This window comes from Chanodichthys erythropterus, chromosome 8 (assembly GCF_024489055.1).
Source record: "Chanodichthys erythropterus isolate Z2021 chromosome 8, ASM2448905v1, whole genome shotgun sequence".
NCBI classification, from domain to species: domain Eukaryota; kingdom Metazoa; phylum Chordata; class Actinopteri; order Cypriniformes; family Xenocyprididae; genus Chanodichthys; species Chanodichthys erythropterus.
In genome coordinates this window covers 40,156,822-40,301,000 of record NC_090228.1, presented here as the reverse complement: position 1 = coordinate 40,301,000, position 144,179 = coordinate 40,156,822, and the positions used below count along the sequence as shown (strand labels likewise).

General features: G+C 39.2%; 9 protein-coding genes and 1 pseudogene across 11 annotated transcripts in view; 9 read left to right on the top strand and 1 right to left on the bottom strand.

The window, feature by feature from the left end:
- The window catches only part of LOC137024053 (piggyBac transposable element-derived protein 3-like), a 3,232-nt gene extending 2,764 nt beyond the window's left edge, over window positions 1–468 (top strand). The window contains exon 3 of the mRNA XM_067391212.1: window positions 336–468. The gene's annotated coding sequence lies outside the window, so the exon portion shown is untranslated. The remainder of the gene's footprint in view (window positions 1–335) is intronic.
- Window positions 1–3,289, top strand: part of LOC137024054 (zinc finger protein 239-like) — a 16,766-nt gene extending 13,477 nt beyond the window's left edge. The window contains exon 3 of the mRNA XM_067391213.1: window positions 2,234–3,289. Coding sequence (XP_067247314.1) covers window positions 2,234–2,892 — 659 coding nt within the window. The 3' untranslated portion in view covers window positions 2,893–3,289. The remainder of the gene's footprint in view (window positions 1–2,233) is intronic.
- A 1,518-nt stretch (window positions 3,290–4,807) lies between these two features.
- On the bottom strand, window positions 4,808–12,220 carry LOC137024929 (NLR family CARD domain-containing protein 3-like; annotated as a pseudogene).
- A 14,774-nt stretch (window positions 12,221–26,994) lies between these two features.
- LOC137025246 (zinc finger protein 845-like) lies at window positions 26,995–29,117 on the top strand. Its single transcript, XM_067393265.1, has 3 exons — window positions 26,995–27,392; window positions 27,468–28,217; window positions 28,266–29,117. The coding sequence occupies exons 1-3, from the start codon at window positions 27,042–27,044 to the stop codon at window positions 29,115–29,117; spliced, it is 1,953 nt and encodes a 650-aa protein (XP_067249366.1). The 5' UTR covers window positions 26,995–27,041.
- A 566-nt stretch (window positions 29,118–29,683) lies between these two features.
- LOC137024934 (gastrula zinc finger protein XlCGF57.1-like) lies at window positions 29,684–48,372 on the top strand. Of its 3 annotated transcripts, none has more exons than XM_067392889.1 (3): window positions 29,684–29,698; window positions 38,348–38,527; window positions 46,218–48,372. In XM_067392889.1, exons 2-3 carry the CDS (start codon window positions 38,407–38,409, stop codon window positions 47,063–47,065), a joined length of 969 nt encoding a protein of 322 aa, XP_067248990.1. In that variant the 5' UTR covers window positions 29,684–29,698; window positions 38,348–38,406; the 3' UTR covers window positions 47,066–48,372. The 3 variants fall into 3 exon arrangements, with proteins under 3 accessions (XP_067248990.1, XP_067248991.1, XP_067248989.1); XM_067392890.1 differs by lacking the exon at window positions 29,684–29,698 and adding an exon at window positions 37,382–37,424 and having other exon boundaries at window positions 38,407–38,527; XM_067392888.1 differs by lacking the exon at window positions 29,684–29,698 and adding an exon at window positions 37,382–37,424.
- A 2,164-nt stretch (window positions 48,373–50,536) lies between these two features.
- Window positions 50,537–67,617, top strand: LOC137025245 (zinc finger protein 568-like). The gene is made up of 5 exons (XM_067393264.1): window positions 50,537–50,574; window positions 51,754–51,927; window positions 66,065–66,294; window positions 66,463–66,983; window positions 67,068–67,617. The coding sequence occupies exons 2-5, from the start codon at window positions 51,807–51,809 to the stop codon at window positions 67,615–67,617; spliced, it is 1,422 nt and encodes a 473-aa protein (XP_067249365.1). The 5' UTR covers window positions 50,537–50,574; window positions 51,754–51,806.
- Window positions 67,618–70,524: 2,907 nt separating this feature from the next.
- Window positions 70,525–79,918, top strand: LOC137024932 (zinc finger protein OZF-like). The gene is made up of 3 exons (XM_067392886.1): window positions 70,525–70,584; window positions 71,554–71,697; window positions 78,510–79,918. Exons 2-3 carry the CDS (start codon window positions 71,613–71,615, stop codon window positions 79,523–79,525), a joined length of 1,101 nt encoding a protein of 366 aa, XP_067248987.1. The 5' UTR covers window positions 70,525–70,584; window positions 71,554–71,612; the 3' UTR covers window positions 79,526–79,918.
- An 8,447-nt stretch (window positions 79,919–88,365) lies between these two features.
- LOC137024931 (tripartite motif-containing protein 16-like) lies at window positions 88,366–96,143 on the top strand. Its single transcript, XM_067392884.1, has 6 exons — window positions 88,366–89,269; window positions 92,772–92,867; window positions 92,954–93,187; window positions 93,719–93,878; window positions 94,032–94,079; window positions 95,048–96,143. Exons 1-6 carry the CDS (start codon window positions 88,697–88,699, stop codon window positions 95,572–95,574), a joined length of 1,638 nt encoding a protein of 545 aa, XP_067248985.1. The 5' UTR covers window positions 88,366–88,696; the 3' UTR covers window positions 95,575–96,143.
- Window positions 96,144–104,495: 8,352 nt separating this feature from the next.
- LOC137025243 (gastrula zinc finger protein XlCGF8.2DB-like) lies at window positions 104,496–105,811 on the top strand. The gene is made up of 4 exons (XM_067393263.1): window positions 104,496–104,519; window positions 104,604–104,921; window positions 105,198–105,349; window positions 105,592–105,811. The coding sequence occupies exons 1-4, from the start codon at window positions 104,496–104,498 to the stop codon at window positions 105,809–105,811; spliced, it is 714 nt and encodes a 237-aa protein (XP_067249364.1).
- Window positions 105,812–125,615: 19,804 nt separating this feature from the next.
- On the top strand, window positions 125,616–143,090 carry LOC137024933 (tripartite motif-containing protein 16-like). Its single transcript, XM_067392887.1, has 6 exons — window positions 125,616–126,215; window positions 137,528–137,623; window positions 137,710–137,943; window positions 141,386–141,545; window positions 141,699–141,746; window positions 142,439–143,090. Exons 1-6 carry the CDS (start codon window positions 125,637–125,639, stop codon window positions 142,978–142,980), a joined length of 1,659 nt encoding a protein of 552 aa, XP_067248988.1. The 5' UTR covers window positions 125,616–125,636; the 3' UTR covers window positions 142,981–143,090.
- The last annotated feature ends 1,089 nt before the right edge of the window (window positions 143,091–144,179 follow it).

Genomic DNA, 144,179 nt, shown 5'->3' with positions numbered 1-144,179 from the left:
GCAGCTGTGGCGGTAAGGATTTTTGGGGGATGAATCTCCCCAGCTGTCACTGCCTTCTGCTGTCAGTGTCTTCTAGTACAAAAAATCTGCGTCTGATTGATGCTGCCTGCCTTGAAGATTTACTGCGAGTTTTTAAAATCATGATAATCAAACATACTCCAACACTATAATTAAATTTTAAACGATAATACTAACCATCAGGACATTTTATCGTGGTTTATCATGAAATCGCTAACCGTCCAATCCATAGTTTTGATGTTTTACGCATCTAAATGTTTTGATAACTGTTGCTTTGTGGCATTAAACTGGGAATTAAATGTCTTTTTTCGCCTTAGACCTGATGCTGTTGAAAGAGGAGAGTCAAGATCTGAATGAATTGGAAGAGAAAGATCAGTACAAGACGCAACATTATTTCATATCTGAAGAAAAAACTTTTAGTTGCTCACAGACTGAAAAAACTACCTCACGAAAAAGGTATCAAAAGTCAGGGACTGTAGGTAATGTCACATGCCATCTGTGTGGACTAAGTTTCAAAAAGCATGGAAACCTTGAAGTCCACATGAGAGTTCACACCAGAAGGAAGCTTTACCCCTGCCAAGAGTGTGGAATAAATTTCAATTGAAAAGAACGCCTTAAAGTCCACATGAGAATTCACACTGGAGAGAAGCCTTTCACATGCCAAGAGTGTGGAATGAGTTTTGCTCAAAAAGGACACATGAATGGTCACATGAGAGTTCACACTGGAGAGAAGCCTTTCACATGCCAACAGTGTGGAATAAGTTTCACTCAAAAAGGACACATGAGAGTTAACAATGGAGAGAGGCTTTTTACCTGCCAACAGTGTGGAAAATGTTCATTCAAAAATCACACCTGAACAGTCACATAAGAATTCACACTGGAGAGAAGCCTTTCAAATGCCAACAATGTGGAATAAGTTTTACTCAAAAAGGACAACTGGACAGACACTTGAGAATTCACACTGGAGAGAAGCCTTAAAGTGCCCCTATTGTGGACTTTTGAAAATTTCCTTTTATGCAGTGTATAATGTGGCTGTATGTGAATGTAAACAGACCGCAAAGCTGTAAAGTGCATCATAAATAAAGTTATTGTCTCTTAAAAGAAATTGTTGACTCTATACCTCTTAAACAAGTCCTTGAAACCCATTTCTGCAAATTTCACAAGTTAACAAGTTTACATAATGCCTGCCTACGTTTTGCATTGACATCCCGTGAACCCATGACTGAGAAACTCATGCTTTATCATGACATGCACGCTCAAATAGAGGTCTGTGAAATGCTGCCACTGGTAGATTCTTTTGCATTATGATTCGAAGCACAAGCAGTATCAGTAATGTCAAAAAATGTGATTGCCCAGGTGAAAAAAAAAGTAAATTTCAGTAATGTCCTTAAAGTGCTCTATTTTCTCACACTAATTTTGTATTAATATACTAAAAATTCTTCTTTAGTACTTCTTAAGATCATCTAAGTGTACTCAACTGTGCTATTTTGGGACACCATGAAATATGAACTTAAATGTGCTTTTAATATACTATTTTATATTTCATTACCACTTGTAGTACACTTTGGGTTCAAATGTACTATTAGTATCTAAATACATTTTTTAAATACAGAGATGGTATATAAAAAGCACATTTAAGTTCATATTTCATTGTGTCCCAGAATAGCAAGTACACTTAGATGATCTTAATATACTAAAAGTTCAATATACTAAGTTCAAAATTAGTGCACGAAAATAGAGCACTTTAAGTACATTATAGAAATGCACTTTTTTTTTCACCTGGGTGTGCAGTCAAATGTCCTGGTGTATGCCGTTTAAACGAGTGTTCTCACAGATACACTTGCTGTACTTCCTGGAGTTTTGATATATGTTATAGACTCAATATTGTTTCTAAATGTGGTGACCTAAATTCCCGTGACCCTGGTTGTCACTGCAGAAACTGGGAATGATTCAAGCTGTAGGGACACTTTTGGAGGGACTAAATTAGCTCCGGTTTCAGAGTAGGGTTTCACCCAGTACAATAGGAACTAGTGACGCATATGTTCATTGTTTGGCCGAACGTATGCAAAACCCACCATTTTTAAAAAGCCATATAAACCTGAATGTGTAGAGGATCTAGCATACCTGTTATAATTTTTGATACTTGCATGTCTAAATGTTTTGATGTCTTTTTCTTTCTGACATTAAACTGGAATAAACTCTTTTTTCATCTTAGACCTGATGGTGTTGAAAGAGGAGCATCAAGATCTGAATGAAGTGAAAGAGAAAGATCAGAGCAAGACGCATCGTAATTTCACGACTGAAGAAAAATCTTCACAGACTGAAAATACTACCTCACGAAAAAAGCATCAAAAGTCAGGGACTGTAGATAATGTCACCTGCCATCTGTGTTTACTACGTTTCAAAAAACAACACAACCTTGACGTCCACATGAGAGTTCACACTAAAAAGTTTTACCCCTGCCAAGAGTGTGCAAAGATTTTCAAAGATTCAATAAGGTTTAAAATCCACATGAGAATTCACACTGGAGAGAAGCCTTTCAACTGCTCTCAGTGTGGAATGAATTTCAGGCAAAAAGGAACCCTACAAAATCATATGAGAGTTCACTCTGTAGAGAAGCCTTACATGTGCCAACAGTGTGGATTGGGTTTCAGGCATAAAGTAAACTTTAGAAGCCACATGAGAACTCACACTGGAAAGCCGCCTTACATCTGCCAGCAGTGTGGAACATCTTTCACTCAGAAAGGAAACCTTACAAGACACATGAACATTCACACAGGAAAGAAACCTTGCATATGCCCTCACTGTGGAAACCGTTTCAGTCAAGATGGAAACCTTAAAGTCCACATGAGAATTCATTCTGGGGAAAAATAGAATAGTTTAAATGTAAAACTGATTTAGAAACCGTACACACGCCCTTGATGCACATTATGTAAATCCAACACTTTACATACTGATATGCTCATACGATCACATGAGATCTGTAAATGATATGTAACATGTTTATGCATGATGAAGAGATTGGACTTTAGTTTTGTGAATGCAGAAAGCTTTCTATTATGATTTATTCATGTATTTACACATCAAGTATAACAGGTGTGTACTGCATTGTAAGTGCTGAATGGTGAGGATATGGACAGCTGTCTTCTTGGAGACACATATAGTCTTAAACTGCTGTGCACCTGATGTGAGCTTCAGTGCAGGGGTAAAACCAGTTCACTAGATCCCACACAGCACACATGAGTGAAGGGATTTAATGTTCACCCACTGGAATCACCTTATTGTAAGATGTTTATTCACTTCAAAACTAATAAATTACTCTTCTTTAAAAAACACTGCTTTATACATGTTTGTGTTTTTGAACACAGATCAGCTTACAAGTTCACTTTACATTAAATTACATAGTGATGATTTACAAATGGTTTGTTCATCATTTGATCATTATTAATCATTGTTTTAGATAATGACGCTAAAACAGGTTTGACATAAAAAGCAAGTGTTTAATAATATAACAACCATCAAAAAAAAAAAAAAAAAAAATCATTGTATCCATGGTTTACCAAGCTTTATAATGGCAGTGAGCAAGACCGACAAGTATGACACTGAAGAAAGTGTCTCCATCCACATCCATCCATCATAAACCTATGTCATACTGCTCCAGGGGCTTAATAATGGGCTTCTGAAGCGAAGCAATACATTTGTGTAAAAAATAAACATATTTAACAAGTTATAAAGTAAAGTATCTAGCTTCCACCAGACCACCTTCTGTATTCCCATTACAAAAAAAACAACTGGTGTCAATTAAGCTTTTTCTATAAGTTAAATACGGAAAGCGTAGGACGTAACATAAGATTTTTTGAACTGGTAGAGTTTTATAATTTCTACTTAAATTGAATACAGAAGCATTGGATTTTGTGATCTAATCTGATTTCTTAATCCTTTTTTTCTTTTAAACAACTGATTTCAGAGATCCAATCTGAAATCAGATCAGATTACTTTTGCACAACTGGCCCAGGCATTCAAATGGCAGCAGGAAATCATTCACCGAACGGAGTCTTGCATGGATTCTGATCACTCCTATGTATTTAAAGCTGCCAATGTATTGGCAAATTTGTCCTTAGAAACCAGAGCACTCATACCAGACATTATCGCGGGAGAATAACATATGAACAAAAACACAGCAAAGGTAAATATGAACCTGAGAATCATAATAAAATGATAAATGGTGTAAATCAAATGACAACATACATGACTAATAATTATGATTGAACTGAGTAAAGAAAATAAAGCACAGAAATGGAATTAATAGACATGTTTGAGATCCTAAGATCCTTTATTTACATAGGAATTGATCAACAAACTGAAATTGATTCATTCCCTTGAGTTTAACATGCTGTTCCTGTTTCTTTTGTTGTTGATTCTAACTCAATGTCTTCCTTAAAGTCTGCAAACTCACTCTCGATTTGTATTTTGTTTTTTTGTTTTGTGGACTGGTTTTCAGTTCCTGTGTTACCATTGCCATCTTATTAATTTCCAAATCAATCCTTGTTTATCACCACCATTACCTGTCCTTCATTTAGTCCCTTGTTATCTAGTATAATTAAATCCTCAGTCATCTTATATTCATTGTCTTGTGTTACTATTTCTTGCTAGCGTTTAATATATATAAGTGTTCATCGTCTTTCTGTGTTAAGCCTCTTATCTTGGACTATTTAGTCAAGCCAGTGTGTGACAGTCACTGATTTATCATGAAGCTTAAAGAATTATGGGTAGAATCTATTCTGTTTCATCAACACAGTTTCACAAATGATCCAACATGATAAACGGTAAACCCAGGATAGAGCGGTTGAGTGAATGTGGTCTGGACTGTGTGGATGAGGCTCATTGTGTCTCCAGAGATGCTGTAGAAGGACAGAGTTCCTGCACTGTGATCCACATACACTCCTATTCTACCACTGATGGACTTCACAGGGATTTCAGTTTGTATGTTATTGTGTCTGAATGAGTAACCGAAGAGAGAGCAGATCAAACTCCAAGACTGATCATTAAATCCAAACACACACTCATCACCCTGTCCCCTTCTGTTGATGCTCTTATATGACACTGATATAAATACTCCATATTCACCACTCCACTCAATCTCCCAGTAACAGCGTCCACACACACTCTCTCTGCACAACACCTGAGGATAATCAAATCTGTCTGGATGAACAGGATACGGCTGAAGCTCTGTGACAGTGTAAGTGATCACTCTGTTCTTCTCAGACAAACGGAGATGTTTATTCACTATGTTGAGATCCAGAGTGAACCGATGGGAATCTAATGGAGAGAAAACACATCAGGGGTGTATTGCATAAACTTTTTATATTAAGTCTAAAGTTAAAGATGCAGCCTGTAAGGTATTGCCTCTTTGTCGCCATCTCTGTTCAAAACCTGCGATTGCAGTTATTTACAGAATTGTCATCTTTACATGGGTTGTGCATCGGCACGACTCCTCAGTGTGGATTAATCTAATGCTTTAAGGATGTGTGGCTGTCAGTCACTGGTGAATACTGTTCAGGTACTTTGGAATGTCAGATTGTAGTCTTGGAAGTATGAACAAAATAAGAAAAGTTTCACAGGAAAATCTAAACAAGTAAGAAACAAATCTGCCCCTTTTGTTCTGACCAAATTAGAAAAAAAGCATTACAATAAATCACACTATAACTGGTGATTAAATCGAATGATCGCTTAGCTCATATCACATCAAACACCAAATTATTATTGTTATACATTGTTCTCAAATTAATGTTAACATCAGCATTGTGTGACTATGCATTTAGTGTTTTTGCATTACCTGTAGATTTCAATTTATGTAAAGTTTAATCTTTAAATGTCCATTTGTCATACTATACAATCTGCCATCAAAATGATGTTTAATTATTCTAGCTGCTGCAAGAAAAGTCTATAAATGATCCTTCACCTGCATCATCCTTACATGATATAGCCTACTTGCTGGGACTCATCATTTATGTAAACAGATGTGATGTAATGACACAAAAATACGAACTGTGGCATGTTCGAATTGCCCACGCAAACCTATCAGTACCACTTGAATTAGAAAACATTATTACAAGCTTTACTGTGATAAATCAGGCTAAGGAAAGGAGATAGTATTGATCAATGAAAAAAAGATTGACAAGTTAATTTAGGATTTTTCACAAATTTGTTTTACAAAAGCAAATCTTTACTTGAGTTCGGAACTCAAATCTCAGGTCTGTTACCAAGCAACAAATGATAATAATGCACTTAAGAAATGTGGGGTTGTCCTAAAGATAAGACAAGTGTGTGAGTGTGTGTATACATACATTTGCTTACTCCTGCTGTAATCCTGATCTCTCCTCCATGATCCACACTACAAAACACACACAGTGTCACAGTTACTCAGTAAACACACACATCCTTGTTTATACTACTTTGTGGGGACCTCCAAATCTGGGCATTAATTGGTTTACAGTTAAATGTACACTGTTATACTTGTTCAGCCACTTAAAACTCACAATGTGCATAAAAATTAAAAAGTTTCTGTGCATGTGTCTGTACTGCATGTGTGTGCATTTGTATGGGAGAGAGAGTGGAAGAATGCGGATAAAGCATTATTAGAAAAATCATAAAAAAATGTTTGTAATTTATATCATACTCTTTGTTATATTTATTTGTTTGGTCTATGTCTTTGTGGGTTTTGGTTCTTTTGTTGTTGTTAGGCTGTAACTGAAATTATTTTGGAAAGTGACATGGAACTATGATGCAGTCAAAACTTGCCTGAAACTAATTAAGCTGCACATTTACTAAAGCATTCAACAGCCCCATAGTATAACGAGTATTTACATCCTCAGTAAGTTCTCAATAAGAACTTTTGTAAATCTATAAAAGAAATAAAGTCTAACTGGTTTGTAATAAGTGAAGATTGTAATAAAGTTTTTTAATCACAAATCTTAATGCTCTACATACTTGAGTTTATCCAGTCTGTAGTTTGGGTGGTTGAGTTTATCAGTGAGCAGCTTGACTCCTGAATCTCCTGGATGATTATAGCTCAGATCCAGCTCTCTCAGGTGTGAGGGGTTTGAATTCAGAGCTGAAGACACATAACCACAGCCTTCCTCTGTCACCATACAGCCAGACAATCTATAAAGACACAGCAACAATCCACAAGACATTAGTTTGTCAATCAAATATTACTATCACACACTGACCAGTGCAGTTTATATTTGCAGGCAGCTGCTATTGTCAGTAGATTCAGTTACAAAAGTGTCTGTGGAAGTGTATCAGAGTAAAAGTATTAATTTGCTTTTCTAAATGTAGTTATCCTCTTGAGGCGCATCCCCCTTTTGTGCCTCAAACAGGTTGTCTTTCCTAAACTATATTGAGTATGAGCATAGTTCTGGCATCATTTAAAAGTCGAAAAATTGAGCTTTAGACTTAATATAAGTAAAAAAATAAGTTGGACAAGCTGAAGTTTAATAGAATAAACATTATTTTACATAACATAACACTGCATAAAATCTTTTTATCATTTAAAAAATAATAAAGATACATGTGAAAGCTAGAAATACACTGGGCGCAAAGCCACAAGTCTTGTTTTAATTTTGAAGATGAAAAAAATAAGGTTTAAGTTTAGAATGTGTGCATATTTTACTGAGGTAAAATTACCTCTATTTTACTCAGTATAAATATCAAAATATATGTTCTTCTCTGGTGAGAGTAGATTTCTCTGTTGTGAGAAAGATTGTCACATGAACAAATAATGTAAGCTATGCCTAACACAAAATATTTTTTTTCTTTGAGTTAAAATTATTTAATATATATCTAATTCCATTGGAAACTAAACTTTTTTTTATTAGAGAAATATTCCAACATACAGAAAACTCCTACAACTCAACATACAGAAAACAAAACAATGCTCCACCCACTCTCCCTCTACCTGATACACACCACATAGGGACGAATACTAAAAAAAAAGCCAGAAGTGAAATGGATCTTAGATCCAACTCAAATTAAGTCAACACCCCTTTCCTTCAAGTCTCCTCTGCCTTCTCCTGTAAATACCTTAATAAAGGGTTCCCAAGTTTTAGCAAACTGTCCTTAGAAAGAGTAGCATATGCTCCAAATGTAATGCATTTGTGAGTTTGTCAAGCCACAGCTGGGATGGGGCCCCGGATGTTTATTTATTTTAAAACCATTTACCTCAGTATTTCCAGCTGACAGTTTGGACTCTTCAGTCCATCAGAAAGAAGCTTCACTCCAAAATCCCGCAGGTCATTGTTACCGAGGTCCAATTCTCTCAGGAAGGAGTTTGAGGAATGTAAAACTGAAGACAAATTTTCACAGGACTGAGAAGTGAGATCACAGAACTGTAGCCTGTGTATAGAACAAAATAAACAGTAACAGTAATCCTTAGTAGGTAGCTTTTATAATAAGGAGCTTGAAAAAACCCTGTGCTGTTGAGCAAAGCTAAAACAATTTTCTATTCATAAAACATCAAACCAGTATTTATATAATCATACACATTACATGTATTAATTTTTTTACTGAATAGTCTAGGCCAACAGGTTACCCATGTAAAATGAAGGCCCTATTACAAAAAAATTAACAGTGTATATAAATGATTGTAAAGGTGACTCTTACAGTGCTCTTCTGGTGTTTTTGATTACTGGCAGCAGTCTCATTACTGCTTTATCAGATCTTTGGTATTTATGCAGTTCAAACTTTTCTTGAGTCTCTTCTGACATGAGGAGCACAAACACCAGACCAGACCACTGGATAGAGGAGAGATTCTCTGCTAAAAGATTTCCTGAGCTCAGATTCTTCTTGATTTCCTCCACAAAGTCATCTTTCAGTTCACTGAGACAGTAGAAGAGATTCATGGTTATATCCACTGATTTCTCCATCTCTATTATCTGTTTGATATAGTCAACAGTGTTGTTAACATTCTCTGATTTCAGTGTCAGTTTTGGCAGTAGTTCCTTCAGGTCACTTTGAGTGGACTCCAGTGAGAGACCCACGTAGAACCGGAGAAAAAGGTCCAGGTGTCCATTCTCACTTTGTAAAGCCTTGTTGACTGCAGCCTTATGAAGCTGAAACAGTGGCTTTTTGGACAGTTTCCATGTCAGTTTTTCTCTCCAGGATTCAAGAAATGGGGTTGTTTTCTTGTATTTGCTAATCAAAAACACATAGAGAGCAGCAAGGAATTCTTGTACGCTGAGATGTATAAAGCTGTAAAATGTTCTTGCCTTTTCTTCCTGAAACATTTGCGTGCATAACCCAGACAACACAGACAATTCACTGACATCTAGTCCACATTCCTCAAAATCTTCTTTGTAGAAAATCTGTTTTCCTTTCTCCAGCTGTTGAAAGGCCAGTTTCCCAAGCTTCAGAATAATCTCATCAAAAGACCTTGCACTGGTTATAGGTTCAGGGTCATCACAGTATTTTTCTTCCATCTGTTGCTTCTGAGAAATTAAGAAGCTTGTGTACATCCCTGTGAGAGTTGTGGGAGTTTTGTCATTGCTCGCTCGGGCCAGTAGGGGCTGAAGAACAGTAAGAGAGATGGAGCAGAAAACAGGGATATGGCACATGATGTACAGGCTTCTGAATTTCCTGATGTGACGGATAATGCTTTCAGAAACCTCAGGACTGCTGTTATTTTTGAAGTATTGCTCTTTCTGCTCATCATTGAATCCTCTCACCTCTGTCACTTGATCAATGTAGTTACGGGGTATCAGACCGGCTGCTGCTGGTCTGGATGTGATCCAGATGAGAGCAGAGGGAACCAAATGTTTCTTGATGAGGTTTATTATTATCTTAGTCACTGCTGTTTTTTCATTTACATTTGTAAATCTGTCACCTTCTTTTAATCCCAAAGGAAAGCGACATTCATCTTCATCCAGCCCATCAAAGATGAACATAACTTTACCATCACTTTCAGGAAGAGAGGACAGTTCTTCAGGACTACTAAAGAAGTATTTGTTAAGCAGTCCCAAGAGACTGTACTCTTCTTTAATCAAATTCAATCTACGAAATGGAAGTGGAAATATGAAGACTATATCCTGGTTTTCTTTTCCTTCAGCCCAGTCAAGGATGAATTTATTGACAGAGACAGTTTTTCCTAGTCCAGCGATCCCCATTGTCAGCACTTTTGTTTTGTCGCCCCGTGGACTGGACTTTAAACATGTCATTACACTCGATTGGCTTTTGTTTGGCAGTCAGTCGGTTGTGGTTTGGTTCGATCTGTCTCACCTAATGGTCGTTCACTCTTCCTCCAGTTTCATTCTCCACCACGTATAAATCAGTGTAAATATTGTTCAAGTATTTCTGATGACCCATCTGTGAGTTACCTATCAATATCCTGTTGTAGTCCTGTTTTAATGTGATCTTCAGTCTGAGACTGGTCTCGGTGTAATCATGAAGACTAGCTTGATTGTCGTCTGCAGTTAAGCATTTAAGAAAGAGGGAAAAGACAGCAAAGACTAAGTGATCAGTTTTATTATAAAATCATGCTTCTATTTTTGAATTAAATCACAATCTTACTGCAATAGTGATAACATGCACATCGTACACTGATTATGCTGAAGTTGACAACATATATGGTGAGGGAAATGCCTTGACTTATGCTGACTCAAATGCACCTGGTTTCAATTTTAAAATTTTTGAACAACTTTCTTTTTCTAATTCCTTCCAGAGCATTTACTGGACTGTCACAATTGGATCAAAATTAAAAGGACAGTTCACCTAAAAATGAACATTCTGGAGAAGGTGTTCGCTGCAGAGCAAATGGGTGGAGCTTACATTAGCGCCCCCTTCGCTAGATGTCCAGCGAGGAGGAGCGAATGTACAACCACACTCTAATCCTACCCACAACTCTATCTCTCCACCCCATTCAACTTCATTCGGTCATCATTTGGTCATCATTTACTCACCCCCGATTAGGATATTTGGAAAATGATCAGTAACCAAACAGATCTCGCCCCCCATTGACTACTATATGGTAGACACTGGGGGCTGAGATCTGTTTAGTACCTGACAATTTTCCAAATATCTTCCTTTGTGTTCAGCAGAACAAAGAAATTCATATAGGTTTGGAACTACTTGAAGGTGAGTAAATGACAGAATTTCCATTTTGGGGTGAACTATCCCTTTAAGGTCATACTGAAAAGCTTTTTGATCAAACCATTGATATCTAATGCTGCGTTCACGTCACCTCGTATTTACCGGATTCTTGAAATGACAACACGTGACGTTATATTCGGAGCTGTTCACGTCCTCGGACTGGTAATTATGCGTTTCCATGGCACCACTATCAACGCCTAAATGAATCTAAAGCGGTCAGGTGGTACAGAGGCCACGTGGTACATGTGGGAGCTTTCAGAAAACTCCCAGCTTACAAGCTGTAATTACGAGCTCTACGAGGACGTGAACGCTTTTTACAAGCTAGAATCTCGTAACTACAGGAACGAGGCCGCGTGAACGCACCTTAACACACCACACAAGACATGAGACTGTATTAGGTTCAGGTTGGGGTTATCGCAAAGACCCTTTGTATGTAAAAGTTGCTTTCAGAAGTTTTAATTCAGGGTTTAAGACCCTAAACAATTTAACCATTTAAAAAGTCGTGACTAGATACTCTGTTCTATTAAATGTGCTTGTATAAGATCTGCCACTGTTCTTCTTGACCCTGTAAAATTGCTGTTATATTTCCTTGTTTTCATGTACATTGTTATTTACCAATTATCTCTTTTGAATGAATAGCAGCATATGTCTTCATATTGCCTTCAGCCTGATCTGTGTGTGTGAGAGAGAGAGGATCACTCACTGGGAAACATAAATCACACAAACACATCAGCAGAGCTTGTCAAACTATCACATTGGTAATCTGTAAATCACTTTACAGTCACAGTAAATTAAATGTTACCTTGGTTGTAATTGTTCTGTAGCTGCTCAGCCAGATTATTCTGGTTCATCTTCTTCAGGATTTTCAGTGACCTTCACAGCTTCTTCTGGTCCAAAACATGCCACCATCTTATCCACAGTTTTCAACCTATCTGCATTCTCCATATCAGACTGATATACACTTATTATCATTCTTTAAGTGCCACTGAAACTTCTTCAGTTCAGCTTCTAGCAGTTCATTGAGGGATTTCTCAAGCAGCTCTTCAACAAACGCCATCGCCCTTCACAGATTCACAGCTGCAGGACAAAAAGAAAAAGATCTGAAGTATTTTCACTCTAAACGTGGACCTAAACATCAAATGTTATTAAGATTATAAAAAATGAAGCTGTGATCAAATCAGGACTCTCAGAGGCACCTCATCCAAAATCATCTGTTAAAGTCAGAGCTTAACAGGATCCGGAACCTCCGAAATCCAATCCAGCACCTAATTTGGAGGATCCCCCTTCTCGCACACCACTGACATGCACCATGCTGACCTGTAGCTTAGATATGTTTCATGAAAAATCAAGTATAATGGGGCGTTCACACCAGACGCGACTTGTGCGAATAATCACGCTATTCGCATGTAGTTGGACGCTCGAACATTTTGAGTTTACTCGCTTCTTTTGTGTCATGAGAGGGGCTCTCCCGCTCCTTTATGTGTCCCTCAGACTTTTCCACACACTTCCTCTGAATAAATACTCAACTCGTCAGCGGGAAAGTTGTAAAATACAGCGAATAAGCTTAATTTGCCAGCTTTAGCTAGCTTGTAGTCTTAATATTTATATAGCCTGTAGCTCGAGTAAAGACTGTTTTTACAACTTACCAGATTGTCCAACCTCCTCACTCACTTTCTTCCAAGCAAGATAATTTTTATTCTTGTTTCTATAAAAGTAGATGCATCTTACAGAAATGATTTGTCCTCCATTGTTGTTTAAGATTTCTGCCTCGGTCACTACTAGAGCAAGCTCCTGATTGGTTAACGCGGCGTGAATTTTCGCCAACGTTCAGATTTTTCAACTTGCGTGATTCGCGCGAATAACGCGTTATGCACATCAAACGCCCGAAACGCTCAATTTGCGCTGCAGGATATCTATTCACATCTTTGCATTGACTTAACATGTAAATCACTCGCGCTTAACGTTTCATTCACATCTGGTGTGAACACACCATAACTCTTGCCTTTGACATGTACGTATACATGGGTGTGATTGCTCTAGGCTAGTACCTGGAGAGCGAACATGTGAGCGGATCAGTGCATCACGTTATCTACTGCTAAATTTAAATGTGCCTTCTTCCTTTCTTCCTGTGCTTTCTTCATTATTTTCATTATTAAACACTTGCAGTCTGTATAATTCATAAACACTTACAAATCCTGACACCATTTAAAATTCAATAATTAAAAAAAATTCCCAATATTTTTATTGAAATTTTTTTGTTTTCCAAAAGACAAAAAGACCATATAACACAGGTCCACATAAAGAAAAAGAACAGGTAAACATTCCCACACTCATTCACTCACATACTTGCACTTCTTAATATTTTTAGTTCCCAGATATAATGTTCATATAAGGTTCCCAAAGTTTTTCAAATTCTTTTAGTTTCCCTTTGGCAATATAAGTTAGTCTTTCCAGTCCTATACATTCTGACAGTTCTTTGGTCCATTGTTTTCTTGAGGGTGCTTCCATTTTCTTCCAGTTCAAGGCAATAGCTCTTCTAGCATGCAAAAATCCAAAGTCCAGCAGTTTTGTTAATTTCTTAGTGGGTAGTAAACCTTTTGGATACATTCCCAAAATGCAAAGTTTTGCACAAAGAGGTAGTCTTACATTGAATACATTGGACAGGCACTGAATTACATCCGACCAGAAACCCCGTATTTTTGAACACTCCCGAACACAATGAATGAGTGTTCATTTGTAGTTGTTGCATTTGGTGCACGTATCAGGAATATTCAATAAATTTAAACAAAAACATTGAAGTTTGATTTCTAAAGCTCACCTTCTGCTTCAAATTACACAGTCAAAGCATCAGTGGTTATTCCTGACAAAAAGGATGGTTTATAGGTCAAGGAATAGCTGGTACAAGAACAACAAAATCTATTATTATGATTATTATTATTATTATTTACTGAGTGAACATCACACACACCAGTAGCTCCAGAAATTTCTTGAAAAATGAAGGACCACCACTTTCAACTTAACCTAGCAAAGACAAAACTGCTTGTGGTCTCAGCCAACCCAACATTTCATCACAACTTCTCCATTCAGCTGGGTTTGTCAACTTTAACTCCATCCAGGACAGCCAGGAACTTGGAGTTGTGATTGATGATCACTTGAACTTCACAGACCACTGTTGTATCAGCCAGTCAATTCCCCTCTCCATTGCCTCCATAACTTTCTAATTGATTCCTCTGCGATACTGCACTTGATATAACACACAAAAATCAAGTTGACATCCATTGCTTTCTGTTTAATGGCCATTTATTTTTTATTTTTTTTACTTTAGCTTTACTTTAAAAGAATCTAAAATGAAGGGAATCCTATCCTTTTAATCATAATGCAAATAACATTCAAACAAAGAGCAAGTTGTATTCTGTCTCACTTTGAAGTTCTTTTAGGCCATCCAATATTCAGTTCCTTGGTCCCGAACATACACATACACTTGATCCAGTTCCTAGTTCCTTCTTAGGCCTGTTATTTAAATACACCCCTTTTGACCTTTCTAGAACATGTACAGGAAATTTCGACATTTGCATCATAAGCATATTATGTAATGCTTAAAGCAGGAATTAAGCAAACTATTAAAAGAAGTCATACAAAACTCCATCTTCCTCAAAACACTCTTTACACTTTTCTGAAAAGGCATTCAACCTCCATCAAGAAAATTTCCATCACACTAATATGCAAAAATAACAGAAATAATTGTTATATATTTCCCATTTTTACAGAGCCTCACACATGACATGCAGCAAAAAAAGTCAATTGTGGGCACTCATTACTAAAGCCCCGTTCACACCGCCGGCGACTTTTTCGCTGCATGGCATTAGTCTCTGTACTGTGAAGTCGGTTGTGGGCTTTCCTAGTGCTGTTGCTGTAATGTCATTGGTAGACTGCACGTCTGATCATATCTATAGAAAATGCATTCTGCTGTTGTAGAGTGCTGTGACTGCAGTGCTCAATGCATTAACGATCGATCTATCAATAAGTTAAGCTCACTCATTCTGTCAAAAATGACTAAAACATCATTCGAACTTGACAAATAATCAATGTTCTTGTCTCTAATAATCAACACAATGCAGGGGAAACTGTAATATGAACTGCAGCAGCAGTGTTAAACTGCTCACAGCGTCATATAATTAACAACACAAAATGTATGATGAATCAAACTCACAAGACTGCCAACCACGTCATTTCCATGCATCATTTTATTATATCCATGTATGTACAGTCAAATCATATAAAACAGTGAAATCACTCAGGAATTGTGTCATGTCTGTCTTGCCTGCACTCGAGATGGTGACGTGAGCTCCAGAGAGCTCCTATTGGTTGTGGCTCACGAATTTCTCTTCTCATTTTAAAATTCTGATCTTTTATTGCATGTCTCCCGTCACTTGACATGCCTACATTCCATCGCCAACAGTCACTGTCACCGGAAGTCGCAAGAGCTCCATTGAAATGAATGGGTTCCTGTCACTGCTTGTCGCTGGTGGTGTGAACGGGGCTTGAGTTGTTCTCTCAGTTTACTAAATAGTGTGCATGAGGGAATGAATTAGTAAGTCATATGCACGATTTAGCAATTTGAGCTACAGTAGCTCGTCTGTTGGATTGAACCACACGGGCCAGTCTTCACTCCCCACGTTCATCAATGAGCCTTGGCCGCCCATGACCCTGTCGCCGGTTCATCACTGTTCCTTCCTTGGAACACTTTTGATAGATACTCACCACTGCAGACCGGGAACACCCCACAAGAGCTGCAGTTTTGGAGATGCTCTGACAAGGGCCAAATTGTGATGTCTAGACGACTGGGTCAAACTAGGGTGACCACCTGCTAATAAGCCCAAGGGGGGACAAGGGCTATGTTTCTGAGGGACAATGTGGGACACTGCCTGGCGAGGCGGTGACTCCACCCCATGGGCAGACTCAGTGATAATGGTTTACTCATTTCTAGCACATAAAACATGTGTAATTGCTGATGTATGCTCATGAATAGGCCAACCAATGTCAATTTTTTTTTCTAAATGTATGTCCTATATGTATATACATATACATACATGCAAAATCAATTGGTAGTTACTAATAGAATAATGAGGACACAAACATTTACATTCAGTCGCGTTCGGTCCCATTTATTTGCATACACATACCTACACCGTTTTAGTCCAAAAGTGTGCACATTTGTAGAAATACACATTTTGCATTCAGATTGCATTATGGTTTCATAATTACCAAGGTCATAAAATATAATTTGCTAAGGGGGTTCGGGGGCATGCTCCCCCGAGAAAATTTAGATTTCTCTGGTGTATGTGCATTTTTAAGACGTTTTAAGGCCAACAAATTGGATAACAATAGCTTTAAAACCATGTTAACAAATACATGCATTCACAGTTTTGAGGCAGCTTTAATCGCATGTGTGGTAATTTCATGACTTAACTTACAACAGAGCAATGACGGTCATTGCTCGTATTCTTATGGGCTTTATTTAAGCTATAATAAAGTAATTATGCAGCGCGCGCCGGCGCATTTGCGCATGCAATTCTTGAGTGCGCGCCGCGAGCACAGAATAACAGCTGATTGGACATGTTAATTTTTCTGAATTTTACTGATAGTATGAAAACATCTCACCTGACCGCAGTTCACTGTTGTTCAACTGAATCTCCCTCTGCGTCACTTGTAGCCTATCTTTTCCAATTTTCATTGATTCAACTTATTCGTTTAAAAAGCTGATTTATTCAGTAAAGAAACAGCGCCATTTGTTGCTCAGGGACACAATGCTCTGGATTTGATCTGAACTATATTCGTTGGCGAAATTGTGCAGAAACAGGCAATGATGTCTAAAATGTAAACATGAATAAAATTTATTTAACATTTGTTATGCTGATGTCTGGAGAAAAACGTCACTCTTCATGTGATATTTATTAACACAGTGAAAGCGTGCACTCTAAATGCGCACCGACACTAGTCTAATCTACAAGACAACATCACATACAGGGATGTCAGATCGATTGTGCATCGTTAAAACAACAATTATGATAAAATCGCACACCCCTAACCGACCCTCTTCACAGTATAAATAACATTTGAAATTCAGGTCTGTAGACATTACTATTTAGACTTTTGGTGGCAGTGAAACAGCTACTCTGGTGGCGTCAGTCAATCTATCTTTTTTGGTGGCATTTTATTTTCTTTCACTTCATGAATTTACATTATACATTTAAATTAATAGTACCCAATGCAAAATCATACTGGGGTGGCCAGAATTTATGCAGGGGTGGCCGTGGCCACCCCTTGAGGGCGCCCCTGTGCGTGACACAATCTCAATTTGCGGGACGCATGAATTGGGCTTCAAACGCTGTGCGCGCACGCGCTACGCGGGACGGGTGGTCACCCTAGGTCAAACTCGCTCAAATCGTTATGCTTGCGCATTTTTCCTGCTTCTAACACATGAACTTTAAGGACAAATTGTTCACTTAACAGTAATTGCAGGTTTCAAACAGAGATGGCGACAAAGAGGCAAAACATACAGACTGCAGCTTTAAGGTAGGAAAATACCTAAAACAAATCATAAGCAAAATTTGAAATCTGCTGAATCATCCTGAACACATTTCAGGGACAACTTGGCAGAAAATTATTAAACAGATTTATACATCATCTATATGTGACCAGTCACGGAAACCAGGGACACAAGTCGGCAGCACAACATTCGCGCAAAATGAAAAAGAAGCTTTTTTTTTTTTTCAAAATTGGTGATTTTCGTTTTTTTGCAGAATCTGTTAGTTGAGATCACGAAGAAGCCTCTCCAGCAGTATTGGTATATTTAAAAGTGTACATTTTAAGTTTGAAATCGGCTTGTTTTTCTGAGATTCTATCTCGCAGTTGGGGCGTGTCATTGTCTGTTTGTATTTCCTTACAGGAATCGGATACGCCGGCTTTTGTTTCTTTTGTTATTGCCCCCGCCCTCCAAGGGAAGCGTGGCTACTTAGTATGCAGCGCCGGCTCTGCTGGATTCTTTAGCTGCGGAAAAAAGTGGCGAATTATTGGACATTTAGAGGCAAACAGACGGTTACACTCCGAAGCTTCATGATTCATTTGTTTTGAATCAGTGATTCGGAGCATGTATCAAACTGCCAATGTCACGTGATTTTAGTAAACGAGGCTTCATTACGTCATCACTGTTTCGAAACATTTCAAAACAGTTAGAAATTTCAGTGGTTCACCGGTAGAGGGCAATGATAAAGTGAACCCATGAATCATGCAGATTCACTGAGAACTGTTGAAAAAGTGTCTATGGGTTTTACCTGATCTCTGATCAGTTTTATAAATTTGTAGATGTTTTAATTAGACATTAGAATAATCAAAATAAATAATGGTAGTTATTAATCTCTTATTTGCCTGTTTAGCTTGAGCCATGGAACAGAGAAACAAGCCTTGAAAATTGATAAAAGAACAGATATACAGTCACTCTATATGTAATCTTATTAGAGGATTAGTTAATTGCATTTGATTGATTTTACTTTCAATAAAACATTTGCAATAGATTTGTAAAAGGTGTTTTTACTGCATGTTTAGTGTGAGTTTTGTTGCATTTACACTGTTCTGACCACTAGGGGTCACCGTGGAGTCGGGTGTCAGATTGTTTCGAAGCCTCGAAACATCATGGCACATTTGATTCAACTGCTTCAGTGTTTCACGAAGCCTCGCTCTGCCCATAACTAACAAAAATGCACAGTTCAGAGTGGTTTTAATCCAAAAAGTGCAAACAAGTAGTTTTCCCAGTTGTGCACAGTAGCATTAGTCAAAAACAAAACAATAGTGATGACCGTCTGACACTGATGCTCCGACACAAGCTTCGAACTCGGAGCAGCATTTTTCTTGAACTACTGCTTCGGAGCTTGCTTTGGGGCGGAAAAACACACGTGACCGATGACGCCTGAAGCAGCAACTGCTTCAGTTCTCTAAGTGAATCACGTGAGTGGTTCAGACCAGTCGATACTGCTTCGCATCGCGAGAGGCTTCATGACGCGAGACTTTGCTGTGCGCACGCTTCAGCAGCTTTTTAGGTGCGTAATAGGACTATATAGACACCCAAAATGATGCACAAGATGTGGATTTGTTGTATTAGGAGTTTGCATAGTTGTTATTTTCACTGCATTGTTTGATCATCTTCATGGAGCCAGCTAGGAAGAGAACCTGTTCTCCAATGTGGGAACATTTTTATTTTTATAAGTTGAATAAATTGCTTTATTATACCTTGGTTATCCTACTGCACCTGGCTTATTTATTTCGTGGCTGGTTTATTTACATCATTCACACAAACCCTAGTTATACTTATACAGACATTATATTGCTATCTTCAATTTCGCCACTAGATGTCACTGAAACGAAGCTTTGAATGAATGAACCCACTTTCAAAACAATTGATGAAGTGGTTCAATACTGATTCGTTGCTTCATTTGGACATCACTACAAAACAACAAAGAGAGAGAAAACAAAAACAAATGCGATAAATCAAACTTATTTATAATATATCAATAAATGTAAGTTTGGCTATGCCAATGTCCAGACCCAAAATACATGTGCAATTCAACTTCTCTATCTTCCATTTCCCTAAAATGGCTGCCTTTTAAAGCTTTGGCTCCTCCTATATTTGGAACATACCATTTTACGGGGAATACTTTTAAGTTACATAAAAGTAGTTAAGTTCATTATAGTTCGGCTCTACAACATCCATCATTTGTATATATTACAGTTGAAACTGCTCAAATCAATAAAGACAAGACATATAAAAAAACACTTACATCCACTGTTCTCTCCCTCCCCTATGAGGTCAGAACCAGATGGAGAAATCTGCCATGAGCAAATGTTAGCTTAAAAATGGCTACTTCCCATAAGTGAGAGGTGCACCCGAAGGTATGTCTAGCTGTTTGAAATGCATTGAAGTTAACTTGATAACTAAAGAAAATGAAATAAACACCTATTGTGTAAAGTATTTTTGGTATTATTTTCTGTGTAACATTATTGGAACAGGATGCATCACTGAACATTAAACATTTAAACAAATAACAATATTTAACAGACAAAAACAAAACTAACAACTTGGGATGATAAATGGGATGTTACAACACCAAAATTAGGGCACAACATACAACTACATAAGGATGGTATAGTTTTCCGGCATTTAGTTTGTACATATGTTTAATGGTGGAAACAGTTTGTTGTACATGTACCCATGCTCAGTCCCTTCAAAATAAAAGTCCTAGGTCACAGTCAGTCTGTGACAGTTAGCATTTTTGAATTGAATGTGATGCTAATAATTTTAGCCCGTGGTGGAGCAAGTGCTACTTAATATTCTTAACAAGGATTTACTAACGTAATATTAAATGTATCAGATTAAATTCCTACTTAAGTAAAAGTAAGTATCCGTAGCCGTAAAACGTGCGTTAAGTCAAAAGTAAAAGTATGAAGAGTTTAATGTACAGGATTTTTTTAATCCTTTGACTCAAACCAGGTCTAACCACTAACTGAGGTCTAAACCAGGAAAGATAAATTAAAAGATAAATTACTGACATTTACAATGGTCTGATTTTTCCCGTTGAGTCTGTCATTGCTATGCAACCATGCAGCTTTACAGGGGGTATGGCTTATCTAAATGAGATGTAAATGAGCCCTATTGTCACTCCCAGCAGGTGACAAATGGCGAGAACTGCGAGTTTTAGAGGCTTTTTCTCTCTTTAGAGCTTTTTTGAGTGCCTACCTTCAAATGGCCACAACTTCTCCAAATATTATCAGATTTCCATGTGTTACACATTGTTGGAAAGCTTGGAGACTACACTTTTTAGAATCTGTGACTAACTAAAAATGCCCCAGAACCGACTTGTGTCCCTACTTTCCGTGATTGGTCACATATGTCAATGTCATGTGGTTGTGCAATTCAAGGTAATAGACTGGCTTCATTGGTTGAAGGTTAGGTTATCTAAATTCAGACCAGAGCTAGACCCTATTTGTGATAGATGTAAGCAGGCACATGCCCAAGTTTGTATAACTTTTGGAAATCGCCAATAGACCCATCTCCTTTTATTGCTAAATTTGGTGTTAGAGCACAGAACATGTGCCTAAGTAGCCATAATGGTTTATATATATTTGGTCTTTGTACATTGTAATTGATACTTTGTCTGATGGGTAGAGGGATGGGTTGTGTTGGGAATTTTGACTCTAAATACTGTAGTGTTTCATTTTCTTTATCTTGCATATTATAAAATCTTAAATAAACAGACCTTGTTAAAAAAATACACTTGCTCATGTAAGCAAATAACTTCCAGAAAACTCTTCTTTACAATACAGAAGAAACCTCCCATAATGACCTTACTTTGGAAGGGTTCTAACACAAAATTATGACTTTTCTGAACATATAGGCAGATGGTGAACCAACCAAGGATATATTCTTCCATTTAAAAAATCAAAACATTAATAAAAAGCTGTTATTCTTCTTCAACTCAATCTCACACAGTTCTGTTACAGTCAGTAATGCCTTTCTGCACAGTGAATCTCTTATTTACATTATTATTTGCTATAATGAGAGAATTTGCAGGGCATGCAGAACTCAGAATCCAGTGACCACTTAAAACACTGTCTTTGTTTAATGTCTATTTTTGTGTGTGATATGAACTCTGCTATATAGACCCCTTAAAAGTTTGTAAATATTGCAACGTTTCCTAGCTGGAGGCAAAAAGAGGCGCTGGACGCAATGTTGACAAGCGTAAGCTAGCATGTTTTAGGAGGGATTTTTTTAAACATGGATGCAGAAGAAGGTTCGGAACTGTCCGAATATGTACAGTCACTGACTCTGCGGGACTGTGACAGCTATTTTTGTAAATTAACTCTCGCGGATGGAAGCAGGCTGCCTGACCCGGATGCCATACAGCCACGGGAGTGGCATGAAGACTTGACGGGGATGCCGAGGGTGGAGTGGCCGGACATCTACACTTACCTCATCGAGTCACCAAGAGTTTACAGCCGAGAAAAGCTACGGGCATATAAATCCCTGGATGCAAACAACTATGTTATTAATGGTCACGTTCAGACATTACAATACAACATTTTACGTACAAATCTTTGTGTGGTGCGGTCAGAGGTGTTGCCTAGCCAGAGGCAAGGCAAGAAGGGTGACATGTACCACACCTGGGTGATCGTAAATCGGGACAGTACAACAGTGCAATTGTCAGTAAATAGACAACTATTTATTATTTGCTGCAACCACTGTTATAAATCCTAATTAATATGTTTTGAAGTCATGGATATATTACTCTTGAGGGAAAGATTTCATTGAAAACTTGAGTTTTGAACCAAAAGTGCTCTTCCTTCTATTCTGGCAGCCAAAAACACAACAAGACGACATTTTAAAGTCAAAACTTCAAACTTTTAGCACGCCTGCTATGAGATCTTCCTTATGTTTTGCCTCCAGTTAGAGCGGTGACGTCACAGTGACATAGGCGATTGAGGGGTCTATAAAGTCATGCACAGTTTTTTTTTTACATGTATTTTAAACTTGTAACCCACATTTGTAGCTATTTGAATATTAATACTGTATATCAGGTATAAATTGTTTCTACACCCAAACATTACAGTTTTGCTTATTAGATAGAATCTCACACTCTCCCATGGGAAGTTCTTAATATTTTTTTGTGAGCGGGACTTTTATTTTGGTCTGGTGGTGTGACGTCATAGAGCTGCGCCGCGCTCCTGCATCAGTTGTGATTAGGCTGAATAAAGGTTTGTGTTTTTACACATTTCAAATGTTTAAATCAATGTAAACTGTTCAGTCAACTTAATAGTTTTTTTTTTTTTTTTACAAGTTATGTACAGTTAATTAACCATTATTGAAAGTAACGTTGTAGTGCTTTATTTAACATTAATGAGTGTTATTTATTCTTTTTTTATGTTAATTATCTTAAACAGGACAAATACACACAAAAAAGTCGTTAAAGTGACTTAGATCCACGTGACACTATTATAAAGATGGAGTTTATTAAAGAGGAGAGTGAAGACTTTAGGATTGAAGAAACATTCAGTGTGAAACAAGAAGAAACTGAGGAACAAATAGGTTGGTTTCATTATCAAAGCTGAACTCATTTCATGCTTATTAAAATATCTAGCACTACAGAAATTAATGTTTTTGAAGAATACAAAGAATTTCACATGACCAGACAAATACTAATGCTGCCTTCAAACTTGGAAGCAGGATCTTCTTAAGTTGATGTTCGTTGTTACGTCACACGGTAACTTCAAATGTAAAACAACATTGCATATTTGGCTGTGTAATTTAAAGATAAATCCTCATTAAAGTTACAAAAGCTAGTGAAAAAACTGAAAGTTACCACTGAATTTGTGGAAGTGAATTTGTATAGTGAAATAAAATGGACTGAAAATTTCAAATGTGCACAAATGATGTGCACGACATGTTCTATTATTCATTACTGCCGTGATCATTATCACTCCGTAGACTATAATACCCGTCAAAATAAGTAACCCTGTTGTAAGCCAGATAATGCAGACCTTATACATAATTACAACCACAAAAATTTGCAAAATCACAATAAAGTGTTGCATTTTGTAAACAGGGTGTTTTATCATACAAACCGCTTCAGATCAGTCTGAACGAAGCACCCATATCCTAGGGAGCTGTTTTGTTGTCTCGCTGCCCTATCAGGCAATGACTTTTACGGCTGCGTTTGTGCATGAAGGCACCTCATGAAACTGATGTCAGACAAATTTCTGAGGCAGCGTAACCGTTTAATGGTCTACAGCAAAATAGCGCGAGCTTTGGCGAGAACTAAACAAATATTGAATTGCTACAGTAGTAATTTTTCTTCCTAGAAATGACATCAAAAGTGGAAAATGTTGGTCATAAATATACATGTACACAAACTGACCAGCAAACAGAACTTTTGGACACCAATTTTATTTTTCTAGCTCAAATCACAGGATTGTGGGATATCAAAGGCAGCGAAGCATACATCTATGCTATCTTCAAAAACTGATCAGGTGAAGGTATCTCAAGAGACAGGAAGTGAAGCTAACATTGGATTTGGACATACCTTGATGCCTTGCTACCTTGAAATGTGTCCTCCGAAGGCAGTATTTTCCAGTTTTCAGATGCAGCCACTGTCTGTTCCCGCCCCTATTGTAAAGCAAAACGTGATTGGTTGTAGCAAGAGTGTGCTGTGATTAGTTGGCGCAATGTGGACGTTGTCTGATTGTTTTGAGTAATCGTTGGGTCAACCTATTTGTGGATTGATGAGCCTTGACGCTAAAACGGTTTCAGAATCCACAAATTCATGAGGTGATTCACAAATGTGCAGGAAGAGTTCCACAAATGCACAGGTGATAATTCACAAATAAATGCAGGTAGAGTTGTGCTTGTGACATAAAAACATATGTGATTTTTTTATTATCAAATCTCATTTTATTTATTTGTGAAACTCCCAACATATATATATATGTGGATCTCATTCTATTAATTTGTGCATGTGATACTTTTTTGTAAATCTTTTTACATTTATTTGTGGATCATCTATTTATTTGAAAAAAATGGAAACACTTTACCACTTTAACTGGTTTTGACATTGGCTGTCATGAGGCCATTATAATAGTGTCATGAATATGTATCTTGAGCTCAAGTACAGTGGTACAAATTGAACCTGTCATTAAAATGTCATTAAGTGACAATACTCTGACAAATAATTTTATAACAGTGTCATGATTATTTTTCATTTCATGTTTTTTTGTTTTTTGTTCTCCAACAGAAGTTTAGATAATATACAATTTCAAATTTCGTAAAAAAGATGACAGTGTTATAAAATAATGGTAACACTTTATTTTAGGGTCTTTTAACTAGTTGCTTATTACTATTAGCATTCATATGGCTAAAATATTGGCTATTTATTAGTACTTATAAAGCACATTGTCAGACACAGACGAGGACACAGATGAAGTAAGTGCAACAGAGTTTATTAACAGAGGTTTCAGACACAGGTGAAGACACAGGTAGATAATCTTGACACGTAGAACTGGTGAATGGTATAACAATGTAAACTTTCCTTGGCAGATGACGATGGTGACACAGATGATGACGGAGGACTCAGGACTGGAGATGAAGACGATGAAGACAACAGTAGGTACAATGTACAGGTAAGACGAGGTCGAGTGACGTGTAGGGATCGGTGCAAGACCAGACAATGAGTGAATGGGACTGGTGTGCTTATATGTGGCTCTGGTGATGATGCACAGGTGTTCAGTATTCCGGTGATTGTGAACGAGTGGGCGTGGCGTAAGTGTCCGTGTCTGAAGGTGCAGGTTGTGTAGCCGTGACACACATATTAATGCCTTATTCTACATGACCTTATTCTACATTCTTAATCCTACCCAATACCTAAACCTAACAATTAACTATAATAAGCAGTAAATTAAAAGTTTATTGAGGGAAAAGTCATAGTTAATCGTATATATATGTGTTCCCTATACTGAAGTGCTACCAAAATAATGTAATGTTAAGCCATAAAGCTAAGTAGTTTTTTAAGTTTGATAATTAATCTGCTATGTCATGTTTATGACAGGTTATGATGTTTTGCTAATGTCAAGTTGTCATGACAAAGACACTGACAGGTTATGATGTGTTGGTTTATGTCAAGTTGTTGTAACAAAGACATCTCAAACACTTTGCATTAAAAATGACATAATTGAGCGAATGACACTTAATGACAGTTGTCATAAACATTCATAAAACCTCCTTCATATTCATGACACGTGTCATGTCAAGATTATGAAGGTGTCATATCAGTCTTATGCACACCCCTTCAAGTAAAGTGTTACCGAAAAAAATACTACAATTGTTACCCCCATAGGAAATTTTGAAAACGTAAGTGAAACAAACAAATACACAAAAGGTTGGGCTCGAAATCGTTCCTTATCAAAGTCAAAGACACCTAATCCATGGATGGCATGCTTGCACATGCACTGTTGCACACGAATGGAGTGTGTGGATGTCTGTATACTTTGGCCTTTACCTTGACAACACTATTTGACAGCGCAAGAAACATTTTTCTCTCTGGGCTGCCTATTGAGGAACCCAAAAGACTCCTGTAAAGTGAATATGAATTATTGAATCTTTTTGTAAACAAGTTGTGTGAAATGTTTTCAGTTGAAAAATTCAGTTTTTTTTTTTTTGGTTTTTTTGCAATTCAACATGTTGTTGCACCTTTTGAGGTCCAGAAAGGTAGTTGGAAACATGGTTAAAAATAGTCAACGCCGTTCAACCTTAACTGGTTAACAGCTGTTTGATTTTGCACAAAAAAAAAAAAAAAAAATACTTTATGTATGACAATGGTAAAATTGTTGAATAGTGAACTTAGTGCAGGCATCATTGTTTACATCCAAATGCCAACTCAGTATGGGCTGAAGCTAATCACATGAGCAGCATGACACATACATGTGATGCTGACACAGCATCCAGCCAATAATGAGCCGGCATTCGGACGTAAACAAGAAAGCCAGTTCACTACGTATGACAACGGTTCGAAATTGTTGAATAAAGTTTTTATTTTTGTTTTGTTTTTGTGCACAAAAGAATTCTCGTTGCTTCATAACATTAAGTTTGAATATATGTTTTGTTCTGCTGTGCTCTCTTACTTGCAGTTGGTTTTGATGCTTAACATGTATAAATGTTTGGTTGTCTGTGGTTTGTGCCATTAAACTGGTATTTACTATTTTCTTTTTTTTCCTCAGACCTGATGGCACTGAAAGAGGAGAGTGAAGTACTAAAAGAAGAGAGGGAAGTATTGCATGAAATGGAAGAGAAAGGTCAATATAACAATCTTCATGATTTCATTACTGGAGAAAAATCTTTTAGTCGCTCACAGACAGAAAACATACCCTCACGAAAAATAGGTCAAAAGACTGGTACTAGAACTCATTTCACCTGCAAACTGTGTGGAAAGAGTTTCAGCACAAAGCGAAACCTTAAAGTCCACATAAGAATTCACTCTGGAGAGAACCTATACACTTGCCTTCAGTGTGGAAAGAGTTTTAAACAGAAAGGACACTTTGAAGACCACAAAAGAATTCATACTGGAGAGAAGCCGTTCACCTGTCAACAGTGTGGAAAAAGATTCAGCCAAAAAGGAAACCTTAACAAGCACATGAATATTCACAATGGAGAGATGCCAACTCTGTCCACACATAAATTTGATCAACATGAAAACCTCAAAGTCCACATCAGCGTTCACACTAGAGAGAAGCCTTTCATCTGCCAACAGTGTGGAAAGAGTTTCATTCAGAAAGGACACTTTGAATACCACATGAGAATTCACACTGGAGAGAAGCCATTCACCTGCCGACAGTGTGGAAAAAATTTCAGACAAAAACAGAACCTTGACAGGCACATGACCATTCACACAGGAGAGAACTCCTACAAATGCCTTCAGTGTGGAAAGGCTTTCAATCGTGAAGAACACTTTGAAAACCACAAAAGAATTCACACTGGAGAGAAGCCGTTCACCTGCCAACAGTGTGGAAGAAGTTTTGGATTAAAACAGAACCTTGAGAGGCACACAAACATTCACTCTGGAGACAACCCCTACACATGCCTTCAGTGTGGAAAGAGTTTCAATTGTAAAGGTCAGTTGGAAAACCATGAAAGAACTCACACTGGAGATATGCCATTTGACTGCCAACAGTGTGGAAAAGGTTTCCGACAAAAAAGGAACCTTTACAAGCACATGAGAATTCACACTGGAGAGAACACCTACACATGCCTTCAGTGTGGAAAGAGTTTCAATCATAAAGGACACTTTCAAGACCACATAAGAATTCACTCTGAAGAGAACCTCTACACATGCCTTCAGTGTGGAAACAGTTTCAAACGTAAAGCAAACTTTAAAGACCACATGAGAATTCACACTGGAGAGAAGCCTTATACCTGCTCTCAGTGTGGAAAGAGTTTCAAACAGAAAGGAAATTTTAAAGTCCACATAAGAATTCACTCTGGAGAGAACTTATAAACATGCCTTCAGTGTGGACAGAGTTTCAAACAGAAAGGAGATTTTGAAGACCACAAAATAATTCACACTAGAGAGACACCGTTCACCTGTCAACAGGGTGGAGAAAGTTTCAGCCAAAAAGAAAACCTTAACAAGCACATGAATATTCACAATGGAGAGATGCCATTTCTGTGTGGACAGAGTTTTGATATACATGAAAACCTTAAAGTTCACATTAAAATTCACACTGGAGAGAAGCCTTTCATCTGCAAACATTGTGGAAAAAGTTACACTCTAAAAGAAAGCCTTAAAAGGCACATACAAATTCACACCAGAGAGAAGCCTTACGACTGCCAACAGTGTGGAAAGAGTTTCATTCAGAAAGGACACTTTGAAGACCACATGAGAATTCACACTGGAGAGAAGCCATTCACCTGTCAACAGTGTGGGAAAAGTTTCAGACAAAAACAGAACCAGAACCTTGACAGGCACATGACCATTTACACAGGAGAGAAGCCCTACACATGCCTTCTCTGTGGAAAGAGTTTCAAACAGAAGGGACACTTTGAAGACCACAAAAGAATTCACACTGGAGAGAAGCCGTTCGCCTGCCAACAGTGTGGAAGAAGTTTTGGAAGAAAACAGAGCCTTGAGAGGCACATAAAAAATCACACTAGAGAGAACTCCTACAAATGCCTTCAGTGTGGAAAGAGTTTCAATCATAAAGGACACTTTCAAGACCACATAAGAATTCACTCTGAAGAGAAGCCTTACATCTGCCAACAGTGTGGAAAAAGTTTCATACAGAAAGGAAACCTTCACAGGCACATGACCATTCACACTGGAGAGAATCCTAAAAGCATTTCAGATATAAAGAAACCTTGAATTACCACATAAGGATTCATGTAGCAGAGAACTGTTTCCTATGTCTTCATTGTGGAATTTCAAAGACATGAATCACATTAGGAATCATGTAAGAACTCACCAGAGAGAAGCTTTTCATCACTGTGGAAAGAAACAAAGCAAACCTTGAGGTTCAAATAAGTGTCCCAGATATACCTGATATACACTGTCTTATGCCTGGCTCACACTACAGGAGTTTTAAAAACTTAAACTCAATCTGATTGTAAAATCTGGTTGCAGCACACACTTCAGGAGAATCTTTGCAGATTTTCTTCCCTCAAATCTTAAACATGCTCACACTACAAGATTTTAAATTTGCGGAGCATCACACACTACAAAATGTTATTAAGATTATCTGCCAGAGGAAGCGCGTCACGTGCTCTACGCAGCAGATCGAAAGCGGATGTAAACAAAATGGATACTGAAACACGGAAACTTGCTGTAGCAATAATAATCGTTTGTTGTGAGAAAACACAAAAGCGGAAGAATAAACAAGTGTGGATGAAAAAAGGTTGAGGAGATGGGCTCAACGTGGATTGTCAGTTCTTCAGCGAGAAATGGAGGTAAAATTGACCTTTTATTACTATCGTAGTGTGCTAGAATGTTTCCATTATAATATTGCCTGCCTAGTTCAAAAGCGATAGTGTCACCTTTTAATATGTAAATCAATTGGTGCTAGTATAGTATGTATTATGAAGAAATGTATCTACTGACATAGATGTTGGAACGGGGGGGCGGAATCAAACACATTTTAATACAGAATCTGAATTAAAATGTGTTTGAATTAAGCCTACATTTCAACATTTTGTGTCATAAAATTATATTGCGCATACAGCTCAACTAACGCGATCGTTATAAAGGAAAAATATCAGTCCATATGCGTTTTATATTTAATATGAGGGAAATAGACATGCATGCATACATGACACAAAAAATCTTTAACTTTTAGGTAGCAAAATATTTTTTAGTAATTCTGTCAATTACACTAAGGTTACATTACATTGTCTATATTACATTACATTGCTATATATTTGCTTCTTATTTATTAAATACGGGCAATTGATTGATAAAACATTGATCAAAATTAAGATGCAATTTATACAAAACGAATATCTTTTAAAAAGAGTTTTCTATAAAACAAAACTTAATGAAGTCGTCAAAATCATGTATTACCAAAAACAGCGCCGTTGCTAGGAGGGCGCCAGCGCCTATGCCTCGCGAGTGGATGATAGCCCTGAAGATGCCTAGCAATGATATACCTTTAGTCGTAGTAAACCTTTAGTTAAGTTATACCTTAAGAGTCTTCGTAGCGCGCTAAGAGACAATGTTATCGGGAAACGCAGCCCAGGTATTCATGCGTAATGGAGATTCCAAAGCGCTCTTCTTTGGTCAGAACCATGGAGAGCAATCGCGGATAGGTCTGTCCTATGCACCGAAACTTTTAACAATGCAACAAGATATTTAAAGAGCATCAAGTTATTAAAATCTATATTATGTATACGCACAGATAAGATAACAGTAGGCTATATTAGTCAATATTTTTTTATTAGGTTAAGCAGTGATTGGATAACGTTTTTTTTTTTTTTTGAGAGAGAGAGAGAGGATCATGTGTGTGTGTGTGTGTGTGTGTGTTTGAGCGAGAGAGAGAGAAACATGTATGATAAGGTACATTCCAACAGTTAATGTTTACACTTGCTAGCCTAGCGCGCAAACAACTATACTCACCTGGTATACTCACTACACTCCTCCATCTCCGAGGTCCAACGAAACCTTGATCTTGGTTTTGCGGTCGCCATTTCGAAATGTCTGTCACTTCCGTTGCGTCGTATACTTGTTTCCTATTGGCTATTGTGACAGTACTAACGTTATTACAATCTTGTTCATTACGATAAATATCAAACATGTTTGATATGATCGGGGTGAGCCCGATTTGTGTGAGATCAGATCGGGAGGTGCAAGATTTTATCTGTGAACGTCTCACATTACCAGATAATCTGCGCCGAACATCGGAACCGATCGAGGTCGTGGACAAGATTTTTTCTCCAATTCTTGGGAGGGGAAAATCGGGCATAAATCGGCCTAAAACTCCTGTAGTGTGAGCCAGGCATTACTGAATGTGTCCTTGTTTCTTTGATTGCCAACCACGTGTATGATTCTGCCTGATCTTCTTTGATTGTTTTGGACTATCCCTTTCTATTTTGGTAGCCTGATTGGACTGATATCTGTGTTTGGACCTATTACCTGCCTGTTACTCTGCTTTTGGATTATCCCATGTGTATGTTCACGGATTGGACTGATATCCTGGTATTGACCCATTGCCTGTCTAACAGTATTTGTTTATTTCTGATGCTACTCATTAGACTCTCAGCAAATGGATTCTACTGTAACCATCATATGTAAGGAATGGTATTATAAAAAATGAATAAAAGGGGGAAAATTATTAAAAGTTGATCAATCAATTTTGGGAAAATTAAGGCACTTGAAAGGTGTTAAATCTTATCCCGATTTTATGAGGTATTACATTTTGTTCAAGCTTTGTCCAAAGAGTTTGACTTAAAAAATAAGGCAAGAATATATTTATTTTCCTCCACTTAACTATTAAAAACAACACCGTGCTCAGTCCGTGATGATGGCAATCCAGCCAGAAGAGCGTTACAGTAATCAAGCCTAGAAATGACCAGGTCCTGGACAAGAAGTTGTGTTAGAAAAGTCCTGATCTTCCTGATGTTGTGTAGTGCAAATCTGCATGTCTCAGCAATGTGGTCTTTAAAGGTCAGTTGGTCATCAAAGATTACTCCAAAATGGCTGAATTTCATGGGTTAATTGATGATGTACTGAGCTGAACTGTGAAATTTTGCTGTAGATTGGCAGGGAAGGCGAGAAGCTCAGTCTTTGCCAAGTTGAGCTGCAGGTTATGTTCTTTCATCAATGCCGAGATGTCTGCCAGACATCTTGAGATTCTTGCAGTTACCTTGCTTACTTACCTAGTCTGATGATTCTGCTGTGCACATCCAGACGTCCTGCCCTTGTCTAATGGCTTGAACATGAGTTGGCATATGCAAATATTGGGGGCGTACATATTAATGATCCCGACTGTTACGTAAGGGAGCGGGGGCCGGTGAGAGGACTTTTCACAAGTGAAGATATTACTGCGCCAAGTCAAAGTGCTCCCGAGCACTTGCTATGGTATTCATTTTACACGCTTAGAAAAGCGCAACGTTTTGTTTTGTGTCACCGTCCTAGGTCGAATTACACTACTCGAGTAACTGTATTTAAATAGGGAAAACGTGGAGGGGTTTGGTAGCTTCTCTGCTTGGCCCCTATTGAATGAACTGGGCTAAGCTAAGTGCTAACAAAGTTTCGCCACAAGACGAGACGAGAGAGGTATGTATCAACTCGTCTTGGTTAAGGGAATAACATAGTTTAATATGAAAAAACGGTGGAGTATCCCTTTAAGACTTGTATGCCTTATAAGTTTACCATTGCCCCAAAGTAAACAGATGAGAAAGTATCAAAGGCACCAGGGCTAAAGTGGAGAGAACAAAGACCTGGCTCTTTAGGAAGTTTTATTCATCCACATTTTTCACAACTTCCCATTCTTTTCTCCTCTTATCGCTAGTAAAGACTTGAATTACTTCTCTTGTTGCCCAACGACTGAAAATTACGACCAAAAGCTGCACAATGTGGCATCATATATTATATTCCAAGTTGTGTTGTGGTAAAAATAACAACAGTATAGTGTCAGTAGCTCACTGAGAGCAGCCGCTTGACGTCATTGACGTGGAACGCACTGTGGACCTAACAAAATAGTGCCCCCATTGTCCAAATATGTCATGGATTTTTTTAAATAACGTAAATCTTATTTTCATTATTGCTTGTTACAATGAGAGGATTTGCAAGCATGCAGAATTCAGTCAGAATCCACTCACCTTGTTTTCACCATGGAAACAAGTCAAGACTTCTCACTTTACACCTACCTTTGACTAGGCGTAAGATTTAGTCTAAGATGTGTGCTACGCCCAGATGGTGCAACAGGTATTAATTCTATGCATATAATGATCGGTTTGAAAGAAACCGAACAGTATTTATATTATTTTTTACCTCTAACACCACTATGTCCAACTGCCTTGAGCAGCCGGTTGGTGAGGTCAGAAAACACGTCCTGATGACAGAAGTGATCTCTCGCACTTTGCTTCAATGAGCGCCAGACATCTCTTCCATTGTCAGAGCATGTTCAGACCTCACTAACCGGATGTGGAGGGCAGTTGGACTTAGTGGTGTTTTAACTATTTTTCAACAGTTCATTTTTTTCTTTGTTTCAACTTTTTTTTCAAGTTTCAAGTTTCAGCACATTTTAAGTAAAAGTTCAGTTTTCATATATATCTCTATACAAGTCCAGTATGGCCATTTGTGTCCATCAGTGATCCTTTCAATGGGATACATGGGCCTGTCCTTCACTTAAGATCTTTGACATTCTTGGTGGCAGGGAAGCTACAGCTGTTATCAGACTATTTTCAAGGCAAAGTCTGTTTCTTTGTTTCGTTTTAATCTGGGTCATTGCTGAAAATAAGGTTTCACAGAGGTAGGTAGAGCCAACTGGGAGTAGGTGCTCCAAAGCGCTTTTCCCTAGCTCAGGGTGCTCTCTCCTCACACACACCACAAACTCTGTCAGGGAACAGTTTTCAAAAGTAGTCTGCAACCCACGGTCTATGGATAAATCCAGTAGCTCCTCCCTCAGGTGGACAGGTAGCATGCCACGGTTGCTTTGGGAAAGTGTAAATGGGTTTCTAACCCAATCCAATTGCTCAGACTTATCTCTTACATCAGGGAAGTATGATTTGAAACTAGAAATCACGTTAGCCAAGTGTCCATCCAGAAAGGTTTTTACTGTGTCTCTCTCCATATTCTCACTTATGACGAAGCTATCAAACTGAGGAAAACAGCTGAAATCGCCCTCTGCACACAGTGTCTTCCACAGCTCCGCTTTCTTGAGAAAACCTCCAACTCGGTCATAAGGTTTCAAAATCGTAGAGTCCCTGTCTTGCAGACTGAGATTGAGCTTGTTCAGTTTAGTAAAAATATCTGCAAGATACGCTAGTTTGGCAATCCAATTATTGTCCTTAAACAAAGAGGCAAGAGGGGACGCATTGTCTGACAAAAAGCAACACACCTCATTTCGCAGCTTGAACAGCCTATTCAGTACTTTGCCTCTCGAAAGCCAGCGGACTTCGGTGTGTAAAAGGAGTTCGGTGTGTTCAGATCCCATGCCATCACATAATCTCCGAAACATGCATTCAGTGGCCGCGACTTTATGAAATTGATTGCCTTGACAGCGTCATTCAAAACGGAATTAAGCTCTGGGCTCATCTTCTTTGATGCCAGGGCGTCTCTGTGTATAAAACAGTGTGTCCACAGAATGTCAGGATTCTTCTGCCTTATGTGCACGATGAGGCCTTTGAAACGACCCGTCATCGATGCTGCTGCGTCAGTGCACACACTGGTACAGGATTTCCAGCTGATTTCATGTTCTGCGAAAAACAAACTAACAACGTTGAATATATCCTGTCCAGTTGTTCTCCCCTCCAGTGTTTTGCAAAAAAGTATGTGTTCGCAAATGTCACTGGTATCTACATATCTCACAAAAGCAACCAATTGTGCCTGTCCACTGATATCAACCGATTCATCCAACTGAAATGAAAATGATTCACTAGCCCTGAGTTTATCTACCACTTGCTCAACAATATCAGTCACCATCTTGTCAATTCTACGCAAAACGGTGTCATTTGACAGCGGTACAGTTTTGAGCTTATCTGCTGCTGTTTTATCCACCATGGTCTCAGCGAGCACAGCTATCAGTTCCTCAGCCAGACTACGTTCACACTGCAGGCTGAAATGACCCAATTCCGATTTTTTTGCCACTATGCGACCTGTATCTGATCTTTTCATGACAGTCTGAACGACACAGATCCGATCTTTTGAAATGCGACCTCCGTCTGAACGGCCAGGCCACATGTATCCGACCCGTACGTCATTGATACGCTACAAACGTCATAATTGTGCGTTGAAGTAGGCGGGAACGAGAAGATAAACAACAACCATGGCGGACAATGCTGCTGAGACCAGTCAATGGAAGGGAAGCAAGGTCACAGATTTAATTAATATTTGGGGTGACAGCTCTATTCAGGCCAAACTCGAGGGCTCTTATCGAAAACATTTCCAGCGAAATGGCAGAGCGTGGTTACAGACGATCCTGGCTCCAATGCCAGCGAAAAATAAAAAGCCTCCGAGCCAAATACAAGGAGGTTAAAGACTGGAACAAATGAAGTGGCCGTCTACTTCCGCAAACAACGAGTGACGTCGTTGACCGTTGCGTACTCTTCTGCGCATGCGGGTCACTTCTGGGTCATTTCACGTTCACACAGGAGATCACAAAAGGTCGCATTTAATTGAAAATGTGAACGGCCTTGCAAAAAAATAGAATTTTTTCAAAAAATCGGAATTGAGCATTAAGCCCTGCAGTGTGAACGTAGCCTTTATGGCTTTTTAGCTTTCGCCAAATGTAAAGACACAGCATACGATGCTTCGAGGGCTTTTGCTGATACACTTGTTGCTTTTTTCATGTTATCTTGGCATGATGTGATGTTCATTAAATTTTCTTCTGAAAAACTCCAGTGAGTTCCCGGCCTGCTGTGGGTGTTTAGTCCGGAGTTGCCGTTGAAGATGAGATGACTTCATTGCGCTGTTAGCTAACAGATCACCGCATAAAAAGCTCAGCGCTGAGGGAGGGTTATGTGACGTAGATTTAAATCCCATCCCTATGTATTCATCATGAAACTGGCGGTATTTTTGAGGCTCTGCTTGTTTTAATTTTTTTTTTTATAGTATGTTCATCTTCTGTTGGAGGAGCTTGTCCTCTATTAAGAAGCCACCTGTCCATTTTATCGCATCGTAACCTACATTATTTTGCGTGCTGACAATGCTCCCGATGCCGGATCCGCTGCTCAATAAATAACTAATAAATTGAAATGCATTTTAAATTTATGATTTCATTTTCAATACATTTTTGTGTAGTCCTAATATAACATAAAAATACATTAACTTATTTTCATGATGTATTCCAAAATGTTTCTGTTTCTGCTTTTTCATGTATCCCCTGCAGTACCCCCAACTACCCCTAGGGTTACGCGTACCCCCATTTGAGAACCACTGCTTTAGGACATGTCAGCGTGTACGTGCATCGTCTACACTAAGCGTACCTGCGCCTAGTCGTAGTTTTAGGTGGTGCAACAGGTGTAAAAATTCATCAGAAAGCTGGACGTAACTAAGTCCAGCGTAGAGCTTACACCCAACTTTTTTATGTCCAGCTGGTGCAACCAGCCTCTGATGCTCTGACAACTCTGAGAAAAGATGAAAACAAGGATTGAGTCTAATCATCATGAGTTCAATCCAGATCACTCAGAAATATATTAGGAATGAAAGAAGGAAAATTGTAAGCTGAACTCTGAAATCAGTCCAGATGAATCACATCATTACTGTAAATGTCAGAATTGTTGGAGTTTCTTTGTTCAGTGGTTCATGCTGCTCGTCCTGATCTAGAAAGTATCCTGACATGATAAACCATGTTTTTCTACATGAACTGTGGTAATACCATGCTCTGAATTCATCATGTAGTGTTGTGGAGAATAATGTCAGTGTTTTCTTTCTATATCTGTCATGTGATCGTCCCGCTGTTGCTCTCAGTGCTGTAATGAACACAAATAATTCAATACATTAATATACTTCACTTTCATCAGAGCAAAGAGAGTCAATGATGAAGTGTTTCAATAGAGGGCATCAAACACTCTCATGAGCTTCTGCATCGAGCAGCACGTTCATAGATGAGCGACCTATGCAAGTTATAGATGACCTTTCATCTTACTGAAAGGTGAGCCAATCCCTCTCGATTATGACCTGTCAGTATTTCTACATTAAATAAAAACCTACTGTTCCTGCAAGACTCAATTTAATTTCTGTCTTTGTTCAGTTTTTGTCCTATTGTCTAAGACATGCACTATTTAAACTTGTAACCCACATTTGTATTTGAATATTAATTGTAATATCACTTATAAATGGTTTCTACACCCAAACATTATTAGACAGAATCTCACAATCTTTCATTAGTAGTTATTAAAATTGTCTTGGGTGTATACAGACAGAAGCGTGTGAATGGGACTTTTATTTTGATCTTGTTTTGTTACGTCAAAAAACGGCGCCGCGCTCCTGCATCTGTTGTGATTCGGCTGGAGAAAGGTTTGATTCTTTTTTACACATTTACAGTTTTTAAATCAATTCAAACTGTTCAGTCAATTTATTTTTTTACAAGTTATGTACAGTTAATTAACCATTCTTGAATGTAACGTTGCAGTGCTTTATTTAACATTGAGTGCTTATTTTTGGTAGTAAATCCCACTTTTGAGTAACAGAAAATGAGCGTCTCGAATCAGTTAAACATCGCAATCTGACGTTACAAGTAAATGAACGAGAACAACAAACACAATGTGTAATGGCAGCTTTTAGAAAACAACAACAAATGTTTTCATAAAAGTGTAATTAATTAAATGTGATGTATGAATAGTTGAATACGAAATATAAATAATAAATATTCATTTTATATATATCACGGGCGTCTCAGTAGGATAAGAAAACAATCCATATTACATATAAAACCACCACAAATATTATAAATTATGACATTAAAAAGAAAGCAAATTGTGCGATAAATCTCGCCTCTTGTTTAAATGTGCGTTCACCCAGTTAAATATCACTGCTTTATGTCACGTTAAAATATATCGTTTAAATTATTATTGTCTTTAGTTATTATTTTGGAATTAATATAAAAATGTTTAAAACACTAACTTGATGAGAATTGATGGTCTCTAACTTGATGGTTTTGATAAATTGAACATTACGTTGTTGATGTAAAATTACAAAATAGAATTGTCTTTGGTTTCTTTTTTGCTTTAATGTAAAGTAATGTTCATTTAACAAGAAAGATGTGTCAACGTTAAGACTAATGCATGAATTTACATTTAAAAACGCCACTGGTATATGATAAATATAAGATTTTAATCAGGTGATTTAAGTCCATACTCTGACTGACTCTCTTGCCAGCGATTGAGACGCACTTATTTAGTTTGGAATTATTTTTCTTCCTGTTAATTATTCCTAAACAGGACAAACACAGAAAACCTCCTGTTGAAGTAACTAAGATATATGTGACACTATTATAAAGATGGAGTTTATTAAAGAGGAGAGTGAAGACATAAAGATGGAGTTTATTAAAGAGGAGAGCGAAGACATGAGGATTGAAGCAACATTCACAGTGAAACAAGAAGAAACTGAGGAACAAACAGGTTGGTTTCATTTTCAAAACTCAGTCATTTCATCCTTATCATCGATATGATAATTGTACATGCTCATACCATGATCTACCGCCATATAATTAATTAACCTTAGAAACAAAGCAACAGAAAGCAATATGGGTCTTCCTCAGATGTAATGTTTGTTCAGGGGTTGGGGGAATAACATATGCTTTGCGGTCAAAAAAGCTGCTCTCATGTAGCCTACACAGGAAGGGAAACCACTTCAACAAGACATTGAATTAAATGTAAACACAGCTTTTGTCTCAATCAGCTTTTCTGCATAAATAGGCAACTGGCCCTGATAATGATAACATACTGCTTGTTACATTTCAGTGAATCAGTTTTTGTGAAGGAATTACTCACTCTACCTGTTGCTCTGGTCATCACAAACACCCGCTTATAATAGGGCTGTCGCGATAACCGCAATATTGTTATACCGTGTTATTGACAAGCCAACTGCAATATTTGCAACCTTCTCGTTTTACACTTCATGCATGTGTACGAAATATTAAAGAATAAATATTATGCACTAGAATCAAAAATTGAATTTACCTCTGTATAATCGAATAACGAGTTCAGTACATGGAAAAGACATAAATTGAGTTTCAAACTCCATTGTTTCTTCCTCCTTATATAAATCTCATTTGTTTAAAAGACCTCCAAAGAACAGGTGAACCTCAACATAACACCGACTGTTACATAACAGTCGGGATCATTCATATGTACGCCCCCAATATTTGCATATGCCAGCCCATGATCGAGGCATTAGACAAGGGCAGCCAGTATTAACGTCTGGATCTGTGCACAGCTGAATCATCAGACTAGGTAAGCAAGCAATAACAACAGCGAAAAATGGAATATGGAGCGATAATAACTGACATGATCCATGATATCATGATATTTTTAGTGATATTTGTAAATTGTCTTTCTAAATGTTTCGTTAGCATGTTGCTAATTTACTGTTAAATGTGGTTAAAGTTACCATCGTTTCTTACTGTATTCACGGAGACAAGAGCCGTCGTTATTTTCATTTTTAAACAGTCTGTATAATTCATAAACAACTTCATTCTTTATAAATCTCTCCAACAGTGTGTAATGTTAGCTTTAACCATGGATCACAGTCTCAAACTCATTCAGAATCAAATGTAAACATCCAAATAAATACTACACTCAAATAATCCGATGAATGCATGCAGCATGCATGCCGAACATCTTGTAAAAATCCATTTGAGGGTTATATTAGCTGTGTGAACTTTGTAAATGCACTGTATAACTGCACTTATAGTCGAGAGTTTGAGGGGCAGGGAGCGTGCGATTTAAAGGGGCCGCAGCATGAATCGATGCATAGTTAATGATGCCCCAAAATAGGCAGTTAAAAAAATTCTATGGGATATTTTGAGCTGAAACTTCACAGACACATTCAGGGGATACCTTAGACTTATATTACATCTTTTGAAAAGACGTTCTACGGCACCTTTAAATAAATTAATAATGATAGCATAATGTGTACCATGGTGATTTGTACAGAGGCTCCGTAGATGTGCCCTAAACAGACAGTGAATGTGAGAGAGATCGACTGAGTGCATGCGACTACTTGCATCTGTCCTTCAGGCCGAGACATATTTGTGAAAAAAGGTTGTCCTCTCCAAGGATAGGAATCTCTCCCTTTGCATCAGTGCGTTACTAGTCAGCTGTCCCTTATAAAGTGGCGCTCAAAGTTCAAATTCTTTCAACAGCTTGTTTCATTACATCTATCTCTAAATGAATCCGCATTGTGTAGTTGAATAAATGGTTTAACACTCTGAGGTCTGAGGGTATCGCCGCAGTTTTTTTCTTACCTGTGTGAAAGAGACTCAAAATACTTTGTTAATGTTGCACATACAATTAAGTGTTATACACCATTTTAATCTGTGGAATATCTTCTTTTATTTGTGTACATTCAGAGTAAAAACAAAATGTTGTGCTTTTTGTAAAATAAAGAAAACTAACATGATGCGTGATCTCTTGTCTCCCTCTGAACGAAGTCCAATCTGATAGTTCTCAGTAAATGAACTGTAACTTAGTGAATACTAATCACAAAAAAATTAGACTTATGTCTAAAAAAACGTTGAAATGTCAGGTTTTAAATTGTGTAAGTCAAATTGAAAACACAAATTCTGTGTTTATGTAATCTGTATGAAAAGAGAGCCATGTCAGAAATCCGTGATTCAGCTCATTATCCGCTAATGCGGCCACACCCACGGAGCGAACGCTATTTAGATGCAAATTCTGAGTCAATACATGCATTCATAGTCTCAATCGTGTATTTATTGTCTTGAAAGGTGTTTTGAATAGCCATAGTTAGCAATCTCTGGCCTCTGTTAGTTCTGTTAGTTCCTGGATTGCCTATTCTTCTTTAGCAGGCATTTGTGGACTAAAGGTGTACAGAGCACCCTCCGGATGTGAGTATGAATTGAAAACACAGTATCCAGCGCTCATAGTAATGACAATAAATCCTGAACAAATATTACTCTTCTGTATAGAAAATTGACAAACATATGAGAATCCATCAATATTTCTCCAAATGTGCATGCTTTTAAGCTAAAAGCCTATATGAAATGCCATAACAGAAACATAAGGTAACATAATTGTTCAGACACTTTGCATCACAGAAATACATTATATTTTAAAGAATATAATAGAATATCATTATTTAAAATTGTAATAATATTTCACAGTATTGCTGTTTTTTCTGTATGTTTGATATACACCACATGATCACAGAGGGTTTTTTCACAGCCAACCTGACTGAAAGGCCTCATTAATATGCAAGTCCTTTCAGGTCATTATTATGTGATTATTTTGTCTCCTCAGGTGTAAATGACCCATTATTCATGATTATTCACACCTCCACGCATACTGTGTTTCTTGACCAAAGATGTAGAAGAATTTAGAAAATTTAAATCTCTCTATTGTTTTAGATGAACAAGCAGGCAGCATAATTTTTACCTCATTTTGAAGCAAAAACTCTAGTCTACAACCTCAAATACCCAGAAGTCTTATGAACAAAGATTTAATAAATATTTTTTGGCTTTATTTCAGTGACTTTAAGTTTTTAGTTTTTTCAATAACCACGCATAAATGTTATTCCTTCAAAAACACAAACATGTACATACATGTTCCTCACATATTATTGTAGCCTAGTTTGTGCTGAATACAGTGTAATGACACTTTTTCCATTTAATATGTTTATGAACAACTGAAAAAAGCACAAATGCCAGGGCATGTCAAAACTTCTCCAGGGTCCCAAAAATCCTCAGACCCCTGAGGGTTAAAGACTCAAAGACAGTCCCTTGCCGCCACCTTGTGACACAACAATGTAACTGCACGGTCTAGACGGGCTGACAGTCAGTTCAGAGCCACTCAAAAATACCGCAAGGGAAATTCTTACAGCACCTGCTGGAGACTAACAGCAGATGGAGATTATGTATTAATGCTCTACTTCTATTCCTGCATTTTCCAAATGTGCAATGGTTGAATATTCTGCCAATTTTGAACCTAGTATAAGTGAATTTTTATAGCAAAATAAAATGGACTGTTGAATATTGTTGTTTTCAAACTTAGTTGATAAGAACTTAGTAGATGTTGAAAATGACATCTGTAAAATGAATATGAATTATTGATTTCTTGTTTATGAAATTGTGTAAAATGTTTTCAGTAGAAATATTCATAGCCTAAATAAACAGCCATGTAGAATTTCAGCCTCCAAAAATGCAAGCACTGATAATTCAATGCATTTTTTTGTGCAATTCAACAGGCTCAACATGCTATTGTGTTTCAAAGACATCTGTCATTATCAGATGGCATAAGCATTTCATTTGTAACTGCATCAAGCAGTTTCTATGCAGTGATGGAGCTTAAATCCTGAATGGAATTTATCACAAATACCACTTCTCTGAAAAAAGGGCCCCACTTTATATTAAGTGGCCTTAACTACTATGTACTTATATCAAAAAATAAGTACAATGTATTTATTGGGTTCATATTGAATTGCAAAACACTTTTGCTTCTTTTGAGGTGGGATACGGGGAGGTTAGGGAAAGCTTTGGTGGTATGGGTAGGGGTAAGGGTAAGGTGTAAGGGATGAGTCAACAGTGTAATTATAAATGTAATTACAGAAATTAATTACAGATGTAATTACATGCAGGTGTTTTTAAAATATAAGTACAATCTAAAAACATGCATGTACACAATAAGTGCATTGTATGAAATGATTAATTTAAATGTAAGTACATAGTAGTTAAGGCCACTTAATATAAAGTGGGACCCACTTTGCTACAATGTAAAGTAGTTAGTGTACAGCGGGTGTGTCATACGTCCTGAAAAATGAAGCTGCAGGCTCTTTGATCGCCCCCTGCAGGCTGGATGCAGTACAGGTCATAAACCTGCATCAATGCAAACGAATGGGACTTCAGTCAAAACATAAAAATAAATTACGCTTCAAATAAAAATGTCCAAAATATGGTTTTGGTCATTTAATGTACTTGTTACAATGGTTATATATTCAATTGTTAATTTTTGTGATAAGTTTAGAAAACGTGTCGTCATGATTGACCGTTTTGACTGACAGCTTCTCTGAGGACTGTCAGAGCTTCGAGGGGAGACTGAAGATATATCTGACTATTAATTTTCGATGTCTGTGTTATTTCACACTGACAAAATGAGTTGTTTAGCATTAAATTGTACAATAAACTGTACTAACCAACCTCCAGGATCTGACGGATCACTGAACTTTTTCCGGAAACGTTAAATGTTGGCTTTTTACGCTAATTAATAAATGTTATTAGTTAAGATAACACGCCTTATGTTAGCCATGATGGGAAAAAGCAGGTGATTGTTACCTGGCAGTTACTAATTATTTTTATGGGTATAAAATATTAGCTGGACAAAACTAATGATAGCCTACTCTAACTGCTGTAGACAGTGCTCTATAATTAATCGATCTCCTGTAACGTTAGTTCAACTTGATTTAAAATGGAAGGACTGTTTCTGACATTTTAGAGTTATTTCTAGTGGCTTATTATATTGAGTTTATCTACTGAATTTTTGAGTTATAAAATATTATTGCTCTAGAAACAGAATAGCCTGTTATTTTATAGGTAGAATTTTAAATTGTGTTTAATTTAAAATACATCAATGATGACGCAGTCGTCTGGGCAGAAGTTTGATACAGCGGCTCCGGGCTCCACTGACTATTCCTTCTGCACATGTTCAGGCTCCAAACTGACGTTTTTGCGTAACATGTCAACGCCAGGCATGTGACGGTATCAAATTTTTATGTTGTGATTAATTGCTGAAGCTTTTATCACGGTATACGGTATTATCACGTACCGTATCAAGTGTTGTCATAGTACAACAGGTTTAAGAACTCTTTTTCTAATAACAAAAATAACTCTAAATTTTTAAATACAATAATACAATACACAAAAAAACAATAAATAAACTCAAATTTTCAAACTGATTAAAGTGCAAAAGAATTAGGCTATAAAGAACAACAGGTAACACTTTACAATAAGATCTCATAATTTAAAGCATTAACTAAGACTGAGCAATAGCTACATTTGTTACAGAAAGTGTTATTTTTTGTTAATGTTAGTTAAGAAACACAACTGATCATTGTTAGTTTTATCTTAGGTCCATTAAATAAGTTCTTTTGATTTTAGTAATGTTATTAAACAGAAATTACAACAGATATTAAATATTAATATATTAAGATATTAATATTAAACAGAAAACTAAGAAATTAATGGTTTATACGTATTTTTCATTGTAAGTTTGGTAATAATTAATTCTTTAAGTTTTACGGAATAATAACAAATTATCAGAACATTTCTAATCATTAGGGAATGTTGTAGTCCAGATGAGGCATTTTAAAAACTTCACCAGCGCAGTTGCTTTGTTTGTGGTGTTACCAGGGTAACCGTTGCATTCTGCTGTTCAATCAGCGCCCTCTGCTGTTAGAGAGTGAACGCGCACTTTCATTCAGCGCGTCTCCTTCACTTGTTCCGCCATGTGCTTCTCATGCATGTTAGGCTTGTTTACATCTGAGCGTGTGTTCTTTTGACGCAGAATACAGCGGTGTTGTGCATTTTATACAGTTTATGGGGAAAGTATTCTTAAATGCATTATAAAAATTGTAATAATTGGTGATAAATTATTATTTACGGTATTTTTAAATGCCCATGATAACAATATCGTGCATATTCATTATCACGATATATCGCATTACCAAATATTGGCACAAGTCTAGTCATTGCCCATCGTTGTACATTTTACATTCAGTTTATTACAATGGAAAGAAGCAACGCTTCTTCACACGGCATGCATCTTTTTTTTTTTCTCTTTTTTTTTCAGTCTGCGGTGTACAGCTTGTATAACAGTGTCAATTTGTTGTGCTCTCAAAATAACTCAACACAGAGCCATTAATGACTAAACTGCTGGGCACAAAAGTCAGTACACCCCTAAGTATAAATTTCCAAATTGGGCCTAATCAACCATTTTCTCTCCCTGGTGTCATGTGACTCATTAGTTTTACAAAGTTTCAGGTGTGTTAAATTTGGTGTTATTGCTCTCACTCTCTCATACTGGTCACTGGATGTTCAACATGGCACCTCATGGCAAAGAACTCTCTGAGGATCTGAAAAAATAGAATTGTTGCTCTACATAAAGATGGCGTAGGCTTTCAGTTTGCTGAAGACAAGCAGACTAAGGACATGAAGTACTGGAACCATGTCCTGTGGTCTAATGAGACCATGAGTGCTGCCGGCACTGGGGAGCTACAGTTCATTGAGGGAATCATGAATGCCAACATGTACTGTCAAATACTTAAGCAGAGTATGAGCTAACATATTGGATTCCAACATAACGACCCCAAACACACCTCCAAGATGACCACTGCCTTGCTAAATAAGCTGAGGGCAAAGGTGATGGAGTGGCCAAGCATGTATCCAGACCTAAACCATATTGAGCATCTGTGGAGCATCCTCAAATGAAAGGTGGAGGAGCGCAAGGTCTCTAACATCCACCAGCTCCATGATGTCATCATGGAGAAGTGGAAGAGGACTCCATTGGCAACCTGTGAAGCAAAAATGACCAGTCGTTTTGCTAGATGAGACCCTTATTCCTCATCTGGTATAGTTTAATACCCTTTGAAGCTGCACTGAAACTAGAATTTTGGAAAATTTTATTTGAAAGTGAACTAATCCATTTAGGTAGTGTTGGAAAATAATGGTGGCCACACAAAATATTGACACTTTGGGCCCAATTTGGATATTTTCACTTAAGGATGTACTCACTACTGTGGCCAGCGGTTTAGACATTAATGGCTGTGTGTTGAGTTATTTTAGGGGACAGTGTTATACAAGCTGTACACTCACTACTTTACATTGTAGCAAAGTGTCATTTCTTCATTGTTGTCACATGAAAAGATATAAATATTTACAAAAATGTGAGGGGTGTACTCACTTCTGTGAGGTACTATATGTTTGTTATTTTTATATCATTGTTTTATTTTTTGTTTTTTGTTTTTTGTTCTGCTGTGCTCACTTGCAGTTGATTTTGATGCTTAACATATTAACATTTGGATGTCTGTTGCTTTATGGCATTAACAGGTGTTAACTTTTTTCTTTCTTTTTTGCCTCAGACCTGATGGCACTGAAAGAGGAGAATGAAGCACTAAATGAAATGGAAGAGAGAGATCAATTTAACAATCATCATGATTTCATTACTGGAGGAAAATCTTTTAGTCACTCACAGATTGAAAACACTTCCTCAAGACAAATAGCTCAAAAGGCTGGTACTGGAATTCATTTTATCTGCCAACAGTGTGGAAAGAGTTTCAGTACAACAGGAAACCTTAAATTCCACATGAAGTTTCACAGTAGAGAGAAGCATTACACCTGCTCTCTGTGTGAAAAGAGTTTCAATCATGAAGAAGACTTTCAAGACCACATAAAAATTCACATTATAGAGACGTCACTCACCTGTCAACAGTGTGGAAAAAGTTTCAAACGAAAACAGAACCGTGACAGGCATATGAACATTCACTCTGGAGAGAAGCCCTACACATGCCTTCAGTGTAGAAAGAGTTTCATTCAGAAAGGACACTTTGAAGACCACATAAGAATTCACACTGGAGAGAAGCCGTTTGCCTGCCAACAGTGTGGAAAAAGTTTCAGACTAAAAAATGTCCTTGACAGGCACATGAATATTCACACAAGAGAGAACCCCTACACATGCCTTCAGTGTGGAAAGAGTTTCAATCGTAAAGATCACTTTCAAGACCACATAAGAATTCACACTGGAGAGAAGCCGTTTACCTGCCAACAGTGTGGAAAAAGTTTCAGACAAAAAAGGAACCATGCCAGGCACATGATTATTCACTCTGGAGAAAAACCCTACACATGCCTTCAGTGTGGAAAGAGTTTCCGACAGAAAGGACACTTTGAAGACCATAAAAGAATTCACACTAGAGTTAAGCCATTCCTCTGACAACAGTGTTGAAAGAGTTTCAATATGAAAGGAAACCTTAAATTTCATATGAGACTTCACTCCTGGAAGAAACCCTACACGTGCCCTCAGTGTGGAAAGAGTTTCCAACAGAAAGGACACTTTGAAGACCATAAAAGAATTCACACTAGAGTTGAGCCATTCCTCTGACAACAGTGTTGAAAGAATTTCAATATGAAAGGAAACCTTAAATTTCACATGAGACTTCACTTCTGGAAGAAACCCTACACGTGCCCTCAGTGGGGAAATTGTTGCAATCAGATAGGACTAGGGTTGGGAACTGAAAACTGGCTCTTATCTGGAACCAGTATTGTTTTAAGCTTGTATGCACTGATGCACAAGATGTCTGTGATAGCATAAAATAGTAGCTTAGCACGTTTAACCGTGTAATGCATTCAGGTGACACATCAGATGATTTTTATACGTCAAACATACATCAGAACAGCAGTTTGAGTAGCCACAGAGACATTGCACAACTTCAATGTTTTCATCCTCACTAATTTTGCACTCAAATTTAAATTGAAAAAGCTTAAGTTTTAGGGTATTAAGACTTGTATGGCCTTGTAAGATTACCATTGCCCCAAAGTAAACAGATGAAGAAGACATGGCTCTTGAGGAAGTTTTATTCGTCCACATTCTTCACAACTTCCCATTCTTTTATCCTCTTATCGCTAGTAAAGACTTGAATCACTTCTCTTGTTGCCCAACGACTGAAAATTACGACTAAAAGCGCTGCACAATGTGGCATCATATATTATATTCCAAGTTGTGTTGTGATAAAAATAACAACAGGATAGTGTCAGTAGCTCACTGAGAGCAGCCGCTTGAAGTCATTGATGTGGAACGCACTGTGGACCTAACAAAATGGTGCCCTCCATTGTCCAAATATGCCATGGATTTTTTTAAATAACGTAAATCTTATTTACATTATTGCTTGTTACAATGAGAGGATTTGCAAGCATGCAGAATTCAGTCAGAATACACTCACTTTTTTTTCAAACAGTTTTCCAATATTTTTTATTATTGAGAAAACTGATCTTAGAACAGCAGTTAAAGTGCAATTAGAAGCAAATAGAAGCTTGAATACATTTTTTTTTTAAAAAGATAATAATGGTGCTTTTTATCTCACAGTTCTGACATTTTCTCGCAATTGCAAGTTTATCTCAAAATTCTGACTTCATAATATGCAATCGGGACTGGGTCTTAACTGTAAAACAGGGATGGGCAACTCCTGTCCTGGAGGGCCAGTGTCCTGCATAGTTTAGCTTCAACCTTAATCAAACACACCTGAAACAGCTAATCAAGGTCTTCAGGATTAGTAGAAAGCTATAGGCAAGTGAGTTTTTATCAGGGATGGAGATAAACTCTGCAGGACACTGGCCCTCCAGGACCAGAGTTGCCCATCCCTGCTGTAAAATATCAAGCCAAATCATCTGCTCATACTGTAAACTCTTGATCAGTGAAAGTATGAGCACAATTATCATAATCATATCCAGTTCACTTTAAATAAACCTCTTCCTGAACAGGATTTACAGACCTTGGGCTGGTTGCACAAGCTGGACATACACCCAGTCGTAAGACTAAGCTTAAAAGGATAGTTCACCAAGAAATGAAAATTTGATGTTTATCTGCTTACCCCCTGGGCATCCACGATGTAGTTGACTCTTTCTTCAGTAGAACACAAATGATGATTTTTAACTCTATATGGCTGACAGGCTGCAACGGATAATTTATGTAAATGAGAACTCCATTTATAAGAGTAAAAAAAAAAACACAACAGACAAATCCAAATTAAACCCTGCGGCTCGTGACGACACATTGATGTCCTAAGACACAAAACAATCAGTTTGTGCGAGAAAACGAACAGTATTTATATTATTTTTTACCTCTAAAACACCACTATGTCCAACTGCCTTGAGCGTTCGGTTGGTGAGGTCAGAAAACACGTCCTGATGACAGAAGTGATCTCTCGCACTTTGCTTCAATGAGTGCCAGACATCACTTCCACTGTCAGAGCACGTTCAGACCTCACTAACCGGGTGTGGAGGGCAGTTGGACTTAGTGGTGTTTTAGAGGTAAAAAATTATATAAATATTGTTTGGTTTCTTGCACAAACCGATCGTTATATGCATAGAATTAATACCTGTTGCGCCATCTGGGCGTAGCACACGTCTGAGACTAAATCTAGTCCCGCTAGATGCTAGATATATAGAATTTATTTAAAGGTTTATTGGTTTAGTTTCAGCAGGTTGCATATACTTACCGAATAGCTCATCATTTTTCTTGTTTCACAATCTGAGTAATCTTTTTTTTCGGCTCAGCAATCATTTTTTATCTATATGTTGGAGCCAATAAATTCAAATTGATAACCATAGTAGCGCGAACAGCGTCTCAACTAACAGTGCTTTAGAACATGTCAGCGTGTACGCGTATCGTCTACGCTAAGCGTACATGCGCCTAGTTGTAGTTTTAGATGGTGCAACAGGTTTAAATATTCATCAGAGAGCTGGACGTAACTAAGTCCAGCGTAGAGCTTACACCCAACTTTTTTTTACGTCCAGCTGCTGCAACCCAGCCCCTGATGCTCTGACAACTCTGAGAAATGATGAAAACAAGAATGAGTCTAATCATCATGAGTTCAATCCAGATGACTCAGAAATATATTAGGAATGAAAGAAGGAAAACTGTAAGCTGAACTCTGAAATCAGTCCAGATGAATCACATCATTACTGTAAATGTCAGAATTGTTGGAGTTTCTTTGTTCAGTGGTTCATGCTGCTCGTCCTGATCTAGAAAGTATCCTGACATGATAAACCATCTTTTTCTGCATGAACTGTGGTAATACCATGCTCTGAATTCATCATGTAGTGTTGTGGAGAATAATATCAGTGTTTTCTTTCTATATCTGTCATGTGATCGTCCCGCTGTTGCTCTCAGTGCTGTAATGAACACAAATAATTCAATACATTAATATACTTCACTTTCATCAGAGCAAAGAGAGTCAATGATGAAGTGTTTCAATAGAGGGCATCAAACACTCTCATGAGCTTCTGCATCGAGCAGCACGTTCATAGACGAGCGACCTATGCAAGTTATAGATGACCTTTCATCTTACTGAAAGATGAGCCAATCCCTCTCGATTATGACCCGTCAGTATTTCTACATTAAATAAAAACCTACTGTTCCTGCAAGACTTAATTTAATTTCTGTCTTTGTTTTTGTCCTGTTGTCTAAGACTTGCATTTACATGTATTTTAAACTTGTAACCCACATTTGTATTTGAATATTAATACTGTAATATCAGGTATAAATGGTTTCTACACCCAAACATTATTAGACAGAATCTCACACCCTTTCATTAGTAGTTATTAAAATTGTCTTGGGTGTATACAGACAGAAGCGTGTGAATGGGACTTTTATTTTGGTCTTGTTTTGTGACGTCATAAAGCGGCGCCGCGCTCCTGCATCTGCTGTGATTCGGCTGGAGAAAGGTTTGATTCTATTTTACACATTTAAAGTTTTTTAAATCAATTCAGAACTGCTCAGTCAATTTATTTTTTACAAGTTATGTACAGTTAACCATTTTTTAATGTAGTACTTTATTTAACATTTTATTTTTGGTAGTAAATCCCACTTTTGAGTAACAGAAAATGAGCGTCTTGAATCAGTTAAACACCGCAATCTGACGTAACAAGTCGATGAAATAATGTAAATGAGCGAGAACAACAAACACAATGTGTAATGGCAGCTTTTACAAGCCAACATCAAATGTTTTCATAAAAGTGTAATTTATGTGTAATTAAATGTGATGTATGAATAGTTGAATACGAAATAATAAATATTAATTTTATGTATATATATATCATGGGCGTTTCAGTAGGATAAGAAAATAATCCATATTACATATAAAACCACAAATATTATAAATTATGACATTAAAAAGAGAGCAAATTGTACAATAAATCCCGCCTCTTGTTTACATGTGTGTTCCGCGCGTCAGTTTGACTGAACAAATGATGGCGTCAATGGGAAGACTAATTAAAAAGTAAACAGATCACCCAGTTAAATATCACCGCTTTATTTCACGTTAAAATCAAACTTGAAATGGACTGAAAGCTTGATGTCTGCAGTGTTTTTAGTGCAATCAGCTTGGTGAAATTAAAAATACATCTTTGTGTCTGTGACAGACGGTGTTTAGAGCATGACTGATGAAATAGCCTATTGTTCTTTTTATAAGTTGACTATTAAAAAGAAAAACATCAATACACAAATAAAATATATTGTTTAAATTATTATTGTCTTTAGTTATTATTTTGGAATGAATGTAGAAATGATTAAAACACTAACTTGATGAGATTGACTTGGTTTTGATAAATTGAACATTACATTGTTAATGTAAAATTACAAAATAGAATTTTCTTTGGTTTCTTTTTTGATGTAATGTAAATTAATGTTCGTTTAACAAGAAAGATGTCAACGTTAAGACTAATGCATGAATTTACATTGATTCATAAATAAAAAATGTGCCGCCTCATTTCAAAACGCCACTGGTATATGAAATATATAACATTTTAATCATTAACTTACTCTGACTGACTCTCTTGTCAGCGATTGAGACGCACTTATTTAGTTTGGAATTATTTTTCTTCCTGTTAATTATTCCTAAACAGGACAAACACAGAAAACCTCCTGTTGAAGTAAGATATGTGACACTATTATAAAGATGGAGTTTATTAAAGAGGAGAGTGAAGACATAAAGATGGAGTTTATTAAAGAGGAGAGTGAAGACATGAGGATTGAAGAAACATTCACAGTGAAACGAGAAGAAACTGAGGAACAAACAGGTTGGTTTCATTTTATGGGTTTTCCTCAGATGTAATGTTTGTTCTGTACATCAGGGTTGGGGGAATAACATATGCTTTGCGGTCAAAAAAGCTGCTCTCATGTAGCCTACACAGGAAGGGAAACCACTTCAACAAGACATTGAATTAAATGTTAAAGTGTTGTCAAACAAAACAGAGGCTAGCTAGACCCTTCCTCCTCCTCCTCCTCCCCCTCCCCTTCGTGCTTCCTGAAACAGTCATGAACGCACATTTAAAATCATTCTTGTCGGTTTTTGGCTGGAGATGATTGCTGTATGTGACAACAAATGTTTTGGCCTAAAAATGCGTGACAGCACCTTTAAATTGTGTTTAATTTAAAATACATCAATGATGACGCAGTCGTCTGGGCAGAAGTTTGATACAGCAGCTCCGGGCTCCACTGACGATTCCTGCTGCACATGTTCAGAATTCCCTTTGTGACATGCTGTGATCGAAAATATGTGAAATAAGTTTTTCTAGTTGACTAGTAGTTGTTCATTTAAGCCATTAGTTGACTAATCACATTTATTAATTTAATTTCTTGAATACTGGAGAGAATAAACTAATAATGAGCGTTTATGTAATGGCTATGCACTCAAGCGCACGCATAACGCTTGCCATAAAGAACCGGCAAAATTAATGATTATGAATATGACAAAAAAACAGCAAGGAGACATTTTAATTGTTTATTAATAAAGTAATGTTTTCTGAATCAGTGTCGGCTGCAAAGATGAAGTTGACATTGCTCACTCTCATCATCTCCGCATATACTGGACACGCCTAGAGAGAGAATGTACTGTAACAACCGTACGAATAAGAGGGCAGGGAACAGAACACCTGGATGGCAATTAAACACACAATTCTTTATTAAACATTAAAAGTCAGCACACGTCATAAAAACGTTACCCCCCTTTACTTGATGGACCAGGAGAGGATCACACAACGATGAATTCAGCTCAGCAGGGAAGATACACCATAGACTCTTTTGTCACTTATCACTCAGTACATAGAAATCAGTCCATCAGGTTCAGCGTCTTTCAGCTCAGTTCCTGGGGCAGAATTATTTAAGGCTTCAGTCAGGAGCTCTCCTAATCAGAAGTTCCACCCTGACTGCCTACCACATTTACCCCCCCACTAACTTACTATCTTCACCACCGGAGACACTATTTGTCCCGAGCGGCCGTTTAGCATTCCCCACATAAGAGCTCCAAACTCCAAAAACTTCCCCAGCATCCTCTCTCGAGCAGTCCTCGAGATAATTATTTAAAGAATCTTTAACACGCATCACCTGCACCCATTCATGTCATTAAGGAACACCCACTTACGCAAACTAAAGGGCGTGTACATCAAACATTCAAATTATTAAATTCCATCACACTACCCCCCTCCCAGGCAAAAGGGGCTCGTCCTCGAGTCAAGAAAATAACTCAAAGTCCAGCAACGAGCCGGTACCCTCCTGGGCCGCGACAAATGTCCCTCAAAAAGTCCATTAGATGTCACAGCCCCTAACTCACAGGCTACAGACTCAGGTGCCGCCGCAACACCAGAAGAAGAAACAGCCACATTCAACGTAGGGGCAGGCAACAAAGTAGAAGCAGAAGGAATCAAGGCCTCCTGCAACAAATCCAAAGGCCGTGAAGAATCGGGAGACAGCGCAGGATTGAATAGCAACACAGGATCAGTAGGCAGTGCAGAATCAGATGACAGCACAGGATCAGTAGGCAGTGCAGAATCAGATGACAGCGCAGGATCAGTAGGCAGTGCAGAATCAGATGACAGCGCAGGATCAGTAGGCAGTGCAGAATCAGATGACAGCACAGGATCAGTAGGCAGTGCAGAATCAGATGACAGCGCAGGATCAGTAGGCAGTGCAGAATCAGATGACAGCGCAGGATCAGTAGGCAGCGCAGAATCAGATGACAGCGCAGAATCAGATGACAGCGCAGGATCAGTAGGCAGCGCATAATCAGATGACAGCGCAGGATCAGTAGAAAGTGCAGAATCAGATGACAACGCAGGATCAGTAGGCAGTACAGAGTCAGATGACAGCGCAGCATCAGTAGGCAGTACAGAGTCAGATGACATCGCAGCATCAGTAGGCAGTACAGAGTCAGATGACATCGCAGCATCAGTAGGCAGTACAGAGTCAGATGACAGCGCAGCATCAGTAGGCAGTGCAGAATCAGATGACAACGCAGGATCGATGGGCTGTGCAGAATCAGATGACAGCGCAGGATCGATGGGCTGTGCAGAATCAGATGACAGCGCAGGATCAGGAAGCAGTGCAGAATCAGAGGACAGCTCCCCAGCCACAGCAGACCTTTGATCCTCCCCACCACTGTGCAATTCTGGCATCCCTGCAAATAAATTAGAAACATATGGCTTAAGGCGATTAAAATGTACAACTCGTTCAAGCCCTTTGCCTTGTGGGGATATTCGATACAAAACATCTGTAACTCGCTCAATGACAACAAATAGCCCCACAAAATGCCTTTGTAACTTCGGACACAGGCCCCACTTACGTGCCATATTTTTCACCCACACCAACTCCCCTTCTGTATAAAACTGATGGGGAACTTTTAAATCAAAATATTGTTTCTGCCTTCCTGACGCTTTGAGCTGATGTGCTTTCACAGCTTCCACTACAGTAGACAAGCTTTCAGCTACTTTTGCCACATAGTCGTTTACTGACTCAAAATGTTCCGTCTCACCCACTCCCAACATGACATCAACAGGCAGAACAATCTCTCGTCCAAAAAGAACCTTATACGGCGAAAATTTTGTAGTAGCATGTGTACTGCACCTGTAAGCCATCATAACATATGGCAAAAGTGTATCCCAATTCTGCTGATTACTATCTACAAACAAAGACAACATAGATAGTAATCTACGATTAAACCGTTCCACCATTCCGTTCGACTGTGGCATGTAGGCTGTAGTTCTCGTTTTATGCATCTGCAATAAATCACACAACTCTGTAAATAATGTTGATTCAAAGTTACGAGAATGAATACTGCGTGGAACCCCAAATCTACACACCCACTCCTGCACAACAACTTTAGCTATAGATGCTGCCTCTTGATTTGGAAGTGCGAACGCTTCTGTCCGCTTCGAAAAATAATCCCCGATCACCAGGATATACTTATTTTTCTCCCTACTTACGGGCAGAGGGCCCAGAATGTCTACTGCTACCCGTTCAAAAGGCCAGGAAACAAAAGTAGGCTGTAAAGGGGCACGATTCAACTGCAAAGATTTACGAGAAGCACATTCTGTACATTCCCTGCACCACTTCTTTACATCATCAAACCACCCAGGCCAATAAAACTGGTCTTTTACCTTTCACTGCAATTTTTGCACACCTAGGTGACCACCTGTTACAGAATTATGCAACATTTTCAACACATCTGGAACCATCACTTTCGGAAGGACAACCTGAATTTTTGACACAGCATCAGTATTAAGAGGCAGCTTATGCACTAACCGACCTTGCTCCAGACCCAATTGGTCCCACACGGGCAAAAATCCCCTCATTTCCACTCTCGTCTGCGCTTCTGCACACCCCTCCTCCCCCTGTGACCACAGCTGCACTACAGCCTGTAAAACAGCATCCCTCTTCTGTGCCCCCACCAACTCATCTTCAAACTCCATGTCATCAGAAGGAACCGTTTCACGTATAGCGCAAAGCGTAGCACTAACATTCAAACATAGATCTAAAAAATCCTCCCGCTTGGCACCAAATGATGGCAATCGTGAGAGCGCGTCCGCATTAACATGCTTTTTCCCAGGTCGGTGCACAATTTTATATTGAAAACTGGCCAACTGTTCAACCCATCTAGCCAGCTGACCCTCCAGCCCTTGAAAGTTATGCAGCCACCTTAAAGAGCTATGATCTGTGCACAAAATAAATCCTTTACCAAGCAAATAATGTTTAAAGTATTTAGTAAATTCAACCAAATTAAGTAATTCCTTTTTCGTGGTGGCATTCTTGTGCTCCTGTTTCGTTAAAGCCCGACTAGCATACGCCACAACCCGCTCCAAGCCAACCACGTCCTGTGACAGAACTGCACCGATGCCTACGTCACTCGCATCAGTGTCTAAGATGAATGACGTGTGCGGGTCGGGGTATGCAAGAACTGGAGTCGTCACAAGAGCCGTTTTAAGCTTTAAAAATGCCTGCTGACACTCATGGTCTCACTTAAACTTCCGACCTTTCTCTGTAAGACGATGTAATGGTCGCGCAATTTCAGCAAACCCCCTAATAAACCGCCTATAATAAGATGACAAACCCACGAAGCTTCGCACCTCAGATTAATTCTTCGGTACCGGCCATTGTCTCACCGCATCTATTTTAGCCGGGTCCGCTCGTACTCCCTCGGCCGATATAACATGCCCCAAATAATGAACCTGAGTGGCAAACAATGTACATTTAGACGGTTTAATCTTCAGATTGGCATGGCGTAATTTACAGAGGACCTCATCCAGCCATTGTAGATGTTCCACAAATGTCCTCCCAAAGACAATAATGTAATCTAAATAAACAAGGCAAGTGGTCCACTGCAAATCTGCCAACACCAAATCCATAAGGCGCTGAAATGTGCTCGGTGTGTTGCACAATCCGAAACTTAAAACATTAAATTCAAATAGCCCCTGACGTGTTATAAATGCAGTATTATGTTTATCTCTAGGGTCCACCTCGACCTGCTAGTATCCACTAGCCAGGTCGAGAGTGGAAAACCACCGAGCATGAGCAAGGCTGTAAAAGGTAAAAGGATCTTTCTTTGTTACATCATTCAGCTGCCTATAATCAACACAAAATCGAAGGGTCCCATCTTTCTTACGTACGGGGACCACCGGCGCTCCCCATGGACTACACGACGATTGTGTAATTCCATTTACCTGCATTTCTTTTATATGCTCCGTCACTTCGGCTTGTAAATGAAGAGGAACGGGTGCAAAACCTATGCAAAACCTATCAAATTGCGGGGGCAATTTGATAGGTTTTGCATCTCCTGTATCGATCTGATGTGTTATCACTTGCGTCCTCCCCAAATCGGCATCATTTAGGCTGAAAACAGAAATACTCTTGCACAATAACTCAGGCACCACGCGCATTTCAGCTTCCTCAAACCCTTTATCATGTAAATTTAGCCGATCTATAAGCATGTCAACAGAAAACAAAGTACCCATAGAAACATCGTCTTCCCCCTCTACTACAACGTCACAAAATAACGTACCCACTTTCATCCCACGCTTTAAAATATGGGCATCATCAGTGACATTAATTACACGAATGGGCAAAAGACCCTGCTCCACCCTATACACTATCCTTGCCACTAAAAGGTCACAATGGGTACCAAGGGAGGCAGACGGTTCTAACATGCCCTGCAAGCGATCAGATGCCCCTTCCACCACCCCTGTAATTAAAACTTCACTACGAGGTGGAACCGACGTATCGACATGCACAATCACATCACAGGATCACATATCATTATTAGTGGTAAACAAGGGTATTTGAGATTATCAAGATTAATAACCGCACCACACTTTAATAAAAAGTCAATGCTGAGCAGAATCTCTTGAGGCTCCAATTTAGCCAAAATAAACTCTGCAACAACAGCCAATGAATCGAACTGACAAACAATTTGCCAGCGTCCCAAGATCGGCATCTTCCCCCCCATTAGCCACTCTGACAACGCCCTCATGCTGTTCAAGCCGCGCCTCCCCATTCGTAATAGTAAGCCACCTCTGTTTCGGTATTATTGAGACTTGAGTGCATGTATCAACTAAAATCTTAGCATCACACCCACCTAATTTAGCAGCAAGGTAAATCCCAGGATTGCCATGAAATGATGAGGCCAACTGATAAAAATGTTATGTAATTGGGGCAGACATTTGGCCTATTTGTGCCTGCCCCCTCCCGTTTTTGAACATACGGGCAGTCTCTTCTAAGATGCCGATTACAACCACATTCCCAGCAACCTCACTATCACTATTGAGCAATAGCTCAACACTATTACTTCTAGAAGGCACAGATTTTAATAACGTGGGAACTGCTTCTAAAAGTTGTTGCACAGATTTTTGTAAGGTCTGGACTTCAGTATGAAGTGCATCCATTAGTGATGGGCAGATCGAGGCTTCATGAAACACTGAAGCAGCTGAATCAAATGTGCCGTAATGATTCGAAACAAATCTTCGGAGCTTCATGAAGCAGTGTTTCGAAATCGGCCATCACTAGCGTCCACTGACCCCGTCAACGCATCCACCTTACTTTCTGCCGCAGAAATTTGTAATGCACGCACACGAGCATCAGGGGGAGCCGCACACTGTTCTAACCCCTGAATAAGTTCGAATTCAACTGCGATATTAATTGCTTCTTCCAGAGTACTGGGTTTAACGCTGCGTTATCGAATTCGAGTCTCCCCGTTTCCCACATGGGTGATAAAATGATCTCTGGCCAATAAATCTTTTGTATCCACGTCTACTGAAGGATACGCTTTAGTCACCAATCTCCGCAGCGCATTACCAAACTCACGCAAAGTTTTGTTAACACGAAAAGTAACACGATTCCATTCAGCGGTCTTGCATGGTTCAAACCATTTACCTAAAGCGTCCTTCAATAAAACATAACTTTGCTTGGCCTCTAACGGAAGGCCACTATAAATATCTTGAGCGCGCCCCGACAATAAAAGTGCCATAAATTTCAATTTCATTCCGTCATTCCAATTATTTACCAAAGCTGCCATCTCAAACTGCTCCTTCCAATCTGACCATTCCCAACCAGTGCCAGTGAATGTCTCCGGCATGAATACTGGACGTGCAATAGACCCGTTTGAGGCTGCAGCTGTGGTCAAAGACCAAGATGCAGCTGAAGTAGATGGGGAAGTTTCTGACACATCCCGGTGCCCAGCTCTGCCCTCCATCGCTTGGCCGTTTTTTTGTTTTTATTGAAGGGGAAAAAAATCCCACCGCTGCCACCAGTGTTACAACCGTACGAATAAGAGGGCAGAGAACAGAACACCTGGATGGCAATTAAACACACAATTCTTTATTAAACATTAAAAGTCAGCACACGTCATAAAAACGTTACCCCCCTTTACTTGATGGACCAGGAGAGGATCACACGACGATGAATTCAGCTCAGCAGGGAAGATACACCATAGACTCTTTTGTCACTTATCACTCAGTACATAGAAATCAGTCCATCAGGTTCAGCGTCTTTCAGCTCAGTTCCTGGGGCAGAATTATTTAAGGCTTCAGTCAGGAGCTCTCCTAATCAGAAGTTCCACCCTGAATGCCTACCACATTTACCCCCCCCACTAACTTACTATCTTCACCACCGGAGACACTATTTGTCCCGAGCGGCCGTTTAGCATTCCCCATATAAGAGCTCCAAACTTCCCCAACATCCTCTCTCGAGCAGTCCTCGAGATAATTATTTAAAGAATCTTTAACACGCATCACCACCAAACTAAAGGGCGTGTACATCAAACATACAAATTATTCAATTCCATTCATCACAGTACATTTCATTCGGATTAGGCTACATAATCAAGAGTAGCCTATTTCTTTTCATTTTTAATGATTTCATTTTACAGTAGATATTTCAAGCTTTCTATAGATATATTTCTCATGTCTGCGAGGCAAGCAGCCCTATACGCTGAGTTTCGGTTCAATTAGCCTATAAGTCACACTCCAGTTCACGGGCCAGCGATCGCGCCCACGCCTGCCATTATTGTCTGCTATTTGCTTCTTATTTATTAAATCCAGGCAATTGGTTGATGAAACATTGATTAAAATTAAGATACAATTTTTACAAAATGAAATTCACTTTATTACGTTTTGTTTTATAGAAAGCCTCTCTTTAAAGTGGTCAAAATCATGTCTGACCCACTCCATGACTCCCAATATATTGCGCATGATGCATCTTACTAATGCTATTCACTTTTCATAATCAAGTAAATGAATTTAAAACATAACATAGGACTATTTAAACATATATATGAAACTACATTTTCTTTAATGGCTACCAACAAGTATTGTACAATACAGAGAAATTTCATAAGCAAGAGCGGATCATGAGTCACGTGTCGGATCAAGAATAATTTATTCTTAGACTTATATTTAATATTGGGGGCATTCAAGTTATTTGACGTTTTATTTTTTTTTAAAGTAACGCAATAGTTACTTTCCCTGGTAATTAGTTACTTTTATAATGATGTAACTCAGTTACAAACTTCGTTACTATTTGTGAGAAGTAACTAGTAACTATAACTAATTACTTTTTTAAAGTAACGTGCCCAACACTGTTAATAACTACTGTTACACTAAACTTGCGTGTCTGTAATGCAGTGGTTCTCAACTCCAGTCCATGGGACCCACTGCTCTGCACATTTTGTATGTCTCTCTTATCTCACACACTCAATTCAGTTCATGAAGACTCTCCTAATGAACTGATGATCTAAATCAGGTGTGTTAAATAATGGATACATACAAAATGTGCAAAGCAGTGGGTCCCGAGGACTGGAGTTGAGAAACACTGGTGTAATGGATTCATAAAAATATAGATCATATATTTATACAAATCATATAAATTATATTATTATTAAAATCAGACAATTTCATCATTAAATATTTGTTTATTATATAATGACCTTTTATTTGGAGGACGAGAAACTGGGGGAGTGTCTTTGTGTTGAGTGTGTCAGTGTCACTTAGCTTACATCTGATTGGTCCAATTTCAGGTTGAAATCTCTAACCCAGAACATAACCTGTAGGTTAGCCATGGAGCATAAGTTACTATGGTGATGAACACCACTAAAAGCCAAGTTACTTTCATGGTACCTAAAACCCAGGATTGGTGCAAGCTAATTTTAAATTTACCTGGCTAGCCAGTTAATCCAGCTTCATGGTACAGGCCCCAGATTAAAATATATTTTTGAGGCATTTTAAAAACTTCACCAGCGCAGTTGCTTTGTTTGCGCGGTTTCTGTGGTAACCACTGCATGCTGCTGTTCCATCAGCGCCCTCTGGTGTCAGAGAGTGAACGCGCATTCAGCGCCTCTCCTTCACTCATTCCGCCATGTGCTTCTCATGCACGTTGGGCTTGTTTACATGAGCACACATTCTTTTGACACAGAATAAAGCGGTGTATAAAAATTTAAATAATTGGTGATAAATTATTATTTATGGTATTTTGCAATGCCCACGATAACAATATTGTGTATATTCATTATCACAATATATTGCATTACCGAATATCAGCACAAGTTTAGTCAACACCCATTGTTGTACATTTTACATTCAGTTCATTACAATGGAAAGAAGCAGCGTCACGGTGTCCATCTTCTTTTTTTCTTTTCTTTTTTTTTTTTTACAGTCTATAGTGTACAGCTTGTATGACAGTGTCAATTTGTTGTCCTTAGGGCTGTCGCGGTTAAGAAATTTCCCTTGCGGTTATTATGGGTGGCTCAATAGCGCGATAGGCGGTATTACCGCCGTTTTTTTTTTTTTTTAAACAAACCTAATTTTACAGCATACAAAGCTCTATTGTTGAGTTATTATGTGTCATTGTTGCTTTTTAACTGACAGAGACACATTTTAAAACATTTTGTTTTATTGTTAAATCCAAAACAGCAACAAGAACTTGCCTTTTCCCATTTAAAAAATAAAAAAATAAAAGAAACCAAAGAACTCTAAAGTATCACATGAAAACAAGCAATAAGAAAATGCCTTTTCCAATTTGAAAAACGAAGGAAATCTAAAGTATCACATTAAAACAACGTGTAAGCCTATGTGAAAATACAGAGAATAAACAAAACATTACTTAAGTGTTAACTAATGTGATTTAGACCTCGGTTATCATGTCCTTGTTTCGTGCTAGGAAAACCAACATATTAACCTTATGTGGTTTCAGGGAGGATCGCATGGGGGTAACAATATTCCCCACGGCACTGAAAACTCTTTCCGATGGTGTGCTCATTGCACAAATACACATGTATTTGCACGCGACTTTGGACAGCAGCGGAAATCTAGACTGATTATCATGCCACCAGGACAGTGGATTCACGTTGGAGTCGATGCACTCTTCTTGCAGATAGCGCATGAGCTCGTTATCTGCTCGCGCTCTCTTGGGTATGGGCGCTGACGCGGAGGTTGCCCGTGACTTCAGTAGGTCTCCAAGAGTCTTTTTCTTTACTGGTGGTGGCACCATCATTTGCCCTTCTTCTCCAACCACTGACGCACTGGTCTCCTCGTCCTCCACTCCCATCATCTCTTCAATGAGTGCGGATTTTGTCTCCGTGTCATTTATATGATCGCCCTTATAGCGAGGATCTAAACAACAGGCCTTTTCCAAAAGTTTTTGTAAGGCAGCTGGTTCGTACTTCCCCTGTAGAACACTACACATTTTGTGCTTTATGTTTGATGTTAAGGTGGTATCCTCGTTTGATGGTTTAAGAATATCTTCAGTGAGGAGTTTCAGGACAGGTTTCACTGAAGACACTGTAACGTAGCTCTCGCCAGACAGCAGATCCGTAAACTTAGCCGCGGGTTTAAGCGCTGCATTCACAGACTCAAGGACAGCGATGTCCTGCCAGCTTGGATTTAGATGGTGGTGTCTCCGATCATCCAGAACTCTTCTGATAGCCGGGATTTGTTCCAAAACCCTTTCCACCATTTTCTCTTTGGTGCCCCATCTTGTAGCGCAGTCCTGAACAGAATTGGCCGTTAAATCATTGAATAGAAATTAGCCAATGACAACAAATCTATAATTATCCTACCAAAATAAATTATAGGCTACATTTTAAATTAGGCTATTTATTCGTTTCAATATATATTTTTTTATCCCAACTGCAAAAGAATAAGAATTCTTTAAATGTGCACAGACAGATATGGGCGTTACATTGATCTGAAATTAGCCTAAATATGTTTTTTTTCAATATACCCTTTGAAATAATTTTCCTCTCAAAATATTTATTTTAATTTGTTTAATTTTTATAATTCATTCATATTTAATTTTTGTTTATTGCCTAATAACATGATCGTTTAACCTACATTATAGCCTATAACTTACCAGTATGAGGCCATGCTGAGGAATTTGAAGTTCCGCTTGTGCTTTCGCTAGATCTCTTCTCTTCAACCAGCTCTGAGAAAATGTACTGACCAATGTGTGGCACAGGCCCATTGCTCGGGTTGTGCGGTCCTTTATGCTTGCCATTGCATTTGTGACTGCCAAATGTAAATTGTGACCAAAACAGTTCAGCCACCGCCAGTTCAACTTTTTGACTGCTGCAACAATGTTGGCTCCGTTGTCTGTAGTAATGCATGACAGCTTCTTCTCATCCAGGGACCACTCTTCAAATGCGTGCCGGAGAGCATCCGAAATATTGTCGGACGTGTGGTTTTCGAGCATAAACACTGTTTCGAGGCAGCGTGATTTCAGAGTCCATTCCATGCTGAGATAATGAACCGTTAGACTCATATAAGGAGTCATATTGACACTTGACCACATATCCGTTGTGGCAGAAAAGTAGTCGACATTCATGAGCTCGCTTTTGATAGCTGACTTTACCGTGCTGTTTTCGGCACAGCTGTTTCTGAAAAGTAGGTTTTACCCGGCAACTCGTACTGCTTGTCAAATTTTTGAAGCATTGATTTGAATGCTGGTTTCTCCACCGTGTTGAATGGAACCATTTCCTGAACAAGATACAGCGTAACAGCGGCTGTAAGGCACTTATGCCTATTACTTTCACGGCTGTATTTTACAGATTTCGCAAAGGCTTCAGCTACTCCTAACTGTCGGCTGGTAACGTTACTGGCCTCAGCTGTTCTTTTTGATGTTGCTCCGCGACCTGATGCTTGAGGGGGCAGCTGCGCTTCAATGGCTGGATGACAGTTAGCGAGATGACACCTGAAATTAGATGTATTGCCGCGTGTCACAGGCACCTTTTTGCAGCAAATTTTGCATATTGGCTCATCTAAATTCGCTGGCTCGCCTTTTTCATTGGGTTGAAAGCCGAAATGTTCCCAAACTGGCGACGTGACATTAGGTTTTGGGACGAGAGCGCCTGCCATGGTTTCAGTAGGCCTATTCAAAATAGGAAACGAAACACCGGATACAAACAGTTCGCGGGAAAATGACAATCGTAACACACTTGAATCATTATTAATTTATTCAACATTAAATGCACAGTGACAATTTGTAAATCAAGAAGGCCAGTCTCAAAAAAACAACAACAACAAAAAAACAACAACTGAACACTGCGGTTGCCGCGGTTTCTTTCCTTCCTCTGCGGTTGGCTTGTCAATAGCGCGGTATTACAATATTGCGGTTACCGCGACAGCCCTAGTTGTCCTCTCAAAATAACACACAGCCATTAATGACTAAACTGCTGGGCACAAAAGTCAGTACACCCCTAAGTATAAATTTCCAAATTGGGCCTAATCAACCATTTTCTCTCCCTGGTGTCATGTGACTTGTTAGTTTTACAAAGTTTCAGGTGTGTTAAATTTGGTGTTATTGCTCTCACTGGCTGCGTCCGAAAACTGGAAAATGCTGCCTTCCGAGGACACATTTCAAGGTAGTAAGGCATCAAGGCATGTCCGAATCCAATGTTAGCTTCACTTCCTCTCTCATGAGATACCTTCCTCAGATCGATTTTTGAAGGAAGCATAGATGTATCCTTAGCTGCCTTTGATATCCCACAATCCTGTGCTTTCCATTCTGTGACAGTTAGAAAAATAAAGATGGCATCCGAAGGTTGCGTTTGCTGCTCAGTTTGTGTATAAATGTACGATTTTGATCAACATATTTCAATTTTGATATCATTTCTATCGGGAAATTACCACTGTAGTAATTAAATATTTGTTTAGTTCTCACCAAAGCTCGCGCTATATTGCTGTAGATCATTAAACTGTTACGCTGCCTCAGAAGTCTGTCCGAAATCAATTTCGTGAGGTACCTTCATGCACAAATGCTGCCGTACAAATCATTCTCTTATAAGATAGCGAGGCAGCAAGACAGCTACCTAGGTTTTCGGACGCAGCCACTCTCTCATACTGGTCACTTGATGTTCAACATGGCACCTCATGGCAAAGAACTCTCTGAGGATCTGAAAAAATAGAATTGTTGCTCTACATAAAGATGGCGTAGGCTTTCAGTTTGCTGAAGACAAGCAGACTAAGGACATGAAGTACTGGAACCATGTCCTGTGGTCTAATGAGACCATGAGTGCTGCCGGCACTGGGGAGCTACAGTTCATTGAGGGAATCATGAATGCCAACATGTACTGTCAAATACTTAAGCAGAGTATGAGCTAACATATTGGATTCCAACATAACGACCCCAAACACACCTCCAAGATGACCACTGCCTTGCTAAATAAGCTGAGGGCAAAGGTGATGGAGTGGCCAAGCATGTATCCAGACCTAAACCATATTGAGCATCTGTGGAGCATCCTCAAATGAAAGGTGGAGGAGCGCAAGGTCTCTAACATCCACCAGCTCCATGATGTCATCATGGAGGAGTGGAAGAGGACTCCATTGGCAACCTGTGAAGCAAAAATGACCAGTCATTTTGCTAGATAAGACCCTTATTCCTCATCTGGTATCGTCTAAAGCCCTTTGAAGCTGCACTGAAACTATAATTTTGGAAAATTTTATTTGAAAGTGAACTAATCCGTTTAAGTAGTGTTGGAAAATAATAGTGGCCACACAAAATATTGACACTTTGGGCCCAATTTGGACACTTTCACTTAGAGGTGTACTCACTTTTGTGGCCAGCAGTTTAGACATTAATGGCTGTGTGTTGAGTTATTTTAGGGGACAGCAAATTGACAGTGTTATACAAGCTGTACACTCATTACATTGTAGCAAAGTGAAATTTCTTCAGTGTTGTCACATGAAAAGATATAAAATATTTACAAAAATGTGAGGGGTGTACTCACTTCTGTGAGATACTGTATGTTGGTTATTTTTATATCGTTCTGTATTTTTTTTTCTTCTTTTTCGGTCCTGCTGTGCTCGCTTGCAATTGATTTTGATGATTAACATATAAACATTTGGATGTCTATTGCTTTATGGCATTAAACGGGTGTTAACATTTCTTTCTTTTTTGTCTCAGACCTGATGGCACTGAAAGAGGAGAATGAAGCACTAAATGAAATGGAAGGGAGAGATAAATTTAACAACCATCATGATTTCATTACTGGAGGAAAATCTTTTTGTCACTCACAGATTGAAAACACTTCCTCAAGAAAAATAGCTCAAAAGGCTGGTACTGGAACTCATTTTATCTGCCAACAGTGTGGAAAGAGTTTCAGTACAACAGGAAACCTTAAAGTCCACATGAAGATTCACAGTAGAGGGAAGCATTACACCTGCTCTCAGTGTAGAAAGAGTTTCAATCATGAAGAACACTTTCAAGACCACATAAGAATTCACATTATAGAGATGCCATTCACCTGTCAACAGTGTGGAAAAAGTTTCAAACGAAAACAGAACCGTGACAGGCATATGAACATTCACTCTGGAGAGAAGCCCTACACATGCCTTCAGTGTGGAAAAAGTTTCAAACGTAAAGAACACTTTGAAAACCACAAAAGAATTCACACTGGAGAGAGGCCGTTTGCCTGCCAACAGTGTGGAAAAAGTTTCAGACAAAAAAAGGACCTTGACAGGCACATGAACATTCACACTGGAGAGAACTCCTACACATGCCTTCAGTGTGGAAAGGCTTTCAATCGTGAAGACCACTTTGAAAACCACAAAAGAATTCACACTGGAGAGAAGCCGTTCGCCTGCCAACAGTGTGGAAAAAGTTTTAGACAAAAACAAAACCTTGACAGGCACATGAACATTCATTCTGGAGAGAACCCCTACACATGCCTTCAGTGCAGAAAGAGTTTCATTCGTAAAGAAAACTTTGAAAACCACAAAAGAATTCACACTGGAGAGAAGCCGTTCACCTGCCAACAGTGTGGAAAAAGTTTCAGACAAAAAAAGAACCTTGACAGGCACATGAACATTCACACTGGAGAGAACCCCTACAAATGCCTTCAGCATGGAAAGGCTTTCAATCGTGAAGAACACTTTCAAGACCATAAAAGAATTTCCATCGGAGACACGCCGTTCACCTGCCAACAGTGTGGAAAAAGTTTCAGACAAAAACAGAACCTTGACAGGCATATGAACGTTCACTCTGGAGAAAACCCCTACACATGCCTTCAGTGTGGAAAGAGTTTCAGTCGTAAAGAACACTTTGAAAATCACAAAAGAATTCACACTGGAGAGAAGCCGTTCGCCTGCCAACAGTGTGGAAAAAGTTTCAGACAAAAAAAAGACCTTGACAGGCACATGAACATTCACACAGGAGAGAACTCCTACACATGCCTTCAGTGTGGAAAGAGTTTCAATCGTGACGAACACTTTCAAGACCACATAAGAATTCACACTGGAGAGAAGCCATTCACCTGCCAACAGTGTGGAAAAAGTTTCAGACAAAAAAGGAACCATGCCAGGCACATGATTATTCACTCTGGAGAAAACCCCTACAAATGCCTTGTGGAAAGTGTGGAAAGAGTTTCCAACAGAAAGGACACTTTGAAGACCATAAAAGAATTTACACTAGAGTCAAGCCATTCCTCTGACAACAGTGTTGAAAGAATTTCAATATGAAAGGAAACCTTAAATTTCACATGAGACTTCACTCCTGGAAGAAACCCTACACGTGCCCTCAGTGTGGAAATTGTTGCAATCAGATAGGACTAGGGTTGGGAACTGAAAACTGGCTCTTATCTGGAACCAGTATTGTTTTAAGCTTGTATGCACTGATGCACATGATGTCTGTGATAGCATAAAATAGTAGCTTAGCACGTTTAACCGTGTAATGCATTCAGGTGACACATCAGATGATTTTTATACGTCAAACATACAACAGAAAAGCAGTTTGAGTAGCCACAGAGACATTGGACAACTTCAATGTTTTCCTCCTCACTAATGTTGCACTACAAATTTAAATTGAAAAAGCTTAAGTTTTAGGGTATTAAGACTTGTATGCCTTATAAGATTACCATTGACCCAAAGTAAACAGATGAAGAAGACATGGCTCTTGAGGAAGTTTTATTCGTCCACATTCTTCACAACTTCCCATTCTTTTCTCCTCTTATCGCTAGTAAAGACTTGAATCACTTCTCTTGTTGCCCAACGATTGAAAATTACGACCAAAAGCTGCACAATGTGGCATCATATATTATATTCCAAGTTCTGTTGTGGTAAAAATAACAACAGGATAGTGTCAGTAGCTCACTGAGAGTGGACATAGTGGTGTTTTAGAGGTAAAAAATTATATAAATACGGTTCGGTTTCTTGCACAAACCGATCGTTATATGCATAGAATTAATACCTGTTGCGCCATCTGGGTGTAGCACACGTCTGAGACTAAATCTTACGCCTAGTCAAAGGTAGGTGTAAAGTGAGAAGTCTTGACTTGTTTCCATGGTGAAAATAAAGATAAATAAAAATGTTGAGATGATGGCGCATCTGGTATACAGGCTACATGATCAGCGGGTTTTCCAGTGTAAAAGAGTAATGAGAGACCAGACCAATCCGCTAGATGCTAGATATATAGAATTTATTGAAAGGTTTAGTTGATAACCATAGTAATGTGAACAGTGTCTCAACTAACAGTGCTTTAGAACATGTCAGCGTGTATGTGCATCGTCTACGCTAAGCATACCTGCGCCTAGTTGTAGTTTTAGATGGTGCAACAGGTGTAAATATTCATCAGAAAGCTGGACGTAACTAAGTCCAACGTAGAGCTTACACCCAACTTTTTTTATGTCCAGCTGGTGCAACCAGCCCCTGATGCTCTGACAACTCTGAGAAAAGATAAAAACAAGGATTGAGTCTAATCATCATGAGTTCAATCCAGATGACTCTGAAATATATTAGGAATGAAAGAAGGAAAATTGTAAGCTGAATTCTGAAATCAGTCCAGATGAATCACATCATTACTGTAAATGTCAGAATTGTTGGAGTTTCTTTGTTCAGTGGTTCATGCTGCTCGTCCTGATCTAGAAAGTATCCTGACATGATAAACCATGTTTTTCTACATGAACTGTGGTAATACCATGCTCTGAATTCATCATGTAGTGTTGTGGAGAATAATGTCAGTGTTTTCTTTCTATATCTGTCATGTGATCGTCCCGCTGTTGCTCTCAGTGCTGTAATGAACACAAATAATTCAATATATTAAAGGATTAGTTCACTTTTAAATAAACTTTTCCTGATAATTTACTCACCCCCGTGTCATCCAAGATGTCCATGCCTTTCTTTCTTCAGTTGAAAAGAAATTAAAGTTTTTGATGAAAACATTCCAGGATTTTTCTCCATACAGTGGACTTCAATGGGCACCAAACAGTTGAAGGTCAAAATTAGTTTCACTGCAGCTTCAAATTGATCTACACGATCCCAGACGAGAAATAAGGGTCTTATCTAGTGAAACCATCGCTCATTTTCTGAAAAAAATTGAAAATTATATAAGTTTTAACCTTAAATGCTCATCTTGAACTAGCTCAATTCTTTTTCTCCTCTATTTGAATTCCAGCAGTGTAGTCGCTGCTAAGCGTATTACTGCCCTCCACAGGTCAAAGTTTGAACTTATTGTTATATACTATTGAACTAGCATATTGAATATAAAATTTAGTTCAAACTTTGACCTGTGGAGGGCAGTAATATGCTTAGCAGCGTCTACACTGCTGGAATTCTAATAGAGAAGAAGAAGAGAGCTAGTTCAAGATGAGCATTTAAGGTTAAAAAAATTTTTTTTCCATTTTTTTCAGAAAATGAGTGATGGTTTCTCTAGATAAGACCCTTATTACTCGTATGGGATCATGTAGAACATTTTGAAGCTGCAGTGAAACTAATTTTGACCTTCAATCGTTTGGTGCCCATTCAAGTCTACTATATGAAGAAAAATCCTGGAATGATTTCATCAAAAACTTTAATTTCTGTTCGACTGAAGAAAGAAAGACATGGATATCTTGGATGACATGGGGGAGAGTAAATTATCAGGAAAAGTTTATTTAAAAGTGAACTAATCCTTTAATATATTTCACTTTCATCAGAGCAAAGAGAGTCAATGATGAAGTGTTTCAATAGAGGGCATCAAACACTCTCATGAGCTTCTGCATCGAGCAGCACGTTCATAGACGAGCGACCTATGCAAGTTATAGATGACCTTTCATCTTCCTGAAAGATGAGCCAATCCCTCTCGATTATGACCTGTCAGTATTTCTACATTAAATAAAAACCTACTGTTCCTGCAAGACTTAATTTAATTTCTGTCTTTGTTTTTGTCCTGTTGTCTAAGACTTGCATTTACATGTATTTTAAACTTGTAACCCACATTTGTATTTGAATATTAATATTGTAATATCAGGTATAAATGGTTTCTACACCAAAACATTATTAGACAGAATCTCACACCCTTTCATTAGTAGTTATTAAAATTGTCTTGGGTGTATACAGACAGAAGCGTGTGAATGGGACCTTTATTTTGGTCTTGTTTTGTGACGTCATAAAGCGGCGCCGCGCTCCAGCATCTGTTATGATCTACTACTGTCTATGGTTGTGATTCGGCAGGTTTGATTATTTTTTACACATTTAAAGTTTTTAAATCAATTCAAACTGTTCAGTCAATTTATTTTTTACAAGTTATGTACAGTTAATTAACCATTCTTGAATGTAACGTTGCAGTGCTTTATTTAACATTTTATTTTTGGTAGTAAATCCTACTTTTGAGTAACAGAAAATGAGCGTCTTGAATCAGTTAAACACCGCAATCTGACGTTACAAGTAAATGAACGAGAACAACAAACACAATGTGTAATGGCAGCTTTTAGAAACCAACAACAAATGTTTTCATAAAAGTGTAATTTATTAAATGTGATGTATGAATAGTTGAATACGAAATATAAATAATAAATAGTAATTTTATGTAACGTTATATATATCATTGGCGTCTCAGTAGGATAAGAAAATAATCCATATTACACATAAAACCTTAAAACCATCACAAATATTATAAATTATGACATTAAAGAGAGCAAATTTTGCGATAAATCCCGCCTCTTGTTTACATGTGCGTTCACCCAGTTAAATATCACCGCTTTATGTCACATTAAAATCAATACACAAATAAAATATATAGTTTAAATTATTATTGTCTTTAGTTATTATTTTGGAATGAATGTAGAAATGATTAAAACACTAACTTGATGAGATTGACTTGATTTTGATAAATTTAACATTACATTGTTAATGTAAAATTACAAAATAGAATTGTCTTTGGTTTCTTTTTTGATGTAATGTAAAGTAATGTTCGTTTAACAAGAAAGATGTCAACGTTAAGACTAATGCATGAATTTACATTGATTCATAAATAAAAAATGTGCCGCCTCATTTCAGAACCACTTGTATATGATATATATAAAAATTTTAATCAGGTGATTTAAGTCCATTAACTTACTCTGACTGACTCTCTTGTCAGCGATTGAGACGCACTTATTTAGTTTGGAATTATTTTTCTTCCTGTTAATTATTCCTAAACAGGACAAACACAGAAAACCTCCTGTTGAAGTAACTAAGATATATGTGACACTATTATAAAGATGGAGTTTATTAAAGAGGAGAGTGAAGACATGAGGATTGAAGAAACAATCACAGTGAAACAAGAAGAAACTGAGGAACAAACAGGTTGGTTTCATTTTCAAAACTCAGTCATTTCATCCTTATCATCAATATCATAATTGTACATGTTCATACCATGATCTACCGCCATATAATTAACCCTAGGAACAAACAGAAAGCAACAGAAAGCAATATGGGTCTTCCTCAGATGTAATGTTTGTTCAGGGGTTGGGGGAATAACATATGCTTTGCGGTCAAAAAAAGCTGTTCTTATGTAGCCTACACAGGAAGGGAAACCACTTCAACAAAATATTGAATTAAATGTAAACACAGCTTTTGTCGAAATCAGCTTTTCTACATAAATAGGCAACTGGCCCTGATAATGATAACATACTGCTTGTTACATTTCAGTGAATCAGTTTTTGTGAAGGAATTACTCACTCTACCTGTTGCTCTGGTCATCACAAACACCCGCTTATAATAGGGCTGTCGCGATAACCGCAATATTGTTATACCGTGTTATTGACAAGCCAACTGCAATATTTGCAAGTTTTCTATTTTTTGAAAGGTTATGACCTTCTCGTTGTACACTTCATGCATGTGTACTAAATATTAAAGAATATATATTATGCACTAAAATCAAAAATTTAATTTACCTCTGCATAATCGAATAACGAGTTCAGTACATGGAAAAGACATGAATTGAGTTTCAAACTCCATTGCTTCCTCCTCCTTATATAAATCTCATTTGTTTAAAAGACCTCAGAAGAACAGGCGAATCTCAACATAATACTGACTGTTACGCAACTGTCAGATTCATTAATATGTACGACCCCAATATACATGTTCAAGGCATTAGACAAGCCAGTATTAACGTCTGGATGTGCACAGCTGAATCATCAGACTAGGTAAGCAAACAAGAACAACAGCGAAAAATGGCAGATGGAGCAACAATAACTGACATGATCCATGATATCATGATATTTTTAGTTATATTTGTAAACTGTTTCTAAATGTTTCGTTAGCATGTTGCTAATTTACTGTTAAATGTGGTTAAAGTTACCATCGTTTCTTACTATATTCACGGAGACAAGAGCTGTCGCTATTTTCATTTTTAAAGTCTGTATAATTCATAAACACAACTTCATTCTTTATAAATCTCTCCAACAGTGTGCTTTAGCCATTAGCCACGGAGCACTATCAAACTCATTCAGAATCAAATGTGAACATCCAAATAAATACTATACTCAAATAATCTGATGAATGCATGCAGCATGAATGACAAACACTTTGTAAAGATCCATTTTGAGGGTTATATTAGCTGTGTGAACTTTGTAAATGCACTGTATAACTGCACTTATAGTCGAGAGTTCGGGGGCAGGGAGCGTGAGGAATTAAAGGGGCCACAGCCTGAATCGGCACATATTTAATTATGTCCCAAAATAGGCAGTTAAAAAAATGAATAATAAAAAATCGATGGGGTATTTTGAGCTGAAACTTCACAGACACATTCAGGGGACACCTTAGACTTATATTACATCTTTTGAAAAGACGTTCTACGGCACCTTTAAATAAATTAATAATGATAGCATAATGTGTACCATAGTGATTTGTACAGAGGCTCCGTAGATTTGCACTAAACAAGCCTAAACAGGCAGTGAATGTGAGAGAGATCGACTGAGTGCATGCGATTACTTGCATCTGTCCTTCAGGCCGAGACATATTTGTGAAAAAAGGTTGTCCTCTCCAACGATAGGAATCTCTCCCTTTGCATCAGTGCGTTACTAGTCAGCTGTGCCTTATAAAGTGGCGCTCAAAGTTCAAATTATTTCAACAGCTTGTTTCATTACATCTATCTTTAAATGAATCAGCATTTTGTGTAGTTGAATAAATGGTTTAAAGACTCAAAGACAGTCCCTTGCCGCCACCTTGTGGCACAACAATGTAACTGAACTGACTGTCAGCCCGTCTAGACCGTGCAGAGCCACTCAAAAATACCGCAAGGGAAATTCTTACAGCACCTGCTGGAGATTCGACTAACAGCAGATGGAGATTATGTATTAATGCTCTACTTCTATTCCTGCATTTTCCAAATGTGCAATGGTTGAATATTCTGCCAATTTTGGACCTAATATAAGTGAATTTTTATAGCAAAATAAAATGGACTGTTGAATATTGTTGTTTTCAAACTTAGTTGATAAGAACTTAGTAGATGTTGAAAAAGACATCTGTAAAATGAATGTGAATTATTGATTTCTTGTTATTGAAATTTTGTGTAAAATGTTTTCAGTAGAAATATTCATAGCCTAAATAAACAGCCATGTAGAATTTCAGCCTCCAAAAATGCAAGCACTGATAATTCAGTGCATTTTTTGTGCAATTCAACAGGCTCAACATGCTATTGTGTTTCAAAGACATCTGTCATTATCAGATGGCATAGGCATTTCATTTGTAACTGCATCAAGCAGTTTCTGTGCAATGTTGGAGTTTAAATCCTAAATGGAATTTATCACAATAAGTATAATGTACTTATTGGGTTCATATTGAATTGCAAAACACTTTTGCTGCTATTGAGGTGGGATACGGGTAAGGTTAGGGAAAGCTTTGGTGGAATGGGTAGGTTTAAGGGTAAGGTGTAAGGGATGAGTCAACAGTGTAATTATAAATGTAATTACAGAAATTAATTACATATGTAATTAATAAAATATAAGTACAATGTAAAAATAAGTGGATTGTATCAAATGATTAATTTAAATGTAAGTACGTAGTAGTTAAGGCCACTTAATATAAAGTGGGACCAAAAAAAGAAAGAAAAAAAAAAACATTCAATAATAAGAGCATCAATAATAAGAAATTAAACATTTTTCTGATAACAATAAATGGTGATACATACAGTATTACAGAAATGAGCACACCCCTCACATTTTTGTAAATATTTTATATTTTTTCTGTGACAAGACTAAAGAAATGACACTTTGCTACAATGTAAAGTAGTGAGTGTACAGCGGGTGTGCATCATACGTCCTGAAAAGTGAAGCTGCAGGCTCTTTGATCGCCCCCTGGAGGCTGGATTCAGTACAGGTCATAAACCTGCATCAATGCAAACAAATGGGACTTGAGTCAAAACATAAAAATAAATTACGCTTCAAATAAAAATGTCCAAAATATAGTTTTGGTCATTTAATGTACTTGTTACAATGCTTATATATTCAATTGTTAATTTTTGTGATAAGTTTAGTTTAGAAACGGGACTTGTCGTCATGATTGACCGTTTTGACTGACAGCTTCTCTGAGGACTGTCGGAGCTTCGAGGGGAGACTGAAGATATATCTGAGTTAATTTTCGATGTCTGTGTTATTTCACACTGACAAAATGAGTTGTTTAGCATTAAATTGTACAATAAACTGTACTAACCAACCTCCAGGATCTGACGGATCACTGAACTTTTTTCAGAAACGTTAAATGTTGGCTTTTTAAGCTAATTAATAAATGTTATTAGTTAAGATAACACACCTAATGTTAGCCATGATGGGAAAAAGCAGGTGATTGTTACCTGGCAGTTACTAATTATTTTTATGGGTATAAAATAATAATTAGCAGGACAAAACTAATGATAGCCTCTTTACTCTAACTGCTGTAGACAGTGCTCTATAATTAATCGATCTCCTGTAACCTTAGTTCAACTTGATTTAAAATGGAAGGACTGTTTCTGACATTTTAGAGTTGTTTCTAGTGGCTTATTATATTGAGTTTATCTGCTGAATTTTTGAGTTTCAAAAATATTATTGCTCTAGAAACAGAACAGCCTATTATTTTATTGTGTTTAATTTTAAATTGTGTTTAATTTAAAATACATCAATGATGACGCAGTCGTCTGGGCAGAAGTTTGATAAAGCGGCTCCGGGCTCCACTGACGATTCCTTCTGCACACGTTCAGGCTCCAAACTGACGTTTTTGCGTAACATGTCAACGCCAGGCATGTGACGGTATCAAATTTTAAATTTTTTAAATTATACAGTATTATCAAGTGTTGTCATAGTACAACAGGTTTAAGAACTCTTTTTCTAATAAAAAAAATTATATTAAAAAAAATAACTCTAAATGTTTAAATACAATAATACAATACACACACACACAAAAAAAAAGTCAAATTTTCAAACAAATTAAAGTGCAAAAGAATTAGGCTAAAAAGAACATCAGGTAACACTTTACAATAAGGTCTCATTATTTAATGCATTAACTATGAAAATGTTATGCCTTAAAATGTTTGAGGCATTTTAAAAACTTCACCAGCGCAGTTGCTTTGTTTGTGGTGTTTCCAGGGTAACCGTTGCATTCTGCTGTTCAATCAGCGCCCTCTGCTGTTAGAGAGTGAACGCGCACTTCCATTCAGCGCGTCTCATTCACTCGTTCCGCCATGTGCTTCTCATGCACGTTAGGCTTGTTTACATCTGAGCGCGTGTCCTTTTGACGCAGAATACAGCGGTGTTGTGCATTTTATACAGTTTATGGGGAAAGTATTCTTAAATGCATCATAAAAATTAATAATTGGTGATAAATTATTATTTACAGTATTTTGAAATGCCCACGATAACTATTGTGCATATTCATTATCACGATATATCGCATTACCAAATATTGGCACAAGACTAGTCATTGCCCATCGTTGTACATTTTACATTCAGTTTATTACAATGGAAAGAAGCAGCGTCCATCGGCGTCCATCTTTTTTTTTTTCTTTTTTTTTACAGTCTACGGTGTACAGCTTGTATAACAGTGTCAATTTGTTGTGCTCTCAAAATAACTCAACACAGAGCCATTAATGACTAAACTGCTGGGCACAAAAGTCAGTACACCCCTAAGTATAAATTTCCAAATTGGGCCTAATCAACCATTTTCTCTCCCTGGTGTCATGTGACTCATTAGTTTTACAAAGTTTCAGGTGTGTTAAATTTGGTGTTATTGCTCTCACTCTCTCATACTGGTCACTGGACGTTCAACATGGCACCTCATGGCAAAGAACTCTCTGAGGATCTGAAAAAATAGAATTGTTGCTCTACATAAAGATGGCGTAGGCTTTCAGTTTGCTGAAGACAAGCAGACTAAGGACATGAAGTACTGGAACCATGTCCTGTGGTCTAATGAGACCATGAGTGCTGCTGGCACTGGGGAGCTACAGTTCATAGAGGGAATCATGAATGCCAACATGTACTGTCAAATACTTAAGCAGAGTATGAGCTAACATATTGGATTCCAACATAATGACCCCAAACACACCTCCAAGATGACCACTGCCTTGCTAAATAAGCTGAGGGCAAAGGTGATGGAGTGGCCAAGCATGTATCCAGACCTAAACCATATTGAGCATCTGTGGAGCATCCTCAAATGAAAGGTGGAGGTGCGCAAGGTCTCTAACATCCACCGGCTCCATGATGTCATCATGGAGGAGTGAAAGAGGACTCCATTGGCAAACTGTGAAGCAAAAATGACCAGTCGTTTTGCTAGATAAGACCCTTATTCCTCATCTTTTATCGTTTAAAGCCCTTTGAAGCTGCACTGAAACTAGAATTTTGGAAAATATTATTTGAAAGTTAACTGATCTGTTTAGGTAGTGTTGGAAAATAATGGTGGCCACACAAAATATTGACACTTTGGGCCCAATTTGGACATAATCACTTAGGGGTGTACTCACTTTTGTGGCCAGCGGTTTAGACATTAATGGCTGTGTGTTGAGTTATTTTGAGGGGACAGCAAATTGACAGTGTTATAAACATAGACTGTAAAAAAAGATGGACGACGCGACGCCGCTTCCTTCCATTGTATTGAACTGAAGCCAAAACGGACGCCTATGAGCGCTGACACGTTACGCAAAAACGTAAAAAAAAAAAGAGTTTGGAACCAGGGCATGCGCAGAAAGACTCGTCAGTGGAGCCCGGAGGCGGAGTCGCGGTATCAACTTCCGCCCAGATTGCTGCATCAGCATTGATGTATTTTAAATAGGCTATATATATATAAATTATACGTAATTTTAAATTCTACCTATAAAATAATAGGCTATTCTGTTTCTAGAGCAATAATATTTTTGAAACAGCAAATTCAGTAGATGAACTCAATATAATACGCCTCTAGAAACTCTAAAATGTCAAACGGTCCTGCCATTTTAAATAAAATTTTTAAACTAACGTTACAGGAGATCGTTTTTGTCGGTGTGAAATAACACAGGAATTGAAAATTAATAGTTAGAGATCTTCAATCTCCCCTCAAAGCCCCAACAGTCCTCAGACAAGCTGTCAATCAACTGTGAGTCACGATGACACGCCCCGTTTCTGTAGCACCAAATTGCTAGCTAAAACCAAACTTATCACAAAAACGAACAATTGAATATAAATCAGCGTGATAACAACTACCTTAAATGACCAAAACCATCTTTCGGAAAATTTTATTTGAAGCATAATTTATTTTTATGTTTGACTTAAGTCTCATTCGTCTTCATTGAGCAGGCGGGGTTTATGACCTGTACTGCATCCAGCCTCCAGGGGGCGATCAAAGAGCCCGCAGCTTCACTTTTTAGGACGTATGAGACACACCCGGTTATAAAGCTGTACACTCACTACTTTACATTGTAGCAAAGTGTCATTTCCTCAGTGTTGTCACAGGAAAAGATATAAAATATTTACAAAAATGTGAGGGGTGTACTCACTTCTGTGAGATACTGTATGTTGGTTATTTTTATATCATTGTTTTGTATTTTTTTCTTCTTTTTTTGTCCTGCTGTGCTCGCTTGCAGTTGATTTTGATGCTTAACATATTAACATTTGGATGTCTGTTGCTTTATGGCATTAACAGGTGTTAACTTTTTTCTTTCTTTTTTGCCTCAGACCTGATGGCACTGAAAGAGGAGAATGAAGCACTAAATGAAATGGAAGAGAGAGATCAATTTAACAATCATCATGATTTCATTACTGGAGGAAAATCTTTTAGTCACTCACAGATTGAAAACACTTCCTCAAGAAAAATAGCTCAAAAGGCTGGTACTGGAACTCATTTTATCTGCCAACAGTGTGGAAAGAGTTTCAGTACAACAGGAAACCTTGAATTCCACATGAAGTTTCACAGTAGAGAGAAGCATTACACCTGCTCTCAGTGTGAAAAGAGTTTCAATCATGAAGAAGACTTTCAAGACCACATAAAAATTCACATTATAGAGACGTCACTCACCTGTCAACAGTGTGGAAAAAGTTTCACACGAAAAAACAATCGTGACAGGCATATGAACATTCACTCTGGAGAGAAGCCCTACACATGCCTTGAGTGTGGAAAGAGTTTCATTCAGAAAGGACGATTTGAAGACCACATGAGAATTCACACTGGAGAGAAGCCGTTTGCCTGCCAACAGTGTGGAAAAAGTTTCAGACTAAAAAATGTTCTTGACAGGCACATGAATATTCACACAGGAGAGAACTCCTACACATGCCTTCAGTGTGGAAAGAGTTTCAATCGTAAAGATCACTTTGAAAATCACAAAAAAATTCACACTGGAGAGAAGCCGTTCACCTGCCAACAGTGTGGAAAAAGATTCAGACAAAAAAAAGACCTTGACAGGCACATGAAAAGTCACAATGGAGAGAACCCCTACACATGCCTTCAGTGTGGAAAGAGTTTCAATCGTGAAGATCACTTTCAAGACCACATAAGAATTCACACTGGAGAGAAGCCATTCACCTGTCAACAGTGTGGAAAAAGTTTCGGACAAAAACAGAACCATGCCAGGCACATGATTATTCACTCTGGAGAAAAACCCTACACATGCCTTCAGTGTGGAAAGAGTTTCCAACAGAAAGGACACTTTGAAGACCATAAAAGAATTCACACTAGAGTCAAGCCATTCCTCTGACAACAGTGTTTAAAGAGTTACAATATGAAAGGAAATCTTAAATTTCATATGAGACTTCACTCCTGGAAGAAACCCTACACGTGGGTTGGGAACTGAAAACCGGCTCTCATCTGGAACCAGTATTGTTTTAGTTTCGTTTCCGAAAACAGTTCTGGTGTAATGGGTGGGTGAAATGCTGAACCAGAATAACCAGAACTGGAAAATTTCTTACGATTCCTAACCCTAGATAGGACATTGTAAAGATCACTTGAATATTCACTCTGGAGAGAAACTATGCATGCCTTCGGTATGGAAAGAGCTTGAAAGGACACTTTGAAATCCACATGAGAATTCATACTGGAGAAAAGATATTACTGTTTTTGCTGTATTTTGGATAAATAAATGAAGTCTTGATCAGAATAAACTATTAAAAACATTAAACAAATCAAACAACTATAAGCATTTTTATTGCACAAAGCACTGTATTAGAACTGTATTATTAGCATAATCAATAACAAAGTAATATTGCCATTACATGGCAAAAGAAAAATTGTAAAGCCATACAGACACTTTTTGTATGGATTATGTAAAATTGTATGCAATCAGAATTATACTAATATCTGAAAGAAAGTGTAAAGGTGTACTTAGTATCATTTTCAATTGTTTTGAAACCTGTTGCCTTCTGCAAGTTGCAGGTGAAGGTGATGCTGTTAAACATTTTTTGTAAATCCACACATATAAATATTGTATTATAACTAAGTATATAACATCAGTAAAATAGTGGGTAAATGTGTAGTTACTCTTTCTGATTGTGTTGCTGCATGCCCTCCTTGTGCGAGTTGCAGTTCAAGGCAGGACTGGCAGCTATATTCCTATTTTAAAAAAGTTGAAAACTAATATTTATGTTACATTACCAACCATTAACTGCCTACTAATATTGCTTAGACATACCCACAAATAAAGAGTTGTCAAGTGTCTTGAATTGTGTGCTTGTAAAATTTAATGTCTTAAACTGTTGATCTTAAAGTTACCGTGTTCTAATTAGTGTTTTCACGATAGTGGATATTCATATCCAAGAGCTTATTACGGCCCGAGCAGATGAACGCTGGACGATTCAGTTGCTCGGTCGTAAACTAAATGACTCTTTATAATTCCCTATAAATAATTTAATTTCAGCTAATTTTGCTCCTTACAAGGTGTTTAGTCTCCATTCTCCCGGGGGTGGTCTGCCACACGACAGCGTGTCTTCTACTGTTTGAGGAGCCATGCACGTGAGCAGGCTCAGCGAAACGACTGAAGAAGCTGCAGCCATAAGGCCCAAGAGTTTCTGAAACCTCGAGGGGAGAATGAGGTCGCCATGGTCTTGATTTTTCAAGGTGCTCTCCTGAGAGAGCCAAGCCTGCATTTGAAGTGAGTCGAAAATGGTTGAAGTACAACCGAATTCCGGAAAAAGTTAGGGCGTTTTTAATATTTGAATAAAATGAAAACTAAAAGACTTTCAAATCACATGAGCCATTATTTTATTCATGATAGAACATGGATAACATAAGACGTTTAAACTGAGAAATTTTACAGTTTTATTCACAAAATGAGTTAATTTCAAATTTGATGCCTGCTACAGGTCTCAAAATAGTTGGGACGGGTGCATGTTTACCATGGTGTAGCATATACTCTTCTTTTCAAAACAGTTTGAAGATGTATGGGCTTCGAGGTTGAGTTTCTGGAGTTTTTGTTGAAATTTGGTCCCATTCTTGCCTGATAGACTATATTGCCAAAAGTTTTGGGATGCCAGCCCAAAACAAGCAAGGAACACAGTGTAAAGCATTTGTGATTTTGCTGTAAACAAGTCAGTCCCTTCTGAGTTTTTCCCTTCCATTGGCAGATTTTGTGAACAGCATATATTCTGGAAAATGTTTCCCTGGTGAATCTACTGGTATTCAACATGTCTGCAACCTTTGTTGCTAACTTTCTGACAATCATTTCCCTGTCATTGTGTGTTAATTTGTCTGGCCACAGATCTGGGTCATCGGTTAGGTAATCTGTGTTCTCATCTCCCTCATCGCCAAACTCTCTACTGTGCCTTTTGTCTTCAGCTAGACTTTTGTTATATTGACTGATCGGTCTACTTCAATTATCATAGTCACTGCTACTAACCCGATCTTCCTGCCCAGCACTGTTTGTTAGTGTGAATCCATTAGAATGCCCTGACGTAGAAGATTTCATCAAAAATACCTTAATTAACCATTAAAGGTCTTCCGAATTTAAAAGGACATGAAGGTGAGTGATTAATGACAGAATTTTCATTTTTGGGTGAACTAACACTTTAATGAATTCACAGTTTTAATTATGTATTACTACCATAAACCTCGTTTCCAACCGCATTTTACCATGGCATTGACATCATTATTTAATTTCCATCCTCAACAGTGACCATGAATGTCAAAACCTGTGCTCATTATAAAATCAAAAATTGTAGCCTAAAACAGATTGACACCGCACATTGTTACGGCAGTGATTTCATTATACTTACCTGAATATCGAGCTGACGTGTAATCGCACTTGCTGCGTTCATGAGGGATATTTGAAAGTCTGATAAAAAACCAGTGGCCATCAAATTTGTTCGGAAGCGCCGGACTGAGATGCTGTTGGAACTTCCTGGGTATTCCATACCTTTGAGTCAAGGCGCAGCTTTAATGTTGCAACAAAAAAAAGCCTCCAGCAAGCAAACATCCTACAATTATATGATGTTTCTCATGGATTATAATTTCTGATATTTTCCAAATGCATAATTAAAGAGGATAACTAACTTTAGAACAAGTGGTCAAGTTGTCTTTATTAGTAGCTGTGTCTTTAAAGAGCAGTGGCTTGTCCCTTTCATCCATCCGCAATTCCTTAATCTGAGCATTATTATGAAATCGACTGTCTGAATAATAGTTCAAAGTGGGAGGAGAGATCAGATTAAGGCTCTTTACAGTAAAGAAAACAATAATTTAAATTTAGAGAACTTAATTCTTGCGCATATTATTGTACAATGGTAGTTACACAACAGCTTCACAATATTTATTGGATCTGACACTGTAAAAACAAAAAGCATTAGATAAGTCTGCTTACTGCTCACAAAGTTGATAGAGGCAGTGTACCCTGGCCAGCATTGTTTTGGCTTTTTCCCTTTCCCTTTTTTTGCCATTCCACAACAGCTGAATAGTCAGTTTGTGGGTATCCATTAACATCCATATTGGTGTCATCATATTTATGTATGGCATCGGTTGTCACCTCACTATACATCCCAGCATCCTCCCTACTGACCCGCTCCAATGTCATCAGCATCTCTGAAAATGACATCCAACTGGGATGTTGCCTCGTGTGGCATTAATTTGACTTGATGGCATTGTCAAAGTGAAATCCTCTCTGTTCTGCATATAACACAGTAATGAATTGAGGTCAATGCTGAAAAGTAAAGATACAAAAATGTGTCAGTTTTGTTTTACTAAATGTAAATAATTACAGCACATTTGTAAAATGTAAAAAGTAACTCCTCCATCTTGTCAGCGTCATGTGCTTTTTCGCATTGCATTTGCTTGCCAGACGATTTTCCTTGACGAGAAGACATCCTTTCGAAGCCCAATGTTGAAACGTAAAACAAAATGTGGAGCAATTGATGAAAGAACGAAAATGAGCAAGGTTAGCGTGAACACAACTCTAAGCTGCGATCATGCTCACAGGTCACGTGACTCCTCCTAGAATTTCAAATGTTAATAGAATGTTGAAAATTTAAAACTTTAATAGAAACAGTAACTAATGCAGTTGTTCAAGCATAATAAAACTAACAAGATGAGTGTCAGGGAGGTGTTAAATTCAGTAATACTGACCGCAGTTGGGAACCAGCCTACAACGAAAGAACTACCAAAACCCAGTCAGAAGAATGCATTAAAGAATACACCACTGCCATGACACCAAGCCCTGGTGCCAGGATTTCTCCTCAATGCCACATTGCACCTTATCAGCCCAGAGGGAACGTTAGCTATACAGGTAACATGTTCCAGATCCCACTGAAGATCAGCAAGGAAACAGATTTACATTGCCAACACTGAAGACAGTGGGAAGATTTCACCACACAGTAAGTGTATATTCTCTGGGACATTGAACCTTGTAAGGGTTGAATTAATATCTTTTAAGCAGTAGTAATGTTAGATAGTAAATGTATTTTTTTGTTTTGTTTTGTTTTGTTTTGGTTTGGTTTCTCACAGCCACAGTGCATGTTACAATCTCCTAAGTTTAAGGTGTGCAGCTTGTGGGGCAAACTGTACAGGAATACTTCAATTCTGTTACACCATCTGTGATGCCAAGGGTCTTGAAATAGCAGATAACTCTGAGACAAAAGGTAATTCAACATTATTGTAATCATTGCTGTAGTAATAACATGGCTGATACTGATTACAAGTGTATAAAATATATATACTGTTTTAGAACTACATAACTGTACTATACCTGAGCCCTTGGTGTGATATAGAGGTTCAATGACTGCATCTACTTGTGATAGGCAAAAACTTCTAGCCTAACTAATGAAGTTCAAACATTATTATAGGAGAGTGGAAAAGTCATTAAAAAACTATGAACTCAAATAAGAGTTGGACTCCGTAAATGGAAACAATGGAACTTGTTACTATATAAAAATATAAAAAGAATGGGTTAGTAGATGTTGACAATAAGATTACAAACCCGATTCCAAAAAAGTTAATTGTAAACACTATACAAATTGTGAATAAAAAAGGAATGCAATAATTTACAAATATCATAAACTTATATTTTATTCACAATAGAATATAGATAACATATCAAATGTTGAAAGTGAGACATTTTGAAATGTCATGCCAAATTGTTATGATCACCGTCTGTTCCTGTCAGTTCCCGGACTACATTACCCATAATCCTCTCTGCCAATCACCTGCACTCACTCCATCAATCACTATCACTAATCACCACACCCAGCTGCAGTACATTAACAGGACTATAAAGGACTCACACTCACACCACCAGTTTGCGAAGTCTTGATTACCCTGTGTGTCAATTCCAAGCGTTATCCTGTTTTCCTGTCTGTTCCTGTCTTTGACCCTTGCCTTGTTATCCTGTTCTGTGATTGATATCTGCCTGCCTTTGACCATTGCCTGTATTTTGACCACAATTCTGCCTGTTCCTTGTGATTCCTGTTTGCTCCTGTCTGACCCTGCCTGTACGACCACTCTAACTTCAATAAAGCTTGCAGATGGATCTTACCTTGAGTCCCGCTTCGTTACACAAATATTGGCTCATTTTGGATTTCATGAGAGCTACACATTCCAAAAAAGTTGGGACAGGTAGCAATAAGAGGCCGGAAAAGTTAAATGTACATATAAGGAACAGCTGGAGGACCAATTTGCAACTTATTAGGTTAATTGGCAACATGATTGGGTATAAAAAGAGCCTCTCAGAGTGGCAGTGTCTCAGTCAAGATGGGCAGAGAATCACCAATTCCCCCAATGCTGCGGCGAAAAATAGTGGAGCAATATCAGAAAGGAATTTGTCAGAGAAAAATTGCAAAGAGTTTGAAGTTATCATCATCTACAGTGCATAATATCATCCAAAGATTCAGAGAATCTGGAACAATCTCTGTGCGTAAGGGTCAAGGCTGGAAAACCATACTGGATGCCCGTGATCTTCGGGCCCTTAGACGGCACTGCATCACATACAGGAATGCTACTGTAATGGAAATCACAACATGGGCTCAGGAATACTTCCAGAAAACATGGTACGGTGGATTGTGTTCACCGACAATTCGCTGTTGCCGGCTAAAACTCTATAGGTCAAAAAAGAAACCATATCTAAACATGATCCAGAAGTGCAGGCATTTTCTCTGGGCCAAGGCTCATTTAAAATGGACTGTGGCAAAGTGGAAAACTGTTCTGTGGTCAGACAAATCAAAATTTGAATATCATTTTGGAAAACTGTGACGCCATGTCATCTGGACTAAAGAGGACAAGGACAACCCAAGATGTTATCAGCGCTCAGTTCAGAAGCCTGCATCTCTGATGGTTTGGGGTTGCATGAGTGCGTGTGGCATGGGCAGCTTACACATCTGGAAAGGCACCATCAATGCTGAAAGGTATATCCAAGTTCTAGAACAACATATGCTCCCATCCAGACATTGTCTCTTTCAGGGAAGACCTTGCATTTTCCAACATGACAATGCCAGACCACATACTGCATCAATTACAACATCATGGCTGCGTAGAAGAAGGATCCGGGTACTGAAATGGCCTGCCTGCAGTCTAGATCTTTCACCCATAGAAAACATTTGGCGCATCATAAAGAGGAAGATGCGACAAAGAAGAACTTAGACAGTTGAGCAACTAGAAGCCTGTGTTAGACAAGAATGGAACACCATTCTTATTCCTAAACTTGAGCAACTTTTCTCCTCAGTCCCCAGACGTTTGCAGACTGTTATAAAAAGAAGAGGGGATGCCACACAGTGGTAAACATGGCCTTGTCCCAACTTTTTTGAGATGTGTTGATGCCATGAAATTTAAAATCAACTTATTTTTCCCTTAAAATGATACATTTTCTCAGTTTAAACATTTGATATGTCATCTATGTTGTATTCTGAATAAAATATTGAAATTTGAAACTTCCACATCATTGCATTCTGTTTTTATTCACAATTTGTACAGTGTCCCAACTTTTTTGGAATCTGTATATGCTGCTAGTGATCATTACAGTTTATGTTAATTGTAGCAAAGGAAGGTGATATATTATATCGCGAATATATTTAGCATTCCCTCAGAACACGATCGCGAATGGACCTTGTTTTCAGTAGTGAAGGAAAAGATGTAACAGTGGGTATGGCAAGTCTGCAGGTACACGTGTTGAAATGAAACGCAAAGTAGACTGGGACAAACATTAATCATCATAGTCACTGCTACTAACCTGATCTTCCTGCACAACACTGGAATCCATGAGAAGGCCCTGGGTCTGGGCACTTCAAGACAATATAATTCAACGGATCAGCCTGTAAAAGAACTGTAGTGTATAAAAATAAAATAAAATTGGTTAATAATAAAACCATGGTTAATTATCATAAGGGAGGATTTATACATTTTCTAAAGAACTTAAACCCAAAAACAGACTCTTGTCATTATTCTTTATTATATGGACTCTGAACTGCACTTTACTAAAAAAAAGTATTAATCTAGAATTTATGTAGTTCTATATAAAACATAATACTTTTATTCATCGCCCTTTTAAACATTGGTTATTGAATTATTGAAAAGAATTGTCACAACTAAATTAAGAATTCATTGATTAGTTGGACTTCATGTCTTAATGTTTATAGTGATACATAGAAAATTACATTAACATAATATATGAGAACAGCAGAATGGAATTTTTTGAATGGAAACTTAAAGTGTAAAGACAAAATACAACAAAGATAAATAGAAAGATATTAATGTGGAGGTTCAAGTTTAAATGCCTCATACCACAAAAAAAAAAAAAAAAAACTGCCTAAACCACCTGCAATACAGTGAAAGGGTCAAAATGTAAAATTACCAGTTTAAAAATAACTTTCTTGAGGATCTCAGAAAAGATTTCCAGGGGAAGCTGTTGAAACAAAAACATAAAATCTTTATTTATATTTGTATAAAAGTTGTTAAAAAAAATATAAACATTGTAACACTCAATGGGTCTCATTCATGAAACAAGAGCAGAACAAATTTTTGTGTAAATCGTGTGTAAAGTGGTTCTGGCGTAAATTTTCGGATTCATTAAAATGTTCGTATTTTCCAAATGTTAGTTGGTACGAAAGAAATCTACACCTGCTCCCAGTCACGCGTAAATAGTGCGTTTAACATCCGAACGTTTTGCTCATTAATAAGGCTGCATTTTAATTCACCTCAATAAAGGTACATATTTACAGCATTTTGAAAAAAATATTATATATAGTAATCACATACGTTTTTTCTTTTTACTTTTGTTGTGAGAGCCAGTAATAAGCTGCGTTCACGTCACCTTGTATTTACCGCTATCTTGAAATGACGTTATATTCGGAGCTGTTCACGTCCTTTTAGTCCTTGAACTGGAAATTATGCGTTTCCATGGCACCACTATCAACGCCTGATAAATCAATCTACAGCGGTCAGGTGGTTTAGTGGCCACATGTTACATGTGGGAGCTTTCAGAAAACTCCCAGCTTACAAACTGTAATTAAGAACTCTACGAGGACGTGAATGCTTTTTACAAGCTAGAATCTTGTAACTACAGGAATTACGAGGCCGCGTGAACGCACCTATAGCATCTGCAAATGGAGCACTTTAATCAAATAATGAATTGATTTCAATAGGGCTGGGCAAACTATGGAACTTGTTTCCTATAAAATGGCCAAAATCCTTCATTTGGTGTCATAAAATGATGCCCATATATAGTTGTCAGTCGGATTTAATGGGCGGGATTTATGGTAATTGAGAATGAACGTGCACGCGCGTCCCATTTACGACTGATTGGAATTCATTAACACACACACACATTTCACTATCACTTATGACGTTTACGAAGTATTTGTGAATCAGGAGGAGAGTTTTCGGGAAAGTCTGTTTACGCACAAATCACTCACATATCTTCTCGTATATTTACGAATGTTTCATGAATAAGACCAATTGTGTTGATAGAAAGAAATTTTTGGGGGGTTTATTTGTATGTAACAGGTGGTTTATTTATACTACCCTGGGTTTATTTTGAAAGACCTTCTCCTGTCTGGTGACTGAATGATTTGATTTAAAACAAGTTATTTATTAATTCAATTTTTATATTGATTTCATGGAGACTTACCGTAATTATGGACAAAGTTTTCAGTTCTGCAGTACCAGTGTAGTATTTAGGATACAGAACTACTAAGAATGTTGTCTCGCTTCTCTCTAATGTATAGTGTGTTTCTGAGACTGCTTAAACACAATGTGTGTGGAAACACCAATGAAAACTAGAGGCTTAGCAGCAATGAGGCTCTCCTTGACCAGGAATGAGGAAGCTTCTTTACAGACACACCTGTTTTACACACGTCACTCAAACACAGAACCAGGAAACAAGAATCACCTGAGTTCAGAGTTCATAGTTACCTGAGTGTAGTTGAGCTTTTGTGTGTTTGTGTCTCTGTATTCCTGCAGTAAAATGGCAGAAGCCAGAATATCTCAGGATGAGTTCATGTGTTCAGTGTGTCTGGATCTCCTGAAGGATCCAGTGGCCATTCCCTGTGGACACAGTTACTGTAAGATCTGTATTACAGACTGCTGGGATCAGGAGGATGAGATGAGAGTCTACAGCTGTCCTCAGTGCAGACAGACCTTCAGTCCAAGACCTGCTTTAGCTAAAAACACCATTCTGGCTGAAATGGTGGAGAAACTGAAGAAGATTAAACTTCCTGCTGACTGTTACGCTGGAGCTGGAGATGTGCAGTGTGACGTCTGTACTGGAAGAAAACACAAAGCCGTCAAGTCCTGTCTGGTGTGTCTGGAGTCTTACTGTCAGAATCACCTTGAACAACATGAGAGTTTGTTTAAAGGAAAGAGACACAATCTGACTGAAGCCACTGGACGACTGCAGGAGATGATCTGCCCGAAACACGACAAGATCCTTGAGGTTTTCTGCCGCACTGATCAGAAGTGTATATGTCTGCTGTGTACGATGGATGAACATAAAAACCACGACACTGTATCAGCTGCATCACAGAGGACAGAGAAACAGGTATGAACTTAAAGAGTCACATTATGTTAATTTACAGGATCATTTTGTTTATGGGGTCTTGTAATATACATTTACATCATTAAATGTCTGTTTACACTCTCTGTCTGAACACTGTTTTAGTTTCAGTTTCTTTAAACCCACCTTCCAAAAATCACAGTCTGCTCTGATTGGTCAGCTGGTCTGAGTCTTTTGTGATTGGTCTACTGCTTAGCTTGTGTGTTAGAAATGTAACACACCTTACCATAACTGGGCAATGGGGAGGTGGAGGTGGAGGGATGCTGGAAGAACTGTCGCTGGGACGGCACAATGACTGCTGTTGGAATATGTGTGTAATGATGATTGACAGGACTGAATGATTAGGCTTCTCAATAGGACCCCTTTAAATTTCACATTCATCATTTACTCATATTATTCCAAACTGGAGTGACTTTTTTGCAAAACACAAAAGAAGGTATTTTAAGGAATGTCTCATTTGTCCATTTTTTGAAAGTCATTAGGGTCCAAAAGTTTCAATCTTCAAAAAGGACATTAAATGAAATCCATACAACTCCAAGAGGGGTAATCTAATGCTGTGTCCCAATTCGACTACTTACGCTATGCCCTACAAATTGGTACTGTTTTTGTGAAGAAAAAAAAAGTACAGACTTATGAATGTGTAGCAGAAGAGTACGCAAGCTTTTGTCATAATAATATCTTTAACGGACATCTCTATCACTCAGTTACACACATCCTGTCACAGTTTAAACTGTCCTGTCAATCATCTTGTCATAGTTAATGTTCTCCGCGTTCAATTTAATTTAATTTCCTACCGTGTCAGGGAGAAATGTAGTAGCAGGTTGATCTGCCAGCAGTGGGTCTTTCACGAGTTGACTCTTTTTGTTTGTGTTAATGATGCATTTAAAAGTTAATGGCAAACATATCATTACAAAAGTTCACAATGCTGTTGCAGATGAAAATAATGTGGATAACATTGAATAAAGATCTTTTTGTCAGGTTATATACTGATTATTAATCACTCAAAATTATTTATCTAAACCTTTCTACTTAACCACCGGACTCGTCCATCCACCATGTTTGTAGTTTTTTAACACTTTTATTCATGTTTTTTTAGATCTAATCAAATCCACATCCAGCACACAGTGGGTTGTGGTCAATATTATCCGTTAGAGTGTGCGCCGATGTTCACTTCGGGCTCTAAACAGTAATAGTAGACCATCTGTTAACTTTGGAATACAGTAATTCTAATTTTGAATATTATTTAGGACGCATAAGGGATTTTCATAATTGAAATAGTTGACCCTGGGTCAATCTAAACCCCTGGTAAATGAAATCCTGGGTATTCATAAGCTAGCGTTTCACACTGCACATTCCTAAACCCTGGGGAAAAGTCCTTATCTGCATATTTGAGGTCTCAGTGTCACTGACTGGACAAACGCAGCATATGACCTGTTTACATAAAGGATCTAGCATTGTTTGTTCTCGTTGCTGACTGAGTGAACATTTCGAACTATAATGGTAAGCAGGACAGTCTCTTCTTCACTCCAGTTGTCGCATTTTCAATCGCTGTTTGACATTTTGTATGCAGAAACAACTGTTTATTCACTGCAAAAGTGGTGCTAACACTGCTCCAGAGCAGGGCTTTATAACCCCAGGTAAAAAAAACTAACAAACACATAACATACAACAAAGGTCACACAAATACGTACTGTAGGTAAGAATGACTAATGATAGTGTTGAACCAGAAGAGGTACTGTTCAGACAATCTGGAAAGGAATCATCAGTTTCTTTTAGCAATAGCAAAGGTAAGTCTCACGAATCAATACTAAATCGCTGTTTAGTGTTAAAATGTACGATACTTGCAAGATGCCTTTAGGCTGAGGAGCGTTGGATCGGTAGGTTGAGGAGAGATCTTGAGGATTTCGTCTGAAGTTGTTGCCAGTCTTTTCTATGTTGGATGTTGAGCACATGGCTGGTTTATAGGCCGAGGCCGGCAGGCCTAGGCTTAACAGGCCTTGGCCTGAAGTGGCCTTCGGCCAAGAGGGTTCTGTTCAGTTGTTCACGAGGCAAGGAAAGAGAGGGAGTGGCATTGTTCTCTAGCTTTTAACCTCTGGTCAAAGTCCAACCTCTTAAAGTTGATGTAGCCAATGAAGGTGTTGTATTTCCGGGTGACAACACACCTCCTGTCAGGGCTTTTACGACCAAGAAAGATTAACAAGCTGAGTTCTTGAATAAGAACTATTTAAAGATTTTTGTAATACTGATGTGTTGCACAGGTATGGACATAACATAAATTACCAAATAGGAATCTAAAGTTGGAGTCCATAGATACCAAACATGCTACCCATGTGATTCCAGTTAACTATACATTGCAGCTCTGGAATATTAATACCAAACTAGTTCAAAAGAGAAAATGAATACATAGAATAAAGCCCATAAAAGAAAAGTCATGAGATGGGAAACTTGGACATAGGATTAAAGGAGTTTATTTGTCCTTCTCAGAAAGAATGAGTCACTGGTCTCTGCAAAATGTTTCCTAATCGTAAAAGGTCCAAGTATCTGTAACAGGACACCTAGTTCTGCCTGTAGTTTAGCTAGTTTGGGATGCTAGTTGCAGTTTTAGGGGGATGGGTTCACAGAACTTTGATAGAGTGAGTTTATGGGTAATTCCTTAAATATAATGAATAATTTTGTGTGCCTGATTGGTCCAGACGCTACATCAGAACATCTTTTGTGTTTGGAAAGAGAAAATCATACAAGTTTGGAAAGACATGAGGATGAGTAAACAAAGGATTTACATTTCTACCAGAAAGACTCGGGAAGCAAAAAAGATGTTTGAATACAATTTATTCAACAGTTTGTATGTAAACATCAAAGATAAATGTTAAGGTTCTTTGGCGTAGGACCATGGTATCCCTGTTCTTAATTGGCCAGCAAACTCACCTGACCTTAACCCCATAGAAAATCTTTAAATCTTTATGTTCATACTTTTCAGATGGCCAAGATTTCTAAAAATCCTTTCTTTGTATTGGTCTTAAGTAATATTATAATTTTCTGAGATACTTAATTTGGGATTTTCCATAGTTGTCAGTTATAATCATCAAAATTAAAAGAAATAAACATTTGAAATATATCAGTCTGTGTGTAATGAATTAATATAATATACAAGTATGGAATTAGTGAAATAAATCAACTTTTTGATGATATTCTAATTATATGACCAGCACCTGTATACTCAGGTGACGTGTAATGATTGGTTAAATAATGAGCAATGACGTGCATTAGAGTCGTCCGGGTAGAACTTCTGCTAAAGCTCCCATTTCTGGGTGAACTATCCCTATAAAACTAGATGTTGAATAAATAATTCTGACACTTATGACTGAACCAATAACCTTATCATGCAAGATCTTTAACCCTCAATCTCAGCACTTCACTGATACTGGATTCATATCTGTTTACTTGATGATTTATGTGATGTTTCTCCTGTCATTGGTTTGTCCTTTAGCACCAGCTGAAGGAGACGCAGAGGTGGTTCCAGCAGAGGATCCAGCAGAGAGAGAAAGATCTTCAGCAGCTGAGAGAGGCTGTGGAGTCTCATAAGGTGAGTCTGGAGAAGAAGAGAAGTTTGAGAAGTCTCAGTCAGGACTCACTGAAGCCACTGTGTGATTGTGATGTGTGTCCTAACAGCGCTCTGCACAGACAGCAGTGGAGGACAGTCAGAGGATCTTCACTGAGCTCATCCGCTCCATTGAGAGAAGCCGCTCTGAGGCCACACAGCGGATCAGAGATCAGGAAAAGACTGCAGTGAGTCGAGCTGAAGGACGACTGGAGCGACTGGAGCAGGAGATCAATGATCTGAGGAGGAGAGACGCTGAGCTGGAGCAGCTTTCACACACACAGGATCACATCCATTTCCTGCAGGTAACAGAGATCTAGAAGAACAGGATCATAGTGGACTTGAGCAAGAGACTCACAGAGAAACATTTCATGAGAGCAGAATGAGCCGTTGACTGAAGTGTTGATCTGTGTGTTCGGTTATTATATAATCATCAGTCAGACTCTCATCTGATCTTCTTTTGAAAGAGATGCACTTACAAATGCAGTTCAGGTCTGGAAAACTCTTGGGAAACATTTTCCTTTAAGATATATATTGAATATCCAGAGGACAAAAGTTCAAAACTTCACTAATATTTAAATATTTAGTCCTCAAACAGGAAGTGAGGCTGTATATTAGTAATGCTTTAGTGTATTTAAACCACACAAAACCTGACCTTGGGATTGAAAGAGTCCTTGTGAATTTCAGAGCCACTAACTGCTCAAAATTTATAAATAATGGTCAATCTACTTGTTGCATTTGAGTGGCTTTTCCTGATCAAATCTACTCAACCCTGTCATTTGACTCCATTGATGCTCTTTATTTATTACATTTATGTTGATTTCTGTTTTCTGTAGCGTTTCCAGTCTCTCTCAGCTCCTCCTGAATCTACAGACGTAAATGACGATCCCTTCAGTTCTCTCTCCTCTTTTGCTGTTGTGAGAGAATCTGTCCGTCAGCTGAGAGACAAACTGGAGGATTTCTGCAAAGAGGAGCTGAAGAAGATCTCTAACAGAGGTAAAGTCCTGGAGATTCATCTGCTCTCAGAAATGATCCTCCATCACCTCATATCATGTAGAAGATCATATTAGAAATGTCTTAGGAATGGATGCAGGGATCATTTTCTCTTGACATGATAATCACACTCTTCATGTCTGTTGATTTCCACAGTCACTTTCACCAACATTGTTCCCAGGACCAGGAATGACTTCCTACAATGTAAGTCACTAAGAAAACAAGCAGAGAAACTCACTGAGTGTGTTCATGTTCTTCCTGTAGAAGGAGAAAGAAAACATGACAGAAGAGTTTTGAGTTTTCATATAAATTAGTGTTTCTTAACGGGGCGTTCAGAGAATATTGGGGGTTGCTGGAAGCAATATTTTCAAAAGGTGTTGAGGAGTTCTTGGAGGCATTTGTTTAAATGCATAAATGCCAAGATTCACAAGAAGAAACTTGTAATTTCTTGCAAAAGAAATTTTGGTAACACTTTACTTAAAGCCCTTCTGTATAATGCATTAACGGAACAGCTGCCTCTCCATTATTATCAGCGTCACCCAATCCTTTAAATCACTGCCCTTCAAGGGGGTGCTTCTCAATATCCCATTCTATGACCCAGAAACCGATCGAGCTGAGCCATCTTGAAGGACATCTCAATTCTCTAACTGCAATGCGAGGATCGAGGAGTGAGGAAGCTTCCTGAGGAGTCATGAGTGAGGATACACAGGTGCATCCTTTGCGGAAGTCTTTCTTGACGAGAAACCTGATGCACGGATACATGCATCATTCATTCTCCTCCCCCTTCATTTATGTCACAATAATTTAAATGTATGCTTTACTTTTACAGTTTAAATAAACTTTACATCTCACGTATTTCAATGGGGCATCTTTCTTTATGAATATTTATTAAATTTTTTTAAATAACCAAACTTTAACAACATGTGGGTAGATCCCCCAAGAGCAGCTGATGACACTTTGAAATTTCACTTAATTCAGTTCCTCCATCCTCGCTTTTTTTTCCTTGTGTCCTTCCCTCGCATACTGAATGGGTGGAGCTAAGATGTGAGGAAAGAAAATGAGGATGCACAAATAAGAATTGAGAAGCACCCCAGGGTAATAATGATAATGATTTGCAAAGTGTATCAGACAGATTGATAATTCCTGATTGTGATGTGTTTTATCTCCATCAGATTCCCATCAGCTCAATCTGGATCCAAACTCAGCATTTAAATGCCTCCGTCTGTCTGAGAGGAACAGAGTGATTACTAACAATGGCACAGTCCAGCCGTATCCTGATCATCCAGACAGATTTGATCAGTGGGAGCAGGTGTTGTGTAGAGAGAGTGTGTGTGGACGCTGTTACTGGGAGATTGAATGGAGTGGGAATGATGGTGTGTTAATATCAGTGTCATATAAGAGCATCAGCAGGAAGGGACGGGGTTATGATTGTTTGTATGGAGGTAATGATCAGTCCTGGAGTTTGATCTGCCTTCCCTCCAGATACTCATTCAGACACAATAACATAGCGACTAAACTCCCAGTAAAGTCCATCAGCAGGAGAACAGGAGTGTATGTGGATCACAGTGCAGGAACTCTGTCCTTCTACAGCGTCTCTGGAGACACAATGAGCCTCATCCACACAGTCCAGACCACATTCACTCAACCGCTCTATCCTGGGTTTGCTGTTTGTTCTGGATCATCAGTGAAACTGTGTTGATGAATCAGAATAGACTGTAGAGAGACTCTACCCATAATGCTTTGAGCTCATGATGAATCAGTAACAGTGAGATGTTTTAGAGTCTCTTATTTTCTCTTCATTACATTAATACTACAGCTGAACTTCTGTCAGTGAAATAACATGTCAGAATAAATGTGTGTAATGAATCCTCATATAGACCTCATATAGACAGTGAGACAGTATTTTCCTTATTTTTAATAACAGAAATTAAGATTTTAGTCATATCGCTGACCGCAAAATGACACATCATATTAACTCTGCTTTATTAAGTCATATACTGTTTTAACATGTATTTTTAACTCTTTCCCAAATACTCACTGAGTAGGAACTAAATTTCAGTAAGTACTTATTTAAAAAGCGCTAAAAGAGTAGTTACTACTATAAGAAATTGTAGGCTGCCTCGACCCATATTCCACTCCAAAGTATATTTTAGAATGAGCTCATCCCCAAAATGGCTTAATTATCATAGAGAAGAAGAAAGTCAACTGGTATATATGCTGCAATAAACTTCTTCATCAAGATTTTCAACGTCCTCATCATTTTTTCTTACACTACATAGCTTGAAAGTGTGAAGTATGAATGGGACTTGGACATCATCCAGCATGTTGGGGGATGGGGGGGGAGGGGGGGGGGGTACATTCCGGCCTGCGAGGGGCGATGGGAGTATGTGACGAGCAGGGCTGGCGAGAGCCATTAGGGAACGGCCTCGAGTCTTTCACGGAGGAGCTCCGGAAGCATAAATGGGGGAGCGACGACAGTGAAGGATGACAGAGGACCAGGCCTGGACTTTATTTGTTTTGTTATGTTTATGTGGCCGGCAGTTGTTTGTGAGGAATTGCCGGCATTTTACTTTTGTTTTGTATTTGTTTATTTTGGTATTAAATTCTGTTGAATGTTCGCCGGTTCCCGCCTCCTTCTTCCCAAATCAACGTACTGTGTTACAGCCAGCAAAAAAAAAAAATACTGTTCCTCCAAGCTCACTCAGGCTAGCGAAATGCTGTGTCAATGACTCCAACACAAATAAAACACCACAAATGAACAAAAATAAAACAAAACTGACCCAGATGAGACCCAGGCAAAGCTGAAAGTTAAAACTATAACAACAAAAAAGCAGTCATGTCACTTATGTACATTAAGCTCCAATTTAAATCACTGGAAACCCCTGGAAGTGCAGAGAGATTCACCTTGCTGAAATATGCATGGTCACTCTCCACGCAGGATTGCTGCTACTTGAATGCCGATGACTGAAAGCTGCCTTACAGCCAGTGCACAGCAAACAGATGGATACACCAACCACTGTCCCTTGTTTGTAAAGCTGAACATCAACAAAGGGATGGTACCAAGAATGATCCATCCCATGCAGCCGAACACTTCCCTTTTTATATTCCCAAACTGGGCACTGATAGGTTAATGGGATATTATAGACGTGGACAAAATTGTTGGTGACAAATATGATCATATATGACTGTGAAAATAAATCTGCATTGTTTATCCTTACGATCTTTAATTCATAAAATTAGCAAAAATCTAACCTTTCATTGAAGGAAAAGAATTGAAAGTGGGGGTAAAATCACATTATGAAATAAAGGTTTTTATCCAAAACATGTTGGCCACAATTATTGGCACCCCTAGAATTTTTTATGAGTAAAATATCTGTGAAGTATATTCCCATTCATATTTACATTTTTTTTTTCAGCACACCAGAGTGATCATGAAATTGTCCAGTCATGACTTACTGTTCCACAGGAGTATAAACATGAGGAAACAAAAAGGCCAAATTCACATAATTATTCTTCACAATGAGTAAAACCAAAGAATATAGTTCTGATGTACAGCAAAAGATTGTTGAGCCTCACAAAATAGAAAGTGGCTCTAAGAAAATAGCTAAAGCACTGAAAATCCCCATTTCCACTATCAGGGCAATAATTAAAGGTGCCCTAGAATTAAAATTTGAATTTACCTTGGCATAGTTAAATAACAAGAGTTCAGTACATGAAAATGACATACAGTGAGTCTCAAACACCATTGTTTCCTCCTTCTTATATAAATCTCATTTGTTTAAAAGACCTCCGAAGAACAGGCGAATCTCAACATAACACCGACTGTTACGTAACAGTCGGGATCATTAATATGTACGCCCCCAATATTTGCATATGACAGCCCATGTTCAAGGCATTAGACAAGGGCAGGACATCTGGATCTGTGCACAGCTGAATCATCAGACTAGGTAAGCAAGCAAGAACAATAGCGAAAAATGGCAGATGGAGCAATAATAACTGACATGATCCATGATATCATGATATTTTTAGTGATATTTGTAAATTGGCTTTCTAAATGTTTCATTAGCATGTTGCTAATGTACTGTTAAATGTGGTTAAAGTTACCATCGTTTCTTACTGTATTCACGGAGACAAGACTGTCGTTATTTTCATTTTTTAAACACTTGCAGTCTGTATAATTCATAAATACAACTTCATTCTTTATAAATCTCTCCAACATGTTAGCTTTAGCCACGGATCACCATCAAACTCATTCAGAATCAAATATAAACATCTAAATAAATACCATACTTACGCGATTAGACATGTTGCATGGCGAACACTTTGTAAAGATCCATTTTGAGGGTTATATTACATGTGAACTTTGTTTATGCACTATTTAAGGCAAGCACGAGCTCTTGGGGCGGAGAGCACGAGATTTAAAGGGCCTGCACAGCCTGAATCACCGCATATTTAATGATGCCCCAAAATAGGCAGTTAAAAAACTGATCCAAATCAAACATCAAAACCAACACTTCTGCCATGGCTGTCCCAGTTCCCTGACTTGAACCCTAAAGAGAATGAGTGGAGTGAACTGAAGAGAAGGAGCACCAACATGGAGCTGGGGATCTGGAGAGATTCTGGATGAAGGAATTGTCTCTGATCTCTTGTCAGGTGTTCTCCAAACTCATCAGGCATTATAGGCAGTGATGGGAATAACGGCGTTATAAATAAACGGTGTTACTAACGCCATTACTTTTTTCAGTAACGAGTAATCAAGCGAATTACTTTTTCTCCTGTTACAACGCCGTTACCATTACTGGCAAAAACATGCCGCGTTACTATAATTGAGCTCACTGAAGCGGTTAAATTTGTGGTTTAATTGTTTATTAATAAAGTAATGTTTTCTGAATCAGTGTCGGCTGCAAAGATGAAGTTGACATTGCTCACTCTCATCATCTCTGCATACTGGACGCGCCTAGAGAGAGAATGCACATTTCATTCAGATTAGGCTACATCAGTGGTTCCCAAACTTTTTAGCGTGGAGCATTACCATCCTTCTGCGTACCCCGTCTCTTCCACTTCGACTGCAGTCACACATTTACCATAAAGGGACAATATTTGCCCCCTAAATTGATTTTCCAGTGCATTTTTTTTACCTTTATGAATAACTTTATAAAATAAATAATGTTTTAAATAAAAATGTTCAATAAAGAAATGTGCAATGATGGTAAAACTAAGTAAAACTTTTAAATATTAAACTAAAACCGCCAGTAGGTGGCAGCAAGTCACTGTTTTTATGAGTGAGTCATCGAGTCATTCATTCAGTAACGAATGGCTGTGAATGAATCATTGAATCATTGACTCTTACGATTCGTTCAAAGCCACAGAATAGTTCGCGAAACACAGACTTGTAGTTCTGCTGTGGTTTTCGTTATTATTTCATTGAAAAATAGAGTAAATACTGGCAGTACTGTGTTTAAAATGTATGTTTTGTTTTTTAACCTGTTGTATAATAATGTCACGTTTGCAGTCATATGGATATTTGGGAACAATTGCATTCTTGCTCGTTATCGTCATTAAATACAAGAACTCACACAAGGTATGTTTTTGTACCGGAGAAAGTTTGAGTCTTAAATCGAAATTAATTCATTATCTGTGTCTATATTTGTTCTTAATACGAGTAAGTAAATCCCCACTTTTACAAAAGTGCATTGTCGAGAATGGCAGTAATTTAGCGCGATTTAAGGCGGCAGATTCGGCACGCAATCTATCATATGCATGCTGCTTGTGTGGATACAGTCATTTTTGACTGCAAATGATGAGGTAATTTGATTAAATCTACTGGATTTACGTAATTTTGGCAGTTAGAAATACATGCTCTATTCTAATATTATTTTAATGTAGAATTAAATGAACTACTCAGCATTTTGTTTGCGTACCCCCTTTTGTCACCTCGTACCCCAGTTTGGGAACCACTGGGCTACATAATCAGAGTAGCCTATTTCTTTTCGGTTTTTAGATCTTTCAAGCTTTCTATAGATATATTTCTCATGTCTGTGAGGCAAGCAGCCTATACGCTGAGTTTCGGTTAATTTAGCCTATAAGTCACATCAGTTCACACACCAGTGATCGCGCCCGCGCCCGCACCTGCCATGATTATATTGTCTGCTATATTTGCTTCTTATTTATTAAATCCAGGCAATTGGTTGATGAAACGTTGATTAAAATTAAGATACAATTTTTACAAAACGAAATTCACTTTAAAGAAAGGCTTTCTATAAAACAAAACTTAATGACGTGGTCAAAATCATGTCTGACCCACTCCATGACTCCCGATAGATTGATCATCTAATGATGCATCTTACTCATGCTGTTCACTTTTCATAATCAAGTAAATGAATCTAAAACATAACATAGAACTATTTAAACAAATATGAAACTACATTTTCTTTAATGGCTACCAACACGTATTGTACAGTACAGAGAAATTTCATAAGCAAGAGCGGATCATGAGTCACGAGTCGGTTCAAGAATAATTTATTCTTAGACTTATATTTAATATTGGGGGCATTAAGTTATTTGACATGCCCTATATTCAGGTGTGCAGAATTATCAGGCAGGTTTTCTTTTACTGATAAAATGAGCCAAAAAAGAGATTTAACTCAGACTGAAAAGTCAAAAATTATTAAATACTCATGAGAAGGACGCAATACTAATGTAATACTAGAAATTGCAAAGTTAAAGCATGACCATTGGACAGTGAAATGCTCATTGGGTCAGCGGGGTCATACAAAAACAGCTGGAGAAGAAAAGACACGTTAACTGCAAAATAATTAAGAATTAAGGTGAAGAATTAAGTGTGAAACCATCAGGAACCCTTTAGTCTCCAGCACCACCATTTCCCAGTACTGAAACCTACCTGGAGTCTTCAGAAGTGTGAGGTGTCAGGATCTCAGAGACTTAGGTTAGGTGAAGAATCCTAAAAAATGACCTGCTCTTAATAAGAATCACAAGCTGAAGTGTTATAAAGTACATGAAGACTGGGTTTTTATAGGCCTTATAGACAGACAGCTTGAGAGTGACTCCTGAAGGACCAGCACCACATCCTCTTGTACCACTGTTTGAAGAATTTATCTTCCAGAATCTGGCAGTAAGTTTTGGAAGATCATTTAGTCCATCTCTGCAAGATGGACATTTCAGGATAAGAGATGGACTAAAAGTGAACTCCCACACCTTACTGCCAGATTCTGGAAGATAAATTCTTCAAACAGTGGTACAAGAGGATGTGGTGCTGGTCCTTCAGGAGTCACTCTCAAGCTGTCTGTCTATAAGGGTTCTCATAAAAAGCCGCAAAGGTTCTAAGCTCGTGTTTTTTTTCACCTTATTTCCTGGCTCATACTTTGCAAGTTACAAAACACACGCACAACACTGGCTGACTCCCAACACGGCCGGGTGATCTCCGAATCAGATTGGCTTGGGTATACACACAATGTTAAACAGAGTAATAGAGGACCCGAACCGGACCCGTCTGACCATTTAAAATATAGACCCGAACCCGTACGGGTCCCCGGGTCCCGGGTCCTCTTTGTAGATCTCTAGTTAGTTCACCCAAAAAATTAAAATTCTGTCATTAAGTACTCACCCTCATGTTGTCTCAAACACGTAAGAACTTTGTTTATCCTCAGAACACAAATTAACAGTTTTGGTGAAATCCGAGGGTATCTGATCCACACATAAGCAGCCATGACACTGCATCTTTTGAGTTTCAGAAGGGTATTAAAATACATTGATAAAACGGTCAATGTGACTACAGTGGCTAAAATATTATAAAGTCACGAGAATGCTTTTTGTGCACAATAACAAAATAACTTTTTCAACAAGCTTCTGATGGGCGATTTCAGAACACTGATTCTTGAAGCTTCAATGCTTTATGAATCTTTTGTTTCGAATCATCGGTTCTGTTATTAAATCATTTTGCATACAGCTGGTACTTTTTTTGTTTTAAAGAGGAATATCTGAAGAACAAATAATGTTAAAACTAAAAATTTATCTAATTTTTTTCTAACACTTGAAATCCATAGAACATACCTGAGTGCCATAAATATTATTTTTCTAAAGTTGTCATGACTGTTGCTTTAAAAGTTTTCAAGATATCTTATAGGTACAATATGTAAAATTTTTGCAGTAAAATATCCAAAAACCACTAGGCTAGTGTTATATATTTTGTCCAGCTGTTTACTAACAATATCTCTAATGTTTTCAACTTCTTGTAAATCATGAGAAAATTCCCATTCTAAACGGTGACACGGGGCAGTGCAGTCGCCTGTCAATGACGTCAGTTACCTTTGTTACCGCCTTTACTGACGTAGAAACCACATGACAACAGTGCCGTGGACAAATGCGGAAGTAGTGTCTAGCGTCCAGCAAACCACTAGCTTGCTTCAAGCAGTTCCTTATTTACTTCTTGCACGTTTTATGGTGGATTGTGTTACTTATTTATGGAACATAATTACTGTTTACCATCTGCCGCTGGTTCTGTCGACAAGGACAGCTCCCGTAAACTCATGACCGGAAAAGCGGAAGCGGCGCCGGCGGCTGTGTCATAATAAAAGTCCCGCTGCTCGTGAGGCGTGTGTTGATCAATCGCTCCAGCTCCTCGTTCAGCTCCCGCAACACTCGGTCCTGCTCTGCTTCATACTACAGTAACGTTAATAATCGCATCCACGAACATGAGTTCTTCCAGACTCCAATCCCTATTCTTTTGCACCGTCCATTGAGATGGAGACCACGTGTCCCAAGTTTCCGCTCTAAAACTTGGCGTCATCAAACTACGCCTTTGTTTTGAATAGGCTTCTAGCGACCTCTAGCGGAAAAAAATATCACAAATTGTACCTTTAATATCCTTTTAGATTCTCATTCTTAATAAACGTGTAATGATTCGTCACTAGAGCTGGGATCCATTTGCATGCTTTGTTGTACAGAATCGAAGTCAGACAGGCAGGGTTAGACAGGGGCAGACATGAACAGCAGAGACAGGCAGAATCAGTGGTCAGATTACAGGCAGTGGTCAGTCCAGGCAGATATCACTCACAAGCGGTAAACAAGGCTAAGGGTCGAGACAGGCGGCGAGGGTTCGTAAACAGGAGACAACAGGTTCAGCAACAGGCAATCAGACAGGATATAAACGCTCAGAAATCTACACCGTGGCAATACAAGACTTCGCGGAGCAGGAATGGAACTGAGAGTCTTTTATAGTCCTGATAATGAGTCACAGCTGGCGGGGTAATCAGTCCGAGGTAGAGGCTCATGGGAAATGTAGTGTGGTGTATGTGTGAGTGTGTTAGTATTCTGTTGAGGGCTCCCTCCGATGGCCGGAGGAGGGAATCACGGAGTTCGCCTCTGTGACAAAACGTTTCTTTTGGAATCTTTATTTTTAAGGCCACCTCAACGTGACTCCATGTTCAAATTGTTGAATTTGACCCATTTTCAATGGTCACAAACCATATGTAGGTAACTTTTTAAACAGACTAAAATATATAGGGCCTTGAAAATGAAGGATTTCAAAAGGAACGTTTATTAAGAATGAGATATCTTGAACGCTTTTAGAGTAACAGGTATGCAAACTTTGGAAACAGAGTATTTATGGCACTCAGATATGTTCTATGCAATTGAGATACATTTCTAGTTTTAACACTATTTGCTTTTCAGATATTCCTCTGTAAAATAAAAAAGTGTCAGCTGTATGCAAATTGATCAACATTGGTTTTTAAGCACTAAAAATGTGTACAATTTACCAACTTACTTATGGAGCCGCATTAAGGTCTCCATATCTCTAGGAATGAACCATCGAGGGCCTTTAAAATGTAGATACCAAAAGGAAAGTTTAAGAACCATAATCTAAAAATATTAAGATATCTTTAATATTTCTTGAGTTACAGGCATGCAAACTTGAGGCAAGAAACACAAGTTCCCAGTTTTTGAACTGTCACTATTTGCATATAATGAAACAAAGATTGCAAAAGTCAACAGATTTTACTAATAGACCTACCAATCTCTGTCTAAAATTAAAATAATAATGCTGCCATCTTTCTAAAGTCATTTTTACGCCCTGTAAATTGGTTCCAAATCTCAGGTGAAAATTATCATTTTGACCCCCCTCTACAAAATAGTGGATTACTCAGTAAATATACATCTGTGTCATTTAGTATTTTGGATTTCATCACTATTTATGTTTGTCTATCAACAAAAAAAAAAAAAATATATATATATATATATATATTAACAAAAATGTTAGCCGGGGTCCTCTGTTTGATTTGACATGGAATGACCCATCTGTCATTATTTTACTTTGATAAGCAATCAGATGGCAAAAGCAGTTTCTATGCAGTGATGGCACGTAAATCCTGATTGGAATTTATAACAAGTATTGCTTCTCTGAAAAATATTCATTATTAAACATCATTAATAATTAGACAATAAGTTAGTTATTTTTACATCATTGTTTTGTTTTTCTTTTGTTTGTTTTTTCACTTGTTGCAGTTGGTTTTGATGCTTAACATTTGTAAATGTTTGGATGTCTGTTGCTTTGAGCCATTGAACTGAGGTTAACTTTTTTCTTTCTTTTTTGCCTTAGACCTGATGGCACTGAAAGAGGAGAGAGAAGTACTGAATGAAATGGAAGGGAAGGATCAATTTAACAATATTCATGATTTCATAACTGGAGAAAAATCTTTTTGTTGCTCACAGAGAGAGAACATATCCTCATGGAAAATAGCTCAAACGGCTGGAACTAAAACTCATTTCACCTGCAAACTGTGTGGAAAGAGTTTCAGTAGAAAAGGAATCCTTGAAGTCCACATGAAAATTCACACTAGAGAGAAACCCTACACATGCCATGAGAATTCACTCTGGAGAGAAACCCTATGTCACGGCTACACAATCTGCACCTTCAAACACGGACACTTACGCCACGCCCACTCGTTCACAATCACCGGAATACTGAACACCTGTGCATCATCACCAGAGCCACATATAAGCACACCAGTCCCATTCACTCATTGTCTGGTCTTGCACCGATCCCTACACGTCACTCGACCTCGTCTTACCTGAACATTGTACCTACTGTTGTCTTCATCTCCAGTCCTGAGTCCTCCGTCATCATCTGTGTCACCATTGTCATCTGCCAAGGAAAGTTATCATTGTTTTACCATTCGTCAGTTCTACGTGTCAAGATTATCTACCTGTGTCTTCACCTGTGTCTGAAACCTCTGTTAATAAACACTGTTGCACTTACCTCATCTGTGTCCTCGTCTTTGTCTGACACCCTACACCTGCCCTCAGTATAGAAAGCGTTTCAATAGAAAAGGAAACCTTAAAGTACACATGATAATTCACAGTGGAGAGAAACCCTACACATGCCTTCAGTGTGGAAAGGGTTTCAATCATAAAGGACATTTTGAAATCCACATGAGAATTCACTCTGGAGAGAAGCTGTTCACCTGCCAATAGTGTGGAAAACGTTTTGGACAAAAAAGGGACCTTGACAGGCATGTGAACATTCACTCTGGAGAGAACCCCTACAGATGCCTTCGGTGTGGAAAAAGTTTCAGCCGTGAAGAACACTTTGAAAACCACAAAATAATTCACACCGGTGAGAAACCATTTACCTGTCTACAGTGTGGAAGAAGTTTTGGAATAAAAAAGAACCTTGACAGGCACATGAACATTCACTCAGGAGACAACCCATACACTACCTTCAGTGTGGAAAGAGTTTCAATTATGAAGAATACTTTCAGGGCCACATAAGAATTCACACCGGAGAAAAGCCGTTCACCTGCCAACAGTGTGGAAAAAGTTTCAGACAAAAACAGAACCTTGACAGACATATGGACATTCACACTGGAGAAAACCCCTACAAATGCCTTCAGTGTGGAAAGAGTTTCAAACAGAAGTGACACTTTGAAGACCACAAAAGAATTCACACCGGAGAAAAGCCGTTCACCTGCCAACAGTGTGGAAAAAAAATTCAGACTAAAACAGAACCTTGACAGACATGTGAACATTCACACTGGAGAGAGGCTGAAAAGAGTTTCAGTAATAAAGAAACACTAAAGTACAAAAATTCTGAACATTTTTATTTTGGATAAATGGTGTTGTTTTGAACTTTCTATTCATCAAAGAATCATGAAATCCTTCATAATATAGCTTGCTGCAACGGAGCGTTTTTTCAGTCATGCCATTTTTGCCGATCCTCGTGACAGTTTGTGTCAGTCCTGGTCGTGAGTTCTACGAGTCCGAACAGTTTGATGAGGATGAACTTCAGAAGGCTCGTGTTATGAGGATTTTCCCCCTCACTGATGCCATGCTTGCAGGTCCACAGGTATTGGGGGACAAACTTGCAAGGATCCTGCTCTGCGACCTCTACCAATGGAACAACCACTTGTCGGGGAGTCCCTCAAAACCGGGCCTACCTGTCCTTTTAGATGGCTGGTGGACTGCCGGATGGTCTTCAAGTTCAGTAGGGAAGTTGTGGGGAGGAAGGTGTTTGATTATCCCCATACCTTTTGGGTGTGCTCTAGATATGGTAACTGCCATGAGCTATGACCCCCCACCCCCTCAGTTTGGCGCTTGCCAAGTACAAGTTTTTTCCCCACATTAAATACTGAGACGAGCACCGGTACTTGAAGGCCAAGTGGAACTTCAAGGACAACATGGAGTTGCACAAACCAGCTGAGATCCCGTCCTCTGCTGCTCGGCAGCCTCCTACAGAGGTGACGTCTGCACCAAGATTGACGAGTAGGGCCTGTCTTATTCTCGGAAGCTGCAAAAGTACTGTGACAATGGGATGCCCTGACTTGAAAGATGTGGAGCACCTGCTTAGGGGGATGCCCAAGGACAAAGTTATCACTGCCCTTGCCTCAGCTGCATTGGCATGATACAAAACAGTTTATGTCTCCTTCTAGAAGCTGGCAGAGTAAGAGCGTGGCTGTCCCGTTATGCAAAGGCATCTACAGGAGTTGCAGGTACTCTCCAGGCCGGTCCTCCTGCAATCACCAGTTTCTATGAGAGCAAGTCAAAGCATATTAAATGGATGACCTTTTGTAGTCAGCTTGCGTCATGGTGCAAAACGGCTGACTATGATGGTGAGAGATCTTGCTAGAAGCTAGTTTTAAGGTAACGTTATTACTACACATTTTTAAGGTGTAGTAAGCCATGCCAGGAGAGTATATATCGGGTGGATGACATAACAAGGGAAACATATTTTCCAAACCCCAACGGAGTGTTTCAGACAGATATAATGTCACCGAGGGTCATTTGCTGTATGTGAATATTATGTGTATATTAAAGAACACACCACTGCCATGACACCAAACTCTGGGATTTTTCCTCAATGCCACATTGCACTTTATCAGCCCAGAGGGAACGTTATTTCTGTTTATTTATTTGATAGGGACAATGCATGTTATTGAACATTTAGTTATATAAAATAAACAAGCCAGTAAACAAGCTGGATTATAGCAACATTGCTAATTTATATCTGCAGTCCCTAGGCAGGTACACACAAAGACACAAACTCAAATATACATACAACACTACATTAAAAAAAAAAAAAAACGAATACCCTAACACATATTTAAAATTTTTAAGTAAAATGTTAACACAACTGATTTGTCATAAGCCACTTTTTAAGATGAACTTTAAAGGTATGATAAGTAGAACATTATCTTATGGACTGTGGTAAGCTATTCTAATATTTACTCCATATTACAGACAATACTTTCTGTCCAAAGGATGTTTGCCTATATGGTACCTCGCAGTCTACTCTCATGATAGACCTAGTACCAGTTCTACAATCTGTCCTCATGTTTTATAAATTCATTTAATGGAGATGGAGCCAGACCATTCCAGACCTTATAAATAGAGCAAGCATATTTAAAGCTCTTAACATTTTCAAAACTCAATAGATTTTTTTTTTACAATAATGAAATGACAGGTTTTCTATCCAAGACTTTTATCGCCTTCTTAAACAATGATTCTGTTGTCTTTAAAGTTGTGCCACCAATAAATAACCAACTATTAAAACAATACTCTGTGTAAAAAAATCTTACAAAAATGTACTTAAAATTCTTTAAATTAAACTTTACAATATTAGACCATTTTTTCACATTACTTTTAAAAGTTAAAGTAGAATCCAAAGTCACTAGCCTGGTGCCAGCCCGAACCCCGCCCACAACATTTTTTGGACGGGAAGTTCGGTCTGGACTCGATCCATTGTGGAGTAATTATGCTCGGCTCCCAGAAGGCCGAGCAAATCAAATTGCCAGGGCGGGCTTTAATCGATGATGGACAGGCTATCTGCGGTTACGTAACCACCCACGTCATCAAAGAGCGCTTGGGTTGAATTGGTTTTCACCAACGATGACTGCAGCTGGAGAAGTAAGATGTTTAGATTCCGCTATTACGTCTGTAATAAAAGAAATCGACAGCACATTAATTTTAAAAGACGAACAAAGAACCGCAATCAAGGCATTTGTCGATGGGAAAGATGTGTTTGCCGTCCTTCCAATGGGATTCGGCAAAAGTTTAAGTACAAGTTCAACATACGTCACTTACTGCGTTGCTCTGATTGGTTGTAGGTCTATCCAATTGAGTGCAGAGTTGTTGTTTTTTTTACTGGTTCGGTTAAGACACGCCCCATAATTCAAGTGCAATGGAGCAGTATCAGACTCACATTCTGCCTAGAATATGAGTATGACGAAGTCAGGCTACAAAGTCACCTCAAGATATGTAAACTCTAACAATATCAAGCTCCTCCCCTCTCAGGAATACCTTTGAATGTGTCATCTCTAGTGGTTGTTTTGCAAATATCATACACACAGGTTTTGTGCGCACGTTTTTGTGACATTTCAGGACACAAATTTGAATAATGACATAGGTATTACAAGGAGAGTGTGACTTATGACTTACATTACCCCATGTCCCCATTTTTCAAAAGGGTTATAAATCATACAGAATGAGTGAGAAAGTAAATATGTGCACAGTTTTCTGTGATGGTTAGGTTTAGGAGTAGGGTTGGTGTAGGGTGAAAATAAAATACGGTTTGTACAGTATAAAAACATTTACGCCTATGGAACGCCTGTCCTCACAATTCACAAAAACAAACCTGTGAGTGTGTGTGTGTGTGTGCACACGTGTGTTTGAGTGTGTTTTAAATGCAATAACAAAGCAATTACTTGGGTTTTATTTAACTCTGAAACATGAAATGTGGAGTTATCTGCTTTTGCCAAAAAACGACTGTTGAAGTTATCTGCTTTTGCTAAAAAACAAACTTTTAATATATATAAAAAACATACTTTCAATGAACTTTAATTTTTTAATTTACCTGTATTTTTTAGAGTTATTATTACTTAATCAAAACAACCCAACTGCAGTTTGATTGATATTACTTGGAATGCACAATAAAAAAACATGATTTGTGAGAATTAATAAAAATGGAGTTGTTGCAACTGTTTTTGCAAATAAGTTCAAGTTCAAGTTCACGTTTATTTATAAAGCACATTTAAAAACAACTTGTGTTGTACCAAAGTGCTGTACAGTATTACACATGATATAAGATAATAAAATTAATACATAAGATAACATATAACAACATGCAGGGTAGGCCATAAAAAACTCAATAAGCCTTATATAATTCAGGCGACATCATAGGCTACAGAAAATAAATGAGTCTTTAAGCTACATTTAAAAGTGACCAAAGTGGGTGAAGACCTCACGTTCACTGGAAGCGTATTCCACAACTTAGGAGCCGCAACTGCAAAAGCTCGGTCACCCTTGGTCTTTAAGCGAGACCGAGGAACCGAGAGGAGGAATTTATTGCATGAGCGGAGAGATCTTGGAGCAGAGTAAGGGTGAAGAAGATCGGAAATGTACTGTGGAGCAAGCCCATGTAAAGCTTTATACACGTACAGCAGAACCTTGAAGTCAACTCTGTATCTGACTGGTAACCAATGTAAGGTGGACAGAACAGGAGTGATGTGTTCTCTCTTCCTAGTTCTTGTCAGAAGTCTAGCTGCCGCATTCTGAACCAATTGCAAACGGTGTGTGGAGGATTGAGGTAGACCTATGTATAGAGAATTGCAGTAGTCAAGCCGAGATGTAACAAGTGCATGAATCACTACTTCAAGGTCTTTCTTTGCGAGAAACTGTTTTAATTTGGCGATGGACCGGAGATGAAAAAAGCTTCCTTTGACAACAGAATTTATCTGCTTATCGAATAATAAGTCAGAATCAAAGATGACGCCAAGGTTCTTAACTTTGTTTTGCAATGTTAAAGACAGGGAATTCAACTGGTTTTCCATATTAGTGACAAACAAAGGTGAACCAAAAGCAATGGCCTCAGTTTTATCCCCATTTAACTTTAGGAAGTTTTCAGACAGCCACATTTTGACTTCCTCCAGACAGGAGATGAAATTTAAAATGGAATTTCCATTTGTGGACTTGACAGGAAGATAGAATTGAGTATCGTCAGCATAACAGTGATAAGAAACCTTGTATTTCTGAAAGATAGAACCAAGAGGAAGCATGTATAAAGAGAAGAGCAGAGGACTCAGAATGGAGCCTTGCGGAACACCACATGTGATCAGTGTTGAAGATGAGTTATGTTTGCCAATATTAACTGAAAAAGTGCGACCTTTGAGATATGAAGAGAACCAACTTAATGCAACTCCCTGAATGCCAACCACTCTCTCCAGACGATGTAATAACATATTATGATCTATCGTGTCAAATGCTGCGCTGAGATCTAAAAGAATTAAGATGACCCCGTCCCCAGAATCCAGGGAGCATAAGATGTCATTTGTCACTTTTAGCAAAGCAGTCTCAGTACTGTGAAATGCCCTGAAACCTGATTGAAATTTATCGAGCATGTTACAGTCAGCGAGATAAGCTGAAAGCTGCAAGTAGATAACCTTTTCTAGAATTTTGGAGAGAAACGACAACTTCGAGATCGGCCTATAATTATTTAAAATGTCAGGGTCCAAGTTTGGTTTTTTCAAGAGAGGCTGGACCACAGCATGTTTAAAGCTTGTGGGAACCACTCCACTAGTCAGAGAACTGTTTATTATGGCCAGTATGATGGGAGCTACAGAATTAAAAATGTCTTTAAGAAAACGTGACGGCATCACATCCATAGGTGAAGAAGTCGGTTTCAGTGAAGAAACTATATCTGACAATTGGCTAAGCGAGACAGGGTCAAAGTGCCAGAAAGAACTGGAGGGCGTCGGAGGTTCAAAGCGTGAAACAACTGATGGCAATATTTGTGCTCTGATGTCCCGGATTTTGTCCACAAAAAAGTCAAGGAATTTTTCGCAGATCTCAGGAGTAGCAGTAGGGTAGCCTGTTGTAGTAGGGTTCAAGACTGAATCAATTGTTTTAAAAATCACTTTAGGCCTATGGCAATTTTTAGCAATTATTTCAGAGAAATAATTTGATTTAGCAGTCTTAACAGCAATTTGATACTGCTTTAAGGAGTCACAGAGCATTTCATAAGAGACCCTAAGTTTGTCTTTCTTCCACTTGCGCTCCGCTATCCTACATTGCCGCCTGACGGAGCGGGTGTGATCATTAAGCCAGGGATGGGTATCTTTCTTATTTCTAGATCTCAGCGATTTTAGAGGAGCTACCAGGTCCAGAATGTCAGTGCAGGTGGTGTTAAATATTTCAGTCAGTAGTGCAGTGTCCCCTGTACTATTTAACACATTTTCTATTTGAGAGAGATAATTGGTTGTGTAAATCTCTTCAAAACTCTTTACTGTAGAAGCGTTTATAATGCGAGTTAAGTGGCGGCTCTCTGGAGGGGGTGGAAAGAGGTGTTGCTGAAGAGATTCAAATAAAACAAAGCTATGATCAGAGATTCCAGATTCTATCACCTTAAGATTGGTCACATGAAAGCCGGAGGTTAATACCAAGTCAAGTGTATGACCTTTTATGTGAGTAGGACATGCAACTAACTGTGTCAAGTTAAAAGCATCCACCATGCACAGAAATTCCTTGACTAAAGGTTGAGTTTTACAGCAAATGTGGATATTAAAATCTCCCAGTATTAACAGTCTGTCACAGCGTGGTACTAATGTCGATAAGAACTCTGAGAATTCAGCAATAAAATCCTTATTATATTTAGGTGGTCTATAGATAAGTGCACAGAGTGTGGGACAGGATTGATCGATCTTCATTAACTGCACTTCAAAAGAAGTAAAGACATCAACAGGCAGAAGTTTACAGTGGTGATGCTTTCTAAACACAGTAGCTCAACCACCTCCACGGCCAACAGATCTTGGAGTGTTATAAAACATACAGTCTGCTGGAGTCAGTTCTCCTAAAGGAGCAGCATCCCCAGCATTTAGCCAGGTCTCTGTCAGGAATAAAAAGCCTAAGTTCCTAGAGCTGAAGAAGTCATTCAGAATAAAAGATTTGTTTGCGAGAGATCTGGCATTAAGTAGTGCAAACGTAGCTGCCGATGAAGCTGAAGTTGATGATGAAGTTGAGATTGGCACAGTCTTAACAGATGAACAATCCAAAGAACGAATGTGGTCAAGATTAATACCGCCCCCCGAAGCCACAGGCTTGTTGATACGGCGGCGAGCAGTTGACCAAAACGACGGGATACAGTTGTTAAGTGCATGGCTGGTATGAAACGTCCTGAATCTGCGACGAGACCCCCGATGCACATAACGGGGCCGACGCGCAATTCCTAATGACGTGCAGATTTTGTATGTCTCGGCAGTCAGACGCGAAGCAGTGTTCAAGTTCAAAAGTTCAGAGGCAGTGTAGAAATACATCCTATTCGTGCCGATGTACCGCCAAACGGATGAATCATGAGGAGTTATCCAAATAAAAGGCCAGTTCGTTAAAACAGTATAAACATAAAAGGAAAAAAGCCAGAACCAACCCATCTACACAGCCTGGCACAGCGCGAGGCCAAATCACCACCAATACACAATCGACAGGAGGTACGGGACCGGGCAGCCTTTGATTCAAGACCACCAAGCCCCCACAACACACTGATCACTAATGAATAGACCGATGGGCAAGTGTAAGCTAACTCACCGGAATATCAAAACGGATCAGGTCGGTAGAGTGTCCAGGCGATGAGACTCGCAGGCCAACTTTGTACTGCAGGTTGCGCTGGCTAAATGTCAACAAAGTTCCTTGAGTTAGTCCACTCCAGAACAACCATTACATCCACAAGGCGGAGGATAATCCACTGGTGGAAACCATAACAGAAATGCAAAGTTATATGACCAGGAGAAGGAAAGCACGTTATCCGGCAGCATCCAATTTATTCGGCGAAAACCACCGCAGACAGCACATAACGCTCCGGAGAACAGCGGCAGACAGGCACGCCAGCGTACGCTCCACCGGAAGTTGTCACGATTCGGGTGTTTTTGATGTAAATAAACTCATATATATATATATATATATATATATATATATATATATATATATATATATATATATATATATTTATTATATTTATATATGTGTGTGTGTGTGTCTTTTTTTTCTTCTTTTTTCCCTAATCCACCTGAGTGTATTACAGAGCCTCTAAAGGGACATGGTGGTGACAAAAATTTGGGAGGGGAGGAAAAAATATTTTTCAAAGCTTTTGTGTTCCCTTCCAATACTTTTGCTTTCTCTCTCAAAACCTGTTGTGAGATCTGACAAACACTTGGTCCGTGTACGTTTTGATAGTTTGTTTTCCAATTTGAAATGAAATATGCAAAAATGAGAAAACGGTTGTTTCCCGTTTTTTCGTTTGTTAAAAAAAATGGGAAAACGAGATTTTGGCTCGATTTTCGTTTTTCCGGGTCACGGACAGAAAACGGAAACACAACTTCAAAACTCGTTTTCTACTTGTGGGCGGTCATTACAAGCCCCTTTCAGCCGATTGGTCAATCAAATGAGCCTGTGACGCCATCATCAGTTCGTTTAACAAAATAACAGTCCTCTGCTGCCATATCAGTATATGTCATATATCGGCTTTCTTCTGTGCAACCTAACGCGTATTTCACAGAAATATTTATTTCAGAAAAGTTAATCAGCACGCAGGCTATTGTAATGCTGTTTGTAGTTTAATATGCATGGTGAAACTGCGCTGCCATACACAGAGGAGCGGATGAGAAGCACAGATTTAAAAAAAACAAAAAACTAGGCCTACAGTTTTTATTTTTTAATTTTTTATTTAACTTTTATTTTATTCTATTTTGAAGTCGCAATAAATAGGCTAAGTAGTGTAAGCAATTTAAAAAAAACGCCCATGGGGACGACTACATAGCTATTTTAGTCATGAAAAAAATGATATATAAACGTTAAGCCAAAACGAATTCATTTAAACCTAAACTGATAACTTAGGCTACCTCTCTAAAACTAAAACGTCTATGTTGTGTGTGCGTGAGTCACTAGGCTATGAGTTTTGGTTAATTTTTGAGAAGTTCAAAGAAAGGAAACCGGCCCTAGTCTATTGTCGCATTTTTTCCTTTCATTTTGTTAATATGTTAATTATTTAAGCGAAATAAATTTTGCGCATATCCTTTTATATAATTAAATCCTTTTTTTTTCGTTCACAAAAGCGCTGCAGATGCATGATGATGAACCTTCATGTTCTGTTGTTTATTCTGCTATTTGTTCATGTAGGCTAAACCTAACCCCCTGGGATTTTTTTAATGATTCACAGACACTTATCAATTCTAATTTCGTTTAATTCTAATTTAATAAAATCTTGTCGGTTAATGAAAAAGATGATCGCGTTTATAGTTTTTGCTTTGTTAATTAACTACCCTGCCTAGGCAAAACATCAACAGAACTGCATTACAGTAAATCTTCCCGCGGTATAAGCCACGAATATTTACAAAGATTCACAAATTATTTATTTCCGTCTGGGCCATAACCTCAGGCCGGGAGTCTCACGCTCATCAAAGCCAATAAACATACAGCTAGGCCTATTGTTGAAAACATAATTTACATTTCTTTTAAGAATAATGTTGGAAAAGTGGTAAAAAAAAAGTTTCAGTCAGAAACTGATAAAGTCGAGCACACACCTTATGATTAGCTGTGCACAGGCGGTGCAATGCTCCGCCAATTAATTATCTATTAACGGTTTAAATAATTCACGTACAGGCTACGTTTAAGAAACCCCGTTAAATCAAAATTGAAAGTAAAATGTTAACGGCCATTTATAGCTAATTCATTTAAAAGCGAAGGAAAGACAGAAAACGTAAGGATAGCAAGTAAACTGTGACATTTAATAATGTTCATTGTGTTGACATATAGGGCCCTATTTTAATGATCTAAACGCAAAGTGTAAAGCGCACGGCGCAGGTGCACTCAGGGCGTGTCCAAATCCACTTTTGCTATTTTAACGACGGAAAAACGGTCTGTGCGCCGGGGCGCATTTTTGAAATGGGTTGTCCCTATTCTTTTAATGAGTAATGGGCGTAACCTTCAATAAACCAATCAGAGTGTCATCTTCCATTCCCTTTAAGAGCGAGATGCGCTCGCGCCATGGCGGATTGCTATTTACATGGCGGAATTTGTCGGCGGAAAAGCTGAACGCTTTTCGAGCGAAGAAATCGATCTGCTCGTGCGCGAAGTTAAAGCGCGCGAGCAGATCATCTACGGGACAAGCAGGAATCCACCAAAGCTTCCCGAGGTGAAGAAGGCGTGGGATGAATTAGCAGTGATTGTGTCCGTTATAAGTAGTAATAGGCTGAATTGAAAATAGGTAGCCTAATTCTAATACACGCAATGACTATTCATCATTACATTTTTATATTTATGTAGCCTACACAATAATATTCTTTTACACTGTAATCCTTTTGTTTTTAATATTTGTCATGTTTGTGTGATGCGCATCCCTGTGTGTAATAAGCAAAGTCAACGCGCACTGTGGACGTGCCCAGAGGCGCAGTTTCTTCCAACGCGCTCTAACAAAAAAATATTGCGCCATTGACTTTAGACTTTAGACCAGGTTTGAGTTGGTCTATGGCGCAGTCTATTTCCAGCTCCTTAAAATAGCAATGCGCCGGCAATACGGCTGTACACACCTCTTTTTTAGACCAGCACGCCCATGGGCGCACTAACTGGCGCAAATGCATTTACTAATTTAAGGACGTGGCGCTGAACGGGAAAACGCGAACGGCGCCGGACGCAAACTAGCAAACACACTTGCGCTGCTTCTTGCGTCGCATTGCGCCGGGTGTATTATAGGGCCCATAAAGTTCATTATGTTAATAAAAGTTCTAGGGCTTTGTTTAATTTAAGAGATAGGCCTATGCATGGGCATTTATAAGCGAAGGAAAAATAGAAAAAGCCCGCCGACAGTGATACCGTGGTGTTGTCACATAGGAATAACATAATTTATAGTAATAATAATTTATTAGCCTATATTTATTATATTTCATATTTGTCTTTTTGTCCATAGACTATATCGTGAAAACAAACGTAGCGCACACACACACACACACACACACACACACACACACACACACACACCCACCAACAACAACAGCTATTTTTGTTGAAGCTGCTCTTAATTTTTTTTTATCGGTGACTTCGCAGTGCATTCACGAGTTCACATTTACATATAATTAAGTACAGTAAGGGTTATGCATATTTGGCGTGCTGTCCGGGAGGAGGGCTCCGAGCTCGGAAATTTTGGCCCGAACCCAGAGTACTCCCCCCCCTTCGTTGAGATAGAAGTAGATAGAACTGAAGTGAGGAGAAGGGGTGGAGGAGGGATGCTGATGAACTGTCAGACGAACAGAGGTAAGTCTGCTGTATTTATACCTCTTGTCCTGATTGCATTGATTAACTGAATGCTCTCCACCTGAGCTAGTTAGGTTAATTATCTGCACCTGTTCCTCCCGAACCTTGTTTAATAAAACATCATTTCACGAGTTCACATTTACATATAATTAAGTACAGTAAGGGTTATGCATATTTGGCGTGCTGTCCGGGGGGAGGGCTCCGAGCTCGGAAATTTTGGCCCGAACCCAGAGTACTCCCCCAGATGCAAAAGAGCAAAAGACAGCCGCTAGACCAAATAGCCCCCCCAAAGCCTTAAGATTGGCGAGCTGGCGTTTCGAGAAGCCTGGTTGTTGAACCAAGAGGGCCCATGTTGTCTCTGATGGGGGCAGCTTGCAGCGCCGGGCCTTGATGGACGTTGTTAACTGATGGACGGAGGGAGGAGTGGTGAGGTTCAACAACCGGCCTAAATGGCCTATAGAGCCTCCAACGGGAGCGGCTTGTGGAATCGGGTGAACAGGCCCTGTTGGCCGCCTGCGGATGAAATAGTTTAGAATGCACGGCAAACTCAACTGGGATGGTTAACGTTGCATCCGCTGGGAGATCAATACTCGCTGGATGGATAAAGAAAAGCATATTTTCACCTGGGAGGGTTAACGTTACATCCGCTGGGAGATCAATACTCGATGGATGGATAAAGAAAAGCATATTTTCACCTGGGAGGGTTAACGTTACATCCGCTGGGAGATCAATACTCGCTGGATGGATAAAGAAAAGCATATTTTCACCTGGGAGGATTAGCGTTGCATCCGCTGGGAGATCAATACTCGCTGGATGGAGAAAGAAAAGCTTATTTTCACCTGGGAGGGTTAACGTTGCATCCGCTGGGAGATCAATACTCGCTGGATGGAGAAAGAAAAGCATATTTTCACCTGGGAGGGTTAACGTTGCATCCGCTGGGAGATCAATACTCGCTGGATGGAGAAAGAAAAGCATATTTTCACCTGGGAGGGTTAACGTTGCATCCGCTGGGAGATCAATACTCGCTGGATGGAGAAAGAAAAGCATATTTTCACCTGGGAGGGTTAACGTTGCATCCGCTGGGAGATCAATACTCGCTGGATGGAGAAAGAAAAGCATATTTTCACCTGGGAGGGTTAACGTTGCATCCGCTGGGAGATCAATACTCGCTGGATGGAGAAAGAAAAGCATATTTTCACCTGGGAGGGTTAACGTTGCATCCGCTGGGAGATCAATACTCGCTGGATGGAGAACTTTTTTTTTTTTTTTTTTTTTTTTTTTTTTTTTAACCAATGAGGGTTTGATGGGCTTTTTTGATGTGGAACTGGTTGGTTCTGATGTAACTTTGGAAGGCGTCCGATGACCATCTTCCAAGAGCTTGGATCTGCTGCTGGGAGAGGCCTTTTTGGGCTGCCGAGGTTGCTGCCCCAATGCGGAAAGAGTGGCTGGAGTAGTTTTTTGCTGGGCTGCCTGACTGTTGAAGAACGGATTTTAGGTGCTTTTGGAACCAAAAACGAGAGACAGGTTTGTTGGAGTCGTCTATGAAAAGGGGTTCGTAGGGGGATTTAGCCTGAGAGCTTCTTAGTTGGAGGTACGCGAAAATGGACTGGAATGGTTGGATCGGTGAGGAAATGTTGAAAATATAGATGAAGTGTCCTTTTTTAGCTTGATCTGTCTTGCTTTGTTTAATTAAATATGAGATTGTATCGTTATCGAGAACAGACAAGTCTGCAATGGTGGGGTGGATTTTTGGATCGAATTTGGAAGTGATTGTGAGTTCCGAGCATCTTAGAAAACCAAAGAAGGCCAGAATAAACATAGCATCAAGTGTGCGGGCGGTATTGAGAGGCTGGTAGCCTGAGCGGAGGGTATTGATGCATTTTGTGAGAATGTCTAGTGTTATGGGATGTCTGGGGTCAGGACGGGTGGGCTGGGAACGTTGAATCCCTTTGATTAGGAGAGAGGTTTGTGAATTATTAATCTCAGTGGAGGGAGTGCCAAACATCAATTTGTGAAAAAATTGGATGCCGCTCAAGTAGCCTTTGATAGACCCGACTTGGAACCCTTTGACAATGTTGAGACATGAGATGAAAGAGGTGATTGAGAGGAGAGAGAAATCGGGAAACGGCGTGTTATATGACAAATGGAATGCTTTAAAACATCTCCAAGCTGTCACATAGGATTGCAGTGTCCTCGGGGAGACTGCTTGGAGGATTGTGTCGAGCGACGCGTCAAGGAGGGGTTTTAACGGGTGGGTTACGGGAATATGAGTTCTGAAAAGTGAGGTACTGGAGTTGGAAATTGGTCTGCCTCTGGAGCCAGCATCCTGAATTTCTGAAACAGAAAGCGAGACAGAGAGTCAGCAATTTTGTTTTCTGACCCGGGCACATGTTTAGCGATTATGATAAATTGGTCACATGCTGAGATCCAGATTAGACGTCTTAAAAAAGGCATCAAAGCGAGTGAATTGGAACGGCCTTTATTAATGCACTGGACTGTTGCTTCGTTGTCACACTGCACTAAAATACTGTTAGCCGTCCATTCTTTCCCCCACAGGAAGGCTGCTACTACGAGAGGATAGAGCTCAAATAGCGCTGAGGACTGTGGTATGTCCTGAAAATGAGGGGGCCATGGTGACGCGAACCAGCGTCCTTGGTAAAAACCTCCAAAGCCTATTGAGGGGGCTGCATCTGTGAACAGCTGGATATCCACAGGGGAAGACACGAGATTATTATAGAAAAAAGATAGGCCATTCCACTGTTTAAGAAATGTTATCCATAACCTGATTTCATCGCGGCACGCCTGTGTTAAGGAAATTAAGTCCTCTAGCGCGTGAGCCGAGGAGGCGAGTGAGAGGAGATGCGCGATGAACGGGCGGCCTTGTGGGATGATGCGCATGGCGAAGTTTAAGTGGCAGAGCAGGGACAGGAGTTCGCGTTTTGAACAATTTGAACTGTCTAGAAGGGTAGAAGAGACGAGGATTATCCTATCGATTTTTTCCTTGGGCAGGGAAGCTTGGAATTCATTTGGATTCAGTCAAATACCAAGGAATTCGATGGATGTGGCAGGACCCATTGTTTTTTCCTGGGCGATGGGAATTCCGAGCTCAGAAAAAACGTTTTGAACCGTAAGGATATGGGCCGCTGGAATGGCGTTGGGAGGCGAAATGATTAAAAAATCGTCTAGCAGGTGAATGAGGTGAGGAATTGCGTAATTGTTCGACAGAATCCAGCAGACCGCTTCTGATAACATGTCGAAAATTTTGGGGCTGCTTTTGCATCCAAACGTTAAGCGAACAGCGAAATAGAATTTCTCGTGCCAGCGCACCCCGAATAAGTGCCATGAATCAGGATGAATGGGCATCACTTTAAAAGCAGACGTGATGTCGATTTTTGCGAGCCAAGCACCCCGACCTACGATTTTTATCATTTCGATTGCATGATCTATATCATGGTATTTGAGAGAGAACTCGTCGAGTGGAATCAAGCTATTTATGCTTGGGAACAGGGAATTATGTGGAGCTGAGAGATCGATTATGAGGCGTTTCTTACCTGAAAATTTTCTCGTAGCCACTCCAATAGGGCTGATGCGAAAAATGTTGAATGGAGGGTTGTCAAAAGGGCCGATCATGAAACCTGACTCGACTTCTTTTCTAATCAGGTTGTTTACGGTGTCAGGCTCAGCGAGAGCAGATTGGAGATTATTACAGATGATGTTTTGGGAAAGCGTGCTTTCCACGCCAGGATTAAAACCATGTTTGAGACCAGATAGCAGATAATCAGTGAATTCGGCGTCCGGGTGGTTCGCAAGTTCAAAAGATAGGCGAGAAATATTCACAGGAGTCGATAAGTAATTTTTTGTTTTTTTATTATCCGCTTTAGACACGGGACATACAGGACGGGCATGAGCACCGCCACAAAAATTGCAGATGTGCAAATACCGACATCTTTGTCTGGTGCATATGCCAATATTAAAGTTATTGCAGGGCTGTCTGTTATCTGAAGATGATGTTCTGCGTCTGAAATCAGAATTGTATGGGTTGATGATTGCTGGTCTTGGAACATAGCTGGTGGATTTGACGGAGGCTGTGTCTGGGCAATGTGGAATGGAAGGGTTAATCTGTGGGCATGCGATGGTAGAATGAGCTACTGACCTGCAAACAGCGCATGAAACATTCCTGCAGCCGAGGAAAACTCTGCTGTGCAAGTCAGGGTCGAGTGCACCCCAGTAAGGGCACTGGTTCCACTGGGCGACCCTGACCGCGCATTTAGCAGAGAAGAGCTTGTGGTAGGTGTAGAAATGACCTCCCCCATAGGACAACGCGAGCTCAGCCATGAGCGATAGGTAGTCATTCAGTTCGCGTCGCCTATGGGGGAATGCTGAGCAAATAATTTCTGTGAAACGGCTGAAAGCAATAGCAAATTCGGAAAAAGAAAGTAAACGTGATGTATGAATGTTTTGTTTTTTTAACGTGACAGAAAAATCCCCGCAGTCTATCTGGCGGTTAGAGTCACCTACTGGAAGCTGAGAAAGAAGGTTAGCCAGATCTATGTCCGCACCTGCCAAGATCTGTGCTCGGATGTTGTGGGCCACTGGAGGTGGTTCCGCAGCGACTGCGTTTGATGGGACGGGCATCGGAGTTGCTGTGAACAGAGAATATTGTGATTTAGAATGTAGAAGAAGATTGTAGGGGAGAGAAGCTGGGGCTGCGACTGTTGGCAGAGGCAGCCTCACGCTTGAGTCGGCCTGTGGGGCTTGAGGAGGAAATTGGAGAGAAGAAAAAGAGGGAAATTGAGGGAAAGACTGAGATGTGTAGGCCTGCGATGCAAGCGGAGGCAGCCTCACGCTTGCTTGTGCTGCTGGAGCTGCAGGCCACTGAAAAAGGGGGGGGGGGGTTTGCGGCAATCGCAGGAAGGTGATGGGATGCTTGAGCCGCGGTGAAATGCTGCTCCGAAGAGGGAGGTGCACAATGCCTTGATGCTGCGGAATCTGGGACGCGGCCCAGGCTCGCTGAAGGCCCGGCACCATGGCCCGACACACGCAGAGCGCCGGACCTTGTGCGGGAGGGAGATGGTGGAGTTGGATGAGGCAATTTCTGGGCATCACGGGATTTAGTTTGCCTGTTGGATGCCTTGGAGGCTGGAGTGGACTTAGGTGAGAGGTTGGCTGATTGCAAGGTGACATACAGCTTGTATAAATCTGCCTTGTTCATTCTGCGTGACGGTTGCACATCAGAATTAATCAGCGCTTGCCTCAAACTCAAAACTGTCCACTTCCCAATAGGTGGAATCGTTGGCACGGCCGAATGATAGGAGGACGCCGGAGAGAGAACTGGGATTCTCTCCGGTGGAGGCGAGGGTAGACGTCGGCGTCTAGGTGAGCGGGAGGCTGATTGTGCTGACCGGCGGCCACGCGAAGAAGCCTGGGGTTCAGGTGTGATGTCGGGTAGAGGAGGAGTGGTCCTGGGGCCGGCAGTTGGCTGCGCGGGATCCGGAGAGAAGTCAGACTCGTCGACGGATGGGAAAAGCTGGAGCTGAGACATTGTAGCAAGACGTTCAAACCAAAATGCTGATGAACTGTCAGACGAACAGAGGTAAGTCTGCTGTATTTATACCTCTTGTCCTGATTGCATTGATTAACTGAATGCTCTCCACCTGAGCTAGTTAGGTTAATTATCTGCACCTGTTCCTCCCGAACCTTGTTTAATAAAACATCATTTAGTATTGCTGTGCATGAATAACACTGAAAATAGGGGCAAATGATCGCCTTTCGACGAAACCGACTGTAAAAAAGACAAAACCCAGCACGGAGGTTATCGCGGCCATGGTGATAGCTGTCCCTGTGCGCCACCTGATGGATAGCCTATTTTCTAATATGACTGCATAGCGGCTATACTGCAAAGAATGTCATGCGTCTGCTAAATGATTGAATGTATAAAATGTAAACAAAATAATAAAATAAGAAAAAATTAGTGTAGTAGCCACTGATCTATAATAGAGAATAGCCTATCATTAGCTTATATATTGCCTATAGATCGGTGGTAGCAGCCCAAAGGATGTCATGCGCTTGGCTACAGATGTAGAGGCATATACATTTTACATTTTAAAAACACAATGACGGCTGAAAAACAGACTTTATTAAATTTACTGTAGGGTTTTTTTAGTTTTTTTTAAATCTGTGCATAAATATTTCTGTGAAATACGCGTTAGGTTGCACAGAAGAAAGCCGATATATGACATATACTGATATAGCAGCAGAGGACTGTTATTTTGTTGAACGAACTGATGATGGAGTCACTTGCTCAGATTTTATTGACCAGTCGGCTGAAAGGGGCGTGTAATGACCACCCACATGTGGAAAACGAGTTTTTAAGTTGTGTTTCCGTTTTCTGTCCATGACCCGAAAAAAACGGAAATAGAGTCAAAATCTCATTTTTCCGTTTTTTTTTTACAAACGAAAAAATGGGAAACAACCGTTTTCTCGTTTCTGCGTATTTCATTTCAAATTGGAAAAACGTACATGGACCACACTTCCTGTTTAATTTCCCACTGGGAGTGGTTCAGAAAGCTCTGTACGTTCACAATGGAGCAGTTTGTTGTTTTATTTTGAACTTGCACTCAAATATAAGAAAATGCTTTTATAATAGAGATCACTGTTTTCCCACCATTCTGAAAACAAAACATTGAACAACTAAACACAATAACATGTAATTTACCTGAGGGTTCTGTCCAAATGTTTTATTTAATGTTATAAATTTTTTATAAATATCTAAAATGTTATAAATGCATGGCCTATATTTAAAAATAATTTTCATTTAAATGAATTTGTTGTTTTAAAGAAATGAATTGTTGAAATGAATTACTCAATTACATTTTAACAGTTGCTAGTCCCCACCTACTTATGTAATAATGTAATAGAGACAATCTTTATTTGAAGCATAACATTAGTTTCAATTACTCATTTTGATTGCAGCTGCCACAACATCTGTAACGAAGCAGGACGGAGGCAGAGATCCATATGCAAGCTTTTATTTACAGTGAGCATAGTCGTACAGGCTGGGTCGATCAGGGGCAAACAGGAACAGTAAGGAACAGGCAGAAACGTAGTCAGGGTACAGGCAGTAGATCGAGACAGGCGGATATCATTCACAGAACAGTATACAAGGCAAGGGTCAGGACAGGCAGCAACGGGTCAAAAAACAGGAACAGGCAAGATCAATCACAGGCAGACAGGATACAAGGAAACGCTCAGAATTGTCACAAGGAATCAAGACTTCGCGGTGAGGTGGTGTGTGTGAGTCTTTTATAGTCCTGGTAATGAGTATCAGCTGGGTGTGGTGATTAGTGTGGAGTGTGCATGGCTGTATGTGGCAACAGGTGATTGGTGGAGTGAGTGCATGTGATTGACAGGGAGGATTATGGGAAATGGAGTCCGGAGTGAACAGGAACGAGCAATGATCGTGACAACATCAGTGTTTATATCTGGACTATGAACTTTTATTACAATACTTTTGTTACTGCTGTTTGTGAAGCGGTTTCAGACATATTGCTTACCACTGCTCTGTTTGGCAGTGGCAGTGCAAAAGTTTAAATAGGCTATTCCGGTTTGATCATAGTTTAATAGATATAGCGGTATCGCTATCATTTATGAATAGGGTCACATATGAGTTTTACTTTGTTATTGCAATCTTGCATACATATTGGTCTATAACCTGTTTTTTGTATGTCATGTTTCTACAATACCTCAAAAGTAACCAGATGAACCTTATGATGATGATGTGCACTGAATATCTGAGTAAAATGCTGTCAGTCTTTTTTCTTACACTTGAAAGGCAATTTACACATACCTCTTGCACATGCATATCTAATTTATGCTTACAAACTATTAGTCATTTTATCTTCATAGGACTGAAATTGTGGTTAAAAGATTGTATTTTTCTTTAATCTTGGGTTGTTGTTTTTATTGGTATTGATCAAATTAACTTTTAACTGTTATTTAAGTTTGAGTTGAGTTTATTGTTCAAACCCTTTTATGTTCACTAAAGTGTTGATAGAAAGAAAAAGTCAGACTCTCTGAACATTTTAACATTTTTTTTTGTATGTAACAGGTGGTTATTTTATGCTATCCTGGGTTTACTTTAACTGGCCTACTCCTGTCTGGTGCCCAAACGATTTCATTTTAAACAAGTTATTACATTTTATTTAATTGCTTTTTGGGGTCAACAACAAACAGAAATAATCATATTTTTTCCCTTGTTCAACACTTAAAAATGTATGTCAATTATATTGCTTTCACTGTAAATTTTCTGATGCATCACAGATGATAACCCGAAACACCAAACTTTGATGAAATGTGTAAAAACATTTCCATCCATCTCAAGAAATAACTCGATTCCTATTTATCATTGAAAAGACTAAATATTTCATGATACACTAAGTGAAAACATTAATAAGGTATTAATGTCAGTATAATATATGAATAACAATAGTAATTTCTTTGCTGTTGTGATGTATATCTGAGTGAAACGGCTTCTGGAACAAGAACAAATGTAGGACAGGGCTTTATTTTGTCCATCAGGAATTGATTGGATGGTTGTGGTTTGCTATTGGTGGATCTCATGTGAGTGACAGGTTGCCCCGCCCTCACATCATCAGAGAGATGTTGCTGCAAGAAGGAAGGGAAGTTATTTTGATTCAAGATTACAAGCGCACATGAATTTAACAAAATAATGTGCATGGATAAATCATTTATAATAAATACTGTGATATTCAATAAAAAAACTTTTGAAAATTTGATTTCATGGTGACTTTAAGGAACTGTAATTCTGGACACAGTTTTCAGTCCCACGCATCACACAAACACAGAACCAGGAAACAGGAATCACATGAGTTCAGAGAAACTGAAACCAAAGTGTAGTTGAGCTTTTGTGAGTTTGTGTCTCTCTCTTCATGCAGTAAAATGGCAGAAGCCAGAATTTCAGTGGATCAGGATGAGTTCATGTGTTCAGTGTGTCTGGATCTCCTGAAGGATCCAGTGGCCATTCCCTGTGGACACAGTTACTGTAAGATCTGTATTACAGGCTTCTGGAATCAGGAGGATCAGATGAGAGTCTACAGCTGTCCTCAGTGCAGACAGACCTTCAGTCCAAGACCTGCTTTAGCTAAAAACACCATTCTGGCTGAAATGGTGGAGAAACTGAAGAAGACTAAACTTCCTGCTGACTGTTACACTGGAGCTGGAGATGTGCAGTGTGACGTCTGTACTGAAAGAAAACACAAAGCCGTCAAGTCCTGTCTGGTGTGTCTGAGCTCTTACTGTCAGAATCACCTTGAACAACATGAGAGTTTGTTTAAAGGAAAGAGACACAATCTGACTGAAGCCACTGGACGACTGCAGGAGATGATCTGCCCGAAACACGACAAGATCCTTGAGGTTTTCTGCCGCACTGATCAGAAGTGTATATGTGTGCTGTGTACGATGGATGAACATAAAAAACATGACACTGTATCAGCTGCAGCACAGAGGACAGAGAAACAGGTATGAACTTTTTAGTAGAGTCCATACTAAAAGTATGAACTCTTTTTGTAAAGTACATACTTTTTACTGTGTAGCAGAAGAATTGGGAAGTTTTGGGACATATTACTTTGTCATAATTGCAACAGTTAAAATACTCCACATTCAATTTAATTACATTCCCTACCGTATCAGAGAGAAGTGAATTAGAACGGTGATCTGCCAGTCTTGGGTCTTTCATTCAGAAAACGCTTCTCATGTTTCCATAATGATGCATTTGAAAGATAAAGACCCATAAAGTATCTTTACAAAAGTTCATAATTCTGTTGCAGATTAAATATTATGTGGATAACATTGAATAAACATCTTTCCCTTTCGAGGGAACTCGTGCTGCGTCTGATTTTGATTTTTGCGTCACTTTGGGAACGTCCCCAGTGTGATTACGTCTGATGCACGTCTGTCAACTAATCCAATGGCGAGTGTGAACGTCACAAGTGGGTGACGTCATGACCAGGAAAGGATAAATACACATCCGGTGAGATTGGCTTCAACTTTTCTGCTTCAGCAAAGCACTCTGTGTCGAACTGTCTCTGTCTATTTATTGTTTTCTGTCCTGATATTGTGCATCTCAACATATTATATATGGCGAACCAAGCATTTAAATCTTGTGCTCCTCCTTGCCCTCATTTCCTAATGGGTGGGGATACATGCAATTTATGTGTTATGTGTCTGGGAGTGGAGCATGCTTTTCAGCATTCGAGGGGGCTGAATGTGTGCACTGTGAAAAGCTTCCTTTGAGAAAAGTGTGCAGGCAAGTGTTCCTCATGGCTCTGGACCTCGCTGAGGCAGCGCGGAGAAAGATGTCATGGGGTTCACAGATGGATTCGTCAGCGGTGCTTGAGATGGGCATGAGTGCCCTTTCTCAGCATTCACCTGCCAGATCTGTCGCCCTCTCTGGTGTCGGAAGCCCGCCCAGGGAGAGGGCTCATCGCTTCAGCTCTCCAGCTCTGAGGAGGTGGAGGTGTTGAGCATCGATTTGGGTGAAGATGACTCGCCATCTCTTTCCTCAGAGTATGAGGAGCTTGTGGAGGTTTTAACTCATGCTGTGTCTAAGCTGAATATTGAATGGCCAGCCGAGAAACAGGACGCTCGTCCCAACAGCAAATTAAACGAGCGTTTCCTATCATCTAATAAATCACCTCCACCGAGGGGCCTTCCTTGAACTTAGCGAGATTTTCAGCCCTCGCGTCAAGCATTATTCAGATATAAGAGGGTTGAAAGAGTATGGCTATGGGGCGATGCCTGGGGATGAACAGACGCTCGTGAGCTATCTGTCCCTGGGCTCAGGTCAGGCTGGTGATGATTGCTATCTTGCAAGCATACCAAGCCTACCTCCTGAAGGATTTGGATGGTGGCGAGGGGATTGGCCCAGACACAGTTTACAAATGAGCCACAGATTTGTCTCTGAGAGCCACCAAGGAGACCGCCAGAGCAGTTGGGCAGTCCATGGCAACAGAGAGGCACCTGTGGCTCAATCTGTCCGATTTAAAAGACAAGGACTGGGCTTTTATCCTCGACGTCCTGCTTGCACCATCTGGCTGACATTGGTCGTTGACAGGTTTCAGGAAGCCAAGAAGCAAGCAGAGGCATTCAAAAAATATCTCCCACACCGCCATCCATCCTCTGGGGTTGCTTGGCGTGAACAAATCCAGCCGTACAGCTCCTCATACAGAGTGCAGCAGAAAGAGAGCATTTCCTCTTGTGCTCCACCTCAAAGACACGGTGGGCCGGGACGGCATTCTCAGCTCAAGCTCAGCTCAAGCCAAGGCAAAGAAGGCTGGGCAGAAGAAGTCGTGATGCCAGTGGTGTCGGACTTCTGGGGGCAGCCCCACACAAGGTGGAGCGGTGTTCACCTCAGTATACGGTGCCCGTCCAACGTCGTGGCCCTCAGGGGGCCGTTCTGCCATCCCCGCCACCCTTGGTGCTTCGGATCATAGCGGTTCCCAGCGAATTAGTGATGCAAAACTCAAAAGACAAACACAACGCTGCGTCACATTTGCATCCTCTGAGGATAAATTTACATGAAATATGTGCTGCCAATACATCAGAGGCCAGCCTTGAGAGGCTGGTTCCCTTAGTAGATTTTCTGGTAGAGTGGAAATATCTTCCAAATATCTCATATATCTCTATATCTGGCCCCACTCAGGCGGCAGGGTATATGCATTCTGAAATATATCGACGACTGGTTAATATTAGCAGTCGGAGGAGATGGTGGTTCGGCATCGAGATGTCATTCTCGCTCAAATTCAGAAATTGGGGTTGAGACTGAATGTCAAGAAAAGTGTGCTTACTCCACAACAGTGGACCACTTTTCTTGGTGTTGTATGGGATTCAGTGACAATGCGGGCATGTCTCTCACCTGTTCACATCACTGCTATTCTATCAGCCATAAAATAATTGAAGCTAGGCCAGTCACGCACTGTAAAATTGTTTCAGAGACTGTTGGGTCAGATGGCAGCAGCGGCCAACGTGATACCTTTTGGCCTGCTGTACATGACACCCTTACAGTGGTGGCTCAGGACCAAAGGGTTTTCCCCAAGGGGGAACCCACTTCATATGATCAAGATCATGCGGCCACGCCTTGATCATATGGAAGAAAAATCGGCTCCTGTCCCAGGGCCCTGTGTTAGGAGCTCAGTATCATCATGTTACTCTAACGACAGAAAGCTTCTCTCACAGGCTGGGGAGCGGTAATGGACCGCTCAGCTCAGGTTTTTTGGAGGAGTCATAAGCTCTCTTGGCACATAAATTGCCTGGAGATGGCAGTCTTCAATGCGTTGAAGTTCTTCTTTCTCAGACCTGAAGGCCATCATGTGCTTGTCAAGACAGACAATACATCGGTGGTCTCTTATATAAATCGACAGGGGGGAACGGGGTCGCGTCCACTATGCAAACTTGCACACCAGATCCTTCAGTGATCCCTGGGGAAGATGCTCTCCTTGAGTGCAATCTAGATTCCAGGGACCCAGAATATAGGAGTAGATATCCTGTTGAGGCAGGAGCTGAGGCCAAGGGGAATGAGGTGGTGAAGCTCATATGGGAGATTTATGGCCAAGCTGAAGTGGATCTGTTTGCATCTCAGGATACGACGCACTGTCCACTTTGACTGGATGCCATGGTACAGACGTGGCCGAAGCTGCGTTTGTATGCATTTCCCCCAGTTGTTCTGCTCCCGGGAGTTCCCGTGATGTTCACTCTTGCCATTAGACTAGTTGACAGACGTGCATCAGACACAATCACGTTGGGGGTGTTCCTAAAGCGACCTATCAGACGCAGCATCTTGTTCACTTTCTCAGGGAACTATGGTTACATACATAACCTGAGATGTTTCGTCAGGTTATCTAAACCTCTCTACTTAACCGTTGGTCTTGCACATCTGACATGTTTGTACTTTTTTAACACTTTTTATTAGGGCCCGAGCACCAATGGTGTGAGGACCCTATTGTAACTGCTCGGACAATTCTTCTTCTCCGAAATGAATCACATTTTTGAGGGCCTAAACATGCTCAAAAACTCATTAAATTTTGCACACGCATCAGAAGTGGTGAAAATTTACATCTGATAAGGGTTTTAGGATTGGGTGTGGCAAAATGGCTTGATAGCCCCACGTACAAAATTTCAATTAAATGCCCTTTGTGCTATGTTTCACATATAGGTATGAAATTCAGTAGAAACGTCTAACAGCCCAATACCGACAAAAAAGCCCCACAGTGACACACAGAGACCCACACACAGACACCCCCCACACCACACAGGGTGAAAATTTGTAAACCCAACAGGAAGTGAGATATTTTGAATTTTCTCTGCAAATTTTTTGCAGTTTTTGCCATTTCCACATGTTGTACTTTAATGAACTCCTCCTAGAGCTTTAATCAGATCAACATCATATTTGGTCAGTCTAATCTAAAGGCCTTTGTGACATCAAATTTTGAAGATCTTCAGTTTTCGCTAAAGGCCTTGTCTGTGGTGGCTTGACAAATTACGTTGTTTCGCCATGAAACAGGAAGCTGTTGTAACTCGGGCATACAATGTCCGATCTGCTCCAAACTTCATATGCTCTATTAGAGTCCTAGCCTGAAGACATGCTAATATTCAGTTACAGTCATAGCACCACCTGTGGGTAACAGGAAATGATGTTTTACACTGTGATTAACTTTTCATAGAGATTTAACCAGAAGCACATCATATATGGTCAGTCTAATCTTAAGGCCTTTGCGATGTTAAATTGCAAGGATCTTGAGTTTTCGTTGAAGGGTGTGTCCGTGGCGACTGACAAAGTCTGATGTTTCGCCACGAAAGGGGAATCACATTTTTGAGAGTCTAAACATGCTCGAAAACTCATGAAACCTTGCAGATGTGTCTGAAGTGGTGTGGTGTGATATAGGTTGTAAATTTGGGCATGATTGGGCAAAATGGATCAATAGCGCCACCTACAAAATTTCAACGAAGTGCCCCTGATGCTATGTTTCACGCACAAGTATGAAATTCAATCAACACATCTAACAGCCCAATACCTACAGAAAAAGTCTCTTGGAGCAAAATCTGAAAACCAACAGGAAGTCTGATATTTTGAATTAACTTTGCAAAATTTGTGCAATTTTTGCCATTTCTAGACATTGTACTTTAACAAACTCCTCCTAGAGCTTTAATCAGATCAATGGCATATTTGGTCAGTCTAATCTAAATGCCTTTGCGATGTAAATAGCAAAGATCTTGAGTTTTCATTGAAGTACGTGTCTGTGGCGGCCTGGCAAATTTCGATGTTTCACCATGAAACAGGAAGTTGTTGTAACTCAGGCATACAATGTCTGCCCCAAACTTCACGTTTTATTAGAGTCCTGGCCTGAAGACATGACAATACTTCTTGTAATATGACAATATTCAATTACAGTCATAGCACCACCTGTGGGTAACAGGAAATTACATGATTTACACTGTGACTAACTCCTCATAGACATTTAAACAGAACCACATCATATATGGTCAGTTTAATCTTGAGGCCTTAGTGAAGTTAAATTGCAAAGAAAGAGTTTTTGTTGAAGGGCGTGTCCGTGGCGGCTGGACAAATTCTTATGTTTTGCCATGAAAGCAATTATGTTGTAAGTCAGGCATACAATGTCTGATCTGCCCCAAACTTCACATATGTGATAAGAATTCTGGCCTGAAGATATCTATATGCCAATATTCAGTTAGTCAAAGCGCCAACTGCTGACAACAGGAAATTGCATGTTTTACATTGTAATTCACACCCAGAAACATTTGATCTTCAGTTCTTACATGATTGGTTGAAAAAGAACCACCTGACCATCAATGTAAAAAAAACTGAATGTATGTACTTTCATTCAACTTGAAAAAGTTGTTCTTATGCTGATTCTATTACCTTTGCAAATCAAGATCTTGTCACTACAAAGACTTATTAATATCTTGGTGTGTTACTTGATACACATCTTACATATCGGGATCACATTTCTAATTTAACAAAAAAACTGAATCAGAGACTTTGTGTATAACAAGATTAGATCATATCTTTCTTTTTCTGTTTCTGAAACTTATTTACATGCAATTGTGTTTTCAACAATGTCCTATTGTCTTCCAATCTGGTCTCTTACCACTAAAGAAATGACTGAACCAATAGCATGATTATACAATCGAGCTCTTAAAGGAATAGTTCACCCAAAAACGTGTCACCATATTTGATTTGGGCTCTAGAAATAGAGACAATATTCAGTGTAAGATTATCCCATGAACGAAGCCCACCAAATGAACACGACTCCACCTGCCAGTGGACCCGTATTGAGCTATAAAACATAGCCCATGGAGCTACATTGCTGAAAGGAGACGGCTTCCCCATGCCTATGCAAATTTTAAACTCATTTATTGTAGTAACAGTGCCAATCGACTGAGGAGACCCTTTTGTTCCACAAACTTAAGAGCAGATGTGTACTCTTATCAGGAAACTGAAGCTTCCGGACATATCTCAAGGTGCAAATCACAGCAGGCCCCCACAGAAACAATCACAGGACACCCCCCTCTTTCTTGACTATGAATTTCAAAGACATTCCAGAGTTTCCCTGGGAGACAATGAATTCACTCTTTTTGTTTTAAACAGACAGTCTCAGAAATACTACCAATAATATGAATTAATCACCAGCATGTTGCGTGTGTATATATATATATATATAAATATATATATTAATATATTGTGTGTTTTATATAACCTATGTTCTTTCTGTGTTCTGTGTTCTTTCCTGAGTTCTTTCTGTGTTTTTAAACATTTATTACAGGTAAATTCTTATTAAAGTCTACCTCAATTATAGGAAGTATGCTTTTTGGTATCTGTGTGAAGGATGAATAATTTCCAGTATTTTGTTGCAAAGTAGATTTCTGTAGGATGCATGACAGGTAAACTGAAAGTTGATTTCTTAAAGTGCTGAACAGGAGAGTTGGGCATAGGACCCACCCAAAACCACATCTGACTGGTGGAAACACTCAAAAGGGTGGATCTGACAGAACGGGGAAAAACCCATGTCATGCAGTTTAGCTTTGCTTTTTGCCTTAGGAAAAATCCTTTGTGTGTTTTTATGACTTAATTTGCATAATTTATGAAGTGTCAGATCTGAGTAAGTTTTTTCCAAAAGGTTTTAAAAATAGAGTAATGCATTTTACAGTAACGTAAAATACATTGTTAATTAAAACATTTGGAGAGGACTAAAACAAGACCAAATACTGCATAGTGGCAATACATTAACTCAGAGATACATCCTTAAACTTGAATATAAACATTTAGAGTAACTAACACAATTAAAAGTTGTAACTTATGCTTATAATAGGGAGACATGCATACACAAAAGGAATATATCATAAGGCCAGAACACACCAAGCCGACGCCAACGAACTAGTGGCGACGAAAGCAGACTGTGGGGTTGGCTCACGTTGGCAGCGTCTATGTCCAAAGTTGCCCTGACACACCAAACTGACGCTAAACAGCCGATGGCCAAGCAGCACGTCAGTTCTGCGCCTGCGTGAGATGCAATGCCTTTCCGAAACAGCAGGCGGCAGTAGCTGAACAGCCAATCAGAATGATCCAATGGCCCGACGGACCGACGAGCTCCAATGCCGATTTAACATGTCGAATTGGCCAAATAAAGGCAGACGAGGACCAACTTCAGCCGACAGTGCGGAACACACTGAGAAATCTTAGTCGGCCAACCGTCGGCTTAGTGTGTTCCTGCCTACATATATTCTGGAATGGTTAACTTATGAGTTAAATTCAGGGAGTTTCCCTATGTGTGTGTGTGTATTGGCGATCATCTAGGGGTTTTGTCCAGTGTGTGGCCACATTGCCCTTCGCTCACCATGGGGTGAACTAGGTGCTCTTTAAAGTTGTTTTAGGTGCCATGAGGATAAGGGAGGGTTTCTGCTTAGGAGCTCTGAAGTAGTAAAGGTGACAAAGAGGGATATTTGGCCCAGACATGTCGGAACCAATTCAAGAATTACACGAAGGGTTCAAGAGGCTAAAAGCTTTCTTAAATTCAAATGCTCGTTTGATGATCTTGATGCCGTCCAGATGCTACATGTTATACCTCTTCAAGAGCTCGCTCAAAACTCATCAACTACTCTGTATGATCCCTCGTTGAACTTCGCCGAAGAAAATCCTCTCAAAGTCCTTTGCTTCCAGCAACTCATTGAGACACAACTTGCACAGCAACGCATAATGCTGAGTTCAGACTGCACGATTTTATCCCCGATTTTGGCTCACCAACAGGTTTTGAGAAATCGCAGACAAATGCCCGAAATCACAGGCAAATCGGTGCTCATTCACGCGAGTGACAATCACGCAGTGTGAATGAGCAAAGACGCTATCTGAGAGAATCGCCGACGCCCGTGAGATATTTGGCATGCTAAATATCTGGAGTCTCATTTATAAAACTGTGCGTAGGATCCCTACTAAAAGTGTACGTACGCGCAAAAGCTAGATTCTGCGTACGCACAAAAAAAATCTGATTTATAAAACCATGCGTACGCCAGAACCTGCGTATAAATCCCAGTCAGCGGAAGATTGTGCGTACGTAGATCTCCACCCTGTCTCCTCCCCGAAATAACCATATATGGAGCTTACGACGCCTAGTTTTACTATGCATAACCTCATCTGCATATCATTTCCATACACGTTCCCAACCACGTGACACCATGGTTAACACCGTCAAAGGTACAAGACATTGGAAAATATTAGATATGGACTATAAATGCCATTTGTGCCACACATTATATTGATAAAGATCATCCAATATCCTCTTTGTGTTTTAGAATAAATATATCAAAATATCCATAAAAACAAAATTGTATAAAATACTTCAGATAAAAGTTTTAGGATAGAGTTGATTCATTCATTTCCACTGGCCAGATAGTATTTTAATAGTTTTAAACAATTCAAATCAAATTTATGCAGTTTTGCTGACGAGGTGAACATATCTTTTAGGAAGTTTATAGGCTATTTTTAGTGGAAACAGATCGGACTACTTATTTATTGCAGTGTAAATGCAATTGTCTGACTCGGTGTGTCACTGACAAAGTATTTTAAAAAGAAAACATGCAAATCTTACTGTTTTTCTCAAATTATATCCTTCAAATACAGTGGTAACTGTTTGAAGATCCTTCACACGACATCAACACCTCCTGCAGCTGTGGTTGTACAGTAAGATATTATAATTGGACCTATTCAAACTGGACAACGGACCGTTCGACCACCGAATCCAGCAGTGTCTTCCATAATATCTAAGTTAAGTGTGCATCACTGATCGTCATTCTCGAAAAAATATTTTGTCATAACATCTGCAGTTTAGTTTAAAGAGGAATTATTGTGCTTCCAGCGCTCCTCGCTGTCATAAAACAGCGTGTCACTGGAAAAGTGATCGAAAGTAGCACATCTACTATCTCAATTCATATCACTTCTGTCTCCAGAATGTGCGTACGCACAGCTCAAAGTTTGCTCAAAGGTGCGCACATTCTTCCGTCAAGTTTGTTTTTATAGATCACAACCTTTGCACAGGAACTGGCGTACGCACGCGCGCTTTATAAATGAGACCCCTGGACCTGTCGCCGATTCAAAATCCTGCAGTGTGTAAAGTGTTCTGACTGAAAACTGCATCGGCGATGACCGACAGCCAATGAGAGAGCAAATACAGAGCAGCGGGGAGTTCGGGGAGGAGTTATAGACCACAATATCAGCAAGCATGGCTTCATTCACATAAACATTACAATTCTATCAAACGGAAACAAAGCACAAACATTTGCTTGACCATCCGCAACAGCAGCACATTGAAAAGTTATGTATTTACCTCCAACTCTTGTTGCAGAACACACAACCAACCATTTCCTCCTCCATATTTTTCTTTTCTTTTCTTATATTCGCTGCAAATCAGCGCACAGGCAACTCGTATTGCAAGCTTCTTGCGGGCTACCGTTTTTAATAATAATAATAACTCCGGTCCTGCACGCGTGATATCGCGTTTGTTCTTTCTCACATCTCGCATGTGTTTGGTTGTGAAACGTAGTTTGCATGCCAGATAGAGTTGTCGGTGATTCTTCCTATTGTAAAGTCATGCAGTGTGAAACCTTCTATCGCCGATCCATCGTGCAGTTTGAACACACCAGCGACTGAATGCTGGCCAAGATAGTCATGCAGTGTGAAAAGAACAGTGACCCGACTGCTTTGAAAATCGTGCAGTCTGAACTCGGCTTAACCCACCAACCGACCCACGAGGCTTCCCTCCAGCAAAGGAAACTTTTATTCACCACCAAGTGCTGTCCCTCAGAATACAACAGCAACGACCTCCAGCAAATCAGCACCGAAGAGATTTCCTCCTGTAACTATGCCACAAAGGGAACACGCTGTCACAGTCACGCCTTCCCGGACTCCAGTTCCCATGATCCTCCTTGTCTGCACACCTGATCTCACTTCCCTCATCAGTCTTCCTGCCATTTTCGTGGATTCCCTGCACCTGCTGTCTTCGTCAGCACTCCCTTTAAGTTGGACTCACTCCCTGCCCTCCTTTGTCATTTCTATTGTTTAGCTTATGCGTGTGATGTTGTTTATCTGTTCCTTCGTGTAAATAAAGCCCTTATTATTGTGGATTTCTGTACTCGTCTCTACAGCACACGTCATAACAGAAGAACTGACCCAACCGCTGGAAATCTACAAGAAGTATGGGTATATAAATATTCCTTGTTCCTGGTTCTCCCGTGTCTCCCAAGCAAGCCTTAGCGGAGGATCACCTGTGTGGGTTTTGGCAGGACGGTCGCCCGCTGGAGAGGTATGTGGAGGAGTTTACTGAGCTTGCTTATTTGGTGAACTGGACAGATGCCCCGTTAAATGCTTGTTTTCTGGTGGGGCTGGACGAGGACACGATTCGTTTTAGTGAACCTGCGTGTTTTTTTTCCCTAGTCGAAGCAATTAGTCTGATTCTCTTCCTGAATGGTTCTGATTTTGTAATTGAAGAGGTTCAAGAAGAATCGTGTAGCCCTCATCCAGTCCCCACAGAAATACAAGTGGCCTGGCCAGTTCAACAATCACCAGTATCCTCCACCTGCTCCTCCAGTGGGCATTCACCTGGTGTCCTGCCTGACCCACACCCCAGGCCGGCCAACGAAAGATCCACTGCTAGGACCAGGAGGCCTAGAAAGAAGAAAAAGGCCGCCAAGCAATCTCAGTCCCCAGCGTTCTCTACCTCCGAGCCTGAGCCCTTGCTCCTAAAGACACCCCCTCCGGTACCAGTGGGGCTTTTAATTGAAAATGAGGGGATGGCCTGGACCCTGTTTTCAGACCCCTCTCCAGCCTTCCACGAGCCCACTCCAGCCTTCCACGAGCCCGCTCCAACCTTCGCCGTGCCCACTTTATCCCTCGCTGAACCCACGAACCCACGCCATGCCACGAGCCCTTCCAGCCCCCCCATAATCTCCCCCAAAAAAATGGGGGGTTGGGTTGGGTGGGCATGAACCCGTGGGTGGGAAATATGTGAGCGTCACACATCTGGGTGGGGCTCGGGAACCACCAGGACTGCCCACGGCTCCTGACCCGCCATGGCCGTCCACGCCTCCTGACCCGCCATGGCCACCCACAGCCCCTGACCCATCACGGCCGCCCAAGACTCCTGACCCGCCGTGACGGCCCGAGGTCCTAACAAGGACAGATTCAGATCACTTCACTGATACTGGATTTATATCTGTTTACTTGGTGATTTATGTGATGTTTCTCCTGTCATTGGTTTGTCCTTTAGCACCAGCTGAAGAAGACACAGAGGTGGTTCCAGCAGAGGATCCAGCAGAGAGAGAAAGATCTTCAGCAGCTGAGAGAGGCTGTGGAGTCTCATAAGGTGAGTCTGGAGAAGAAGAGAAGTTTGAGAAGTCTCAGTCAGGACTCACTGATGCCACTGTGTGATTGTGATGTGTGTCCTAACAGCGCTCTGCACAGACAGCAGTGGAGGACAGTGAGAGGATCTTCACTGAGCTCATCCGCTCCATTCAAAGAAGCCGCTCTGAGGCCACACTGCGGATCAGAGTTCAGGAAAAGACTGCAGTGAGTCGAGCTGAAGGACGACTGGAGCGACTGGAGCAGGAGATCAATGATCTGAGGAGGAGAGACGCTGAGCTGGAGCAGCTTTCACACACACAGGATCACATCCATTTCCTGCAGGTAAGGCTGGCCACACACTTGAAGATTTTAAGCCAGATTTGTACCCCTGTATGTGTGCGGCCCGATTTGATGCTTGTTGCAAATTATTTTTTGTCCCAAAAATCCTCTATGCTCCCCATCGAGATGGTGCATCCCCGATCTCAAATCGTAGAATCCGAGTAACCCGAGAAATTGTTCTAACAGAATATTCCATAGAATTCTGAATCAACACTCAGGACCCTAAATCAGAGGATCTTTCATTTTGGGTGCCATTCAGTCTAGAAACCCCTGCTAAGTACTTTATGGCAATGCATGCTTCCTAGCTAAGAAAGAACATTATCAACTTTGGGCAGTAAACCCAAGACTAATGGTCGAAAAGTCAACACATTGTGACTCACAGCTTGAGCCCCACCAAGATAACGCCAGAGGTTGTTTGATCCCGAAACATATATACAAACAGACGACTTCTGAGTGACACAGAGTTGAAATCCACAGGAAACCCCACAGATGGAATTTTAATCAAGCATCGTTCAACTGCAATTCTATATCATGTTTGCAACCAGGGGCGATTCTAGGATTTTGATTTTAGGGGGGCTCAGCCCCCAATAAGGGTATGATTAAAAAAATATTATTTGACTGACTGTTGCTCATTTGCAGACCTACTCCCGCACGACAAGAAAAAATTTTGTATATCCATCTACAATGAAATATAAATTATTTTAGTTTTTTAGCTTTTTAGCCTTTATAATCAACAATACGGTTGGATATTCATAAAGTCACCCCATGAAAATTGATGTCATTTTAAGTATTTTAACTAACCAGCTAATATTCATTAAGAATATAGACAAACCATGTATTAATGTAATTGTCTATTGGCAATATGATTAATCTGTTCTATATTTATTTCTATTTATTAAAAATAACAACATGAATTATCAATTTGCCACTTCTATAAATCAAGTACAAATCTAGTATAAATAGTATAAATCAAGAAAATCAAAAATCCCTTTACTCTACGCTTACTCTAATTTATGTATCATGACACTCCTCCTGATTCATTATTACTTAATACAAAACTATATTTATACAAAACAAAATAACTCCACATTCTCTCTCTGGGCCATCTAGTGCTTTCAGACAATGATGTGTGTCATTTCTGTGCATGGCTGCATAATGTAATGTCAAAATACATTATAATATGTCTGTAATTGTAAAAAGTAAATTAAAATAAATCATGATCTTTTTCTGAATCTAAAGTATGTTTTCATGGGTGTTAATCACTTCATTTTTGTAGGGATAAAAAACAACTATCACACAAGGGCTGAAGGTGAACGCAGCGAAACGTATTTGTATTGGATGAGAAACCGAGCCGTCCCGTGTGCTCCCTATGCTCAGCTCCAGTAACATTACATTTTGTAAACTGCAATGCATTTATGACAAAGAACTGCACCGATGCAGATGTAATATCATAGCATTAGCAATCTATCAATAAATGCACGCACACACGACACACACCTTGTGTTCTGATGTTCGCTCTGCTCGGCGCCCCTGCAGATTGAAAAATGCGCTAAATCCAAGCAGACTCAGATAAGGGGAGGAGCCGAAACTTGACGCAGCTTGCCGCCGTTTCAAATGAGTTTTTTTAATGGGGACTGAAGCGATCAAAAATTTATTAATCAAATTTTTTTTTTAGGGGGGCTGGGCAGAAGTTTAGGGGGGCTGAAGCCCCCCTAAAAAGGGCCTAGTGACGCCCCTGTTTGCAACCTATACATGTGGCCAGTTATGCTTAGATTACTCACAAATCATGTAATTATTATAACTTTCAAATGCTTGATTGGAAGAGCGAGTTGATTACTATGTGTGTGACTGATTTCTAATAATTCAAAGGATGGCATGAATGTAATTTGTGTAAAATGTATTACTTTATAGAAATGATATCTAAACTGTACTCTCTGTATTCTCTGATAAGATCAGGAAAGTTAAGAGACCAGGTGATAACATAATTTATAGTGAGAAGAGGAGAAAAGCCACCTATGAAACAAAGACGATACCTAATTGGTCAGAACTCCTCAAAGAGGTTGGACAAACACCTCAAAAACTTCAGGACTCGAACAAAGAATCAGACTGAGACAGAATAGAAGATCGAGGCCGATCAGATTTGGGAGATGTAAATGGGTTAATAACAAACCGCTTCATTCAAGCCATCTAACTACTCTAATCTCACTGTTGAGAGTCTCGTGTTCTAAGTTGAGTTTTGCCGCAAAGTTTATTCACCAACTTTACAGTCTTTAACCATCTCAAAACTTCAAACTTCAGCCATGAGGGAGACTCCATTCATCCGCCAGCACACCCATGTGATTGGCTTCCAGAGGAAACATCAATCAAGACACAAACAGACCTTCAGCAACTAACAAACCTGGGATCCCCCTTCTCCAAGCCAAAGAAGCTGACAAAGGGAATCCTTATTTAAAGACGAACGTTGAACTAAAGTATATATCTCCAGTAGCTGAACTGGTGCATTGATATAAAATCTAAAAAACCACCTAAGAAACGATAGAATGGTTAAACTTATGATTGACTGTTCATTCAGATCAGGTCTTATAAATTGCATATATTGATCATTTCACTCTCTTAAAACTCATTCTTTCCTTCTTTCTGCAACTCGTGTGAATGTGTGTGTGTGACTGTGTATGCATGCGTGTTTGTGTTAGATCCTATGTGTCAGAATAATCAAAGTCTCATTTATATTTTTAAGGAGGAGTGTCTTGTGTTATGTGCTTACGAATTTAATGTCTTAAACTTAAAAAAAAAAAGTTACCTTGCTAATAAATATTGTTTTCACTATAGTTTGGATATTCATATCTGCTACAGAGCTGATAATTATGGCCCGTTGAAATTAATGCTGGATGATTCATTTGTTCGGTCATAAAATAAGTGACTCTTTCAAAATTCCCTATAATTGAATTAAACTATTATAAAATAATCTATTTGCCATAATCCATGAATTTGGTAGTGAAGTCTTCAAACAGGAAGTCTGTATATTAGCAATGCTTCTGCATATTTACACTACAAAACCTGACCTTAGGATTGTGAGTCCCTGTGAATTTCATAGCCACTAATCCAGAGCTGCTAAGTCAAAGAAGGTCAAACTGCTCGTTGCCTTTGGACTGCTTTTCCTGATCAAATCTACTCAACCCTGCCATGTGACGCCATTGATGCACTTGATCTGTTACATTTTTGTTATTGATGGATGTTTGATCATCCAAGTGATTTGATCATCCAAGATTACATATAATGCAAGTGGCAAACTTATAGCTCTAACGTGATATAATGAATATGAGAAGAATGAATCTGATGCTGTGAAAGTGCTGGATTGAGGAGAGTTACTAAAGATCAACAAGAGCTGTAGTGCAGGTTATTGGCTGAAGTGTGGAGGTGATGAGCTATAATTTGTTTTCTGTAGAGTTTCCAGTCTCTCTCAGCTCCTCCTGAATCTACAGACGTAAATGATGATCCCATCAGTTCTCTCTCCGGTTTTGATGTTGTGAGAGAATCTGTCCTTCAGCTGAAAGACAAACTGGAGGATTTCTGCAAAGAGGAGCTGAAGAAGATCTCTGACAGAGGTAAAGTCCTGGAGATTCATCTGCTCTCAGAAATGATCCTCCATCATCTCATATCATGCGGAAGATCATATTAGAAATGTCTTAGGAACGGATGCAGGGATAATTTTCTCTTGACATGATAATCATACTCTTCATATCTGTTGATTTCCACAGTCACTTTCACCAACATTGTTCCCAGAACCAGGAACGACTTCCTACAATGTAAGTCACTAAGAAAACAGAGAAAATCACTGAGTGTGTTCATGTTCTTCCTGTAGAAGAAGAAAGAAAACATGGCAGAAATTGATCATGTAAATTAGCGCTTTTTCAACAGGGGCATTTGGAGAACATTGAGTGGCGCTGGAAGCAATATCTTCAAGAGTGGGGTGTTGAGGTGTTCTTGGGAAATGTTTGTTATGGGTGAAAGATTTATAAGACGAAACTTGTAATTGCAAAAGACAATTTCCCGTCTCCTCAATCGTCATACACCCCCTAATGCTGATTGGTTACATGTTTGTTGTTGGTGTCGGCCTGACTAACTAGCTAATAGTGTTTTTGAAATATGGTTTACCCAAGCTTTAACACTCATAAATATAATTTCTATTCTTGGCTCTTTTTCTTTTTTCTTTTGTTTTGGGGGAAACTAATGATAATGATCTGTTATGTGGCATTAAAACAGATAATTTGTGGTAGTAAAAAAGCTTTTCATGAGTTTTATGAAAGTAAGAAACTTAAAACTCTTCTGTAAAAATTCCACTATGGATTTATCCTAAACAGGATTTTGTAACGAGTCTTTATAACCTTTGGGGCAAAAGATAGAAATTTAAAGAAAGCTCAACATTATGATTTGCACAGGATATCAGACCGATGATTTATCAGACTGGATATCTGACTAATGTGTTTATCTCCATCAGATTCCCATCAGCTCTCTCTGGATCTGAACACAGTGAATAAACACCTCCGTCTGTCTGAGGGGAACAGAGTGATTACTAACACTGACACACTCCAACCATATCCTGATCATCCAGACAGATTTGATTTTTATCTTCAGGTGTTGTGTGTAGAGAGTGTGTGTGGACGCTGTTACTGGGAGATTGAGTGGAGTGGGAATAAAGTGCGTACTTCAGTGTCATATAAGAGCATCAGCAGGAAGGGACGGGGTAAAGAGTGTGTGTTTGGACGTAATGATCAGTCTTGGAGTTTGATCTGCTCTTCCTCCAGATACTCATTCATACACAATGACAAAGAGACTAAACTCCCTGTAAAGTCCATCAGCAGTAGAATAGGAGTGTTTGTGGATCACAGTGCAGGAACTCTGTCCTTCTACAGCGTCTCTGGAGACACAATGAGCCTCATCCTCACAATCCAGACCACATTCACTCAACCACTTTATCGTGGGTTTAGTGTTGGTACTGGATCATCATTGAAACTGTTGATGAATCAGAATAGATTGTAGAGAGATTATACCCATAATGCTTTGAGCTCATGATAAATCAATAACAGTGAGATAGATTCTCATTACATTATTATTACATTAATACTACAGCTGAACTTCTGTCAGTGAAATAACATATCAGAATAAATGTGTGTAATAATGAATCCTCATATAGACAGTGAGATCAGGAGCCTCATTTATAAAATGTTGCACAGAAACCATCCTAAATTTGATCTTACGATCATTTCTCAGATGTGTGTACGTGAGATTCATAAAATCTGTGCATAAGCATGCTTTATAAATGTTTTAAGGGTATTGTAATTAGACCCATGCATCCATATGTTTTGTCTGTGTCAGTGTGTCCCCTCACAGAACTTAAAATATACACTGCCCGGCCAAAAAAAAAAAAAAAGTTGTTGTTTTTATTTTAACAGTTAAATGGTAAATGGCCATATTCTAGGATGACAATGCCTATATTCATGAGGATTAAAACTGTGAAAAATTGTCAGGGAGTCAACTCAGTCACGCACTCAGACACCACCGTCATCAAACACCACGTTCACCAGATCACCTGACTACTGCTTCCCTCCACCTGTCAGCAATTAGCCCCAGCCCCATATATACTGCACTCCACCCGTTCACTCACTGTCTGGTCTCAACCTTACCTTGTTGTGTTCCTGCGGCAGAGAACTTGATCGAAGGGCGCCCTCCGAGCCGCTCTCTCTCCGGATCCACATCGCCAATCTGCCTCTGCCAGTCCCATGTCCCTTCCATCCAACTACTCGTGTGAGGCAGTTGAATGTAGCGTTTTTCTTCTGCAAGTATCACTGTACATTGAGATGCATTCTCATAAATTTAGCAATGAAAGAACTAAAGTGGCGTTCCTAATCTCACTGCTCAAAGGAAGTGCACTGCTCTGGGCACAGGCCATCTGGGATTGTCTGATTAACTCATTCGATGATTTCTCTTCTCACTTCCAAGAAGTTTTCAGCCTTGCCACAGGATCGCTCTCTGTGTTGGATCAACTCCGTCTTTGGCAAGGCAGTTATTCAGTCAGTGATTACACAACACAATTTCGCATTCTAGCAGCCTCATGCGAACATGTGTTTATAAAACGTATACAGTTGTATTTTTTACGAAAATGACCTATCGTTTTGAAAGACATGATGAAAGAAAGACATGAACATCTTGGATGACATGTGGGTGAGTAAATTATCAGG

What these genes read in the sequence shown, in the direction of transcription:
- LOC137025246 (XM_067393265.1), top strand. Translation starts at nt 27,042, where the DNA reads ATGGAAGAGAAAGGTCAATATAACAATCTTCATGATTTCATTACTGGA. An exon ending in AAGGAAACCTTAACAAGCAC is followed by an intron (nt 27,393 to 27,467) that starts ATGAATATTCAC and finishes CTCAAAGTCCAC; the next exon opens with ATCAGCGTTCACACTAGAGA. An exon ending in AACAGAAAGGAAATTTTAAA is followed by an intron (nt 28,218 to 28,265) that starts GTCCACATAAGA and finishes ACATGCCTTCAG; the next exon opens with TGTGGACAGAGTTTCAAACA.
- LOC137024934 (XM_067392889.1), top strand. Translation starts at nt 38,407, where the DNA reads ATGGAGTTTATTAAAGAGGAGAGTGAAGACATAAAGATGGAGTTTATT. An exon ending in AGAAACTGAGGAACAAACAG is followed by an intron (nt 38,528 to 46,217) that starts GTTGGTTTCATT and finishes TTTTTGCCTCAG; the next exon opens with ACCTGATGGCACTGAAAGAG.
- LOC137025245 (XM_067393264.1), top strand. Translation starts at nt 51,807, where the DNA reads ATGGAGTTTATTAAAGAGGAGAGTGAAGACATAAAGATGGAGTTTATT. An exon ending in AGAAACTGAGGAACAAACAG is followed by an intron (nt 51,928 to 66,064) that starts GTTGGTTTCATT and finishes TTTTTGTCTCAG; the next exon opens with ACCTGATGGCACTGAAAGAG. An exon ending in ACCTTAAAGTCCACATGAAG is followed by an intron (nt 66,295 to 66,462) that starts ATTCACAGTAGA and finishes AGGCATATGAAC; the next exon opens with ATTCACTCTGGAGAGAAGCC.
- LOC137024932 (XM_067392886.1), top strand. Translation starts at nt 71,613, where the DNA reads ATGGAGTTTATTAAAGAGGAGAGTGAAGACATGAGGATTGAAGAAACA. An exon ending in AGAAACTGAGGAACAAACAG is followed by an intron (nt 71,698 to 78,509) that starts GTTGGTTTCATT and finishes TTTTTGCCTCAG; the next exon opens with ACCTGATGGCACTGAAAGAG.
- LOC137024931 (XM_067392884.1), top strand. Translation starts at nt 88,697, where the DNA reads ATGGCAGAAGCCAGAATATCTCAGGATGAGTTCATGTGTTCAGTGTGT. An exon ending in ATCACATCCATTTCCTGCAG is followed by an intron (nt 93,188 to 93,718) that starts GTAACAGAGATC and finishes TGTTTTCTGTAG; the next exon opens with CGTTTCCAGTCTCTCTCAGC. An exon ending in GAAGAAGATCTCTAACAGAG is followed by an intron (nt 93,879 to 94,031) that starts GTAAAGTCCTGG and finishes TGATTTCCACAG; the next exon opens with TCACTTTCACCAACATTGTT.
- LOC137025243 (XM_067393263.1), top strand. Translation starts at nt 104,496, where the DNA reads ATGGCACTGAAAGAGGAGAGAGAA. An exon ending in TCCCATTCACTCATTGTCTG is followed by an intron (nt 104,922 to 105,197) that starts GTCTTGCACCGA and finishes ACCTGCCCTCAG; the next exon opens with TATAGAAAGCGTTTCAATAG. An exon ending in ATTCACTCTGGAGAGAAGCT is followed by an intron (nt 105,350 to 105,591) that starts GTTCACCTGCCA and finishes ACATTCACTCAG; the next exon opens with GAGACAACCCATACACTACC.
- LOC137024933 (XM_067392887.1), top strand. Translation starts at nt 125,637, where the DNA reads ATGGCAGAAGCCAGAATTTCAGTGGATCAGGATGAGTTCATGTGTTCA. An exon ending in CACAGAGGACAGAGAAACAG is followed by an intron (nt 126,216 to 137,527) that starts GTATGAACTTTT and finishes TTTGTCCTTTAG; the next exon opens with CACCAGCTGAAGAAGACACA. An exon ending in AGGCTGTGGAGTCTCATAAG is followed by an intron (nt 137,624 to 137,709) that starts GTGAGTCTGGAG and finishes GTGTCCTAACAG; the next exon opens with CGCTCTGCACAGACAGCAGT.